The sequence below is a fragment of the Moschus berezovskii genome, chromosome 8, assembly GCF_049115385.1.
Source record: "Moschus berezovskii isolate FMDL1 chromosome 8, NW_MosBer_1.0, whole genome shotgun sequence".
Lineage (NCBI taxonomy): Eukaryota > Metazoa > Chordata > Mammalia > Artiodactyla > Moschidae > Moschus > Moschus berezovskii.
The window spans coordinates 71,007,026-71,129,075 of record NC_142467.1 but is presented as its reverse complement, the minus strand read 5'-3'; the positions used below and the strand labels follow the sequence as shown (position 1 = coordinate 71,129,075).

Sequence of the window (122,050 nt, the reverse complement as noted above, 5' to 3'; positions counted from 1 at the left end):
TATCTATATATCTGATAACTGGGAAAGATTGAAGGCAGGAGAAGAAGGGGATGACAGTAGATGAGATGGTTGTGGGCATCACCAACTCAATGGACATGAGTTTGAGCAAGCTCCGGGAGATGGTGAAGGACAGGGAAGCCTTGTGTGCTACAGTCCATGGGGTTGCAAAGAGTCAGACACAACTGAGCAGCTTAACAACAAAAAGCATACTATTTAGTCATGCTACAGCATGTCACATGACTAATCTTCTATTGTTACTATTCTCCTAGAATTAACAAAAGGAAAGAAAAACTGTTAATTTTGAAGGAATATAAGTAGAAATTTAACAATAAAATTAACTCAATGTCATCCCAAAAGAAAATACCTTTTCTTTTTCAAAATTATATAATTCTACCATTAGGCAGAAGGGAGTTGTCCACTCTCCAACAATATATACATACTTATTAGGAAACAAACGGAGAAGGAAATGGCAACCCACTCCAGTACTCTTGCCTGGAAAATCCCATGGACAGAGGAGCCTGGCAGGCTGCAGTCCATGGGGTCACAGAGTCGTACACGACTGAGTGACTTCACTTTCATTTTTTACTTTCAAGCCTTGAGGAAGGAAATGGAAACCCACTCCAGTATTCTTGCCTGGAGAATCCCAGGGAGGGGGGAACCTGATAGGCTGCTGTCTATGGGGTCACACAGAGTCAGACATGACTGAAATGACTTAGCATCAGCAGCAGCAGTAGGAAACAAATATAAAAATCATTTAGCATCTTTATAAAAATATAGTAACATTTAAATATAAGGAGAAATTTACATATATTTTTACTTATTTGATGTTTTAATTGATAAGCCATAATAACTCTTCTTGCATGCCAAATAAATATCTGAGAAACTGCCTCAAATCACAGAAATTACCTAAATGATAGAAAGTATTGTCATGTAACACTACTATTCTCTAGAAAAGTGAGAAATAGCACAGGTTATATGCACCCAGGTATACTCACAGCCTCTATTTTTTGGTTATTTTTCAGAAATTTAAGGCTATTATTTATATTTTCTTTAAATGCTCCTTTTCATGCTATTCATGAATTACATTGCACTTTATTCAATTAGTTTATGAGGGAAGTAAGCTGAGGGATCTGCTCCATGCTATGCCATTGACTTTGGCACACCATCTATGCTACAGATAAACTAAAAAATTTATGTTTTGGTTTTTTTTTTCTTTTTTCTCACTTCGTTTGTCCCTGTGGCCAGGATGTAGGTAAAGACATGGACTGAGATCCCCTTGGGAGAAATATTAGGATTTCATCAGCCTTGAGACTTGGAGAACTGACATCTACCTTGGGACATCTACCTGCAGAAATTCTCTGAGGACTTTCCTTTGGTAAAAGTCAGAGTGTTCTCCTCATGGGGCTCAAAGGAAAAGACAAAGTGTGAGAAGCATTTGAAATATCTCCACAGAAACTGAAGAAATATTCTCCTAAATGGCTTAACTGATTGCCACTGCCCATAGAATTCATCCTTCAAGCTATAATTTCAGTATTGTGTCTCAATGTGTCAGCCACCACAGAAGATAATATTCTCTAGAATACAAAATACAAGCTGCATTCACATTGAAAAATCTTTCTTTTCAATAAAACAAATGAACAAAAAACAACACCGGTTTGATATCTTTTGATAGCAAATAACTCAACTCAAAAGCATTTACCAAGTGTATGTGGAAAACAAGATTGCCCATTCTAGCCAATACCGAGACTGAATCATTTCACAAATAGTTACAGAGGAGGCATAGTACATATGTGCAGAGAGAACGAAAGCATAACAAACCTCAGTATCAGAAGAAGAAAACAGCTAAAATAGTGAATATATAATAAGATAGATGCTGTTCATATATACATGCAATGAAAAGAGAATTAGCAATGTAAGATTGAGGTTGTTTAAATTACTCACAGAAAATAACGTCTGTTCAGCATGTTGTTTTATAAACAGTTGGTTATCCCACATGTAAGTAAAACAAAAGCACAAATAAATGCCAAGTAGGTCAAACTCTTATGTATTAAAGAAATAGATTATAAACCAGTAGTCAATGAGGCAGTGGAAGTCACCAAGAGATATTTGAAGATGTGTGGAGATAGTTTTCATTTCCAGTAACATGAAATATTGGTTTCTTGTGTTAATATCGTCATGAAAGTTGCTTAGATAAGAATCCTTATACAAGTATTTCAAATCCCCTACCCAAGGTATTAATAGTGTTCCCACTGAGTATTGCTATTCTAAAGGTAAGAGATGATATCATTTTATAAATGTTTAGAGCTATAATTTACACATAATAAAATATACCCATTATAAATATAGAGCTGAATGATTTTCACAAATGTATACACACACATAATACCAACCACAGTAAAAAAAATATAGCATTCATATACTACACAAAGTTTCCTCATGCCCTTTACTATCTCATTATTTCCTCCTTAGACTCAAGCAATGAACACATTTCTTTTTGTCACTATAGCTTAGCTTTGCTTATTCTAGATTTTCAATTATACAGAATCCATGGGTCATATATTCTTTTCTGTCATCTACCATGATAGATACTTTTCCATGCAGCTGTGTGTTTTGTATGTCTGTTACTTTTTATTATATTGATTTCTATTTCTTTGAATGAATATAAACATAAAAGTTTAATTATCTATTTGCATGCTGGTAAATAATTAGATTGTTTCCAATTTGGGATAAATTAACACAAAACGATGTGAGAGTTAGACTGTGAAGAAAGCTGATCGCCGATGAATTTATGCTTTTGAACTGTGGTGCTGGAGAAGACTCTTGAGTGTCCCTTGGACTGCAAGGAGATCCAACCTGTCCATTCTAGAGGAGATCAATCCTGGGTGTTCATTGGAAGGACTGATGCTAAAGCTGAAACTGCAATACTTTGGCCACCTCATGCAACGAGTTGACTCACTGGAAAAGTCTCTGATGCTGGAAAGGATTGCGGGTGGGAGGAGAAGGGGACGACAGAGAATGAGGTGGCTGGATGGCATCACCGACTCTATGGACATGAGTTTGAGTGAACTCCGGGAGTTGGTGCTGGACAGGGAGGCCTGGCGTGCTGTGATTCATGGGGTCGCAGAGTCGGACATGACTGAGCGACTGACCTGAACTGAACACAAAACGAATATAAACATCTATTTACAAATCCTTGCTGCATATATGGTTCATTTCACTTGATTAAACAGCCAGGAAGACAATTGCTAGCTCATATGGTAATTGCTTTATTATTTAACAAGAAATTACCAAGTCATTACAGCTTTTTGCATTCCCACTTTAATACTTTGGTTTTTTTTTTTTTTTTTTTTTAGTTTTTATAGTAATTATATAGCATACTTGATGCTTCACTTTACATTTCTGTTGACTAATGATAGAATCTTTTCATGTGTTATCTGTCCATTGTTAGGAAAGATTGTGTAATACACAATAATCAGCTCAAACTAAATTAAAGGATTAAATGTAAGACCCAACTGTAAAACTGCTAGTAGAAAACATCAGGGAAAGTCTTCTTGACATTGGTCTTTGTAAATAATCTTTTACTGTGACATCAAAAACACAAGAAAATAAAACAAAAATAAATGAAAAGACTACTTTAAACTAAAAGATTCTTCTGCACAGGAAATAATCAAGATAAAATAAATCAGCATATGGAATGGAATATGTACAAACTATATACGTGATATGGAGTTAATATTCAACATATATAAGGAACTCATAACTCATTATTAAAAGTAATAGTTAAAAATGAGGAAAGGATTTACATAGAGATAAAGCTAAAGGAAATATTAAATTAACTAACAGGGAAATGTAAAGTCCAACATCACGAATCATCAGGGAAATAAAAATCAAAAACACATGTAAGAAGCTATACCTTTCCCAGCATCAGTCTTTTCCAGTGAGTCAACTCGTCTCATGAGGTGGCCAAAGTATTGGAGTTTCAGCTTTAGCATCAGTCCTTCCAATGAACACCCAGGATTGATCTCCTTTAGAATGGACTGGTTGGATCTCCTTGCAGTCTAAGGGACTCTCAAGAGTCTTCTCCAGTACGACAATTCAAAGGCATCAATTCTTCGGGGATCAGCTTTCTTCAGAGTCCAACTCTCACATCCATACATGACCACGGGAAAAATCATAGCCTTGACTAGATGGACCTTGGTTGGCAAAGTAATATCACTGCTTTTTAATATACTATCTAGGTTGGTCATAACTTTCCTTCCAAGGAGTAAGCGTCTTTTAATTTCATGGCTGCAATCAACATCCACAGTGATTTTGGAGCCTCCCCAAAAATAAAGTCTGACACTGTTTCCACTGTTTCCCCATCTATTTCCCATGGAGTGATGGGACCAGATGCCATGATCTTTGTTTTCTGAATGTTGAGCTTCAAGCCAACCTTTTCACTCTCCTCTTTCACTTTCATCAAGAGGTTTTTGAGTTCCTCTTCACTTTCTGCCATAAGGGTGGTGTCATCTGAATATCTCAGGTTATTGATATTTCTCCCAGCAATCTTGATTCCAGCTTGTGCTTCTTCCAGCCCAGCGTTCATCATGATGTACTCTGCATATAAGTTAAATAAGCAAGGTGACAACATACAGCCTTGACGTACTCCTTTTCCTATTTGGAATCAGTCTGTTGTTCCATGTCCAGTTCTAACTGTTTCTTCCTGACCTGCATACAGGTTTCTCAAGAGGCAGGTCAGGTGGTCTGGTATTCACATCTCTTTCAGAATGTTCCACTGTTTATTGTGATCCACACAGTCAAAGGCTTTGGCATAGTCAATGAAGCAGAAATAGATGTTTTTCTGGAACTCTCTTGCTTTCTCCATGATCCAGAGGATGTTGGCAATTTTATCTCTGGTGCCTCTGCCTTTTCTAAAACCTGCTTGAACATCTGGGAGTTCACCGTTCACATATTGCTAAAGCCTGGCTTGTAGAATTTTGAGCATGACTTCACTAGCGTGTGAGATGAGTGCAATTGTGTGGTAGTTTGAGCATTCTTTGGCATTGCCTTTCTTTGGGATTGGAATGAAGATTGACCTTTTCAGGTCCTGTGGCCACTGCTGAGTTTTCCAAATTTGCTGGCATATTAAGGCAGCACTTTCACAGCATCATCTTTCAGGATTTGAAGCAGCTCAACTGGAATTCCATAACCTCCACTAGCTTAGTTCGTAGTGATGCTTTCTAAGGCCCACTTGACTTCACATTCCAAGATGTCTGACTCTAGGTCAGTGATCACGTTATCGTGACTATCTTGGTTGTGAAAATCTTTTTTGTACAGTTCTTCTGTGTATTCTTGCCACCTCTTTCTAATATCTTCTGCTTCTGTTAGGTCCATACCATTTCTGTCCTTTATCGAGCCCATCTTTGCGTGAAATGTTCCCTTGGAATCTCTCATTTTCTTGAAGAGATCTCTTGTTTTTCCTATTCTGTTGTTTTCCTCTATTTCTTTGCATTGATCACTGAGGAAATCTTTCTTATCTCTCCTTGCTGTTCTTTGGAACTCTGCATTTAGATGCTTATATCTTTCCTTTTCTCCTTTGCTTTTTGCTTCTCTTCTTTTCACAGCTATTTGTAAGTCCTCCTCAGACAGCCATTTTGCTTTTCTGCATTTCTTTTCCATGGGGATGGTATTGGTCCCTGCCTCCTGTACAATGTCACGAACATCCGTCCAGAGTTCATCAGGCACTCTATCTATCAGATCTAGTCCCTTAAATCTATGTCTCACTTCCACTGTATAATCATAAGGGATTTGATTTAGGTCATATCTGAATGGTCTAGTGGTTTTCCCTACTTTCTTCAATTTCAGTCTGAATTTGGCAATAAGGAGTTCATGATCTGAGCCACAGTCAGCTCCTGGTCTTGTTTTTGCTAACTGTATACAGCTTCTCCATCTTTGGCTGCAAAGAATATAATCAATCTGATTTTGGTGTTGACCATCTGGTGTTGTCCATGTGTAGAGTCTTCTCTTGTGTTGTTGGAAGAGGGTGTTTGCTATGACCAGTGCGTTCTCTTGACAAAACTCTGTTAGCCTTTGCCCTGCTTCATTTCGTGCTCCAAGGCCAAATTTGCCTGTTATTCCAGGTGTTTCTTGACTTCCTACTTTTGCATTCCAGTCCCCTATAATTAAATGGTCATCTTTTTTGGGTGTTACTTCTAAAAGGTCTTGTAGGTCTTCATAAAGCCGTTCAACTTCGACTTCTTCAGCATTACTGGTTGGGGCATAGGCCTGGATTACAGTAATATTGAATGGTTTGCCTTGGAAACGAACAGAAATCATTCTGTCGTTTTTAAGATTGCATCCAAGTACTGCATTTCAGACTCTTTTGTTGACCATGAGGACTACTCCATTTTTTCTAAGAAGTTCCTGCCCACAGTAGTAGATATAATGGTCATCTGAGTTAAATTCACCCATTCCAGTCCATTTTAGTTCACTGGTTCCTAGAATGTTTATGTTCACTCTTGCCATCTCCTGTTTGACCACTTCCAATTTGCCTTGATCCATGGACCTAACATTCCAGGTTCCTATGCAATATTGCTCTTTACAGCATTGGACCTTGCTTCTATCACCAGTCACATCCACAACTGGGTATTGGTTTTGCTTTTGTTCCATCCCTTCACTCCTTCTAGAGTTATTTCTCCACTGACCTCCAGTAGCATACTGGGCACCTACCAACCTGGGGAATTCCTCAGACGCGAGAGAAGCCGGCCCCGGTGGCGCAGACGTGAGAGACACTGGCCCCGGCGCAACCGACCACGCAAAGAGGCACGGTCGAGAGGAGCTACCCCACGCCTGAGACCAGGGCCATAGGCCAAGAGGAGCTACCCCATGACCAATAGGCGGTGGCTGCACGGGCACAGGAGGGCTGAGAGGAGCTACTCCACGCTCAAAGTCAGGAGGGGCGGCCTTGAGGAGATACCACTCGTCCAAGGTAAGGTGCAGTGGCTGTGCTTTCTTGGAGCAGCTGTGAAGAGATATCCCACACCCAAGGTAAGAGAAACCCAAATAAGATGGTAGGTATTGCGAGGGGGCATCAGAGGGCAGACACACTGAAATCATAATCACAGGAAACTAGTTGATCTGATGACATGGACCACAGCCGAATGAGGTCCACTGTAGAAGGGAATGGCAAACCACTTCAGTATACTTGCCTTGAGAACCCCATGAACAGTATCCTATACATAGAAAACCCTAAAGACTCCACCAGAAAATTACTAGAACTAATCAATGAATACAATAAAGTTGCAGGATATAAAATCAACACACAGAAATTCCTTGCATTCCTATACACTAACAATGAGAAAACAGAAAGGGAAATTAAGGAAACAATTCCACTCACCACTGCAATGAACTGAATAAAATACTTAGGAATAAATCTACCTAAAGAAACAAACGACCTATATATACAAAACTATAAAACACTGATGAAAGTGATCAAAGATGACACAAATAGATAGAGAAATATACCATGTTCATAGATCGGAATAATCAATATAGTGAAAATGAGTATACTACCCAAAACAATCTATAGATTCAATGCAATCGCTATCAAGCTACCAACGATGTTTTTCAGAGAACTAGAACAAATAATTTCAGTTTGTATGGAAATACTAAAAACCTTGAATATTTAAAGCAATCTTGAGAAAGAATAATGGAACTGGAGGAATCAACCTGCCAGACTTCAGGCTCTACTACAAAGCTACAGTTATCAAGACAGTATGGTACTGCCACAAAGACAGAAATATAGATCTATGAGCCAAAATAGATAGCCCAGAGATAAATCTGCACACCTATGGACACCTTATCTTTGACAAAGGAGGCAGAAATATACAATGGGGAAAAGAAAATCTCTTTAACAAGTGGTTCTGGGAAAACTGGTCAACCACTTGTAAAAGAATGAAACTAGAACACTTTCTAACACCATACACAAAAATAAACTCAAAATGGATTAAAGATCTAAATGTAAGATCAGAAACTATAAAACTCCTAGAGGAAAACATAGGCAAAACACTCTCTGATGTAAATCATAGCAGGATAGTCTATGACCCACCTCCCAGAGTAATGGAAATAAAAGCAAAAAATTTTTAAGTTTAATTAGGTCTTCTAATTAGGTTTAAAAAGCTTTTAAGTTTAATTAGACCTAATTAAAGACCTAATCAAACTTGAAAATTTTTGCACAATGAAGGAAACTATAAGCAAGATGAAAAGACAGCCGTCAGAATGGGAGAAAATAATAGCAAACAAAGCAACTGACAAAGAATTAATCTCAAAAATATACAAGCAACTCCTGCAGCTCAATTTCAGAAAAATAAGTGACCCAATCAAAAAATGGGCAAAAGAACTAAACAGACATTTCTCCAAGGAAGACATACAGATGGCTAACAAGCACATGAAAAGATGCTCAACATCACTCATTATCAGAGAAATGCAAATCAAAACCACAATGAGGTACCATCTGACGCCATCAAAATGGCTGCTATCAAAAAGTCTACAAAGATTAAATGCTGGAGAGAGTGCAGAGAAAAAGGAACCCCTCTTACATGGTTGGTGGGAATGCACACTAGTACAGCCACTATGGAGAACAGTGTGGAGATTCCTTAAAAAACCGGAAATAGAACTGCCATATGATCCAACAATCCCACTGCTGGGCATACACACCGAGGAAACTAGAACTGAAAGAGACACGTGTACCACAATGTTCATCACAGCACTGTTTACAATAGCCAGGACATGGAAGCAACCTAGATGTCATTGACAGATGAATGGATAATAAAACTGTGGTACATATACACAATGGAATATTACTCAGCTATTAAAAAGAATGCATTTGAATTAGTTCTAATGAGGTGGATGAAACTGGAGCCAATTATACAGAGTGAAGTAAGTCAGGAAAAAAAACACCAATACAGTATATTGAGATATATATACATATATATGGAATTTAGAAAGATGCTAACGATGACCCTATATGTGAGATAGCAAAAGAGACACAGGTGTCAAAACAGACTTTTGGACTCTGTTGGAGAAGGCTATGATGGTATGTTTTAAGAGAATAGCATTGAAATATGTATCTTTTCATATGTGAAACAGATTGCCAGTCCAGGTTCGATGCACGAGACAGGATGCTCAGGGCTGGTGCACTGGGATGACCCTGAGGAATGGGATGGGGAGAGAAGTGGGAGGGGGGTTCAAGATGGGGAACAAATATACACTAATGGCTGATTCATGTGTCTTTATGGCAAAAACCACCATAATATTGTAAAGTAATTAGCTTCCAATTAAAAAAAAAAAACTTACATGCACCCCAATGTTCATTTCAGCACTATTTCCAATAGCTAGGACATGGAAGAAACTAAATGTCCACCAACAGAGGGATCTATAAAGAAGTTTCTGTACATACACACAATGCAATATTACTTAGTCATAAAAAGGAACAAAATCGTGCTATTTGCAGAGATGTGTGTGTATCTAGATATTGTCATACAGAATAAAATAAGTCAGAAAGAAAAAAACAAATATCATATAGTATCACTTATATGTGGAATCTAGAAAAATGGTAGAGATAAACTTTATCCCAGGGATGCAAGGATTCTTCAATATCCGCAAATCAATTAACATAATACACCACATTAACAAACTGAAAAATAAAAATCATATGATTATCTCAATAGATGCAGAGAAAGCCTTCGACAAAATTCAACATCCATTTTTGATAAAAACCCTCCAGAAAATGGGAATACAAGGGACATATCTCAACATAATAAAAGCTATATGTGGCAAACCCACAGCAAACATTATCCTCAATGGTGAAAATTTGAAAGCATAGCCCCTAAAGTCAGGAGCAAGACAAAGGTGCCCACTCTCACCACTACTATTCAAAATAGTTTTGGATGTTTTGGCCACAGCAATCAGAGCAGAAAAAGACATAAAAGGAATACAAATTGGTAAAGAAGAAGTAAAACTCACTGTTTGCATATGACATTGTCCTATACATCAGTTCAGTTTGGTTCAGTTCAGTCGCTCAGTCGTGTCCGACTCCGTGTGACCCCATGAATCACAGCACGCCAGGCCTCCCTGTCCATCACCAACTCCCGGAGTTCACTCAAACTCATGTCCATCAAGTCGGTGATGCCATCCAGCCATCTCATTCTCTGTCGTCTCCTTCTCCTCCTGCCTCCAACCTTTCCCAGCATTAGAGTCTTTTCCAGTGAGTCAACTTGTCGCATGAGGTGGCCAAAGTATTGCAGTTTCAGCTTTAGCATCAGTCCCTCCAATGAACACCCAGGATTGATCTCCTTTAAAATGGACTGTTTGGATCTCCTTTCAGTACAAGGGACTCTCCAGAGTCTTCTCCAGCACCACAGTTCAAAAGCATAAATTCTTAGGCGATCAGTTTTCTTCACAGTCCTCTTATCTTACTGCATTAAGATCAGAAAAGATGCTTGGAATGATTTCAATTTTTTTCAATTAATCAAGCTCAATTTATGGCCCAGGATGTGATCTATCCTGGACAAGGTTCCGTGTGCATTTGAGAAGAAGGTGAAATTAATTGTTTAGGGGGAAATGTCCTATAGATATCAATTAAGTCTAACTGGTCCATTGTATCATTTAGTTTGTGTTTCCTTGCTAGTTTTCTGTTTAGTTGATCTAGCCATAGGTATGAGTGGGGTATAAAAGTTTCCCACTATTATTGTGTTATTGCTAATTTCCCCTTTCATACTTGTTAGCATTTGCCTTACATATTGGGGTGTTCCTATGTTGAGTGCATATATATTTATAATTGCTATATCTTCTTCTTGGATTAATCCTTTGATCATTATGTAGTGTCCTTCTTTGTCTCTTTTCACAACCTTTATTTTAAAGTCTATTTTATCTGATATGAGTATTTCTATTCCTGCTTTCTTTTGGTCTCCATTTGCATAAAATATCTTTTTCCAGTCCTTCACTTTCAGTCTGTATGTGTCCCTTGTTTTGAGGTGGGTCTCTTGTAGACAGCCTAGATAGGGGTCTTTTTTTGGTATCCATTCAGCCAGTCTTTGTCTTTTGGTTGGGGCATTCAACCTATTTACATTTAAGGTAATTAATGATAAGTATGATCCTGTTGCCATTTACTTTGTTGTTTTGGGTTCGAACTTATAAACCTTTCTGTGTTTCCTGTCTAGAATGATCCTTTAGCCTTTGTTGAAGAGCTGGTTTGGTGGTGCTGCATTCTCTCAGCTTTTGCCTGTCTGTAAAGCTTTTGATTTCGCCTTCATATTGGAATGAGACTTTTGCTGGGTATAGTAATCTGGATTGTAGGTTTTTCTCTTTCATCACTTTAAGTATGTCTTGCCATTCCCTTCTGGCTTGAACAGTTTCTATTGAAAGATCAGCTGTTATCCTTATGGGAATCCCCTTGTGTGTTATTTGTTGTTTTTCCCTTGCTGCTTTTAATATTTGTTCTTAGTGTTTGATCTTCATTAATTTGATTAATAGTTCTGTCTTGGGGTGTTTCACCTTGGGTTTACCCTGTTTAGGACTCTCTGGGTTTCTTGGACTTGGGTGACTATTTCCTTCCCCATTTTCAGGAAGTTTTCAACTATTATCTTCTCAAGTATTTTCTCATGGCCTTTTTTTTTTGTCTTCTTCTTCTAGGACTCCTATTATTCAAATGTTGGGGTGTTTGACATTGTCCCAGAGGTCTCTGAGGTTGTCCTCATTTCTTTGAATTCTTTTTTCCTCTCTGCTTCATTTATGTCCACCTTTTTATCTTCCACCTCACTAATCTTATCTTCTGCCTCCGTTATTCTACTGTTGGTTTCCTCCAGAGTGCCTTTGATCTCATTTATTGCATTATTCTTTGTTTATTGACTCTTTTTTATTTCTTATAGGTCCTTGTTAAACTTTTCTTGCATCTTTTCAATCCTTATCTCCAGATATTTATCTGTAACTCCATTTTTTTTCAAGATTTTGGATAATTTTTACTATCATTATTCTGACTTCTTTTTCAGGTAGATTCCCTATCTCTTCCTCTTTGGTTTGGTTTGGTGGGCTTTTATCATGTTCCTTTACATGCTGAATATTTATCTGCCAATGAGTAAAGGGTCTCAATATATCTTTATAAATGTTCTAATCCATTTTTGTTAATTCAAAATGTACTTGAATTATTATTATATTTCATATTTGCATAATTATAATGTATCCTGAATTCATATTAACAAGGAAAATAATTTACAAGGAAAAAGCAATTATTTAAAAAATTACAGATTGGCAAATTAACACAGCAAAATCAAAAGATCAAGATTTTTATAATCTTTTTTAACCATTCATGAAGTGAAAGTGAAAGACTCGCAGGGTGTCCAACTCTGTGACCCCATGGACTATACAGCTAAGGAATTCTCCAGGCCAATATACAGGAATAAGTAGCTTTTCTTTACCAGCTGAGTCACAAGGGAAGTCCAAATAAATTTTTGAAAGTGAAAGTCGCTCAGTTGTGTCCTATTCTTTGTCACACACACCACACCATTCATTAGTGGCTTCAGATATACATTATGTCACACATCAAAATCAATCCTGGTCTGAGTCAAGTTCATAAATGATTATCACCATCACAGGATGAACTTTTAGAGAAGCTACTATTATCTGAAATGCAATTATTATCAATTTTTATCATAAATATTTCAACATTAAATTTGAATAGAATAAAAATCAAATGCCTCAGACAAGAAAGCATACTGCAAAGCTTTTGGAATTATTTAAGTTTGTAATACTTGTGATACAAATGTGATGCTTACCTGCATCTAATATTAGAAAGAAAGCTATACATAATGAAAGCACTTAATTTCCCCAAATTTTCATTCTTTCTTCAATATTTTTATACTTTTAAAGTTTACACTGAATGATGTTATTGTTTTTATTTTTATAAATTCAAGGTGATTTCTCCTTTTAAAATATACATATGTAAAAGTAAATATTCTATGTAAGACTTATCATGAGAAAATAAAGTATCCCACCAGGACATTTTCGTATCTTTACATGAACTTTATGTAATGAAATAGATGGAAGTAAGTGAAATGAAAGCACTCATTTGTGTCCTCCTCTTTGCAACCCCATGGACTGTACAGTCCATGGAATTCTTTAGGCCAGAATACTCGAGTGGGTTGTCATTCCCTTCTCCAGGGGATCTTTGCAACCCAGGGATAGAATCAGGTTCTCCAGCATTGCAGCCGGATTCTTTACCAGCTGAGCTACCAGGGAGTACCAATGTAAGTAAATATATTCCCAAAGTGTAGTGTAGTGCTATGACTGCTATTCAGCAAATAATTTTGGAAATATTAGAATTAGGATGTAGTTTACTATCCATTAGATAGTAGATTAGATCTGATAGACAGAATGCCTGAAGAACTATGGACAGAGGTTCATAACATTGTACATGAGGCAGTGATCAAGAACATTCCCAAGAAAAAGAAAAGCAAAAAGGCAAAATGGTTGTCTGAGGAGGCCTTACAAATAGCTGAGGAAAGACGAGAAGCTAAAGGTAAAGGAGAAAAGGAAAGATATACCCATTTGAATACAGAATTCCAAAGAATAACAAGGAAAGACAAGAAAGCCTTCCTCAATGATCAATGCAAAGAAACAGAGGAAAACAGTAGAACAGGAGAGACTAGAGATCTCTTGAAGAAAATTAGAGATACCAAGGGAACACTTCATGCAAAGATGGGCCCAATAAAGGACAGAAATGGTATGGACTTAAAAGAAGCAATTATGAAGAGGTTGTAAGAATACAAAGAAAAACTACACAAAAAAGATCTTCATGACCCAGTTAACCACGATAGTGTGATTACTCACCTAGAGCCAGACATCCCGGAATGAAAAGTTAAGTTTGCTTTACAAAGTCTCAATATGAACAAAGCTAGTGGAGGTGAGGGTATTCCAGTTGAGCTATTTCAAATATGAACAGATGATGCTGTCAAAGTACTGCACTCAATATGCCAGCAAATTTGGAAAAGTCAGCAGTGGCCACAGGACTGGAAAAGGTCAGTTTTCATTCCAATCCCAAAGAAAGGCAAGGCCAAAGAATCTTCAAACTACAATTGCACTCATCTCACTCTCTAGCAAAGTGATGCTCAAAATCCTCCAAGCCAGGCTTCAAAAGTATGTGAACCGTGAAATTCCAGATATTCAAGCTGGATTTAGAAAAGACAGAGGAACCAGAGGTCAAATTGCCAACATCCGTTGTATCATCAAAAAAAACAAGAGAGTTCCAGAAAAACATCTATTTCTGCTTTATTGACAATGCTAAAGCCTTTGAATGTGTGGATCACAATAAACTGTGGAAAATTCTGAAAGAGAGGGGAATACCAGACCACCTTACCTGCCTGACCTGTATACAGGTCAAGAAGCAACAGTTAGAACTGAACATGGAACAGACTGGTTCCAAATCAGGAAAAGAGTACATCAAAGCTGTATATTGTCACCCTGTTTAATTTATGGAGAGTACATCATGAGAAATGCTGGGCTGGATGAAGCACATGATGGAATCAAGATTGCTGGGAGAAATATCAATAACCTCAGATATTCAGATGACACTACCCTTATGGCATAAAGCAAAGAAGAACTAAAGAGCTTCTTGATGAAAGTGAAAGAAGAGAGTGAAAAAGTTGGCCTAAAACAGCATTTAGAAAACTAAGATCATGGCAACTCTTCCCATCACTTCATGGCAAATAGATGGGGAAACAATGGAAACAGTGGCTGACTTTATTTTTAGGGGCTTCAAAATCACTGCAGATGGTGACTGCAGCCATAAATTTAAAAGATACTTTCTCCTTGACCAACCTAGACAGGATATTAAAAAGCAGAGACGTTACTTTGCCAACAAAGGCCTGACTAACCAGTTTTTCCAGTAGTCAGGTATGGATGTGAGAGTTGGAATATAAAGAAAGCTGAGTGCCAAAGAATTGATGCTTTTGAACTGTGTTGTTGGAGAAGTCTCTTGAGAGTCCCTTGGACTGCAAGGAGATCTAACCGATCAATCCTAAAGCAAATCAGTTCTGAATATTCATTGGAAGGACTGATGTGAAGCTGAAGCTCCAATAATTTGGCTACCTGGTGTGAAAAACTGGCTTATTGTAAAGACATTGATTCTGGGAAAGATTGAAGGCAGAAAGAGAAGGGGAGGACAGATGAGATGGTTGGGTGGCATCACTGACACGATGGACATGAGATTGAGTAGAATCCAGAAGTTGATGATAGACAGGGAAGCCTGGCGTACTGCAGTCCATGGGGTTGCAAAGAGTCAGACACGACTGAGACATTGAACTGAACTGAACTGAGCTACTATCCTTTATTTTACTTTTACTGTCAAAGCTAATTCTTTTCTCTTATTTTTAAAACATATTACCATTCATAAAATTTTGTTAGTTTTTAGTAATTGTTGAGTTCAGTTCAGTTCAGTTCATTTCAGTCACTCAGTCGTGTCCGACTCTATGCGACCCCATGAATCACAGCATGCCAGGCCTCCCTGTCCATCACCAACTCCCAGAGTTCACTCAAACTCATGTCCATCGAGTCAGTGATGCCATCCAGCCATCTCATTCTCTGTCGTCCCCTTCTCCTCCCGCCCCCAATTCCTCCCAGCATCAGAGTCTTTTCCAGTGAGTCAACTCGTCGCATGAGGTGGCCAAAGTATTGCAGTTTCAGCTTCAGCATCAGTCCTTCCAATGAACACCCAGGATTGATCTCATTTAGAATGGACTGGTTGGATCTCCTTGCAGTCCAAGGGACTCTCCAGAGTCTTCTCCAGCACCACAGTTCAAAAGCATAAATTCATCGGCGATCAGCTTTCTTCACAGTCCAACTCTCACATCCCTATATGACCACGGGAAAAACCATAGCCTTGACTAGACGGACTGTCTAGGTTGGTCATAACTTTCCTTCCAAGGAGCAAGTGTCTTTTAATTTCATGGCTGCAATCAGCATCTGCAGTGATTTTGGAGCCCCCCAAAAATAAAGTCTGACACTGTTTCCACTGTTTCCCCATCTATTTCCCATGGAGTGATGGGACCAGATGCCATGATCTTTGTTTTCTGAATGTTGAGTTTCAAACCAACCTTTTCACTCTCCTCTTTCACTTTCATCAAGAGGCTTTTGAGTTCCTCTTCACTTTCTGTCGTAAGAGTGGTGTCATCTGCATATCTGAGGTTATTGATATTTCTCCCGGCAATTTTGATTCTAGCTTGTGCTTCTTCCAGCCCAGCGTTCCTCATGATGTACTCTGCATATAAGTTAAATAAGCAACCTAGATGTCCATCTACAGACAAATGGATAAGAAAACTTTGGTACATATACACAATGGAGTATTACTCAGCCATTAAAAAGAATGCATTTGAACCAGTTCTAATGAGGTGGATGAAACTAGAGCCTATTATACAGAGTGAAGTAAGCCAGAAAGAAAAACACCAATACAATATACTAACGCATATATATGGAATTTAGAAAGATGCAAATGATAACCCTGTATACAAGACAGCAAAAGAGACACAGATGTATAAAACAGTCTTTGGGACTCTGTGGGAGAGGGTGAAGGTGAGATGTTTTGGGCGAATGGCATTGAAACATGTATATTATCATATGTGAAACGAATCACCAGTTCAGGGTCGATGCATGTTACAGGATGCTCGGGGCTGGTATGCAGGGATGACCCAGAGGGAGGATAAGGGAGGAGGGAGATGGGAGGGGTTTCGGGAGGGGGAACTCATGTATACCCGGGTCGGATTCATGTCAATGTATGGCAAAACCAACCAATATAATATTGTAAAATAATTAGCCTCCAATAAAAATTAAAAAAAATAAAAAAATAAAGAATCTTGCTGGATTTGAAAAAAAAAAAAATGCAGGGTGACAATATTCAACCTTGACATATTCCTTTTCCTAAGGTTAAGTTAAAAATGTTTATATTCAATGACCTGTTACTGGTTTCATCACAATAAATGTATATATATTTTTAAATGAGTGATAGACTTTCCATATCATTGGTAGATTTATTTTATTAAAATACAGTCTCATTTAAATAACATCTTTAATCCTCAACTACATTAGAAAGTGATTATGTAGATTCTAGCTACAAATCATAATACATACCTTATTTATGTTACTGAGTTTCTTGTACTTATTGAATTATATGGTATTCTATACTAACCCATGGTCATTGACCAAACAAATGTTCAGAGATTTTAAACACATTTAAACAAGAAGCAAGTTTATAAACATTAGAAATCACAGAGAAACCAGATAGAGAGTATTTGCTGAACACTGAGGTTTACATCAAACTTGGCAATATGTTTTTTCACTCAACTTAAAACATAATTTCAAAGAAGATGATTAAATATATGTTCACATGTAGTTAAACAAATATAGAGAGCTATAAAGTAAAAATCACAGTAAATAATTAGTAAAGAAGTCATGAATTTATTTATCCTACTAAATTTTTGAAGTTGTAGGTATTCTATGTTAATATTTTATTTTAGTCATAAATATGTGTCAATGGCAATAGTGGTAAAAATTATAATACTCTTATTGAAAAAACTGATTTCAAAGAATATCTTGTTTGCAAAATAATGACAATATGAACAAATCAAAGACATCATCACCCATTCCTTATACACTAGTAAATACTAACTGTTAAATAAAGTAAACTGTTAACTAAAGTCAAAATGTTTATTAGCTAAATATTTGCATTTAGCTAAGATTTGAGCCAGAAAAAGATAGAATATTATAAACAAATCATATGTATCAAGTAGTGTAGTTTTCTGAGAAATCTGTCTGAGTTTGGTTTGTAGCAGCTTGTTTTTCTTCTACGTTATTTGGGCAAGAGTTTGAATGAGCAGTGCCAGAAGGAAACACTAACAGATCATACTTTAAAAGATACCACATGAATTATTTCTGAGTACTTGTCAGTTATAATAAAGAATTAAAAACTTTTCAAAATATTGGGTAAGAAAAAACAAACAGCCGAATCAAAAAGTGTGTAGATCTAAATAGACATTTCTCCAAAGTAAATCTTCCAGGAAAAAGCATCTCTCATGTTTTAGTTTTCAATGATACTTATGAAATCTTTTGAGACAGAAACAAATCTTTTATTTAGCTATGTTCCAGTCTTATAGATTTAGATTATATAAAAGACTGATAATAACCTATCAAAGCATACTCAGAAAAGGTTTGTTACTGTAAATGGTACAATGCAACAGGAGCAGGAAAGTGTAATACAATATTAAGGAGATTCAGAACACCCTGGCTCAGCTTCCAGGGGCCATTCTCAGTCACATTCTTCAGAGAGAACGTACTTTCTCTCCAGAATGCAAAGCAGGATACCTGGGAATCCAAGTTCACTCAAGGAGGAAGCTGCTCTCTAGTTAAGAATCCAAAACCAGGAAATGCGAGCTGACTCAATAAACAGAAGTTAACCATGGTAAGAAAGGAGGTAGGGAGAAGAGCAAAAAGGCCATTCTCTAAATGAATGGCAGTGTTAAAGGACATTATGGGAAACAGAGATGGGGAAACAGTGGAAACAATGTCAGACTTTATTTTTTGGGGCTCCAAACTCACTACGGATGCTGATTGCAGCCATGAAATTAAAAGACACTTACTCCTTGGAAGGAAAGTTATGACCAACCTAGATAACATATTAAAAAGCAGAGATATTACTTTGCCAAAAAAGGTCCATCTAGTCAAGGCTATGGATTTTCCACTGGTCATGTATGGATATGAGAGTTGGACTGCGAGGAAAGCTGATCGCCGAAGAATTGATGCTTTTGAACTGTGGTGTTGGAGAAGACTCTTGAGAGTCCCTTGGACTGCAAGGAGATCCAACCAGTCAATTCCAAAGGAGATCAATCCTGGGTGTTCATTGGAAGGACTGATGCTAGAGCTGAAACTCTAATACTTAGGCCACCTCATGCGAAGAGTTGACTCACTGGAAAAGACTCTGATGCTGAGAGGAATTGGGGGCAGGACGAGAAGGGGAAGACAGAGAATGAGATGGCTGGATGGCATCACCGACTCAATGGATGTGAGTTTGAGTGAAGCCTGGCATGCGGTGATTCATGGGGTGGCAAAATTCAGACACGACTGAGAGACTGAACTGAACTGAACTGAATGGTAGCTATTTATGAACTATGAATGCACATTTTCTCTAGTAATTCTCCAAAACTGGAACTGTCAGACCTGAGTGCAGCTTCACTTATACTATATTTTATGGTTTATTGCAGATTGACCAAGCATCATCACCATGGGTCCATGCAATCCTGGAGGTTAGCACAACAAGTCAGCCAGATCCATCTTGTACTTAGACAAATATTAAGAAGAAAAATGCCTCTATTCTTGGAGAAAGATAAGGATATTCTCCTTTGTCAGAGCTTTCTAGTGAGCAACTTATCTAAACCTCTCTTTTAGGCCTTGTTTCTTAGGCTGTATATGATGGGATTAAGGAAGTGGCAGTAAAATATAGAAAGAAGATAAAATGAAATCAGTGAATGATGTAGACCCTAAAATAGGTTTCAAGTATGCAATAAATGCAGAAAAAGTGCACTAACTGCCAAGTGCGGGAGGCAAGTAGAACAGGCTTTGCCCCTCTGTAGACGGAATCTTTCTGACAGTAGAGAAGATGTAGATGCATGAGATTATGATGCACATAAAGCAACAGAAATCCAGGATTGTATTAACAAGTATAAGCACAATTTCTGTAGTTATATTCTTTGAGCAAGTAATAGCTAACAACTGGGGAATATCACTGAAGAATTGTTGGATCTTGTTGAGCCCACAGTAAGATAAAGAAAATGTTTCTGCTGTGTGCATAACAGATAGCAAGCCACCACTGAACCAGGATAGAAGCACCACTTGGACACATGTGCCTCTGTTCATAATGACTTCATAATGCAGGGGATGGTAAATGGCAACATAGTAGTCAATGGACATGCCTGTGAAGAGAAATCGTTCTGCCACTGCTGAAAAAGGCACCAGAAACAACTGGGTGACACAATTAAGAAAGGTGATGAAATTCCTGTGGGTCAAAAAGTTGACAACAGTTTTGAGCACAACATCTGAAGTGAGGTAAATATCAAACAGAGACAAATTTCTTAAGAAGTACATGAATGTGTGTAGGCATGGGTCTAAGGATGTTATTGAACTATGGTGTTGGAGAATACTCTTGAGAGTCCCTTGGACTAGGATGGACTAGGATATCCAACTAGTCCATCCTAAAGGAAATCAGTTCTGAATATTCATTGAAAAGACTGATGCTGAAACTCCAATACTTTGGCCACCTGATGTGAATAACTGACTCATTTGAAAAGACCCTGATTCTAGGAAAGATTGAAGGCCAGAGGAGAAGGGGATGACAGAGGATGAGATGGTTGGATGCCATCACTGACTCAATGGACATGAGTTTGAGCAAGCTCCAGGAGTTGGTGATGGACAAGGAAGCCTGGTGTGCTGCAGTCCATGGGATCACAAAGAGCTGGACACGACCAAGCGACTGAACTGAACTGAAGGATGTTATAGTAAAAATGAAGCCATTCCCCATTAGGGCTGCCAGGTAAATTACTATGAAAAACCCAGTTTGTAAGAACTGAAAAATCCACAGGCCAGAAAAACAAAAGATAAGAAATTCGGATACCATGGAGGTATTGTTCAATCTTGATGAAATATTCTGCATTAAGAAAACAGAAAAATGTTTTGTTAAAGTGGTCATAAATCCTAAATATAGTTAATATTACCTCAGCATACCTGAAAAATAGCAACTCTAATAAGTGTTCCTATTTAATAATCTTCTTTTTAATGAACGTGTTGAATGTGTGTGTGAAAGAGACAGAAGTAAAAAATAATTTCAACGGTATATCTTCTCCATCAATATAAGCTTATATATTAATCATACACTTTATATGTACTTTATGACATTTTTTTCAGTTTTTCTTCGTCTACAAACTGTTATAATGCTATACAAGTATATAACAAATTGTTTCAGATTCTCAGCATAATAGAATTCTAATTTACATATGAATGAAAGTAAGAGAGAGATACGGAGTATACAATGATGCCATGTCACATCTTATATCTATTTTCCTTGCATTTTTTGTCTTTCAATCAATTGACTGTTTGACATAATTATTCGCTCCAATTTTTGTCTTAAATATAAACTTCATAACATGATAGAAATTCTTCTATTTTTTTAAAATTTTTGTTTATTTTATTTTTTAAAATTTATTTATTTTAATTGGAGGCTAATTACTTTACATTATTGTATTGGTTTTGCCATACATTGACATGAATCTGCCCCGGGTGTACATGTGATCCCCATCTTGAACCCCCTCCCACCTCCCTCCCCATCCCATTCTTCTGGTTCATCCCAGTACACTAGCCCCGAGCATCCTGTATCATGCATCGAACCTGGACTGGCGATTCGTTTCACATATGATAATATACATGTTTCAATGCCATTCTCCCAAATCATCCCACCCTGACTGTTCTATACATCTGTGTCTCTTTTGCTGTCTCGTATACAGGGCATCACCGACTCTGTGGACATGAGTTTGAGTGAACTCCGGGAGTTGGTGATGGACAGGGAGGCCTGGCGTGCTGTGATTCATGGGGTGGCGGAGAGTCGGACACGACTGAGCGACTGAACTGAACTGATACAGGGTTATAGATGGGGAAACAGTGTCAGACTTTATTTTTTGGGGATCCAAAATCACTGCGGATGCTGATTGCAGCCATGATATTAAAAGACGCTTACTCCTTGGCAGGAAAGTTATGACCAACCTAGATAACATATTAAAAAGCAGAGACATTACTTTGCCAACAAAGGTCTGTCTAGTCAAGGCTATGGTTTTTCCAGTGGTCATGCATGGATATGAGAGTTGGACGGTGAAGAAAGCTGAGCACCGAAGAATTGATGCTTTTGAACTGTGGTGCTGGAGAAGACTCTTGAGAGTCCCTTGGACTGCAAGGAGATCCAACCAGTCCATTCTAAAGGAGATCAGTCCTGGGTGTTCATTGGAAGGACTTGATGCTAAAACTGAAACTCCAATACTTTGGCCACCTCATGCGACGAGTTGACTCACGGGAAAAGACTCTGATGCTGGGAGGGATTGGGGGCAGGAGGAGAAGGGGACGACAGAGAGTGAGATGGCTGGATGGCATCACCGACTCGATGGACATGAGTTTGTGTGAACTCTGGGAGTTGGTGCTTGGACGGGGAGGCCTGGCGTGCTGTGATTCATGGGATCGCAAAGAGTCCGACACGACTGAGCATCTTAACTACTTATATAGGGTTATCGTTATCATCTTTCTAAATTCCATGTGTATGTGTTAATATACTGTATTGGTGTTTTTCTTTCTGGCTTACTTCACTCTGTATAATAGGCTCCAGTTTCATCCACCTCATTAGAACTGATTCAAATGTATTCTTTTTAACTGCTGAGTAATACTCCATTGTGTATGTGTACCACAGCTTTCTTATCCATTTGTCTGCAGATGGACATCTAGGTTGCTTCCATGCCCTGGCTATTATAAACATTGCTGCGATAAACATTGGAGTACATGTGTCTCTTTCAATTCTGTTTTCCTTGGTGTGTATGCCCGGGAGTGCGTCTTCTCTCTACTTTAAATTTGCTTCCTTTCTACACAATTTCGGGCTTCACAGGTGGCACTAATGGTAAAGAATCTATCTGCCTGCCAATGCAGATCATGCAGATTTGATCCCTGGTTTGGAAAGATCCCCTGGAGTAAGGAAATGGCATACCCCACTCCAGTATTCTTGCCTAGAAAATTCCATTGGCAGAGAAGCCTGGTGGACTACAGACCATGAGGCCCCAAAGAGTTGGACACAACTGAGCTCACACACAACTCTAATCTTCTCTTATATCTTCTAAGATTTTAGATTATTGAATAATGGATTAAATGTCATATCCCAATATTTCTTCTATGGGTCTTTTGGGTTTCTCTACATTCTCCCTTGACATTCTCATATTATTTTGGTTACCCGGTTTTCACCTTTTAAAAGTCAGTTCATTTATTTTTAAAATTCGTCTGCCTAGATTGATGATAGAAAGTTAGAAACAGATATAAACTCACAAATATGTTTACTTCATTGTATTACTACAAACATGGAAATATAAGAAAAGCTAAATTTCTGTCTGCAAAATTATATTTTCTTTCTCTATATTTTAACTGCCAATGTCATTCTCCTCACCCCTGATGTATATGCTTCCTAGATGTCATGAGCTCTTTCCAAATGTTTTGCCTAAGTATAACTCCATATTAAAATGTAAATTCTGCCTTCTTCTTACTTGACTTAAAATCTGCCGATCCCTTGGTAGGGAAGATACAGATAAACGAAAGTATAGCTATAGACATAGGCACAGATATAAATATACATGGCTACATATATTTAAAAGCATATATTTATAAGTTTATCTATCATCTATCTATTTATTAATAGTCTTACCTCAACATATTTCTGGTTTAATTTTTAATGCCATAATTGAGACTATTATCTCTGGCCTGTCTTTCTCACTCAGTGATCAACAATTATTTTTTACACATTTAAGAATTCAATTAATAAAACTGAGTAAAATGGATAAAGAAAATAGAGTTGTTTAAAAAAGTTGGGTGAACAAATTTAGTGTAAAATGCTGAAATTAACTGACATCTCTGATATGTGTGTATCCTTTCTTCAGTGCATGATTTTCATTAAAATACACCTTCATGTGTTTTGTGATTACGTTTATACATATATACATATTTTTTTATTTCCCAGATTGGCTAGTGTTATTTTCCCTTAATGTCATCTAATATCTCTCCTAATCTCTGTCAACCTGTCTCTATAGATAGATAGATCTCCTGTTTTTATACTTTGAATAATGTAGATAAATAAAAATTAAATGAATATAAAATATTTGTGATGTGATATTTGGAATGCAACGTATTTCCTCTTATACTTTATTAGAAAAAATTACTTAAAACTAATCATTACAAAATTGTATTCATTTAAGAGTTATCAAATTTAACAAAGTGGAGATGATATAGTTAAACTATAGTTGAGCTTACATTTTAGAGGCTCAAATGCACAGAATTCCAAAATACTTTTAAAAATCTAACTTCCATATGTGTATTGTATAATTCAAAGCAATGCTTTACATAAATCAAAACTAAACAAAGCTAACTGGTAATTACTATAGTAATTATTTGCTTCCTCCAGTAATATCCAGTACATTTTAGTGGTAATGTATTGCCAAATTATATATAACTTTTTGATCTCTCACTTCAGCATTTTACTTATTTTCTTTGCTATTTTTTTTGTGGTTAATTTACTATTTTCAACCGATTTTTCATTAATTACAGTGAATCAGCATGCTGTTGTGCATTACAAAGAAGTTATGTAAATAAAGAGTTACAAAGACTAATATGTCTTTTGCATATGAGGTCATTTTAGAATATAGAGAGATACCAAAGACTTCTCTGTAGCCTATACTTAGCAACTCATGCTTTAGAGATATTAAATTAAGTATTATTACAGAAGCTTTCTAACTACAGAATTTAAATAAGACTTTTTTGAAGGCTTCTCATATTCTGACTGAAATTATAATCAGCAGTCAGAATGAAAAAAAATAAAACTCACTAAAATATCTATTCTACAGAAGATGAAAGAATACAGCAGGTTGCATGTCATAGTCACTGTTCAAATTATTACTGACAATTTATCCAGATGGACAACACTAAGTTTGACTTTCAAATATGAAAAAGCTCTTTTCCTCTCCAAGAAACACTATACTTTCTGTGAGCAAACATATTTATTGGTAAGTACAGAGAGATTAAGAATGGTGATGATTTTATATATGCTGCCCATATCCCAGTGGCTTAAAATTGGAAATATTCCAAAGAGAGAGGCTGCCACTTTTGTTGAAATTGGCTTATCTGTCCCTTTCAATTATGAGACAAATCTTGGCACTGTCTGATATGAAGAAATTAACTTATCCTTACCAATATGTACTTTCAAGGGCTTCACTGGTGGCTCAGACGGTAGAGTCTGCCTGCAATGTAAGAGACCTGGATCCCTTCCCTGGGTCTGGAAGATCCTCTGGAGAAGAGAATGGCTACCCAGTTCAGCACTCTTGCCTGGAGAATTCCACAGACAGAAGAGCCTGGTGAGCTAAAATTCAAATACTGGCATGTAATAAAGAGTCCCCATAATTAGTAAGAAGGTATTTAAGGAACATATTTATCCTACCACCCATTGAGCTGATACAGAAAAGAATATATGTAATTAGCATGTTCCCAGGTATTGATTATGTCACTCATAGAGAGTGTATACGTGATAAGTCATTTCAGTTGTGTCCGACTCTTTGAGATCCTATGGACCTTAGCCCATCAGTCTCCTCTGTCCAAGATATTCTCCAGGCAAGAATACTGGAGTGGATAGCCATTCCCTCTTCCAGCGGAGCTTCCTGGACCAGGGAACAAACCCGTGTTTCTTACCTCTGCTGCATGGGCAGTTGAGTTCTTTACCACTAGTGCCACTTGGCAAGCCCTGCAGCACAAATATATTTTTATTAGTTTCTTGAAATAAAAAAGGCATATTTGCATTTATAATGGTGAAATGTCAGTCATATTCTCTCCTAAAGAGTTATACTAGCAAATACTTGATTCTGTTGAATGAAACCAATCAATCAATATCATAGAGTCAAAGCCTCCAATTTGTACAGGCAATGAAGCACACAGAAAGTGACTTAACCAACTAAATATTAGTTTACTTATACTTTGGTAAAAAGAGCATAATAAGTTAGCTGGAATTTAATTGCTGTTCATTTGTGATAGATTTTCACGTATACAAATTCCTTAGACAAAAGTGTAATGTAAACATTCATTATTGTGATACCTAAGTAAATTTCAATCCAAATGCTAAACAATGTGACTTTTGAAATAAAAAGTTAGCAAATAAGTTAAATATTTTTAATAATGTTATCACTAGTAGGCAGCCATACAAGAAATGCAAAACAGAGTTTTTCAAGTTGAAATAAAAGGAAACTAATTAGTAATATGAGAACATATGACTGTATAAATTTAAAGGTAAATGTAAACATATAAACACATTCTGCATAATACTGTAGTGGTTACATGAAATCATTACTAGCTGTGGTATAAATATTAAAAGACAAAAGTATTAAATAAATTTGTAGCTGTAATGATTAATAAGGGCACAATACAGAAATATGACTGGTAATATAAAAAAACAAAATATTTTAGAAGGCAGTAAATATGCTGAGCTTCAAGTTAAGTTGTTATCAATTTAGAATAGACTGTTATGACTTCTGATTCAAGATGCCAGAGTAGAAGGACATGTGCTCATCTCCTCCTGTGGGAACACCAAAATTGCAACTAGCTGTTGAACAACCATCTACAGTAGGATGCTGGAATACACCAATAAAAGATGCCCCACATCCAAAAACAAAGAAGCTGCAGCAAGATGGTAGGAGAGCCGCAATCACAGTAAAATCAAATCCGATACCAGCCAGGTGGGTAACCCACAAACTGGAGAACAATAATACCAAAGAAGTTCTCCCACTGTTGGAAAGGATCTGAATGCCATGACAGTCTTCCCAGCCTGGGGATCTGCTAAAATAGAATATAGTAAAAAGAATGAAAAAATGAAGACGGCCTAAGAGATCTATGGGACAGCAATAGGCGCACTAACATTCACATTATAGGGGTCCCAGAAGGAGAAGAGAGAGAAAGGACCTGAGAACATATTTGAAGAGATAATAACTGAAAAATTCCTTAACATGGGAAAGGAAATAATCAACCAAGTCCAAGAAGCACAGAGAGTCCAAAGCAGGATAAACCCAAGGGGGAACACACCAAGACACATAGTAATCAAACTAAAAAAATTAAAGACAAAGGTGAAATATTGAAAGTAACAGGAGAAAATGACAAATAACATACAAGGGAACTCCCATCAGACTGTAACAGGAGGGAAAGGGGCAGGGCACAACTTTTGAAAGAATGACATAGCCCAAGGACACAACAAAAATCAATTAGATTCAAATGAGACCAAGATGGCGGACAAGACTAGACCTTAGTCCTCAATCACAAATGAAATGACACACCTAGAGGTGCCATGACAGTTCCATAGCACTGTTAAAAGACCAAGTAGAGGGAGGTGGCCCAAATCCTTGAAATCTCCACCCCTTCTCAAAAATAGTTGAATTAATCCTCCCATTCATTCAGTTCAGTTCAGTTCAGTCTGTCAGTCGTGTCCAACTCTTTGCAACCCCATGGGCTGGAGCACATCAGGCTTCTTTGTCCATCACCAACTCCTGGAGCTTACTCAAACTCATGTCCATCGAGTCAGTGATGCCATCCAAATATCTCATCTTCTGTCATCCCTTTCTCCTCCTGCCTTCAATCTTTCCCAGTATCAGGATTTTTTCAAATGTTATTCCAATCAGGTGGCCAAAGTATTGGAGTATCAGCTTCAGCATTAGGCCTTCCAATGAATATTCAGGACTGATTTCCTTCAAGATGAACAGGTCGGATCTCTTTGCTATCCAAAGGACTCCCAAAATCTTCTCCAATGCCATAGTACAAAAGCATCAATTCTTTGGTGCTCAGCTTTCTTTATAGTCCAACTCTCACATCCATACATGACTGCTGGAAAAACCATAATTTTGACTAGACAGAACTTTGTTGGCAAAGTCTATTTTTTAATATGCTGTCTAGGTTGGTCATAACTTGACCATTCCAAGGAGAAAGCATCTTTTAATTTCATGGCTGCAGTCACCAACTGCAGTGATTTTGGAGTCCCCTAAAATAAAGTCAGCCACTGTTTCTATTGTTTTCTCATTTTATTTGCCATAAAGTGATGGGACCAGATGCCATCATCTTAGTTTTCTGAATGTTGAGTTTTCAGCCAACTTTTTCACTATTCTCTTTCACTTTTATCAAGAGGCTCTTTAGTTCTTTTTGCTTTCTGCCATAAGGGTGGTGTCATCTGCATATCTGAGGTTATTGATATTTCTCCTGGCAGTCTTGATTCCAGCTTGTGCTCCATCCAGCCCAGCGTTTCTCATGATGTACTCTGCATAGAAATTAAATAAGCAGGGTGACAATATACAGCCTTGACACTCCTTTCCTGATTTGGAAATGGTCTGTTGTTCCATGTTCAGTTTTAGCTGTTGCTTTTTGACCTGCATACAAATTTCTCAGGAAGCAGGTCAGGTGGTCTGGTACTCCCATCTCTTTCAAAATGTTTCACAGTTTGTTGTGATCCACACAGTCGAAGGATTTGGCATAGTCAATAAAGCAGAAATAGATGATTTTCTGGAACTCTCTTGCTTTTTCGATGATTCATCTGACTTTGGCAATTTAATCTCTGGTTCCTCTGTCTTTTCTAAATCCAGCTTGAACATCTGGAAGTTCTCAGTTCAAGTAATGTTGAAGTCTGGCTTGTAGAATTTTGAGCATTACTTTGCTAACATGTGAGATGAGTGCAACTGTGTGGTAGTGTGAACATTCTTCGGCCTTGCCCTTCTTTGGGACTGGAATGAAAATTGACCTTTTCCAGTCCTGTGGCCACTGCTGAGTTTACCAAATTTGCTGGTATACTGAGTGCAGCACTTTCACAGCATCATCTTTCAGGATTTGAAATAGCTCAACTGGGATTCCATTACCTCCACTTGCTTTGTTCATAGTGATGTTTCCTAAGGCCCACTTGACTTCACATTCAGGATGTCTGGCTCTAGGTGGGTGATCACACCATCATGGTTATCTGGTTCATGAAGATCTTTTTCATATAGTTCTTCTGTGTATTTTTGCCACCTCTTCTTAATATCTTCTGCTTCTTTCAGGTCCATACCATTTCTGTCCTTTATTGGGCCCATATTTGCATGAAATGTTCCCTTGGTATCTCTAGTTTTCTTGAAGAGATCTCTAGTCTTTTCTGTTCTATTGTTTTCCTCCATTTCTTTGCATTGATCACTAAGGAAGGCTTTCCTATCTCTCCTTGCTATTCTTTGGAACTCTGCATTCAAATGGATATATCTTTCCTTTTCTCCTTTGCTTTTAGCTTTTCTTCTTTTCATAGCTATTTGTAAGGCCTCCTCAGAAAATCATTTTGCCTTTTTGTATTTCATTTTTTGAGGATGTTCTTGATCACTGCCTCCTGTACAATGTCATGGACCTCCATCCATAGTTCTTCAGGCGTTCTCTCTATCAGATTTAATCCCTTGAATCTATTTGTCATTTCCACTGTATAATCATAAGGGATTTTATTTAGGTCATACCTGAAAGGTCTAGTGGTTTTCCCTACTTTCTTCAATTTAGCTCTGAGTTTGGCAATAAGGAGTTCATGATCTGAGCCACCATCAGCTCTCAGACTTGTTTTTACTGACTGTATATATGTTCTCCATCTTTGGCTGCAAAGAATATAATCAATTTGATTTCTTTGTTGACCATCTGGTGGTTATGTCCATGTGTAAAGTCTTCTCTTGCGTTGTTGGAAAAGGGTGTTTGATATGACCAGTGCTTCTCTTGGCAAAACTCTATTAGCTTTTGCCCTGCTTCATTCTGTACTCCAAGGCCAAATTTGCCTGTTACTCCAGGTATTTCTGACTTCCTACTTTTGCATTCCAGTCCCCTATAATGAAAATGATATCTTTTTTGGGTGTTAGTTCTAGAAGGTCTTGTAGGTCTTCATAGAACCGTTCAAGTTCAGCTTCTTCAGCATTACTGGTTGGGTCATAGACTTGGATTACTGTAATATTGAATGGTTTGCCTTTGAAATGAACAGATCATTCTGTTTTTGAGATTGCATCCACGTACTGCATTTTGGTCTCTTTTTTTGTTGACCACTTCCTATTCTTTGTTACACCATATATTACACAGTCCAAGGAATTCTTCAGGCTACAATACTGATTAGATTTCTTTGCAGTCCAAGGGACTCTCAAGAGTCTTCTCCAACACCACAGTTCAAAAGCATCAATTCTTAGGCACTCTGCTTTCTTTATAGTCCAACTCTCACATGCATACCTGACTACTAGAAAAACCAGAGTTTTGACTAGATGGACCTTTGTTGGAAAAGTAATAATGTCTCTGCTTTTTAGTATGCTGTCTAGGTTGGTCATAGCTTTTCTTCCAAGGAGCAAGCATCTTTTAATTTCATGGCTGCAGTAACCATCTGCAGTGATTTTGGAGCCCCCAAAAATAAAATCTCTCATTGTTTCCATTGTCTTCCCATCTATTTCTTATGAAGTGATGGGACCGGATGCCATGATCTGAATGCTGAGTTTTCTAAATGTTGAGTTTTAAGCCAGGTTTTTCACTCTCCTCTTTCACTTTCATCAAGAGGCTCTTTAGTTCTTCTTCGAAAGGTCCCATGCATGCACTGCTGCAGGAAGTGCCCCTGACCCATGCCTCCGCCTGAGACTCCTGGACACTCACGGGCAAGTCTGGGTCAGTCTCTTGTGGGGTCACTGCTCCTTTCCTCTGGGTCCTGGTATGCACAAGGCTTTGTCTGTGCCCTCCAAGAGTCTGTTTCCTGAGTCCTATGTAAGTTATGGTGGCTCTATGTTGGGTTTAATGGTGCCCTCTTCCAAGAGTGCTTATTCCATACCAGGTCTGGTGCACCCAGAGCTCCTGTCCCTGAGGCAGGCCACTCTTGACCTGAACCTCTTCAGGAGTCACTCAAACACAGTTCTGGCTCAGTCTCTGTGGGGTCTCTGGGTCCTGGTATGCACGAGGTTTGTTTGAGCCTTGAGCATCTCTGGAGGGTATGGGGTTTGTTTCTAAACGTGATTTCACCCCTCCTACCATCTTGCTGGGACTTCTCATTTTCCCTTGGATGTGGGGTATCTTTTTTTGGTGGGATCCAACATTCTCCTGTCAACCATTGTTCAGCAGCAAGTTTTAATTTTGGAGTTCTCACAAGAGAAGATAAACACATGTCCTTATACTCTGCCATCTTAAGGATATCTCATTAAATTCTTCTCATGTTTGAAGCTTTCTGCTTTAGTCTTCTACTACCAGCCAAAGGAAACTCTGCTCTCAAAGGGCTCCTCACCCTTTGGACAGCCAACAGGATCTCAAATAACCACAAGATCTTTTCAAGGTCAAGTTGTCCATCATTTTAAATTTTGCTGCAGGTTTCTTTTCCTTAAACTGTTCTGGAGGTCAGAAGTCCTAAACATCAAAGTGTCAGCCAGGCTGCCTTCCTTCTGCAAGCCAGAGGGAGAATTAATTTCTTTGCTTTCTCCATCTTCTAGAGTTGCTTGCACTTTGTGGCTTGTGGCCCCTCCCCCAGAGAGGTGCTTATGTGCAAATTAATTGACTACTCAATGTAGGCTTTGAGTTGGAAAACATACATGCACCCATGATCAACAAACTGAGAAATTCTTCAGAAGCTTAAAAAAACAAGAAAATGGATTATCCTTTGGAGTTTTCAGAAAATAATATATCCATGTTAACAGATTGATTTTAGTCCAGTAAAATACATGTAAGATTATTGACTACCAGAAATTTAAGTTTAAAAATGTCCTATTTTCAGTCACTTCTTTTGAAAGAAAAGCAAAAATATATATGGAAAAACAAAATGTAAACAAAATTTGTATTTTAATGTTGAAAATTAAAAAACTTTATTGAAATGTTAAAGTCAGTGAAAACACCAGGGTTTCTAAAACTAGATGCAACATCACTACAAATGCCACAAATATTGAAAAGGTAGCATGATACAGCATAAACTTTATGTCATTTTAATGATAATTTTTATGAAATTAACATGTGCCATGTGCTAAGTCAATTAGTTGTGTCTGACTCTTTGCAAGAATCCTGGAGTGGGTTGCCATGCTTTCCTCCAGGGGATCTTCCTGACCCAGACTCAAACCCATGTCTCATGTCTCCTGCATTGACAGACAGGTTCTTTACTACTAGCACCAACTGGAAAATTGACATATTTTTTTGCCAAAAAGGTCATAATAATGATACAATAGAAAACATTACTTTGAGCTGCAAAAAATATGCATAAGAATTTATAGATCCACATGGCTTCATAAGTGAAATTTTTTGAATATTATTAAGGTTTATTTCCCTTACACAAATTATTTCAGGAAATAGAGGTAAAAGAATTCTACCCACCCATTTTATGAGCTCCCAAGATCTATAATATAGTATTGCAATTATTATAAAATTATGAAGTTATATTGTAGTATTACTATAATAATAAAGTATAATTTTAACTGAGAAGGCAGGAGGAGAAGGGGACGACAAAGGATGAGATGGTTGAATGGCATCACTGACTCGATGGACATGAGTTTGAACAAGCTCCGGGAGTTGGTAATGGATAGGGAAGCCTGGCTTGCTGCAGTCCATGGGGTCTCAAAGAGCTGGACAGGACTGAGAGACTGAACTAAACTGATAACTGAGAAGAACATTATAAAATCAACAGCCAAAGAACAATATTCTTCATAAATATACATAAAAGAGTTCAAAATATAAGTAAACAAGATCATGCACTCTATTGAAAGGCTAATATGTCATAAATTATTGATAAATATTCAAGGAAAGTCTATTTAAGTCTTCAAAAAATCAATCACTTTATTATTTACATGAATAAATGAGAGAAATCATATGATCAACTAAATAAATGCATGAAAATGATAAAAGTCAAAATCTACTCACAATAAGACCATAATAGGTAAGAATAGAAACTCCATTAATGTTGCAGCTGTTAAGTGTATAGTATACCTTTTGAGGAAAAAAAACTTTGTTAGCAGGAAAGTCTTAATTTATAGAATACATTTGGCAGGATGTATCTGGCTATCTAGGATTCTTTATAGCATATAGCACTTTATGTATTTATTGACTAGGACTTCCTGGTAAATGTCACTCAAATTAAAAATGATAGGTTTATAAGGCATGTTTCTTTAACCAAACCTTTGTATTCAATACATGTGCTGTGATTACACATATTATACAGAAGTATCATATATTAAATTGAGTTGGAAGGATGCCCTGATATGTATAGTACTTCCCTGAAAAACTTCATTGAAGAGCTTAGAATTCACCAAGAGACTTAGAGGTCAAAAATACTCAGATGTTTGTGTGTTTGAAATTATACATAAACTTGGTACTAAATGAGATCTCTGGGCTTTCTAAGTGTAATTTGACAATTCAGTAATTTGTCTTATCTCAGTTGAAACTCAAAATTATACTCTGGAAGACAAGAAAGGTAAATTTATGAAATAAGAGAAGAAAGAAAAATTAAGGTTGATTTAAACTTGATATATTGAGAGATGTTAGCAAAATGGAAGGCCAAAAATATCTTTCCCCCACAAAGACAGAAAGTTAAAACCAATATAGGGTTAGAGAAACTTTGTGAACTCTAGAGACCATTTGAGAAGCTATAGCACACAGGATGATGCAAAATCATGGAAGGATTTAGGCAAAAGTGGTAGGAAAATTCAAAGCATTTGCATGCTTATTTATGATATTCCTCTACTCAAGAGAGCAGTGAAATTGAGAGGAATCATGTATATCAAGATTCCTTCTTCTGGATTGAAACAAATAGGGGACTGTATGTTCAATGTTTTCCTTGTCTAGAGGCAGCTCAAGAAACTGGTTTATGTGCAGCATCAGTGTGCTCATGGGACCTGTGGCAGAGTTTGGAAGCCATTGAAAATAGAGGCAAATACCACTGCAATTTATAGCTATCTGTAGTTCTAAATAGGAAAAGGTGTACGTCAAGGTTGTATATTGTCACCTTGGTTATTTAACTTATATGCAGAGTACATCATGAGGAACGCTGGGCTGGAAGAAGCACAAGCTGAAATCAAGATTGCTGGGAAAAATATCAATAACCTCAGATATGCAGATGACACTACCCTTATGGCAGAAAGTGAAGAGGAACTCAAAAGCCTCTTGATGAAAGTGAAAGAGGAGAGTGAAAAGGTTGGCTTGAAGCTCAACATTCAGAAAACAAAGATCATGGCATCTGGTCCCATCACTTCATGGGAAATAGATGGGGAAACAGTGGAAACAGTGTCAGACTTTATTTTTTTGGGCTCCAAAATCACTGCAGATGCTGATTGCAGCCATGAAATTAAAAGACGCTTACTCCTTGGAAGGAAAGTTATGACCAACCTTGATAGTATATTAAAAAGCAGAGACATTACTTTGCCAACCAAGGTCCGTCTAGTCAAGGCAATGGTTTTTCCCGTGGTCATGTATGGATGTGAGAGTTGGACTGTGAAGAAGGCTGATCGCCGAAGAATCGATGCTTTTGAACTGTGGTGTTGGAGAAGACTCTTGAGAGTCCCTTATACTGCAAGGAGATCTAACCAGTCCATTCTAAGGGAGATCAATCCTGGATGTTCATTGGAGGGACTGATGCTAAAGCTGAAACTGCAATACTTTGGCCACCTCATGCGACGAGTTGACTCACTGGAAAAGACTCTGATGCTGGGAAAGGTTGGGGGCGGGAGGAGAAGGGGACAACAGAGAATGAGATGGCTGGATGGCATCACTGACTCTGTGGACATGAGTTTGAGTGAACTCCGGGAGTTGGTGATGGACAGGGAGGCCTGGCGTGCTGTGATTGATGGGGTCGCGGAGAGTCGGACACGACTGAGCGACTGAACTGAACTGAACTGTAGTTCTAGAAACAAACAGTAAGTAGAATAAGAGATCAGAAAAGGTTCTGAGGTTCTAGAAACTTTAGGTGTGATGAGTGGTGAAGGTCTTCAGTTGCTTAAAGCCAGTATATAGGGACTTCATTCAACTGGTGTTCCAGGGGTAAAGAATACACCTACCAAAGCGGGGAACCTGGGGTCCATCCTGGTCCAGGAAGATTTCACATGCTGTGAGGCAACTGAGCCCACACACCACAACTACTGAAGCCCATATGCCCATTCATTTTTAATAATTTTAACATTAGACAAAATTTATATTTTGATATCATTTTTATTTATTAATTTTGTGAAATTTGACTGACTTTTGATATAATTTTCATTTATTAATTATGTGAAAGAGCATAAGTCAATGTAACAATGCAGTCTATGTCATATAGTTTTTATAAAGTTGAAAAAGATATAAGTACAATTTTTGGAAGCATTTCCAGGACATAGCATTCAATAAATGTAGTTGGTGATTATGCTGCTGTTGCTACTGATAATGATAATTATCAAGATCTTTCTAGTGACCTGATGTCTGTACATGACATTATATAGTAGTTAAAAGACTGAGCCTTGAGCAAAGCATCTCTAATGGTTTTGTTGGGTTTAATGTGTTTCTTATAGAAATTGTGTTTATAAGTTCTCACTTTTCTAATTTGGGGCATTTTTACTTTTTTTTTTTAATTGGATTTTTTAAAATAAACTATTCTCTGGAGGCTGTTGTACTACTAGAAATCTTGCCCTTAGGGAAGCAGAAATAATGAACTCAGGCTTCCCTTCCTTTTCCAAGTTATAATAATCTACAGATATACACTGGCACTTCATAGTTGTGAATTCCTCAACAAAGTCTTTAAAAATTCACATATCAATATTGTTGCAATCGCCAGACTTTGTTTCTTAACTTTCTGAGGCTGTCGGAAGAAGGAAGTAAACTATAAGTATGATTCCAATCGTAGACAAAACCCAAGTCATGAAGTTACAGAGAGGGAATACCTGGAAACCATGCACTTGAACATTCATAACAATTTTGAAGTATGCTTCAGCAGGTAAGGAGAGAATTTACAATATTCTTTTTTAATTGATACTCTTTGCTCATATTGCTTTTGGATTCTTTGTTTGTTTTCCCCAAAACTATCATTTCCTCCTGTTCTCTTCTTTTTGTTTAGACAAGCTTAAAGCAAAATTTTGGAATTGGTTGAATAAATCTTTATTGTTTCCAACTGAGTTTGAGTAAAATCCAGGAGATGGCGAAGGAGAGGAAAACCTGACATGCTACTGTCCATGGGGTTGCAAAGAGTCAATCATGACTTAGCAACTGAGCAACAACACCTGAATCTTTAGCTTCTGCCCTGCATCACCATAGCCTTTGAGATGCCCATCAAATGTTCATATTCAAACCAACCATTTATGATACCACAAGAAAGCCTCTTTCAAGTAATATACTCCACAACTACTTTTTCCTTATTCATCATATCCATCAATATTTCTTTTCCTTTTCAAGATTATAGGAAAGTAAACTGGTTGCTGTGTTTCATACCAAGCCACTGTATTGACAAATTTAGTTCATATTTATTTAAATACTGAATTTGTGTTATTGTATTAAGAGTGGTCATTGTTAAGAATCATAGTGTTTTAACTTTAATTTTGGTCCAACATATTCCTCTTACTCATAAAAAGTGTAACATGCATGAATCATATATTTATGTTTCCTCATTTTGCAGTAAATAGATAATAATACAACTGAGTAAAAGAATAAGCTAAGAAACATTTAGGATCAGAAAAAAATGGTTAAAAGACACAAGGTATTGTCTTATTTCTAATCCTCTTATGTAAATTTTAGTTCACTTCTATCATGCTCATCCATCACGTCTATTGAAAAGTAGCAACAAAAATTCCCACTTATGTAAAAATAGCCCTTTCATAACCTATCACTATAAATTTTTATGTGTTTTATGATGTGGAATTTGAAATTAACCCCAATCCACACCTTTATTTTTGCCTATCCAAAATATCAACATAGCCATCCAGCAAAATCACCTTCTCTCCAACAAGTACCCTTTTTTCCCTGTGCTTTGGGCCCTTGTTTTCTAGTGTGAAGAATACAAAATTATACTTTCACTACTTCTCTTAGGAATATTCAAAATTCAAAAGTTTCATTTTTCTACTCCCTCCTGGCTGAATATTTGTTCTATCTCTCTGAATCCTAAGAAAAATATAATCAATATTGATAAGTCATTTATTTAAACCTTTCCCTTACTCTTGAAATACCTGTGAATATCTCATTTGCTATAAGATGTGATTCTACATGGAAATTGCATAAAGTTGACTTTATAGTGGCTGATCTAACAGTACAGTGGCTGGAACTTGTAAGTAAAAAGTAATGAATGTATTATGTAATCATTTTTAGCTGTTTATTTTAGCATTTTTTCTTCTCAATGATAAGCCAGCTTTAAAAGACATTTTGTACATATATAATAATATAGAATTAGTCTTTATTGAAACTTTTCCAGCACTCTGAATTGCTTTACATCTGAGTGGATTAAGGACACTGTGAAGTGTTTATCCCAAAGGACACTCTATGCATCAGTTCACAAGACTTGTGAAGAACTAAATTCACTGTTAGGTTCTCCACACTGAGAGGAAACTCACAGGTTTTTCAATAGGGTATTTAACACAATCTTATTGTGGAATTAATTTGACTATTATGAGTGGATTTCACACTTGAACTCTTACATCTGGCACAGTTTATCTCAGGAGCTGTTTATACATTGGAAAAATAATTATTTGTTTTTACTGTTTTTCTTCCATAAAAAGAAAATATAGTTAAAATCTATATGTGGATTATTTCCAAGATTTAGATACAAAGACCAATCATAAACTTTTTTTATTATGCCAGGTGGAAGTGAGAAATTATGGATCAAAGAAACAAGACCATTGTCACTGAGTTCATTCTTCTAGGACTTCAGAACGGGAAAGAATTAGAAATTCTTCTTTTTTCTGCATTCCTGCTTATGTACATGACATCTCTGATTGGCAACACCATGATTATCCTTTTGGTGTGTGGTGACTACCGTCTGCACTCACCCATGTATTTCTTTGTAGCCAATCTTTCTTTCCTTGAGGTTGCAATTACTTCTACAGTGGTGCCTAAGATGTTAGCCAACACATTTTCCCTCACCAAAACAATATCCTTTGTGGGATGTCTTACACAGTCTTTCTTCTACTTTCTCTTGGGATCCACAGAATTCTTCATCTTGGCTGTTATGTCCTTTGATCGATATGTTGCCATCTGCCACCCACTGAGGTATGCCATCTTCATGAACAAACAAACATGCATATCATTGCTTCTGGGATCTTATGTAGGTGCATTTTTGTCAATTTTGGCCTCATCAATATTAACTGCCCCTCTGCCCTTTTGTGGGCCAAATGTAATTAATCACTTCTTCTGTGACAGTGCTCCTGTGCTAAAGTTGGTCTGTGCAGATATCTCTCTGGCTGAGCTGGCTGACTTTGTCTCTTCTGCTGTGTTGCTGTTGGGTTCCTTGCTCTTGACAGGAGTGTCTTACACATATATTATTATTACTATCTTTAGAATTCCCTCTGTCCAGGGACGGCAGAAAGCTTTCTCCACCTGTGTTTCACATATCACCATAGTAACACTTTACTATGGAAGCTCCATCTTCATCTATGTCCGCCCACAAAAGGGTAATGTGATGGACGTTAACAAATTTGCCACAGTGCTAAATACCATTGTGACACCAATGTTGAATCCTTTCATTTACAGTCTTAGAAATGAGAAAGTGAAAGTTTCCCTGAGAGATGGTGTCAATAAATATGTGATTCAACTAACAAATTTAAGATGTTTAAAATCTCAAAAATGATATCTTTACAACAAAGATACCCTCATGTCTGGCATTAAAGTTATTTTATCATGCAATTACTTCCAAATTAATATGCTCACATAAGGAAGAACTTCCTTTGTGGCTCAGCTGGTGAAGAATCTGCCTGCAATGTGGGAGACTTGGGTTCGATCCCTGGGTTGGGAAGATCCCCTGGAGAAGGGAAAGTTACCCATGCCAGTATTCTGGCCCAGAGAATTCCATGAACTATATAGTCCATGGGGTCGCAAAGAACTGAACATGATTGAGTAACTTTTTTGTGGGGGCTTCCCTTGTAGCTCACTTGGTAAAAAATCTGCCTGCAATGCAGGAGACCTTGGTTCAATTCCTCAGTTGGGAAGATCCCTTGGAGAAGGAAATGGCAACCCACTCCAGTATTCTTGCCTGGAGAATCCCACAGACAGGGGAGCCTGGTGGGATACAGCCCATGGGGTCGTAAGAATTGTACACAACTTAGTGACTAAACCTCCGATACAGAAGGAATTAGGAGAGCATATGTTACTTTCCTATCTCTCACCAGGTTCAGCTAATAGTGATTCATATAGATCTAAAAAATTATACATACATTCATAACAGACACACACATAATGAGAAAGATGAATGATAAATATGTGATTATTCTATTTTCCTGTGCCTCTAGTGTTTTAAAAATAAAATTCCTGTACAAGCAAATGATTTAAACTCAAACAATGTCAGGATTGAAAGTCTCTGGTTTAGGCAGTTCCTCAACTTTACTGCAGAACCTTAAAAAGAAAAAAAAAACATATACTTTTAAAAGCACCAATTTTTTTTTTACAATTAATGCATATGTATTGCCTTAATAAAATATTATAAACATTATTTGAATTTAATTTGAAATATTTATATAGGTTATTTGCTATTTAAATTTGTATTTAATTGTAGACTGATCTACTCATGGTTCCATATCTGTTACAGTGTATAACTATTATGCTCCTATTTCTGTGCCAGAGTGTGATGATAAATCTACCTGTGGTAAAAGAATTCACCAAAACTTAGAAGCTAATCATTCACAGAAAGAATACAGAGGGACAGAAACATATGAGATTTTTCTATCCAAAATCTTTTTTTCAGAATGGTAGGAAATTATTATAGCCACTGAACTTTCATGTAAAATCATTTATAAGAAAAGATTTTTAAAATGCTAATGCTAATAGTAATCTGCAAATATCAATATAACAGCCAGATCACATTACCTTTTCACTATTTGAAGGAACCTGTAAAAGATCTTAATTAGATGTAAGTGAGGAAGTCATTTCAAAATTGGAGAAGGCAATGGCAACCCTCTCCAGTACTCTTACCTGGAAAATTCCATGGACGGAGGAGGTTGGTAGGCTGCAGTCCGTGGGGTCGCTAAGAGTTGGACACGACTGAGCAGCTTCACTTTCACTTTTCAGCTTCATGCATTGGAGAAGGAAATGGCAACCCACTCCAGTGTTCTTGCCTGGAGAATCCCAGGGACGGGGGAGTCTGGTGGGCTGCTGTCTATGGGGTCGCATAGAGTCGCACACAACTGAAGTGACTTAGCAGCAACAGTAGCATTTCAAAATTCTTAGTTGAACATGAAATACAATCCATCATTGTCACTATAAATTATACATTTCACAGGAGCCAAATTTTCTCCTGTAAGAAACAAGTAATATTTTCCCATTTTCTTACACTATTTATTTCCTTTACTGTATAATATTGTTAGGCAAAAATGCAATAGTGAATAGTGAAGTCGCTCAGTCGTATCCGACTCTTTGCGACCTCACGAACTGTAGCCTACCAGGCTCCTCCGTCGGTGGGATTCTCCAGGCAAGAGTACTGGAGTGGGTTGCCGTTTCCTTTTCCAGGAGATCTTCCCAACCCACGGATCGAACCCGGGTCTCCCGCATTGGAGGCAGACGCTTTACCATCTGAGCCACCAGGGAAACTCAAAAATAGAGCTCATCAAATAGATTCCGTTATGCAGTTCACTCATGCTCCTTGCTAGATACTGTTTTCCCTATTTGATATGAAAAGCTCTTAAACTTCCATTCTTTTCTCTGCTAAAATGCCTAAATAATCTACATTTAGGAGAAAAAGAAACATATGTATAACATGTTTAACCATGGAGTCTCCAAGTCAGGGTCATGGAAGAAACTTCCGAAAACTATCCTTCTGTAAACCAACATGTTCACACATCACAGGTCCTTATCAAAGTTATGGGTTCAGTTTTCACATTTCCAGGTAAAAATTCTGCTCCCTGCCAGCCCTTAAACTTTACCTGACAAATATTGTCAGCCTCAGGCCAAGCTCCTAAGTCTCTCACAACTCCATTAATACCCAGCAAACAACAAAATATATCCCTTTATCACAGTCCAATCCCACTTGAGTATCTGTAGCCACTGTTTCGATATAATCCTGTTCTGAAAGCTAACTGACAGTCCAACAGCAGCAAAGGTCCTCATTAGGATAAACATGCTGGTGCCAATAATTAGTAAAGTTTGGTTTTTAATTGCATTTTTTTTGTCAGTTGGGCTGGGGAGAGCTGGAAGGCTGGAAGTGAGCTTCCCCATCATTTTCTGTTTTTTTTTTCTATCAATTTTCCACCTGTGAAGTGCAACACCCCACCAGCAAGTGCAGCTGCAATTTCTGACACTTTGAAGCATCAAGGAGGCCATTCTGACCATTCACCACTCCTCCTATGAGTGTGCCTGCCACAGGCAGGGCTACCAGCTTGTATTTTTCAGCCTTCCCCCAGGTTTTGGTTCCCTCTTCAACATTGACATCAGCACTGTTGACATGGTCTTCAGTGCTGTCAATCTTCTCTTTCTGAGAATTCACTAGGAGGGAGAAATCAGTGTGACCAGTTGGCTAAGTTCAATTAAGTCCACTTCTAAGGTCTCTCAGGATTCTGCAGCATTTTAATCTCGAGGAGTTTCAGGCAACACATACATGTGAGTCATACTCTGAGGATCAGCTTCATCTTCAGTAGTGTGAAATGTTCTGGCATGATCTAAAGAAGGCTGTAATAAAGTTTCTTCATCATTAAGTTGTTTCTTAAGTTCTTCTACAGATTCTAGATGGAGATGGAAAAATCCTGATGTTGCAGCTGACGCATCTTCAACAGAATCTATCATTCTCTTTAGAAGTCCTAGGTCATTATTTTGGACTTTCAAACAAAGCTTATCCATTCCTCCAATATTGCAGCAGAGTAGCTGAGCTGTACGTCCTGCATTGACATGCTCTTCGTGTAACTTGTCCCATGTTCAGCACCTCTGATCTTTTTCATTATATTTATCTGGCACTTTCTTAACATCTCCAGGTCTGTTGGGATTACCATTTTAGTAAGTTTCTGGATAGCTGGTTCAAGAAGGCAGAATTTCACTTTTTCTTCATCTTCAGGCATCCTTAAAATATGTTGTGCTTCTCCTACTTGGAACAACTGTCTTCTCCACTTATGCAGAAAAACCTCCCACAATGGTGCTTGAGGCTGGTAGGTAGGCATGGCACAGATGTGGGGGCCAAAAACAAGTAATTTTGAAATTATTCTGTTGGCATAGAAGGTGGCTTAAATGCACAAATCATAAAGGTACTCTTCTCATATACAGCCTCAGTTTTTGACCATTACTCTGTAAATGATCCAAACATGTCTTTAGTCTGTGATTAAAAAAAACCAGATATAAAGAGTTACAATGATTTGTATTTATTTGTCAATTAGTTTCAGTTTCTTTATAATCAATTTTTCCTAACTCCTAGATATTAATTTTCTACTCTCCATTTCTCTGACTTGAAAATCTCGACTGTCCCCTTTTTAGTAAAAATAATGATTGATAACAATATTTTCATTTATATGAAAACAATAACTCAAAATGCACTGTTTTTCCTCAGCACCTAGCATAGTACCTGGTACGTAACAGTTTTCAATAAATTTTTGAATATAAAAAATATCATTGTCTAAAATATCTCAAATGCTAAAGGAGTACTAAAAGCCTATCTCATTCTACCTCCATCCTGTACAAATTCACTGTACTGAAATTATTAGTAATGTTCACACTTCAGAATGTCAGTGGTTGCAACCATTCTACCTTGCTGGTGTCTTGTCATCTTGCTGGTAAGTAATCAAATTTCAAAATGTTATTTTGAGAAAAACGGAGCTGAATCCAAAGAGAACTCTTACAGCCACTAGATAATAGGGCTATCTCATCAGTGGGACAAGGTAATACACCAATTTCTGTCAGTCACTGATGAAGAACTGAGTACAGAATATATTAGATCTTTGGTGCCATTATTCTGCTACATAGATGGGTACAAGAGGCCGTTAACAGCTTTCAGGCAAGAAATACTGGTGTTTGAGTGAAAGTTAGCTTGTATAAGGGACTTCTCTGGTGGTTCAGTGTAAAGAATCCACCTGCAATTCAGGAGACACATGAGACATGGGTTCGATCCTTGGGTTGGGAAGATCCTCTGGAGAAGGGCATGGCAACCCATGCCAGTAGTCTTGCCTGGACAATCCCATGGACAGAGGAGCCTGGTAGGCTACAGTCCATAAGATTGCAAAGAGTCGGACATGAATGAGGAGACTTAGCACGTTTGCACACAGCTTATATAAAATGAAGTGCTGTAGTTCTTCAATGGTTTCATCTATTTCCTACAGCTATGCTGTTGCTGCTGCTGCTAAGTCGCTTCAGTCTGTCCAACTCTGTGCAACCCCATAGACAGAAGCCCACCAGGATCCTCTGTCCCTGGGATTCTCCAGGCAAGAACACTGGAGTGGGTTGTCATTTCCTTCTTCGTCTACAACTATAATATGTGTTGAGAAGATTTAGAAATTTCCAGGGAGTGAACCACCCATTTCTCATTTGTATTCTTCCAATCATCCAAATAAAAAATGATTATCATCTTAGATCTAATGTTTCAGAGAAAATCAAAGGGCAAAACGTTTTTATCTCATTATATTAAGATAGTATACACTTGTGAAAAGTGAAAGTGTTAGTCATTCTGTCATGTCCTACTCTTTGTGACCCAATGGGCAGTAGCTAAGCAGGCTCTTCTATCCACATAATTCTCCAGGCAAGATTACTGGAGTAGGTAACCATTCCCTTCTCCAGGGGATCTTCCACACCCAGGGATTGAATCCAGGTCTTCTGCATTGCACATAGATTCTTCACCATCTGAGTCACCTAGGAAGCCCAGTGTATACTTGTAATCTGAATCAAACAAGGATACTTCAAGAAGAGGATGCTAAAGGATAATGGTGCTCATTAACATGGAGGCAAGTATTATAATAAAAATTTATAAAATTAAAAATTGAAGCATGTAGAAAGGCATACAGAAAATCTAGATGGCTAAATAGAATAAATATAATTTGGTTTAATGTTTGATGTTTATTAATAAGGGATGTAATTTATCACTTTAACACAAAAGGAGAAAATAAAATGTATCATCATCTCTAAAGAGGATAAGGCAAAAGAGGATAAGGCTATATTTCAACCATCTACTACAAAGCAACTTTAAATAATGACAACAGCATTTGCTGGTTTCTTACAGTCAATGATTATGTGAGCAACTCAAATATAAGCAAACAAAATTAGTTTGTTTCATATATTTTAAAAATCTTAAAGAAAAATTCATATTCTCATGTTTTTATAAATAAATTATAGATATATAGGAAGAAATAGTGTTTCAAATGCTATTTTAATAAAATAGAAGAAGAGGAACCCCTTCCAACTGATTTTATAATCTCAAAAATCACATTAAAATAATAATAACTTATAAGAACATCACAGAAATAAAAAAAATTTTTAATGAATCCAAAGTATGTTTCTCATAATATTAGCAGTCCTTTCAAACTCAAAAGGACGACATGTCTTATTTTACTAGGTTTTTATTATAAAAATGTTTTGCTGTCTATATCTTCAAAAACGAACCAATTAATGCATCAATTACCTATTGGATGAGAAAATTATATTATTGGATGCAGAAAACAGTTAAAAACATACTATATTCTACAATGTATATGTATGTCAAATTATTAAATTGCACATGTTAAATACAATATGAATAAAACTTTTGTCAATTATACTTTAATAAAACTTAAAAGAAGCTAGTTGTCATGTGGAAGGGGATTTGGAATAAGGAATTCTGTATGATGCAAATTAAGTGTGTCCAAGCCTTTCCCAAGTCTTTTTACTAAAGTCACCATGAATGTTCATATCCAGCCATGAAATCAGTGAGAAATAAAAAATACATCCCCCCTTATTTAAGGGAAACCCCCAGTGGCTAAGTGGTAGAGAATCGTTCTGTAATGAAGGAGACTTGCAGGAGATGTGGGTTCAATTCCTGGGTTGAGAAGATCACCTGGAGGAGGAAATGGCAACCCACTCCAGTATTCTTGCCTGGAAAATCCCATGGACGGAGGAGCTTGGCAGGATACAGTCCATGGTGTTGCAAAGAGCCAGACATGATAGCAGCTGAGCACACATGCACACAAATTAATTAAGGCAGTATCAATATTACTGTGGTATTCCACAGTAATGAAATCAGCTTATAATTCACATTTCAATTTTGTTATGTCAGTTCAATTCATTCAGTCATGTCCGATTCTTTGTGACCCCATGAACGGCAGCGCGCCAGGCTTCCCTGTCCATCACCAACTCCCAGAGTCAACCCAAACCCATGTCCATTGAGTCGGTGATGCCATCCAACCATCTCATCTTCTGTCGTCCCCTTCTCCTCCTGCCCTCAATCTTTTCCAGCATCAGGGTCTTTCCAAATAAGTCAGCTGTTCGCATCAGTTGGTCAAAGTATTGGAGTTTCAGCTTCAATATCAGTCCCTCCAATGAACACCCAAGACTGATCTCCTTTAGGAGGGACTGGTTGGATCTTCTTGAAGTCCAACTTTGTTACGTTGCTTTATCCAAATCAAGTTTCCTACCTTAGTGACATACCTAGGTGTAACTCGAAGTATTGAAATCATAATGTAGTAAGAACATGTATAATCATTTTCTTATGTTACAGCTACTTTTTAAAGAATTAAAAACTTAAAGTTAGTAGCAGAAAAGAAATTACAAAGATCAGAGCAGAAAAAAAAGAAAAATAAATGAATGAAACAATAATAAAGATAGATGAAACTAAAAGCTGGTTCTTTGAGAAGAAAACAAAATTGACAAACCATTAACCAGACTCATCAAGAAAAAAAGAGAAAAGGATCAAAGTAGCAAAATTAGAAATGAAAAAGGAGAGGTTACAACAGACAAGACAGAAATACAAAGAATCATTGAGATGATTATGAGCAACTATATGGCAATAAAATGAACAACCTGGAAGAAATGAACAGATTCTTAGAAAAGTTCAACCTTCCAAGACTGAACCAGGAAGAAATAGAAATTATGAACAAGCCAATCACAAGCTCTGGAATTGAAGCTGTGAAAAAAATCTCCCAAAATAAAAAAGCCCAGGGCCAGATGGTTTCACAGGTAACTTCTATCAAACCTTTAGAGAAGAGGTAATGCCTATCCTTCTGAAATTATTCCAAAAAAATTGCAGAGGAAGAAACACTTCCAAACTTATTCTATGAGGCCAACATCACCCCTATACCTAAAAAGAAGAAGACATCACAAAAAAAGAAAAATGTAGGCCAACATCACTGATGAACTTAGAAGCAAAAACCTCAGCAAAATTTTAGCAAACAGAATTCAGCATCACATTAAAAAGGTTATACACCATGATCACTTTGGGTTTATCCCAGGGATGAAGGATTCTTCAATATGCGCAAATCAATGAATGAAATACACCATATTAACAAATTGAAAGATTAAAAACCATGTGATAATCTCAATAGATACAGAAAAACATTTTGACAAAATTCAGCAACAATTTATGAGAAGAACTCTCAAAAAATGGACATAGGAAACCCTACCTCAACATAATGAAGGCCATACCTGATAAACTCACAGCAAGCATTATTCTCAATGATAAAAAACTGAAAGCATTTCCTCTATGATCACGCCCAATCTAATATTCAGCATACGTTTGGAAGCCCTAGCTATGGTGATTAGAGAAGAAAAGAAATAAAAGGAAACCAGATTGGTTAAGAAGCAGTGAAACAAATGTCATATACTAACGTGTGGAATACTGCTAAAGCTGAAACTCCAATACTTTGGCCACCTCATGCGAAGAGTTGACTCATTGGAAAAGATTTATGCTGGGAGGGATTGGGGGCAGGAGGAGAAGGGGACGATAGAGGATGAGATGGCTGGATGGCATCACCGACTCGATGAATATGAGTTTGAGTGAACTCCGGGAGTTGGTGATGGACAGGGAGGCCTGGCATGCTGCGATTCATGGAGTAGCAGAGTTGGACATGACTGAGCGACTGAACTGAACTGAACTGAACTGAATGTGTATAATCACGATGGTATGATCATCGAACTAGAGTCAGACATCTTGGAGTGCAAAGTCAAGTGGGCCTTAGGAGGCATCATTATGAATAAAGCCAGTGGAGGTGATAGAATTCCAGTTGAGCTGTTTCAGACCCTAAAAGATGATGCTGTGAACGTGCTACACTCAATATGCCAGCAAATTTGGAAAATTCAGCAGTGGCCACAGGACTGGAAAAGTCAGTTTTCATTCCAGTCCCAAAGAAAGGCAGTGCCGAAGAAAGGTCACACTACTACACAATTGCACTCATCTCACAGGCTAGCAAAGTAATGCTCAAAATTCTCCAAGCCAGGCTTCAGCAATATGTGAACCGTGAACTTCCAGATGTTCAAGCTGGTTTTAGAAGAGGCAAAGGAACCAGAGATCAAATTGCCAACATCCGCTGGATCATCAAAAAAGCAAGAGAATTCCAGAAAACATCTATTTCTGCTTTATTGATTATGCCAAAGTCTTTGACTGTGTAGATCACAATAAACTGTGGAAAATTCTGAAAGAGATGGGAATACCAGACCACCTGACCTGCCTGTTGAGAATCCTGTATGCAGGTCAGGAAGCAACAGTTAGAACTGGACATGGACTGGTTTCAAATAGGAAAAAGAGTACGTCAAGGTTGTATATTGTCACCCTGTTTATTTAACTTAAATGCAGAGTACATCATGGGAAACGCTGGGCTGGATGAAGCTCAAGCTGGGATCAAGATTGCCGGGAGAAATATCAATAACCTCAGATATGCAGATAACACCACCCTTATGGCAGAAAGTGAACATTCAGGAAACTAAGATCATGGCATCTGGTCCCATCACTTCATGGGAAATAGATGGGGAAACAGTGGAAACAGTGACAGACTTTATTTTGGGGGGCTCCAAAATTACTGCAGATGGTGATTCAGTTCAGTTCAGTTCAGTCGCTCAGTCGTGTCCAACTCTTCGCGACCCCAAGAATCACAGCACGCCAGGCCTCCCTGTCCATCACCAACTCCCGGAGTTCACAGCCATGAAATTAAAAGACGCTTACTCCTTGGAAGGAAAGTTATGACTAACCTAGACATCATATTAAAAAGTAGAGACATTACTTTGCCAACCAAAGTCCATCTATTCAAGGCTATGATTTTTCCAATAGTCATGTATGGATATGAGAGTTGGACTATAAAGAAAGCTGAGCCCCGAAGAGTTGATGCTTTTGAACTGTGGTGTTGGAGAAGACTCTTGAGAGTCCCTTGGACTGCAAGGCGATCCATCCAGTCCATTCTAAAGGAGATCAGTCCTGGGTATTCATTGGAAGGACTGATGTTGAAGCTGAAACTCCAATACTTTGGCCACCTGATTCAAAGAGCTGACTCATTTGAAAAGACCCTGATGTTGGGAAAGATTGAAGGCAGGAGGTGAAGGGGATCACAGAGGATGAGATGGTTGGATGGCATCAATGGACCTGTGTTTGGGTAGACTCTGGCAGTTGGTGTTGCACAGGGAGTCCTGGCGTGCTGTGGTTCATGGGGTCGCAAAGAGTCGGACACGACTGAGCGACTGAACTGAACTGAACTTAAAACTGAAATAACTTTTCACTTAAGAAACTTATCTTTATATCCGGACATTCTGCTGAGCAAACAGCAAATATTCCCTCCTCTCTCTCATTTTCCTATGAATAGCACTCTTCAAGCCCTGGAGCCCCAAACCCATATCCCTTTCCTTAGCTCAGATGGTATAGAAGTCTCAATCATCTGGGCTCCTTTTGGGTCTCATAATGGGAAGCTATGACAAACCTAGACAGCATATTAAAAAGCAGAGACATCACTTTCCCAATAAAGATTTGTATAGTCAAAACTATGGTTTTTCCAGTAGTCATGTACAGATATGAGTGTTGGACCATAAAGAAGGCTGAACCTGGAAGAACTGAGGCTTTCGAATTGTGATGCTGGAGAACACTCCTGAGAGTCCCTTTGGGTAGCAAAGAGATCAAACCAGTCAGTGCTGAAGGAAATCAACCCTGAATATTCACTGGAAGTACTGATGCTGAAGCTGAAAATCCAACACTTTGGCCACCTGATGTGAAGAGCTGACTCATTTGGAAATGACCCTGATTCTGGGAAAGACTAAAGGCAGGTGGAGAAGGGAGTGATAGAGGATGAAATGGCTCAATAGACATGAGTTTGAGCAAACTCTGGGAGATAATGAAGGACAGTGAAGTCTGGCGTGCTTCAGTCCATGGGGTCACAAAGAGTCAGACACAACTGAGAGACTTAAACAGCAACAGCATGGTTTAGGCTTAGTCCAGGGAATGTAGGTATTTAAAGGTCCAGACTCAGACTTCCCTGGTGGTCTAGTGATTGAGAATATACCTGCCAACGCAGAGGACACAGGTTCATCCCTGGTCCAGGAAGATTCCTGATGCCATGAGGCAATGAAGGGCATGTGCCATAACTACTTAACCACTGCAATTGCTGAAGTCCTTGGGCTCCAGAGCCCATGCTTTGCATCAAGAGAGAGACCACCACACTGAGAAGCCCATGCACCATAGCCAGAGAGTAACTCCCCTCGCTACAACTAGAGAAAACCCACACACAGTAATGAAGACCTGGACCAGCCAAAAATGAAAACTTTTAGCCTCAAGATATTCAGAAGGCTTAGTTTTAAAGGGACAGGTTCTGACAAGATCAGAGAGAGATGGTCTGTAAATAAATTAGTATGGGGTAACTGAAGGTCTAGGAGAACTGCTGCTGCTGCTGCTGCTAAGTCACTTCAGTTGTGTCCGACTCTGTGCTACCCCATAGATGGCAGCCCACCAGGTTCCCCCATCCCTGGGATTCTCCAGGTAAGAACACTGGAGTGGGTTGCCATTTCCTTCTCCAATGCATGAAAGTGAAAAGTGAAATAGCTCAGTTGTGTCCAACTCTTAGTGACCCCACGGACTGCAACCTACCAGGCTCCTCCGCCCATGGGATTTTCCAGGCAAGAGTACTGGAGTGGTTTGCCATTGCCTTCTCAGCGAGAAGAGCTAGCAACAGTATAAGTTGGAAGGAGGAAGATGGCATCTGAGGAAAGTCTTGCACAGGAGGAGTCAAGGAGTGGACAAAATGGTGCTGGAGGTGGAGCCTGAGACAAAAAAGATAAGGAAGTGGAGCATGAAGCTTCAGAAGGCATTTGATTTTTCTTTAATTGTTTGCTTCCCTCATTTAATCTTAAAATTTAATTTTGCAGAGAGACAATTTTAAATTCTTGACAATATTTGGAACCCTCAAAATACTAACTGAAATAGGCATTTCACTCAGTTTTGAACATTTTAGAACTAAGGTAGTTCAATTCTATTTTAGAAAATTAAGTTTGCGGATTTCAAACTTTCCCTACAATTGACATTGGTATTCTAAACTGCCTTTGGTCATGTTGGTTTATTTGATTAGACATGCATAAAGGAAGGACCTGTTTTTAAAACAAACTTGGCCAGAGACCCTGAGTCAGGGAAGGGGTGGGTCATGGTGAAGGTGAAAGATTGTGTGTATGGATCAAGTTGTTACTTATCTAAGATCCCATTTCTCAGAGTTTTTTCTGTAGAGTGAAAAATCGAAGGGCTTGAAAGCTTATAGCTCAAATAGTACAAACGGCTCAGGAGGTAAATTGTAGCTTAAACTACTGCAGGCATTAAACCTGACAGTTTTAAGAAAACATTTAGGTCTCAGAGGGGTCAGACTGAGGCTTCTCAATCCAGTTCCCATAGAACAGCTCCTATTCCAAAGGAATGGGCCAAAGATTCTGAACCAGCAAAATTCCAATGAAACACCCCTTGTTTCTGAATGAATGGGCCAATGCCGTCTCAGTTTCCAGAGGATCAGACTCTGATCCTGAAGAAATGGACTGAATGCTGGTCAATTATAGTCAATACAGTCTGATTTCAAAATCAGACTGAAATGTCAAGTCAACACTCAAAAACATAATAAGGTCTTAATTCGAAATGATAAAACTTAAAATAAATACCAAATAAAGCCTGGAGAACTTAAAAATACAAAGAAGGAGGAAGATCAAAACCAGGAGAAGAAGTAACTTCATATTTCAGGGTCAATGAGAAAAACAGTTGTTACTAAACCAAACTTGGGTCAACTCATACACTAGCAGTAAAGCCAATCTACTTGACACTGTGCAACTCACATTGCAATTTGAGCCTACCATCTTTTAACTGAGATCACGCATGTGGTTTCAGGACTTAAAGAAGCTCAGATTCTTGATGTCTCATCATAGAAAGAATTCATCAAAAGACAAAATGATAGGTAAGAAGTGGATTTATTTAGAGAGAAACACACTCCACAGACAGAGTGTGGGCCACCTCAGAATGAGAGAGTGGCCTCAAAGTATGGCTTGGTTAGATGTTATGGGCTGAGTAGTCACATAGGCTAATGAGTGGGAGGATTATTCCAACTACTTGGGGGAAGGGGTGGAGATATCCAGGAATTGGGTCACCACCCAGTTTTTGGTCTTCAAGGTCAACCTTGGAACTGTCAGGGTGCCTACGGGTGTCTCATTTAGGTTGCCGGTGTGTTACAGTGAACCTATACTGAGGCTCAAGGTTAGTGGATAAACTCATTTGCCATCTTGGACCTATTTGGTTATAATCAGTTTATATCATATCCTCAGGACATATCTTTCTTTTAAAGTTTGTGCCCTGTCTTCTTACCTCCTGTTTCACATTGACACTGGGTTATGGTAAAGTTCAGCATTTATTACAGGGCATCAGCAAGGAGTCAAGGGAAGCTAGTGTTCAAAATACCTGGACTCCTTGATGGGATTCAGGAAAGCATTTTTAAAGGAAAGGTGAGGGAGGTGGAGTCCCAGGGTATGCAATCAACTCATGAACAAGTCTCTGGTTGGTTGATAGTGAGGTAACAGGGCAGTGTCACAGGGGTTAACAGTTACAATTCTTGTGTTGTTGTTCCCAGTGCATCCTGGTTAAGACAAAAATTATAGTAAGAGAACTTAGGGCCCAAGAAAGTCCTGATTGATAAGCTAAGGAATTAAGAAGCTATTTATTTGGTATTTAGTGGATATATGTGTTTACTGTGCTTGGTCATGTCTGATTCTTTATGACCCCATAGACGGTAGCCTGCCAGACTACTCTTTCCGTAGAATTTCCCAGGCAAGAATACTGGAATGGATTGCCATTTCCTCCTCCAGTGTATCTTCCTGACCTAGGGATCATGCCTGCACCTCTTGTGTCTCCTGCATTGGCAGGCAAATTCTTGACCATGGTGCCACCTTGCCAGTGTATATTCATGGTCACCAAGTATTTTATTTCCTCTGCTTGGCGATGGTTTTAACATCTGTAAAGCAATGAGATACTTCAGAGAGGAGCTAAAGCAAAGGATATAGGGGAGGGTACTGCCTCTGGAAGGCCTCATAAGATCCTGAAGGAACAGTGGGTTCAATTGTGAGGACTGCTCCTATTTACTCACCAGCCCTGTAGTCATCAGAATCTCCTTTGCTCACCATCAGTTCAGTTCACTCGCTCAATTGTGTCTGACTCTTTGCAACCCCATGAATCACAGCACGCCAGGCCTCCCTGTCCATCACTAACTCCCGGAGTTCACTCAAACTCATGTCCATCGAGTCGGTGATGCCATCCAGCCATCTCATTCTCTGTCGTCCCTGTCTCCTCCCACCCCCAATCCCTCCCAGCATCAAACTCTTTTCCAGTGAGTCAACTCGTCGCATGAGGTGGCCAAAGTATTGGAGTTTCAGCTCCCATACAGTTCACCAAAATGTTAACCTAAAGGAAATAGACATCTAGCTATTTCTCCTTTGGGATCAGCAGAGAATTGCACTTCAGGGTCTGCAACTATGGTGATGTGGGGTCCACTTGCTTGTCACTCAAAAGTCAATAAACAGGCCAGATGGGTGGAAAGGAAAATTTGCTTTGTTTTAGATCTGGCAACTGAAGGGGAGGGCAGGCATCTGTCCAAAAGTTGACTCCCCCACACAGACAATAAGTGGATAAAAGCTTTTATGGTCAGGGGAGGGGAAAAAGGGGTCGATGGGTTACTTGCAGAAAGAGCATTGTCAGCTCTGACAGTCGTCTTTAAATTGGTCATCAGTGGTCTGATCTAGTATCATCATGGTTGTTTTTAGTAAAGTTAATCTTCAGTTCCAGGGCCAGTTTCTTTCCAGTTCTTGGAATTGTGGCAGCTTATGGTATGGATATAGTCTGGTCATCATGTGGTTAACTTCTCCACCTGAGTTTTCAGTATCTATAAAACATCTCACGGGATATGGTTTAGAATATTATCTATAGCCCTTAGAAGCACTACAGCCCTAAAGGTCCTTGACTATACTTATTGATTACATTATTATAATTTGGTCCCCTTTGACTGATTTCCTTTGTTTCTGCATGCTATCATTTCTCTGATTAAACTTATTCTTTGACTAAAGTTTTCCTCAGACAAAAGGCAAGCAGAGGACATGGGGAGGTAAAGACCATAGGGTCCTGCTCCATTTTGGTGAGGCACATGCAAGTGCCCACACAGCAAGAGAAGGAGAATTCCTTTACAGAGAGAAAAAGGAATTTGTAAGGGTTATATAATAGATGAAGAGTCCATGGCTTTTCATTGACTGAGTTGTTGCCAGGAAAGAAGAGGAGGTCATTCTTATTGGTCACTGCTATTATCACACGATGTGAGAGTTCCCCTTTCTAGTCTCTTGACCGTATTTAATTGAGGCTCTGCTTATTGGTACTGGAGAAGACTCTTGAGCATACCTTAGAAAACAAGGAGATCAAACCAGTCAGTCTTAAAGGAAATCATCCCTGAATATTTATTGGAAGGACTGATGCCAAAGCTTAAACACCAATACTTTGACCACATGATGTGGAAAGACTGATGCTGGGAAAGATTGAAGGAAGAAAGAGTGTGGGTGACAGAGGATGAAATGATTGAATTGCATCACTGGCTCAATGGACATGAGTTTGAGAAAACTCCAGGAGATAGTGGAGGACAGAGGAGCCTAGCATGCTTCAGTCTATGGGGTCACAAAGAGTGGACACCACTTAGCGACTGAACAACAAAAACCATCTATTTTTACACTTACATGTTACTCTGGATTCCTTTTCTAAAACTGATTTTTTGAGGGAACATGGGGGAGCTGTAATATTTATACATTACGCTACCACTCAACCACACATTCTTCCATGACAGAACATGTGATCTATCAATCTCCTTCACAGTACATGTGTTTTCTCATTATCTGTCTGTACTATTTTTTATTGCGTAGAATTTAAATATATGAGTGTGATTGCATGCATTGTTTGTGATAGCAAAGGTATTTCCCACCTTAAGTGAGATCTTTTGTTTCATTCTCTCATTCTCTCCTCTCCAATTTTTCGCCACCTGGGATTGGTATAACTAGCACTATGTTCTGTTTAGAGGTGGTTATCTGATGGATAGATATTGGGACAGGAACTGGGGGATTGCAAGACCATTAGAATCCCTATTAAGAAAGTACTAGAGCAAGTGAGAAAGGCAGACATGGGCCAAGGATGAAGCTACCCCACAAGGCAGTTGTTTCTGAGGCTTCATGCATTTTGTGAAGAACTAGAGCCAAAGGGCGGGTCTCTCTATACAATCAGGGGTTATAGGCTGTCCTGGGGAACATCCAATAGATGGATGCAACTGTGAGTCATCAGCAGTGAATGGGTGTTTTGGCCTGAGAAGAAAACCTAAGTAGAACGTGAACATATCCACTGCAGATGAGTCCAGTAGTTATTAAGTACCTAATATACTCAGGGCTCCCTTAAGGATTTTACATAGAAACTACTATGGGGTGGATATTGTTTTCCTTCTTTCAAAATTTGAATTACTTAAGGGTGACATTAATTAATTAATGGTACATGACATGCTATGCTCCCTGTGTGTAGAAGAGCTGGAATTTGAAAGAATGACTCCCTGATTAATGTCTTTTTGACCATTTTGTTATATTATGAGTATTTAATTTTAATACCACATTGTAAATGAACTGACAATCTAGTCATCCAAACTCCAGATGTTGCAAAACAATGGGTGAAAGGAACACCATAAATTGATATGGGGCCAGTAATGTCTTGACCCTTCTGAGCACTCCATCCTGGTTCTTCATCTGTATCTATCCATTTCGTGCCTGTTGAAAGCAAAGCTACAAGTTATGTCAACTAAAAAATTAGTCACAACCTGAAAGTAGAGAGTTACTTTATTTGGTGGGAACGTTAAGGACTTTGAGCTTGGGAGGTGGCATCTCAGTGGCCCTGAGAAAACTGCTCCAAGGAGGCAGGAGAGGAAGTCAGTCTATATACAATTTTGTAATAAGGGGGCAGGTAGTCTGATCAAAGATTATGTTAAGTACTAAGGAAAACCAGATATCAATTTAAGGTATTTAGTGTTCTTCTGTTTATGGGAAGATGCAAGCCTCTGGGCTCACTGAATTCATTCCTTTTATATACACCTCAGCTATCTGGGGAGAAGGGAATGGCAACCCACTCCAGTTCTCTTGCCTGGCAAATCCCTTGGGCGGAGGAGCCTGGTAGGCTGCAGTCCATAGGGTTGCTAAGGGTCGGACACGACTGAGCGACTTCACCCCATGGATGGCAGCCCACCAGGCTCCCCCGTCCCTGGGATTCTCCAGGCAAGAACACTGGAGTGGGTTGCCATTTCCTTCTCCAATGTGTGAAAGTGAAGTCGCTCAGTCGTGTCCAACCCTTAGCGACCCCACGGACTGCAGCCTACCAGGCTCCTCCATCCATGGGATTTTCTAGGCAAGAGTACTGGAGTGGCTTGCCATTGCCTTCTCCGGCAGCAGCAGCAGCTGCTGCTACTGCTGCTAAGTCACTTCAGTCATGTCCGACTCTGTGTGACCCCATAGACGGCAGCCGACCAGGCTTCCCCGTCCCTGGGATTCTCCAGGCAAGAACACTGGAGTGGGTTGCCATTTCCTTCTCCAATGTGTGAAAGTGAAAAGTGAAAGTGAAGTCGCTCAGTCATGTCTGACTTGCAGCGACCCCATGGACTGCAGCCTACCAGGATCCTCCGTCCAAGGGATTTTTTAGGCAAGAGTACTGGAGTGGCTTGCCATTGCCTTCTCCGCAGCTATCTGGGGTCAAATCCTGTTTTCTGATTGTTTAAATCCTTAATTCTTTGTTCACCTTAAGGGATGGCAGCTGTGATAGCTGGGATGGCTGCTTCCTGCATTCCCCCAGCTCCTCAGCAATCACCGTGGGGCCGGAAGCGGGTGTGGAGCCATCTGTTGCTTCACAGGAATTGTATTCCATTTCAGGAGTCATTCACATGCGGAGGCCCAAAATCGAAGTTGCTGATGGCTGTGACATTTATTTATTGATATGGCAGGATATATTTCATTTCACCGTTAAAAACAAGGGATAAACTAATAGTCCCTACTGTCACAGGACAGATTTAGGGTAATTAATCTTTAAGAAAACCTATATATGACACAGCTTCCCTGGTGGCTCAGAGAGTAAAAAATCTGCCTGCAATGCAGGAGACCTGGGTTTGAACCCTTGGTTGGGAAGATCCCCTGAAGGGGGACATGGCAACCTACTCCAGTATTCTTGCTGGAGAATCCACATGGACAGAGGAGCCTGACAGGCTGCAGTCCATGGGGTTGCAAAGAGTCAGACACAACTGAGCGAGTAAGCGTGCGCGCGCGTGTGCGCACACACACACACACACGACACATGATCACACAAACATACGGTAAAATCTAGTTGAAGTTAATAGAAGTTAAGGCCAATTTTAATTCTGTGTATGCCAGAGACAGAAACAAACAACTTCTTTATGAAACCACACATTGCTTTCTAATAACATAAGAAAGGATCCATTTTATAATACTTTGCTTTGGGTACTTGTATGTGGTTAAGGGTTTAATGGGAGATGGTTTTCAACTATCAGAAAGTATTTTTAAGGATCCAAACTCAAGTTAAAAATTACAGAGTTGGACAGATTTCTTAAGACATAAACTGGCCTGGTGTGCTGTGATTCATGAGGTCTCAAAGAGTCGGACACGACTGAGCGACTGAACTGAACTGAATTGAAAAACAACGGCAAGAAGGGAAAAGCTTTAAATAGGACAGAAGATAGGGCTTGAATTACATTCCTTGTATCTAATTAGTTAAAACACATGGACAAACAAAGTTATAAGAGATAGAAGTCCAACAGAGAATTTAGATTCACATCCCATTCAATTTCTTTATTTTTGTAATAAGTATGTTGGTAGTTAAGAAGCGTAAATGTAAGAGGGATGTTAATAATGTTAATTATCCATCATTTTCATGAAAATAAATTGTTTCCTTTATTTGCTCCCTTTTCTTTATTATTATTAAGCTGTCAATAAGGTAGTATATTTAATAAAAAATGATGCTTATGGCATCATGAATGTATTTTTAATATTTTTTATTTTGTACACTTAATAGGTCAATCACATGATTCAGTTTCTTAAACAACAATCAGAAAAATGATGTATGTTTGATTCCATTGGTAAAACACACAATAGCAGAATTTATTTACAGTAGGACAGTTCATTTACAGATGGATTAAAGTGATGGACTAAGTTGAAACTTCCATATAATTTTCCTAGTCCATGCTATGACAAAATCATTGCACATTTATGAAATGATTCCTTAAAAATGATGCACTTAAACAACTTCTCAATTCTTAAACAACTGAGAATAAGTAATTGAAAAACATGTAATATTGGCTCCTTTATCTTTATAATACAGTGGTGTGATCCTTTTAAGGGAACTGAGATTTAAATTGTGTTTAATTTAAAACATGTTAAATCCACATTCATCAAAGTTAAGGACTCTGAGATATTCCACCTGGTATGTTCCATGAAAGGCTGGAGTAACATCTATAGAGAAGAGTGATAGCCCCACCCCAGGAGGGGCTTGAAATTTTCATATGGCTTTAGATCAATCACAGTAATTTCTCCCTTTGGAACTTATGTTCCTTGTTTAGTCATCAGTTCTTTATTAATCTTACACCACTTCCTTGCTTAAATGGAAACTGACCACTAACTCTCTTGTGTGGAATTTCTTCACATTCCCTCCCCTTGATTGAGAGTCAGCCTGTAGAATAATACACTCTTTGCTATTTCATGCTTTGCCTGGAATATTGTACTCCCGATTGTAAAACAAACAAAAAAAGAGAGAGAAGAAATCCATTGAAGCTCATGCTAGAAAAATCCACAACCCACTCACCGCATTGAGACAGCTCACCAAGCTACTAGCCACTCCCTCTTATTTACAGACAATACAAGCATCATGACTTTCCTTCCTTCCGGAATTTTTGCCCTCAGTCATGTGGCCAATTCATCCTTCTTCTCAAGACCTAATTTATCTCAGTTTTGTTTTTTGTTGTTGTTATACTTTTGATCTTTTTGTGATTCAAAACTAAACCTTGTCTTATATTGCTATTTCAAGTCAATAAATTTCTATGTATCACTTCCTATCAATCCACATAGCACACACAAATAATCCTATTACAACTGCATTTTTTAAAAACTCTGAACTTCTAGTCAATGTTTGTTTCATTTCCCTCCTATGTATTTATTTCCCTTGTTGACAACCTGAGACTCTAATGTCCATTATTTCCTTGCTTATATCTCTAGTTCTAACCATAGAGCAAAGCCTCAAATCAGGGTGAACTTTGTCTTTCACCATATGGGACTGAGCTAAAGTAGCTGAGTGGTCTTAAAGTAGAATACACAGACAAGTTGCTTAGATCACAATAAATTAGCGATAGCCTACTTTCTTAGGGGGCTTCCCAGGTGGTGCCAGTGGTAAAAACAAAAAACACCCACCTGCCAATGTAGGAGATGTAAGAGACAGGGGTTCAATCCCTGAGTCTGTAAAATCCCTTGGAGGAGGTCAATGCAACCCACTGCAGTATTCTTGACCTGAGAATCCCATGGACAGAGTAATGTGGGGGGCAAGAGTCCATGGGGTCGCAAAGAGTCAGATACTACCGAAGTAACTTACATTTACACGCTTCTACTAGGAATACATCTTTGCCTCCAAATTCACCTGTCTGCCTTCAGTCAGCTATCAATACTATTAAAAAAAAAAAAAAGTGAGTCTAGACTGCTTTACCACTTTCTTATGGTGGCTTCCCTTGTGGCTCAGCTGGTTAAAAATCCATCTGAAATGTGGAAGACCTGGATTCCATCCCTGGGTTGGGAAGATCCCCTGGAAAAGGGAAAGGCTATGTACTTCGGTATTCTGTCCTGGAGAATTCCATGGACTGTATAGTTCATGGGGTCGCAAAGAGTCGAACACGACTAAAAGACTTTTTTCTTTTCTTTCTTTTTAAACCTTAACCTACATTCTTTATGGTAAATAAGAGCTTCTGATCTTGTCTCAGAAACATAAATCATATAACTCCTTCAATGGGAATTTGTAGAAGTCCTAAATCTATTTCTTTGAATGCTCATCAAATTAAAATGATTCTCTCCCTGCTGTCTCTCACACTAAATAAAATTATTTCCCTATTGAATACTGATCTCCTCACATTTGCCCCCAGATCCCAACCTCAAGCTGTCACTAATTACTCTCTATATTCATTTCTCAAATTTTTGCTTACTAGTGGATTCTTGTTGCAAGTTTTCAAATTTAATCAGATGTTAAAATCTTGCATCTTACAAAAATACAACAACTCCTCCACTATAAGCATATTTATCTCATTTTTTCACAATTGCATTTCTCAGGGTAATTATTTGCATATACACAATTGCTTCTGTCTCCTTATATGTCAGTCCCTCCTCCACTGTAATCAGTCTGAAGTGTACTCTTTCCAGTCCAAAGAGGCTGCCATTCCCAGAAACAATGGTATCCTCTGTGTTGAGAACCTTGAAAAAAGCACCTTAATCCTCATCTTCCATGCCCAGTGCCTCTTCCTTCAACATTCTCTTCCTTTAGAAGAGTCTATATAATCACTTCACAAATGCCCGTCCATCCCTGTGCTTGTTCCCCTTTAATCTCTTTTCAGGTTCCTCTTCTCTACTTAAAAAATATGAAGTTATGTTTTGAAATTCTTCCACACTTTTTTTTTTGGTTTATGCTCTTTCCTTTGGAAATCTTATTCATTTCCATATTTTCAAAAGTGATGCATATGTAAAAATTCCCAATTTTTCTCTCAGTCAGGCTACTCCTCTGATCTCCAGATCTATACATCCAAATGTCCACTGGGTATCATTTTTTGAAGTTCTTTATATGTGGATCAGCATTGTTTTTCTCCCCATAGTGTAAGTGAAAGTGAAAATTGCTCAGTCGTGTCCAACTCTTTGTGACCCCATGGACTATACAGTCCATGGAATTCTCCAGGCCAGAATACTGGAGTGGGTAGCCTTTCCCTTCTCCAGGGGATCTTCCCAACCCAGGGATTGATCCCAGGTCTCCTGCATTTCAGGTGGATTCTTTATCAGCTGAGCCACAAGGGAAGCCCAAGAATATTGAGGTGGGTAGCCTGTTCCTTCTCCAGAGGATCTCCCCAACCCAGGAATAGAACCGGGTTCTCCTGCATTGCAGGCACATTCTTTTACCATCTGAGCCACAAAGGAAGCCCATAGGCAGAGTCAGGCACCCATCAAATTTAAAATTAGAGAGCATCTTCTGGTAAGATAATTTAAGTCTTGTTAGATACAAAGTACAGTGAACATAAGCAAAGATGAAGGTTTGCAAGACAAGATATCTGGTTGTTTTTGGATACTCTGCTCCAAGGCCCAGAAAGATGATGTTTTCCTACCTATATCATCCAGTGCATTGCTTTCCTTCTACCTAATGTTGAACCAGATGGATCTGATAAGGACTAATAACAGTTCTCACAAGTCAAGTGGAGAAAGTGTGAACTTGAGCACTGGAATGAGGGGAAGAAACACCAGGGACTTGTGTTGAGATGAAATTATATGAGCAAAAGCATCAAACAACACTTACTTCTGAAGCTCAGGGGTAGATGCAGAACATATCACAAGTATGTGAAGAGACTATAAACTGATGTCACTGCACAGGAATAAATGATTCCAGATTGTCTGTTCCCAATATCATCATTGGGAGGTATTTCTGTGATGGGTTACATCATCAAACCTAAATCAAACCAAACTTGTCTTCTGTGTGGACTAGTGCTATGGCTCCAGAAACTCTTGTTCTCTTTCAGTCTTTTCTCTAAACGGTAGTGAGATTTGCAAAGGCAAAGTATATCATGACTTTCCAAATGGATACCCTTTGATAATCAGTTACATTTCTTAGTGTAAAAACAAACAAACAAAAAACCTTACAGGGCTTTGAAAGGCCTACATGGGCAAGCTTCTGCCTTTCTCTCCAGACTTGTCTATTTCCTCCATCCTCAGATTTTCCTGGCTGCTTCACCATTCATGTTATGTTCTCTTCATGGACCACTATTTCCATTCCTATTCTCCTCATCCTTAAAGTGTAGGTTAAAGCACTATATAAACATGTCAGTAGAAAGCTTTGTTAGCCTTCTGTGATCATTTAGACCTTATTGTTCTATATTAATGCACAAGTTTACACTTTATCATTTCATAGTAATCATAATAAATATCAAGAAGTCAATTCTTTCTTTGATGACTCATTACATGTTTCTCTACCCCTCAAGACAAGAGGCTTCCTTAAGGCAAAGTAGTCACTGGCCATTTATTGAGTAACACAGACTGCAACAAGCAGACTGGCATATACCAAGTGGTTGAAAATATGTGTGGAATTTTCAGTGGAGGAATAAGCAAGATTAGTAGAGGCCTTCTTTTTTAAATTATGGTATAGTTGCTTTACAATGTTGTGTTGGTTCCTGCTGTATAACAAAGTGAATCAGCTATATGTATACATATATCTCTCTGTCTTCGACCTCCCTCCCACCCCCACTGTACCACCCATTTTGGTCATCACAGAGCACCAAACTGAGCTCCCTGTGCTACTCAGCATGTTCCCACTAGCTATCTGTTTTACACATGGTAGTATATATATGTCAATCCCAATCTCCCAATTCATTCCACACCCCCTTCCCTCCACCATGTCCACACATCCTTTCTCTGTGACTACATCTCTATTCCTCTCCTGGAAATAGGTTCAGTTGTACCATTTTTCTAGATACCACATATATGAGTTGATGTACAATATTATTGTTTTTTCTCTTTCTGACTTACTTCACTCTGTATGATAGATTCTAGGTCCATTCCTCTCTTTGCAAATAGCACAATTTCATTTCTTTATATAGTTGGGTAATTATTCCATAATATATATGTACCATATCTTCTTAATCTGTAGACATCGATTGGCTTAAATACAATATGAAAGCCTTTTGATATACAGTCTTTGACTTCTAGGGCTCACAAGAATATATATACTTTGGATTTTTCTTTCCCTTCCTTTTCTTTCTCTTTTCTTCCCTTGTTGTTCCTTTCTTTCTTTTGCCCCTTTCCCTCTCCTTTTCCTTCAAATTTTGAAAATGTAGCAGTGGCCACAGGACTGGAAAAGGTCAGTTTACATTCAATCCCAAAGAAAGGCAATGACAAAGAATACTCAAACTACCGCACAGTTACACTCATCTCACACGTTAGTAAAGTAATGCTCAAAATTCTCCAAGCCAGGTATCAACAATACATGAACCGTGAACTTCCAGATGTTCAAGCTGGTTTTAGAAAAGGCGGAGGAACCATAGATCAAATTGCCAACATCTGTTGGATCATCAAAAAAGCAAAAGAGTTCCAGAAAACACATCTATTTCTGCTTTATTGACTCTGCTAAAGACTTGACTATGTGGATCACAACAAACTGTGGAAAATTCTGAAAGACATGGGAATACCAGACTACCTGACCTGCTTCTTGAGAAATCTGTATGCAGGTCAGGAAGCAACAGTTAGAATTGGACTTGGAACAACAGACTGGTACCAAATGGGGAAAGGAGTACATCAAGACTGTATATTGTCACCCTGCTTATTTACCTTCTATGCAGAGTACGTCATGAGAAATGCTGGATGAAGCACAAGCTGGAATCAAGATTGCCGGGAGAAATATCAATAACCTCAAATATGCAGATGACACCACACTTTTGGCAGAAAGGAAGAACTAAAGAGCCTCTTAATGAAGTGAAAGAGGAGAGTGAAAAAGTTGGCTTAAAGCTCAATGCTCAGAAAACTAAGATCATCACATCTGGTCTTATCACTTCATGGCAAATAGATGGGGAAACAATGGAAACAGTGATAGATTATCTTTTTGGGCTCCAAAATCACTGCAGATGGTGACTTCAGCCGTGAAATTAAAAGATGTTTGCTTCTTGGAAGAAAATAGACAGCATATTAAAAAACACAGACATTACTTTGCCAAAAAAGGTCCATCTAGTCAAGGCTATGGTTTTTCCAGTAGTCAGGTATGGATGTGAGAGTTGGACTATAAAGAAAGTTGAGCACCAAAGAACTGATGCTTTTGAACTGTGGTGTTGGAAAAGACTATTGAGAGTCTCTTAGACTGCAAGGAGATCCAACCAGTCCATCCTAAAGGAAATCAGTCCTGAATATTCATTGAAAGGACTGATGCTGAAGCTGAAACTCCAATACTCTGGTCACCTGATGCGAAGAACTGACTCACTGGAAAAGACCCTGATGCTGGGAAAGAATAAAGGTGGGAGAAGGGGTCGACAGAGGATGAGGTGGTTGCATGGCATCACTAACTCAATGGACTTGAGTTTGAGTAGACTCCTGGAGCTGGTGATGGACAAGGAGGCCTGGTGTGCTGCAGTCCATGGGGTTGCAGAGTCGGACATGACTGAGCTACTGAACTGAACTTTCCTTCCTCCAGTTATTCCTCTTCTATCTCTTCTCCCTGTCTCTCCCTCCCTTCCTATAATTTCATTAAACAACAGAAAAATTCTAAATCACTATACTCAATCTTTGGCACTTCAAAAATCCTCCTTTGCTTTTTCCTGTCACTAGAAGATAATTCAGGCCAACACATATTTCATTTATCTTTTCTTTTTTCATTCATTCATTTCACAGATATTTAACAAGCACTGATAACATCAGGAGCTGAGTCTACAAGACCAATTTCTAATAGTATTTAAAAGATGCATAGTTTTGTGTACACAGGTTTATGAACTTAAGAGTAACCCTTTTGTAGAATCTGAAAATATTATATATGTAATCTTCATGCCTTGGAATTACACAATCAGATTCCCATCAAAAATGAAAGTGTCCAGGACAAAATTGTACCCAAAGTAGTTTGAAAGAGGCAATTTATCTTCTGAGCAGTTGTTGGCAAAGGGTTGTGCAGACACTCTTTTATTATGACTTGTGGAATTTCAGTTCAGTTCAGTCACTGAGTCTTATCTGACTCTTTGTGACCCCATGGACTGCAGCACACCAAGCTTCCCTGTCCATCACCAACTCCCAGAGCCTGCTCAAACTCATGTCCATTGAGTTGATGATGCCTTCCAATTAACTTGTGGAATTTAATGTAATGAAAATGATGGCATTCATGTTTCAAGGCTCTGAACCTGCCACTCACTTTTTCTGAACTTAATTCACTGTGTATTCTATGTTGATTTTCTTTATCTGATAAAGAGATTCTCCTTCATTCGTACCCCATAGAGCAAACAATTTCTTCTCATGACTTTTCTAAGAGCATGTTTGAAGTCTTTGTTCCTCAAGCTGTAGATGATAGGGTTCAACAGTGGGGTGACCACAGTATAGAAGACAGAAATAATCTTGTTGATATCTGGTGATGGGTGGGGACTGGGACGAACATACATGGAGATCATAGTTCCATAGTAGATAGTGACAACAGCTAAATGGGAGCCACATGTGGAAAAGGTTTTCATTCGGCCAGAGGCTGAAGGAATTCTCAATATTGATGACACAATAAAAACATAGGACACCAGTGTAAGAATAAAGCAAATGCACAGCACAGCAATTGACAGGATAAAGATGACCATCTCAGTGACATGAACACTGGAACATGAGAGCTGCATGAGGGGAGGGAGGTCACAGAAGAAATGATTGATCTGGTTGGGTCCACAAAAGTCCAACTTGGAAATCATTAGAGAGGGCAGAAATCCTGTGCCAACTCCTGTCAACCAGGAGATAGCCACCAACTTGGTGCAGATCTCAGGACTCATCAGGAAAGAGTAGTGCAGTGGACTACAGATTGCCAGATATCGGTCATAGGCCATCACAGCCAGAAGAAAGCACTCAGTAGCCCCGAAGAACACAAAGAAGTAGAGCTGTGCTATACAGGCATGGAAGGAGATGGCTTGGCCCTGGGAGACCAGAGTGGCTAGGAGAAGGGGCACAATGGTGGATGTATACCAGATCTCCAGAAAGGAGAGATGTTTGAGGAATGTGTACATAGGTGAGTGCAGCCGCTGGTCCTGGCTCACCACTACAATAATGACAATATTCCCTGTGACTGTGAGGAAGTAGATGAACAAGAAGATGATAAAAAGCAAGGTCTGCCACTCAAGAAGGTTCTGGAATCCTAGCAGCTGAAACTCAGTAACAGTGGACAAATTTTGGGACTTCATTGCCTGTAGAAGAGGAAAACATTTTGGAAAAGCATTGTTTTCAAGGCATAAAAATATTTATAAATACTGATGTATGGAAATTCAGAGAATAATTTTTAAATTAGTTCAGATCTTTAGATACTGCATTTTAGAAGAGCAAATGTATGGTTTCATCTTGCTTTTAAAGAATACATTTTGAGACCAGAAGCTGAAGTGGATATGAAGTCTTGGAAAGAACCTCAGAAAACTTCATTTGTTGGGTTCTCTGAATTCTACAAGTGGTCTCGGGTTCAAAGACATAGGCCAAAAAGGACTCTGACTGAAATCAAACTTAGAAACCAACAATAATAGAAAAGTTAAAAAAAAAAAAGTCAAGCACATAAGGAAGCAAATACCTTCCTTTTCTCATATGTGGGCTTTGTCTGAAAAAGAAGTTAGACACAGCATAACTCCTAAGATACCTTGGGAAAGTTTCTTCTTTCAAACAATATTTAAGGATAACCTGCTCTCCATGTGCATGTGTGTGTGTACACTTTTGTGAAGCCTTGTACTGAGCTAACTTGTACCTTCATTGCTGTCTTTATCTAGCTGGATGCCATGCTCAGCCACTATAATCACTCCTTTCTGTACACACTTCAGTTCAGTCACTTCGTCATGTCTGACTCTTTGCGACCCCATAGACTGCAGCATGCCAGTCTTCCCTGTCCATTACCAACTCCTGGAGCCTACTCAAACTCAAGTCCATTGCGTTGATATATATATTCAACAGTAAATTTTTTCCTTTGAAAGTGAAGTGAAATTCACTCAGTTGTGTCCAACTTTTCGTGACCCCATGGACTATACAGTCCATGGAATTCTCCAGGCCAGAATACTGGTGTGGGTAGCCTTTCCCTTCTCCAGGGGATCTTCCCAACCCAAGGATTGAACCCAGGTCTCCCACATTGTGGGCATATTCTTTACCAGCTGAGCTCAGTTCAGTTCAGTTCAGTCGCTCAGTCGTGTCCGACTCTCCACGACCCCATCAATCACAGCATGCCAGGCCTCCCTGTCCATCACCAACTCCCGGAGTACACTCAAACTCATGTCCACAGAGTCGGTGATGCCATCCAGCCATCTCATTCTCCGTCGTCCCCTTCTCCTCCCGCCCCCAACCTTTCCCAGCATCAGAGTCTTTTCCAGTGAGTCAACTCGTCGCATGAGGTGGCCAAAGTATTGGAGTTTCAGCTTTAGCATCAGTCCTTCCAATGAACACCCAGGATTGATCTCCTTAGCTCAAGGGAAGCCCAAATTTTTCCTTTGCTTTCATTAAATTCATTGTCATAACTAGTTTTTGTTAGTCAACTGTCACCTGCCATACATGAGTTTTCTTTCTGAAAAGGAGGTGAGAGACAACAATATAGCCATTTTAAAATTTACAACCAATAAATTCCAATGCTTCATTATTGCTTGGAGCATTCATTCTGTATTTCCTTTATGTATTCACTTTCCATTTTCCTTAGTGACTGTTTCACAATGTTCTTCTCTTTTCAAACTCCCAACACTTTCTCGTTGTGTATCTATACCCTCAGCAAAATATTAATACCAGAAAAACAAAACTGAAATCCTCCAATGGGAACATCCAAACTCTCAGGCCACTAAATTCCCCAACTACCTACCCTGAGTTCCTGTGCATCTGCTCCCTATTTCTTCCTCTGAATAAACAGTGTAAGCCCAGGTTAAGGCAAATCCCTCGACAGGTGCTGCAGGTGTTGCATCCTCCAGCGTATTGAAGGTATTGCTGGTATTACTCCCCCTTACTCCCCTGAATAAACAGTGGCCCCCTCTCAGCTGGATCATTTCCTCAGCTTGTCAGCATGCTGGTTTTCTCTGTCTTTTATAAAGGCAACCAGAGCAATAAAACGTCTTGATGTTATTCTTTTCTCCAAACACTACCTGCATTTATCTGTTCATTTTAATCCCCTCCCTTCTGGAAGGTATAGTCTCTCTTCACTGCCTGTATTCCCTCTTGAATCCACTGAATTTTGCTTTGCCCTCTTCAGGACACCAAAGTCATTCTGCTGCACTATTGCCCTTCAGTCTTTCATCGTCATTCCTAATCGATCTGATGTGTTGATAGTATGGCACATTTGATTTTTCCCTCTTTCTGGGGCTACTATGCATGACCATGTGCTCTCTGAGTTCAGCTGTAGACTTTTCTTTCCACATTTTATCCGTTTCCTTTTTCTAGCATCTCCATATCCTCTAGCCTGTAAAATATATGACTTTGAGGCTGAACACCTCTCAATCTACCTCATTTCCCTCATGATTTCAAGCAGTCTCTTGATATTAAATGCCATCACTTGGCCTTTAACCCCCTAAAGTGTGAATCAAGCCTGAATATAAGGCTCGTATAAACAACTGACCTGTTTGAAGTGCATACTGACACATTCAATCAGCATCTGAAACAAAACAAACTATCCTGCTTTCCTACCTCACCCCCCAGTTTCCTCTAAGCAAGTCTCTCTCGTCTCACTAGGTCCCTCCATCCTCCTACTTGCTCAAGCCAGAATTAAATTTGATTCTTGTTTGTCACAGGCCCAGTATGGGATTTCTCACCAAAATTGCCTGGCTCCACCTGAAAATATATCCAGAAATTGCTCACCATTTGGCAACTACATTGCATCCTCCCTGGTGGGGGCGGGGCGGGGGGAGTCCCACTTACTCCTACCTGGATTGTTCAATAGACTCCTTGCAGTCCCTCCACAGCTACCTGCCCTTCCTTCTTCAGTAAATCCTCAGTAAAGCAGCCAGAGTGGAACTTTTAGAACAGAGTATGCTATTCCTCTGCTTAAAGCCCATAGCAACACCCAGATTCTACAGGAAACAGAAATATTGCTAAACTGTTCCTGATAAGTAAATGAAACAACGTGGCCAATCAGCTTATTCATATGCTTTGAATTCTATAGGAAACATAAATATCTCTGAACTGTTCCTGATAAGTAAAGAAAACAATGTGGCCAATCAGCTTATTCATATGTTTCATAGTTCTCGATTTTTGCTATGTTTGGCTTTCACCTCTTATATTTGTTTAAAGTTAGTAGGAATATTATCTTCATTTGACAATGAAAAATTCATATAGAGTAAAAATGGTATTTTAGCAAAATCCATGTTGGGCTTTCCTGGTGTCTCAGACATTAAAGAATCTGCCTATAATGCAGGAGATTTGGATTCAGTCCCTGGGTTGAAAAGACCCCTGGAGAAGGGAGATCAGTTGGAAAAGAAAAAGGTTTTAATCCATCCATAATATAGCAGGATTAAAAAATCAAGTGTATTAAAGTCTATTTAATTTAGATCTAATTTATTACAATCCCCTGGAAGAGAGCATGGCAACCCACTCCAGTATTCTTGCCTGGGGAATCCCATGGATAGAGGAGCCTGGCAGGCTATAGTGCATAGCATCACAAAGAGTGGGACATGGTTGAAGCAATTTATTAACATTTATTAATATACCTTCATGTATGGGCAGGGGGTGGGGGCCCCTTCCCTGGCGGCTCAGATGGTAAAGCATCTGCCTGCAGTGCAAAAGACCCAGGTTCAATCCCTGGGTCGGGAAGATGCCCTGGAGAGTGGCATGGCAACCCACTCCAGTATTCTTGCTTGGAGAATTCCATGGACAGAGGAGCCTGGTGGGCTACAGTCCACGGGACTGCAAAGAGTTGAATGTGACTGAGGAACTAACATTTTCACTTTCATGCATTTGTTACCAGGGACACACTAATGGATTTCTCTTTTTTTAATCTTTTCATTTTTTGTAAGTATATTACCATGGGACTCAATTAAATATAAACAATTAAAAAAATAAACATGGAGAACAATAAGGGCCCACAGGGAGGCCACAGGGAAAGCAAAAGAGCATTGTATTATGATTGACTAAGTTTATAAAGCATTTGGCCAAATTTCCTAGTCATATAAAATTTCTACCATAATGTGTATCCAAGGGAACAAGGAAGCTGAACTTTACTAATCACCATTCTTTGCTTAAATATTTTCAGAAATGAGGAACTCAACCCCTAATGAAATAATGATCATTTACTGATTATTTCCAAGAATTAGAGTCATCTTAACTGCATTGAGCTAAAAAAAAATCTGTTTTCTAAAATGCTGTGCTGAGTTTACTTAGCACTAGAATAAACAGTGTAACCTCAGATCTAATGCTGTAGCTTTATTATGCAAATTATATGTGTGAAATTATACAAAATAAATATAATCAAGAATGATATTGTTTTTATATGACATGTTGCACAGAGTCATCTAAATGGCCTTTGTCATCTCAAGACATTTTTGATTACTTTACAGCTATTACAATTTCATATGCTAAACAATTTAGGCAAGATAATTTGTCTCAAAGTAGATAGAGTATCAGCAAAGGCTAAAATTGCCTTGGTAATGAGGAATAGTTTTTAGAATTCAATATATTCACCCACAACAACCAAAATAAAATGTGTGTCATCAATACTAAACATACCATTTAGATTTCTTTAGGAAAAACTTAGAGCCTGTCCACAAGAACCTCCCCTACCTGTCAATAACCACAGCATGAAGAGCCCTAAAAAATGTATACTGCATCTGCCTTGCCCTCCTGGAAACCAAATGTGGGCTGTGGTTTTTTCTTGAGTGGAAATTTGCCATCTTCTGTTGGAGTTTGATGCTGCGGAAAGCAGACTTTTTTCAATAACCCTGTGTTTCCTGGGGACCTGGCTCTTCCGAGTACTCTGTTCCCCAGATATTTTTATTTCTTTCTGTAATTTACCAATCAAGTTAGTGGAACCAACCATCTGAGATTCAACTCTGTCCACTGAGGTTTATATGTCAGTAACACTCAGGATAGATGCAATTCTTAAATTCTTTTGAAAGCATATTTTATTTATTTATTTATTTTTAAAAAATTTTTATTTTTATTGGAGGCTAATTATTTTACAATATTATATTGGTTGGTTTTGCCATACATTGACATGAATCCGCCCCGGGTGTACATGAGTTCCCCCTCCCGAATCCCCCTCCCACCTCCCTCCGCTCCTTATCCTCCCTCTGGGTCATCCCCGCATGCCAGCCCCAAGCATCCTGTAACCTGCATTGACCCTGAACTGGCGATTCATTTCACATATGATAATATACATGTTTCAATGCCATTCTCCCCAACCATCCCACCCTCACCCTCTCCCACAGAGTCCCAGAGACTGTTTTATACATTTGTGTCTCTTTTGCTGTCTCGTATACAGGGTTATCATTTGCATCTTTCTAAATTCCATATATATGCATTAGTATATTGTATTGGTGTTTTTCTTTCTGGCTTACTTCACTCTGTATAATAGGCTCTAGTTTCATCCACCTCATTAGAACTGGTTCAAATGCGTTCTTTTTAATGGCTGAGTAATACTCCATTTTGTATATGTACCAAAGCTTTCTTATCCATTAGTCTGTAGATGGACATCTAGGTTGCTTCCATGTCCTGGCTATTATAAACAGTGCTGCAATGAACATTGGAGTACATGTGTCTCTTTCAATTCTGGTTTCCTTGGTGTGTATGCCCAGGAGTGCGATTGCTGGATCATATGGCAGTTCTACTTCCAGTTTTTTGAGGAATGTCCACACTGTTCTCCATAGTGGCTGTACTAGTTTGCTTTCCCACCAACAGTGTAAGAGGGTTTTAAAAATTTAACTTAATATCAATCCTAATGATGTTTGACTAGAAGTTAAATCAAATTAAAAAGTGTGTTTTTTTAAATCTAGCAAGCAGGCAATTAGTGAGAGGACTGATGTATGACAGCTGGGTTTTGTTGCATGGTATTTCTTCATCAAACTTTAATTACAGGTGTGGCTAAATTAAAAAAAAAAGTCATGACTGAAATAATTGATTTCATTCATTCAATTAATCTATATACAAGTTCATTTTGAGTGTTACTCTGTCAATCTAACAAAAAAAAATACAACATGTGAATCTGAGAATTAGGAGATGAGTTGGAAAAGAAAAAGGTTTTAATCCATCCATAATATAGCAGGATTAAAAAATCAAGTGTATTAAAGTCTATTTAATTAAGATCTAATTTATTATGATCCCCTGGAAGAGAGCATGACAACCCACTCCAGCATTCTTGCCTGGGGAATCCCATGGATAGAGGAGCCTGGCAGGCTATAGTATATAGCATCACAAAGAGTGGGGCACTGCTGAAGCAATTTATTAACATTTATTAATATCACATGCAATTTATTAATATTTTTATTTGTTTATATCTTTTAATTTAAAATAAAATATTAAAAGATTGAGCAAATGAAAAAAGAAAAACAAATTACAATTGATTTATTTTGGATGGGTTTGTCATTAATTTATTCAGCAAATATGCATTTGGCACCTACTATGTGCTTGGAGCTCATTTAGGCATTGGAATTCACCAGTGAATCACACAAACACTATAGTCTGATGAGGTAGGCTGACATAATTATTTATTGGCGTTTGACTTACTTAATATAATTAAAAAATGTTTAAACTAATGATTTCAAAATAATGTGATTCATGTATATATATTTTAGAAGACTTTGAGAAGGAAAGAATATGCAGATTAAAAATGTTTCCTTTTAAATATCTATAGTACTGTCTCCCAGAATTAGCCACCTCACACTTCACCTTCCATATTTTTTTGTGTCCCACAAGTGGAGTAGTATAATTGAGTTACTACTGTATAGCGGGGGCTTCCCTCCCGCTCAGTTGGTAAAGAACCTGCCTTCGATGCAGGAGACCCAGGTTCGATTCCTGGGTCAGGAAGATCCCCTAGAGAAGGAAATGGCAACCTACTGCAGTATTCTTACCTAGAGAATCCCATGGACTGTAGCCTGGGGTCGCAAGAGTCGGACACGACTTAGCAACTGAACCACCACCACCACCACCGTATAGTCTATATCTTGGCATGCACGCATGCGTGTTAAGTCGCTTCAGTTGTGTCCGACTCCAGAGCCCGCCAGGCTCCTCTGTCTGTTGGATTCTCTGGGCAGGAACACTGGAGTGGGTTGCCATGCCCTCCTCCAGGGTATCTTCCTGACTCAAGGATCTAACCTGCGTCTCTTCTGTCTCCTGAATTGGAAGGTGGGTCCTTTACTTGTAGTACCATCTAGGAAGCCCCAATATCTTGGTATATTGGCAGATAAATTTTTAAGCCTGAATCTTGTCCCTTTTTTGCAGAAAATTTTACAGATAGTTTACATCATAGGTCTATTCACATGCAAATGGCAACCCACTCTAGTGTTCTTGCCTGGAGAATCCCAGGGATGGGGGAGCCTAGTGGGCTTCCGTCTATGGGGTCGCACAGAGTCGGACACGACTGAAGTGACTTAGCAGCATGGACTGCATAATAGTTCACTCTTTGGGGCATGGTTTTCATATCTGATCCCAAATCCAGATCTTGTAATTTCTGCATGTTTATGGAAAGAAAATGTGAGACCTGATAGGGTCTGTAGAGCATACCAGAAGCATCATCAAACACTACACCTAGAATTAGAGCTAAGACAGGGTAAATTTGTATACCTTGCATTTGCTCACATTTCAAGTTTCTCATATTTGATATACAAATATGGTTTACAACACCTTCTTTAGAGAGTGATTGCAAATCTCACACAGGACATTGCATATATTATTTAATTTATTCCAGAAGCTATAGGGGGCCCTTACTCTATGAAGCCCAGAGTAAAAGACTCTGGAATAAAAATATGAATGAGATAATATTCTTTACCTTGAATCTATCAAATGACCTTAAAAATTCTTAATGTAAATCCATTTTAAAGTATAACATTAGGGAGTAAATCCACTTTTGTTAACATGTACATGTGATGATTGGAGCTCATGTGCACAGAAAACAGGCCAAGGGCCAGCATTTCTTCCACTGTACAGATCAGCATCTTAGAAACCCTAGGTTCTCACTCACAGTCATGAGGAAACTTCTCTGCTTCACATTTTCTCTCTGAATTCCCTCCAAAGAAACAAAGAAGTACTCTGGATGTCAGCACCCCTTACAAAGCCAATGAATGCTGAAGTTGTGTCTACAGAGGATATTAGACAACCATAGCTCAGTGATTGATCAATATAGACTCTGGGGAAAAGAAACAATAAAAATGCAGGATACAACTGCTGAAATGAAAATCAACAATGGGATACTGCTTAGCCATATAAATGAATGAAATAATGCCATTTGCCACATCATGGATGGACCTAGAGATTATCACTAAGTGAAATAAGTCAAACAGAGAAACACACAGATTATATGACATCACTTATATGTGGAATCTAAAATAAGATACAAATGAACTTATTTATAAGATGGAAACAGATTCACAAACATAGAATACAAAATTTATGGTTACCAAAGGGGAAAGAGGGGGATAAATTAGGAGTCTGGAGTTAGCAGACACAAACAATGTCCTACTGTATAGCAGAGGGAACTATATTCAATTTATCCAAAATAAATCATCATGGAAAAGAATATAAAAAATAATAGTTATGTATATGTATTTATCTATATCTATACCCTGGAGAAGGCGATGGCACCCCACTCCAGTACTCTTGCCTGAAAAATCCCACGGATGGAAGAGCCTGGTAGGCTTCAGTCCATGGGTTCGCTAAGAGTCGGACACGACTGAGCGACTTCACTTTCACTTTTCACTTTCATGCATTGGAGAAGGAAATGGCAACCCACTCCAGTGTTCTTGCCTGGAGAATCCCAGGGACAGGGGGCGCCTAGTGGGCTGCCGTCTATGGAGTCGCACAGAATAGGACACGACTGAAGCGACTTAGCAACTGCAGCAGCAGCAGCAGCAGCAGTGTATCTATACCCATATCCGTATCTAGCTATCTAGCTGAATCACTTTGCTGTACAGCAGAGACTAGCACAACATTATAAATCAACTATACTTAAATAAAAGACAATTTTTTTTTTTAATGGATGGAAAAACTGAAAAAAAAAGCAAAAACAAAAAGCAGAGATCCTTTTTAAAACCACAAGCAGGAAGGAAAGTGCTGGCTCAGTTGCTTTTGGGGTTTGTGCTGGCTTTTTTATTTTTTTTCAGTACTGAGTGGGCTGAATTTGGGACTAGGAGATTATAAATTCTCAAAGCTGAGGCAAGGGTATGGTCAGAAACAGCTGGGAGCCTTGTTGAAAAGGACTCAGGCTAGGAAATAAAACATGGATGCCCTGGAGAGATGGTTTCAGGAGCCCAAAGTCACTATGTCAGGAAGTCAGGAAAGAAGCAGGGAGAAATGGTCAGAGGAGGAGGATCCTGTATCCTTAGAGAAGGCAGAATACATGTGAGGTGTAGTTTTAGAGAAGGATGATGGCAGGAAGTGAGGATGTTAGCTAAAAGATTTAGAACTATGCAACCTGAGACTGAGTCAGAGAATGGAGTTAGGGTAAAGATCCTGGAGTAGGTGCACCAAAATGTGATTGTATCAGCACAGAGGCATGTTTTATTCACCCAGGAAGAATGATTGTGAGAAAATACAAATTTAATTTGCTTCTCTGGTGGCTCAGATGGCAAAGAATCTGTCTGCAGTTCAGGAGACACCTGGGTTCGACCCCTGGATCGGGAAGGTCCCCTGGAGGAGGACATGGCAACCCACTCCAGTATTCTAAAGTAGGTGCATCAAAATGCGATTGAGTCAGCACAAAGACATGTTTTATTTACTCCAGAAGAATGACTGAAAGAAAATACAAATTTAATTTAGACCAACTCTATTAAGAAAGTATTCACAGAGGCATTTCACAAAGCATTTGTAAATACAATGACATCTGAGTATAATGCAGCTTACTACTTATCTGCACAAATGGGCTATAAGGAAATTTTGCTTGTTTTAAGGACAATGGTAGAGAGGTCATTCTTATCCTCCCAAAGTTAGAGACGAACTAGAGTTTAGATTCAACCGAAGAACAAGTCAGGGAAGAAGTACCATCTGATATTAGCTCACTCACTCTCCTGAAAATCACTTTGACCTCCACATACAAGGCTAGTGACCTTCCCTTAGCTTTTTGCATGTGTTCGGTTACCCTATTAGTGTCCCACTCTTGCAATCCTATGGACTGTAACCCTCCAGGCTCCTCTTTCTGTCCATGAAGGTCTTCAGGCAAGAATACCTGAGTGGGTTGCCATACTCTCCTCCAAGGGATTATGTTGCATTATCATGTTTCCAAATAAAAGAGAAATGTGCTTCAGCAACTTTGCGAGTCACAGTAATAGAAATCAAAGTCAAAATCATATATGTTAATTGTAGAAAAACATGGATCTCACATTGAACATATAATGGTTATTGAAAATTTTCCTTCATTAGCTTCTAGGATGAACTGTACTGATTCTATTCATTCATTCATTCACTTATTTATTCAGCCGGTATTTATTGGGTCTCTTATGTGCCAGTCATTCTTCAAGTTACTGGGGATACATTTAGTTCAGTTCAGTTCAGTCGCTCAGCCATGTCCGACTCTCCGCGACCCCATGAATCACAGCACGCCAGGCCTCCCTGTCCATCACCAACTCCCGGAGTTCACTCAAACTCATGTCCATCGAGTCGGTGATGCCATCCAGCCATCTCATTCTCTGTCATCCCCTTCTCCTCCCGCCCCCAACCTTTCCCAGCATCAGAGTCTTTTCCAGTGAGTCAACTCGTCGCATGAGGTGACCAAAGTATTGGAGTTTCAGCTTTAGCATCAGTCCTTCCAATGAACACCCAGGATTGATCTCATTTAGAATGGACTGGTTGGATCTCCTTGCAATCCAAGGGACTCTCAAGAGTCTTCTCCACACCACAGTTCGAAAGCATCAATACTTTGGCGATCAGCTTTTTTCACAGTCCAACTCTCACATCCATACATGACCACGGGAAAAACCATAGCTTTACTGAGCAAAATAGGGGGAAAAAAAAAAAACCCGACTCCTGCTTCAGTTCAGTTCAGTTGAGTTCAGTCGCTCAGTCGTGTCCGACTCTCCGCGACCCCATGAATCACAGCACGCCAGGCCTCCCTGTCCATCACCAACTCCCGGAGTTCACTCAAACTCATGTCCACAGAGTCGGTGATGCCATCCAGCCATCTCATTCTCGGTCGTCCCCTTCTCCTCCCGCCCCCAACTTTTCCCAGCATCAGAGTCTTTTCCAGTGATCCCTTTTGCTATTTCTTTCCTTTTTCTTTAATTAGATATATTTGCTACATGCCAGGACTTGTATCAAATGTGTGACATTATTTAGCTCATTTAATCCTTTGAACAGCCCTGTATGAGAGGCATTAACAAAGTCAGTCCTCATATTTTAGAGGAAATTTGGTATAGAAACTTATTTCAAGCCTCTTATCTAGCAAATAGCACAGTCTTCAGCATGGAGCCAGGGTCTGCTTTTCTACTAAGGAGCCCTCTGCCCTTTTCTTTTCTTTTCTAAATTAACATCTTTGATGTTCTACTAATAGCTGTTTCTCTTTGTTCTTAAATAGTCTATTTTATTTATTTTTGATTTTTTTTAAATTTTTATTTTTATTTTTTCAAAAACAATTTTAGGAATCTTTACTTAAAAACAACCATATCTTAAAATGGAGTAACTTTGGTTTTACGAGCAGCATGCAAAGTAAAGAAGCAAAAATGCATTACAGGAGCATTAAGTTCTACATTAGGTCACAGCATCTAATCTGAAATCACACCCATAATATCATTTTTCAGGATATCTGGGAAATAGTTATTTCCCAGGATGTCTGAACAATAGCTATTCTATTTTGACTTTTAATTGTAAAAACAAAATTTTTTAATAGCCAAAGCAGATTTCACCATTAATGATGTCAGTGTTTTTCTAGGTATGAGAAGATGCAAGAATTGGAACTCATAAAACCTTTTTCTGAAAAGATCTAACTATCTGAAGTACTGTTCTGCCAGTTTTTTTTTTTTTTTCCAGAGCACAGAGTGCCTCATTCCTGATTTTCACCCTGAACTTATTTCAGGGGGTGTTGAAGGTCAGCAGGTTGCAATGGTCATGATGTAATCTTTGTAGAGGCAGCTGACAATTACCAACTTCTAGTCAGCAGGGTCCCTTCATAGCCACATATCTGACCATGTGAATCTATTTTAATTATCCACCTGAACTTTCAGCAGACAGCCTCAAACTGTTTAAACCTTACAATTCGCCAGTTCCAGGCGAAGCCCTAGTCCTTAGAATAAGGACCTGCAAACCTCTCAGGCCTCTTCATTGATACTACCTTGTCATGGTGAAGGGGCTTGAGTAACTCAATGAAGCTAGGAGCCATGGTGTGCAGGTCCACCCAAGATGGACAGGTCATAGTGAAGAGTTCTGAAAAAAATGTGGTCTGCTGGAGGAGGGAATGTCAAATAGAGGGGGGAAAAGTGGAAGCAGTGACAGACTTTTACTTTGTTGGGCTCCAAAATCACTAAGGACGGTGATTGCAGCCATGAAATTAAGACACTTGCTCCTTTGAAGGAAAACTATCACAAACCTAGAGACTGTTTTAAAAAACAGAGACATCACTTTGCTGACAAAAGTCCATAAAGTCAAAGCTGTGATTTTTCTAGTTCAGTTCAGTTCAGTCGCTCAGTCGTGTCCGACTCTCCGCGACCCCATGAATCACAGCACGCCAAGCCTCCCTGTCCATCACCAACTCCCGGAGTTCACTCAAACTCATGTCCACAGAGTCAGTGATGCCATCCAGCCATCTCATTCTCGGTCGTCCCCTTCTCCTCCCGCCCCCAACCTTTCCCAGCATCAGAGTCTTTTCCAGTGTGTCAACTCGTTGCATGAGGTGGTCAAAGTATTGCAGTTTCAGCTTTAGCATCAGTTCTTCCAATGAACACCCATGATGGATCTCCTTTAGAATGGACTGGTTGGATCTCCTTGCAGTCCAAGGGACTCTCAAGAGTCTTCTCCAACACCACAGTTCAAAAGCATCCATTCTTCGGCGATCAGATTTCTTCATAGTCCAACCCTCACATCCATACATGACCACGGGAAAAACCATAGCCTTGACTAGACGGACCTTTGTTGGCAAAGTAATGTCTCTGCTTTTTAATATATTATCAAGGTTGGTCATAACTTTCCTTCCAAGGAGTAAGCGTCTTTTAATTTCATGGCTGCAATCAGCATCTGCAGTGATCTTGGAGCCCCCAAAAATTAAGTCTGACACTGTTTCCACTGTTTCCCCATCTATTTCCCATGAAGTGATGGGACCAGATGCCATGATCTTTGTTTTCTGAATGTTGAGCTTCAAGCCAACCTTTTCACTCTCCTCTTTCACTTTCATCAAGAGGCTTTTGAGTTCCTCTTCACTTTCTGCCATAAGGGTAATGTCATCCACATATCTGAGGTTATTGATATTTCTCTGAACAATCTTGATTCCAGCTTGTGCTTCTTCCAGCCCAGCGTTCCCCGGATGTACTCTGCATATAAGTTTAATAAGCAAGGTGACAATATACAGCCTTGACGTACTCCTTTTCCTATTTGGAACCAGTCTGTTGTTCCATGTACGGTTCTGACTGTTGCTTCCTGACCTGCATACAGGTTTCTCAAGAGGCAGGTCAGGTGGTCTGGGATTCCCATCTCTTTCAGAATGTTCCACAGTTTATTGTGATCCACACAGTCAACGGCTTTGGCATAGTCAATGAAGCAGAAATAGATATTTTTCTGGAACTCTTTTGCTTTCTCCATGATCCATCGGATGTTGGCAATTTGATCTCTGGTATGTCTGCCTTTTCTAAAACCTGCTTGAACATCTGGGAGTTCACGGTTCACATATTGCTGAAGCCTGGCTTGGAGAATTTTGAGCATGACTTTACTATCGTGTGAGATGCGTGCAATTGTGCGGTAGTTTGAGCATTCTTTGGCATTGCCTTTCTTTGGGATTGGAATTAAAACTCATCTTTTCCAGTCCTGTAGCCACTGCTGAGTTTTCCAAATTTGCTGGCATATTGAGTGCAGCACTTTCACAGCATCATCTTTCAAGATTTGAAATAGCTCAACTGGAATTCCATCACCTCCACGAGCTTTGTTTGTAGTGATGCTTTCTAAGGCCCACTTGACTTCACATTAGAAGATGTCTGGCTCTACATCAATGATCACATTATCATGACTATCTTGGTCTTGAAGATCTTTTTTGTGTAGCTCCTCTGTGTATTCTTGCCACCTCTTCTTAATACCTTCTGCTTCTGTTAGACTCTACACATGGACATCACCAGATGGTCAACACTGAAATCAGATTGATTATATTCTTTGCAGCCAAAGATGGAGAAGCTGTATATAGTTAGCAAAAACAAGACCAGGAGCTGACTGTGGCTCAAATCATGAACTTCTTATTGCCAAATTCAGACTGAAATTGAAGAAAGTAGGGAAAACCACTAGACCATTCAGATATGACCTAAATCAAATCCCTTATGATTATACAGTGGAAGTGAGAAATAGATTTAAGGGACTAGATCTGATAGAGTGCCTGATGAACTCTGGACGGAGGTTCGTGACATTGTACAGGAGACAGGGACCAAGACCATCCCCATGGAAAAAAAATGCAAAAAAGCAAAATAGCTGTCTGAGGAGGCCTTACAAATAGCTGTGAAAAGAAAAGAAGCGAAAAGCAAAGGAGAAAAGGAAAGATATAAGCATTAGAATGCAGAGTTCCAAAGAATAGCAAGGAGAGATAAGAAAGCCTTCCTCAGTGATCAATGCAAAGAAATAGAGGAAAACAACAGAATAGGAAAAACAAGAGATCTCTTCAAGAAAATTAGAGATACCAAGGGAACACTTCATGCAAAGATGGGCTCGATAAAGGACAGAAATGGTATGGACCTAACAGAAGCAGAAGATTTTTCTAGTGGTTATATACGAATGTGAGAACTGGACCTTAAAGAAGGCTGAGCTTCAAAGAACTAATGCTTTTGAATTGTGGCACTGGAGAAGACTCTTGAGAGTCCCTTGGAACAGCAAGGAGAGCAAACCAGTCAGTCCTAAAGGAAATCAAGACTAAATACTCTTTGGAAGGACTGATGCTAAAACTCCAGTTCTTTGGCCACCTGATGTGAAGAGCCAACTCATTGGAAAAAACCCTGATGCTGGGAAAGACTGAAAGCCAAAGGAGAAGAAGGTGGCAGAGGATTAGCTGGTTAGATAAGATCACTGACTCAATGGACATGAATCTGAACAAACTCTGCGAGACAGTGGACAGGGAAGCCAGGCGTGCTGCAGTCCATGGGGTAATAAAGAGCTGAACACTTAGAGACTGAACAACAACAAAACCTCTCAGGAGCTGCAAGGACCTGAGTCATCTGCCCCTGCCTCTCACTGGGAACTTATCTATTGGCACTCACCCTCATCTTACACATACATCAGCCTGCCTGGCTGCCTCATGTCATGGGGTACATCCTGCTCCCTCCAGCAGTAGTTCAGCTTATATACTCTGTGCCCTCTGACTGTTCTTGCCAGAGCTCCCTGCCTTTCAATTTCTGCTCACCCTTCAGTTATTAACTCAGAAACTCACAAGGGCCCAATCTGACCCCCCTTATCCCCAGCTTGTTCAGAGCCCTGTTATATTCTTGCAGCACTGGTGAGTGTGTTTTCTCCCAGTTTTTAGTTTATAACTGTATGAGTTCTATTGACAGATCTTTAGACTCCCTTGAGAGATGGGTCGTTTGTTTTTTGCTTACTCTTATGTCTGAAATTCTGGCAGCTTGTGCTGAGGAACAAATTGAATGATTTGCTATAGGCATGTCCATCATCCTTTCAAACTCAACAAAATAAAAATTATATTTTGCGTAGATGACAGATGTTTCCCACATTTGCCTACTTTCTTGATGACCTAATGACCTCACCATATTCATCCCAAGTAGGGATCACACCCTTTCTGTCAAATCATCTTTCTTCTATGTCTTTCTCAGCCTCTCCCACCTCACAAGTGCTGCAGCACTGATAGGCTGTAGTTAGATTATTCTTCCTAACCAATGCCTTAGCCTACAGCTTTGCATTTCTAAGATGTGCTTTACAACAATCATAACACATGTGCAGTCATTATGGGACTCACTGAAGTTGACCAGATTTTACATAAATGTTTTGAATTGTTGTTGGGCTATAGACCTATCATTATTATACACACATTTTTTTGGGGACATCTCCTTATTAACTTATCAAGAGCTAATTAACAGGGAGTAGAAAAAATAAATTTTGGCAAAAAAAAACTTTAACAAATCAATATGTCATAAAAAGATAATAAGGTCATGGGGCAATTTAGAAAATAATTGAAGGAAGGAGCTTAGCGATTCTTGAAATTTACTGACAGTGAAAACATGGGAGTACAGGCTTCCATAAGCTACATTACGAGGGATTCCGATAGAAATGATCAGTTTCCTAGGAGGCTAGGATTGCTAGAATGTTAATTTTATCCTTGTGGTTGACTGTGTCTGAGTTGCAAGTTTTCACTGGGCGTGGCTCATTTGGACGCTAGCCAGTGGATAAAGCCCATCTCGTGTCTGCTTCTCATGAGGCTGTGGGGTTCCTCCCTTCTGTGTCAGAACACCAGGAGAGATAGTGCAGGCAGCTGGGGAAGACAGCTCTACTATCGGCAGAGTCAGGCAAGGCCCAGCAGGCCATGGCCTCGGGGTCCCCTGGGGAGCGGCTCTGCGAGGAGGCCCGCTGCCCAGTGTGCCTGGATTTCCTGCAGAATCCCGTCAGTGTGGACTGCGGCCACAGTTTCTGCCTCAGATGCATCTCCGAGTTCTGCGAGAAGTCCGAGAGCGCACAGGGCGACCTCTATGCCTGTCCGCAGTGTCGGGGTCCCTTCAGGCTGGAAAGCTTCCGGCCCAACAGGCAGCTGGCCAGCCTGGTGGACAGCGTGCGGCAGCTGGGGCTGGGCGCGGAGCCTTCGGGGGCACGCTTGTGTGTGAGGCATGGTGAGGAGCTGACCCGTTTCTGCGAGGAGGACCAGGAAGTGCTGTGCTGGGTCTGTGACACCACTCCAGAGCACAGGAGCCACCACACAACATCGCTGCAGGAGGCCGCCAGATGCTACCAGGTGAGAGGTGTTACCATGTAACGTGGAGGGCCATGACTCCTGATCTGGAAATGCGGGTCTGTAATGGAAGACAGTGACTGAGTTAGAAGTGTTAAAAATCCCTTGCCAGAGACAGAGCCAAAAGACACCGCCTGATCTGAATGAACAGTGCCCTCCACGCCAATCACCTTCCTGGCTCACATTCACCTTGGGATCTGTATGCCTTTGCTCCTTGGAAACCCCATCGTTTGGGACTCCTATTCAGCAGCTAAACATACTGTTATTTTAGACTGCTCTTCTCTGCCATGAAGCTTTCGCTGGTCATTTCATTTCTTGCTGGTCTTAATTTTCCTGATATAGGCGATCTGAGTTCCACAACTAGAGCTCCCTGGTGTAGGAGGCTATGTTGTCCAACTGTCTCTTAGTTACAAGTGCACGATTGATATTGGAAACACTTCCGAATAACTGTCATTTGTATAACATTTTGCTTTTGGATAGTGTTTATATTAATTAATGCTACTGTTGTTTAGTTACTAGATTGTGTCCAGCTCTTTGTAACCCCATGGACTGTAGCTTGCCAGGCTTCTCTGTCCATGGGACTTCCCAGGCAAGAATATTGGAGTAGGTTGCTGTTTCCTTCTCCAGGGGATCTTCTCAAACCAGGGATCAAACCCAAGTCTTGTGCTTAGCAGGCGGATTCTGTACCACTGAGTCACTTAGGAAGCCCATGTTAATTAATATTGTCATCAAAACAATCTTAATTTTTTTCATTTTTATTTTATATTGGAATATAGTTGATTTACAGTGTTGTATTCATTTCAGGTATACAGTAAAGTGATTCAGTTATACATATACATGTATCCATTCTTTTTTAAAATCTTTTCCCATATAGATTATTTCAAAATATTGAGTAGAGTTTTCAGTGCTATACAGTAGGTCCTTGTTGATAATTTATTTTTTATATAGTTGATTCTTTTATATGTATATATATATAGTAGTGTATATATATATATATATATATATATATATATACTAAACTCCTAATTTATTCCTCCCCCTCACCTTTGCCTTTTGATAATCTTAAATTTGTGTTTGAAGTCTGTGAGCCTATTTCTGTTTTGTAAATACTTTCATTTGTATAAATTTTTTTTAGATTACACATGAAAGCAATGTGTGTGTGTGTGTGTGTGTGTGTGTGTGTGTGCGCTAAGTCGCTTCAGTCATGTCTTACTCTTTGTGACCCTATGGATGTAGAGGCCAGGTTCCTCTGTCCGTTGGATTCTCTAGGCATGAATACTGGAGTGGGTTGCCATGCCCTCCTCCAGGGGATCTTCCCAACCCAGGGATTAAACTTGTGTCTCTTATATCTCCTGCATGGCAGGCAAATTCTTTACTGCCAACCACCAGGGAAGCCCACATAAGTGATATTATATGACATTTATTTTTCTCAGTATGACATACTTTACTTAGTATGATAAACTCCAGGTCCATCCATGTTGCTATAAATGACTTTGCTTCATTCTTTTTAAGCCAGAGTAATTTTCTATAGTGGACTCCCCTGGTGGCTCAGTGGTAAAGAACCCACCTGCCAATGTACGAGAAGCAGGCTTCATCCTTGTGTTGGAAAGATACCCTGGAGAAGGAAATGGCAACCCACTCCAGTATTCTTGCCTGGGAAATTTCCCAGACAGAGGAGCCTGGTAGTCTACACTCCATTGGGTCACAAAAGAGTCAGACACAACTTAGTGACTAAACAACATCAGGAACAAAAATATTCATATATATATATATATTTGCCACATCTTCTTTATCCATTCATCTGTCAATGGATATTTAGGCTGTGTCCATGTCTTGAAAGAAAGTGAAAGTGAAGTCACTCAGTCATGTCCGACTCTTTGTGATCCTATGGATTATAGCTTACCAGGCTTCTCCATCCATGGGGTTTTCCAGGCAAGAATACTGGAGTGGGTTTCCATTTCCTTTTCCAAGAGATCTTCCCGACCCAGGGATTGAACCCAGGTCTCCCGCATTGTAGGCAGAGGCTTTACTGTCTGAGCCACCAGGGAAGTCCATGTCTTGGCCACTGTAAACACTGCTGCAATGAATCTAAGGGTGCATAAGACCGCCTTCATGTTTGAATGTTTGCTATCAATGGTGTCTGGATGGACACAAGGCTCTGATCCCCTTTAAAGTTGCCAATACATGTTACTCTGAAGTAGGAATCCAGTGGTTAAGCAGACAGATTCCTCTCTATTCAACACATATTTCTGGACTTATGATGTGAGGATCCTCAGTGAAGAGGTGACTAATATTGGGGTTTCTGGCTCACAAAAGTGGCATCCATGAAACTCTGTGAATAAGATTCTTCCTGCTGGTGCTCATCAAAAGTTTTTGGCCATATTCAGAACATTTAAATTCCCAATATCTGGAACAGCTGCTCTCACAAAGAGAGTTAAGATCATCTTTAATCTACTGACCTTACCTGAAGTATTATCACAATGAAAATACAGCGAAGATATTAACTTTATAAAATAATAATAGCCTATCAATCACTTTTAGGACCCAAAGTGCTCTTACTGTAACTCTTGTCTTAAATATTAATCTTTAGATTCAGCAAAACTAGCCTAATCACTGTTGTCCGAAAACGTGACACAACTTTCTACCTCTTTGCTTTTGCTTACATTTTCTTTTTTTGTCTGTTAAGTGTCGAGTGTTCTAGTCCTTCCAGATTCTAAAAACAATTGCCATTTTCTTCATCTTATTAAATGCCTCATTGATTTCTACTGCTAAGGAAATGGCAACCCACTCCAGTACTCTCGCCTAGAAAATTTCATGGATGGAGGAGCCTGGTGGGCTACAGTCCATGGGGTCGCAAAGAGTCGGACATGACTGAGCGACTTCACTCACTCACTCTTAGAATGTTATCATTAAAAAAAGAAAAAAAGAAAAGACTGGTGTGTGGGACTCGTTGAATGACTGTGGGAAGAATTTAATTTTTTGTTTGTTTTTATTTTTTCCTGAAACTTATTGAATGACTTTGAGAAGACTTTTAAAATGTGTATGTTTGGCTATCTTTGTGTGTGTTCTCTGTAAATAAAATGTATGTGCTTACCTCTAGCAGGATTCCTAGGGTTGAAAAGAGATTTAGTTTTCCTTAAATTATTTTTCTATCCCTTGTAAGATTTATGACTTTCTGTATTTCTTTTTCATATAATAAATAATAACTTACAAGATTTCTTCTGTAAAATAATAAGAAATACACTTCTGGTTATGAAGTAATGAATAACTTTAGGAAATTGAAATATATAGATAAAAAGATTAGCATCACCTTTTCAGCCAAGCATAGGAGATGAGATTTTGTTTACTGAATATATTTTCACTGGTCTCTGCCTAATTTTTATTTATTTATTGTAAGAACTTTTATTTTTAAAAATTGGTGTCAGGTTACATAAAATATGCTTATTTTAGTTTTCTTTATAATTGTATTTCTTGCCATTAAAAATTCTGCAGCACCTTGTTTTAATTCTATCCATTGAATAAAATAATTTTTTCCTCACTGCCCTACTTCTAATTGCCCAATTTTGATTACTTACTGTTTTACTATTTATAATACAACGAACACACTTTTTAGATATATCTTTTATTATATCTGACATTAACACTTAAAACATATCTATGTTTAACAGTCATTAATATTAATGAGGTCAAACATTTTTGTATGCTTTCTACTGCCTGTTATAGCTGATCTTTGTTATTTCTTCCTATGCTTGGTCAATTTAAGTACTGAATTAGAGTATCCTTAATGGCTGCAGCATATCTTCCCAAACAGATAAAGCTCCAGGTGGCACAGGAGCTTCTGAGGAAAGAGCTGGAGGAAGCCTCAACTCAGGAGGCCAATGTGGGGAAGAAAACTGTTATTTGGAAGGTAAGAGAATATTGGGGCTTCAGGTGGCTAACCTATCTGAAGGATCCTTATTTGGATCATTAATTCATTCTTCCACCATCTTCCCTACTCTGGCACTTTTGTTCCATTTACCTGGGTATGCAAGAAAAACTGATCTCAGCATCATCCTGGACCATCTCATCCCCTCAGATTATATTTGTACAATTGTGTTCTTTCTAATCTCTGTAATACTATCCCCAATCCAAATTATAAAAAAAGACTTTACTCATCTTGATCTTACTAAGTCACTTGATCTTACTCACTGATCTTCACTCACTGCATCACTTAGAACAGAGCTGTACTGTCACTACTAGTTTAAAAAATATATATTTGTTGGATGAATGAAAGTTTTACTATTTCACAGCATATATATATATGAAATACAGGCACATAGTCATCATCTTACATATAAAAATAATCCGTTTTCTTTTTTCAGTCTATATATATATATATCTTTTGTCAGTCAATATGTTGATATAGTTCTGCCATCATCAGGTCTTTTTTCCTTTACCTATTTATACACACACACACACACACACACACACACACACATACAAACATACACAAATTGATTCTGAACCTGGACCAATGTTGCCTTCCAAGAGATATTTTGCAATATCAGTCGATATTTTTGGTTGTCACAATGGGGATGCTTTACTAGCATCTCAAATGTAAAGTCAAGAAATGCTGCTAAATACCCTATAATACAAAGGACAGTTCCCACCCCTCAAAAAAAAAAAATCACAACAAAAAAATCACTTGGTCAAATATCAATAGGATCGTTACTGAGAAACTGTATATAGAAATGACATAGATGTTTATATTTTTATATTATGTTTTACAATATATATAGACTCTATTTCTGAACACTTCTCTTTCTCCAAGGAACCCTTTTTCTCTGATTATTCTCTATAATTTTGTAATTCTTTCTTTCTTTTCTTGAAAATCTTGACTTGTATTCTATCCTCTGGCAGATATGTTCATAAGGGTTTTTGCTATATTTTTCTCCTGTGATGTCTTATTTTTTTCCCGTAGTTATATATATCATATGTAAAGTTAATTAATAGTGACATTTATTCATAACTTTTTTAAAGTTAGTAATCCAAGTCAGTTGTTTTTAATCCTGACCTGACCACAAATTTATGAAATCAGGAACTCTACATCTGAGATCTGGTTTCATGCATGTTTTGAACACTTCACTGATTATTTTTAAAGTAGAGATGTTTCCAAGATACTTGTTCTAAGTCAAGTCAACTTGGATGATTTTTACCTTTAAAAATGTATCCATGTGAGCCAAAATGCAACAAGCATGGATTTAATAAAATAAATTCTAAATTCTGTGGAAACCCTTAGCCCTTCTATATCTATAGCGGTAATTATGAGGAACGCTGGGCTGGAAGAAGCACAAGCTGCAATCAAGATTGCTGGGAGAAATATCAATAATCTCAGATATGCAGATGACACCACCCTTATGGCAGAAAGTGAAGAGGAACTCAAAAGCCTCTTGATGAATGTGAAAGAGGAGAGTGAAAAGGTTGGCTTGAAGCTCAACATTCAGAAAGCAAAGATCATGGCATCTGGTCCCATCACTTCACGGGAAATAGATGGAAAAACAGTGGAAACAGTGTCAGACTTTATTTTTTTGGGCTCCAAAATCACTGCAGATGCTGATTGCAGCCATGAAATTAAAAGACGCTTACTCCTTGGAAGGAAAGTTATGACCAACCTTGATAATATATTAAAAAGCAGAGACATTACTTTGCCAACAAAGGTCCATCTAGTCAAGGCTATGGTTTTTCCCGTGGTCATGTATGGATGTGAGAGTTGGACTGTGAAGAAAGCTGATCGCTGAAGAATTGATGCTTTTGAACTGTGGTGTTGGAGAAGACTCTTGAGAGTCCCTTGTACTGCAAGGACATCCAACCAGTCCATTCTAAGGGAGATCGATCCTGGGTGTTCATTGGAAGGACTGATGCTAAAGCTCAAACTGCAATACTTTGGCCACCTCATGCGGCGAGTTGACTCACTGGAAAAGACTCTGATGCTGGGAAAGGTTGGGGGCGGGAGGAGAAGGGGACGACCGAGAATGAGATGGCTGGATGGCATCGCCGACTCTGTGGACATGAGTTTGAGTGAACTCCGGGAGTTGGTGATGGACAGGGAGGCCTGGCGTGCTGTGATTCATGGGGTCGCTGAGAGTCGGACACGACTGAGCAACTGAAATGAACTGAACTGAACTGAATTATAGTATTTAAAAGGGTGACGTGAGAGAACAGTGAATTGCAACTAAACCCCTTTTCACTGTCATTCCCCATGTGTGTGTGTGTTAAATCGCTTCAGTCCTATCTGACCCTTTGCAGCCCAATGGACTGTAACCCACCAGGCTTCTCTGTCCAAGGAATTCTCCAGGCAAGAATACTGGAGTGGGTTGCCATGCCACTCGCCAAGGCATCTTCCCGACCCAGGGATTGAACCTGGGTCTCTTGTACTGCAGGCAGATGATTTACCATCTGAGCCGCAAGGGAAGGGGCCCCCGCCCCCCGCCCATACATAAAGGCAGAGGCCAAATACTCTGCCCCAGCTGCTGCTGATTTGTTGTACTATCACTCTAGGAAAAAGTGGAAATGCAGAGGCAACGCTTCAGGTCCGAGTTTGAAAAGTATCGTGGCTTCCTGGCCCTGGAGGAGCAACTGCAGCTTAGAAGACTGGAGGAGGAGGAGCGAGCCACGCTGCAGAAGCTGCGGGAAAGCAAGAACCGGCTGGTTCAGCAGAGCAGGGCCCTGAAGGAGCTGGCAGAGGAGTTGGAGGAGAGGTGCCAGCGACCAGCCCTGGGTCTGTTGGAGGTGAGGCTGGGTGCCTGGGAGAAGAAGGACAGGCACACCTGAGACCAAAGGGACAGATGGCAGCTTTCAGAGATAACTCCTTAAGAAGTTTTTCTCTTTAGGACAGGATCACCCTAGAATTTCCTTGGAAAGCATGTTATTAAAAATCCTCAATCCCTAACATCAGACTTTGAAGGGACCCTAGAGAATCATACATAATAGTTCATACTAAAGACAAAACCTTAAATAGTTTCAAAACTAAAGTTAATTTAATAATTTACATAAACAGAAAACAGACTATACTATGTTGCCTGGAAAACATTTTATAAAACCTCATAATGGGTCAACGATGATATTGCTGTATTTCAGTCATGGCCAATCCAAAAAATCTTGTTAACCCATTTTAATGTCAATAGTCAACATATGAGTAATATCTAAAATTTTCCACTTTGAAATTGGCATGTTAATTTTCAACGCAAATGCTAATGTTCTAGCCCATAATGCATGCCCATTCCAGGCATGGTGGGGAGGGATTAATTTGGCTCCATACAGCTTGCCCAAAATATACTTGAGATTATAGAGCAGACAGACAAATAAATAATAATCCTTCTTAAAGGCATTAGATCTCAAGTGAATTGAGAAAGTCATCATTGTTGGTGGATGCTTGCTGTCATGCTAGAACTTACTGCAATAGAAATTTTCTGGGCATGCTTCATTGTGTTTCAATCCCAATGACTCATTTAGGAATGTCTGAAATAAGTAATTTCTATCTTCATACAAGTTCTGTGATTAAATAGCACTGGTCACAGACGAGGGGAATCATTAAATAAAAGCATTTGCAAAGCTTTTATATTAAATTTGTCCCATCTTCTTCAATATATTTATGCATCAGTAAAACTTGTTGTTGTTATTATTGTTTTTATTATTATTGCTATGCCTACTTCCTACTAAGCAAACTGTCCCAAAGGAATAAATTTTCAAAATTTAAAACAATAAATAAACACAAGAACTTTGGCATTTTCAATAATATTCGTTGTCACAACTTACTGTATCTCAAAATACTGCATATTTGAAATTATTATTTATTAGCACTGAATAAATGTTAAAATGTCTTATAACATAAATCTTAAGGAGACTATATCCTCAAAGAATTTGCTTTCATTTTTATACTCATTTCTCCCTTTTTTCCTCAGTACTTGTAAACAACATTTCACCCTTAATGGACCAAAATAAGACCTGTACCTGTCATTCTGATGAAATATAAAGCTATCATTTCCCTGTTTTTATGCCCTGTTAAAATTAATCTGACTGGTGTTCATTTTTTAGATGGATAGGGGAAATGCAGTGTAAGTGATTTGTTTAATAATCTACTTTGACATAGACTGTTGCTGAATTTTAATGACTTCTGTGTTTTTCTACTTAGATAACTTAGACAAAGTATGTTGGTTCAGAGAATAAGGAAGTTAGGGTTTTCTTACAAGGACACTGAGATTATCATTTTATGTCTATACCTTTCACTATTTCTCCAATAAATTCTGCAGATATTTAGAATCTATTTTTGCCTTAATTCTGTTCACAGAATATAACTCTTCATGAAAACATCCAATTATCAGAATTATCATTTCAGAAAATAGTTAAATCAATAGATATTATAGGAATTAACCTAAAGTTCCTGTGGTCTGATTTTGTTTTAATAGAGGCAAACTGGTTATATTATTTTAAATTCATGAGAAAACTCAATAGCAGTTTGTTTTAGATTCTTTTAAGAGGGAGTCATCGGAGAAGGCAATGGCAAGCCACTCCAGTACTATTGCCTAGAAAATCCCATGGATGGAGGAGCCTGGTAGGCTGCAGTCCGTGGGGTCGCTAAGGGTCGGACACGACTGAGCGACTTCACTTTCACTTTTCACTTTCCACTTTCACACATTGGAGAAGGAAATGGCAACCCACTCCAGTGTTCTTGCCTGGAGAATCCCAGGGACAGGGGATCCTGGTGGGCTTCCGTCTATGGGGTCACACAGAGTCGGACACGACTGAAGTGACTTAGCAGCAGCAAGAGGGAGTCATATCTCTTACAGTTTTACATCAATAGTTAAAAATCTTCAATAATTCCTAAAGAGATATTCCTGGTGTGTCCCCAGTCTGTTAAAAGCAGTTCGAAGGTCTAACTCACACCTGCTTGTGTTTCTCTTTCATTTTCAGGGTGTGGGAGGAGCCTTGAGCCGGTATGTTTACTTTCCGAATCAGAGAATGGTTTGGGAGAGGCTGGGGAGGTTGGTATAGCCCTAATGAAAACTGCAGGTTTTGTGCTCTTCTCAGAAGTAAAAATGTCACATGTCTGGAACCCGAGTCCATCGCTATGGAGCTGAAGACAATGTGTCGCATCCCTGGCATGAGGGAAATGTTGAGAAAGTTCCAAGGTAGGCTGCATTTTAGACCTTGAGGAACTATGACTCCTGGAATTTGGCTGTTATTGCAATTTGTTACTGTACCAGTCAGGCTACAGTAACAAATAGAACCCAAAGTTTAGTGGCTAAAATCAGCAAAGTTTTATTTTGAGATCATGTTATTGGTTGATTACTGGATTGTGGAGGCTTTAATTTCACATAATCTCACTCCATGCAGACAGAGCCCCACCTCCTTCCTGTTGCCGATAGGCACAGAACTGAGCAAAGTCATGGTGAATCATGCACCACCCTAAGGGGCACACATAGCTTTCCTGAAGATATTATTGATGAAAGTGAGTCACATGGTCGTGTCAAACTACATGGAGGGAAGGGAGAGAGCACTAGGCTCAGATTTTTCTTTTTTTTTTTAAAGAGTATTGGGATATTTGTGAATAGTCCTGAAGAATATCAGAGTAACTGACACCCATAAAAACTGCATTTGTTTAGAATAGTAGGTTTGAAAGTGATATTATCTGTGACATAAGCAATATTAGTTCCAATCTATGTCTATTTCCTTTTTTATAAAATGCTAAAAAATTGTATTGTTTGGAGGACAAAATGAAACATATTTGAAACAGAGAAAAAATCTTCAATATATGAAAGCATTGCAGTGTATCAGATAATATAAAGTTTGAATTATTTTGTTATCTGGCATTTTGTTGAATTTCTTAGATAGTCAATAAAACCAAAAACATTCAGTTAATTATATATAAGAGGGAATAACTGTAGTGTTATAATTAGTTTGTTGAGTCTTAGTATGTTGTTTTTTAAAACAATATAGAATTAATGTTTTTAATTTTTTTATATTAAATTTATGCCAAATAATGAAAATAGACTATGACTTAATAGTGGGTTTATTACTTAGAAGGAAACTGCTTTGTCCCATGATAAGAAAACCCATCTTATCAATCCTGTTCAGTGATTAATCCATGATCTTACAGGCAGATTGATATTCCTTGATAGCTCAGTTGGTAAAGAATCCGCCTGCCATGCAGGAGACCCTGGTTCAATCTCTGGGTCAGAAAGATCTGTTGGAGAAGGGATAGGCTACCCTTTCTAGTATTCTTGGGCTTCCCTTGTGGTTCAGTTGGTAAAGAATCTGCCTGCAATGCAGGAGACCTGGGTTCAATCCCTGGGTTGGGAAGATCCCCTAGAGGAGGGAAAGGTTACCCACTCCAGTATTCTGGCCTAGAGAATCCCAAAGAGTTAGACACGATTGATCAACTTTCACTCAACTGTATGAAATGTTGCAAGTTATTACACCCTCATAATCAGTGTCTTTATATTCCCATTTACTTTCACTTAATTAACTGGTCAATTCCACAAATATTGTGTATTTTATGCCAGTCACTCTTCTAAGCATTAGAATATAAAACTGAACAATAACATCAAATATGTTATAGATCTGGAGCTTCATGTTGTAAATTTTTGCTTAAATCATGGAAAATACACAAAATGTTAGAAGATGAAACAGAATATTGAAAAAATAAATAAGTGTGGCCAGAAGTTCTTGAGTTAGCACATCTAATCTGGAATTTTTGATGATCAAGGAAGACTTCATTGATCATCAGCAAATATCTGATCTGGAAGAAAGCATTTCAGGCAACAGAAATGAGTTCTAAGACCTGAGATTAAAATATGGAAGATGTATTCCAGGAGCTTTGAGGAAGTCTGTGTGGCTCTTGTGGAGTGAGTGACAGAACTGTAGAGGTCAAGCAAAGTCCAGGTAGCATAAGACCCAACAAGAAGGCCACTATGAGCAGAAGTGAAATAGGGCATCAGTTATAAATGGAGGAATAGCATGATTGGACTAATGTTTCATGAAGATCACTCTGCATGGTTTACTGAGAATAAATTACAGAAGGGCAAGGCTTGATGTGGAAAAGTCAGTCAGGAATCTTTGTAATAACTCAATTAGAGACTACTTCCTATTGGACTAGGGAAGTCGTACTGGAGGCACAGAGAAATAGACAAGATTTTGCTATATTAATATTTTGAAAGCAGAACTGGCAAGATCTGATGTTGGATTAGACACGAGGTGTCAGAAAGGGAGAAGAGTTGTGAATAATTCCAAAGTTAAAATCTCTTGAATTGGCATAATGAAATTATTGTTTACGTTGACAGGTAAAGCTGCAGGCAAGGTAGAAAAAAGGACTTGAGTTTTAGACACATCAATGTTGTGATGGATATTAAATATCCAAATGCTGATATTGGGTAGGCAGATGAATTTACAAATACGGAGTTCCAGGAGAAAAGTCTAGGCTAAAAGTATTTGGAATTAGTAAAACAAATGAATGGAATTTAATAAAAGCAATATACCTGCCAGCCCAAGAACACATCAAAAGTGATCTGAGAGAGAGGCAAGAGGTCCCAATCATGAGACCATTGGTTTCTCCAATAGCAGTGATGGAGGAGGAGAAGAGAAAACAGCAGAGGAGACCAAGAAGGGGTGATCAGCAGAAAGGGAGTAAAAGAGTGATGACTGGTGTCTTTGGGAGAGAGAAATGTTTTCTAGGACAAAAGGATTCTCAACAGTGTTAAGTGCTATAGAAAAGTCATTTAAGGTGAACTTTAAGGACTGATCATGCATGGGGCACTGGGAAGAAGGTGCAGTTTGGTTAGGGTATTATTCTATCTTGGTGATAGTTTACGAAATTTTAAGGGTTTAAGAAGAGGTAGGGAGAAGAATTAGAAATAGATGTATTCACAACCTTTTCACAGATTTATTTTCTTGAAGTTGGCATGATGTTTGAAGACATGACATCTGTTAAATAGGTCTACCACAGCATCATGGAGACCCGCTTTTCAGTTCCTGTTATTTATGACCTCTAGAGTTTGGGAAAATCATATAATCCTTTGGGCTCATCCTGCTTATCTGTAATGTGAGAAAGATAATATCAATAAGAGGCTGGTTCCATGCGATAGCATAGATGATGTACCCACTTAGGTTTGAGTAGAAATAAAAGATAACTAGAAGTGGTTTGAGACAATTAATAATGAGAGTAATCATATTAATATTTGTTATTATTATATTAAAAATTAAAAAATGATTAACTATGAAATGTGTTTTTATTTTTAAATTAATGAAGTCAAAGTTACTAGTTTTGAGAGTTGACCAAAAAAAAAGAGACATGAATATTTTACATCCTCCTTGCTTCACTGAGGTCATTTCATTAGTAGATGTGTTTTTAAATTATATGTACAAATAAAATGTCATATCAATATACTGAGACTTCACAGTAAGGTATTAATAGTAGTTTTCAGTAATTTTCTTTGCTGCAAAGCAAATTACCACACACTTAGCTACTTAAAATCACATCCATTTACTTCCATTCTTTAGATCTGATTATCATGTGGGATCAGCTGGTTTCTCTGCTTAAGGTTTTATAAGATTAAAATCAAGGTGTTGACCAGACTGGACATCTCTAAGGGGTCTAGGGAAAGGTGCACTTGCAAGCTTATTCAGTCTGTTGATATAAAGCATTTCCTTGCAGTTGGAGGACTGACATCCCCATCTCCTTGTTGATTATCAGTTGGAGGTTCTTCATCTTTCTCTTCCACTGTGGCAGCAATGACATATCAAATGCAAATCTCCTTGATTTTCCCTTCTGTCACCAGACCAATAACCAAAGAACTCTCTCTGATTTTAAAGGGTGATTAGGTTAGAACCCACTCATATAATCTCCCACTTGTCACGAAATATAACAAAATCATGAGATAACCACCTGGGTCTGAAGGTCATGAAGTTCCTCTTAGAATTCTTCCTACCATAGCAACATAGCTTTGAAAGTGGTGTGTTTAAGACCAATGAAATTTTTCTATAGGCTTTGAAAAGAAAAAAAAAAATCCCAAGGGAGTTATAAATTTTATTTTAAATGCAGATCTTCCAAAGAGTACCCAAGTGCTCTGGATAGAGATAAAAGGAATCTAAATGGTTATGAACTTGGTTTGTCTTATCATCAATGGTTATGGTTTAATTGGGATAGTAATTAGTCCTAGATATGCAGACATAACAGAGGAATATACTCAAACTCAATAAAGCATCTGCAAGATGAAATACTTATTTTTTATCTTCGTGAGTTATTAGAGGGAGAGTAAAGAATGATGTGACAGTCAACAATATTATGGGTTCTTAAGTTTTCACCAGTCTTTTCTGTTCTTTTACATGTTCCACAAAATTATTTCTACAGTTGACATAAAATTGGATCCTGCCACCGCACATCCTAGCCTCCTCTTGACTGCTGACCTGCGCAGTGTGCAGGATGGAGAACTGTGGAGGGATGTCCCCAACAACCCTGAGCGATTTGACACATGGCCCTGTATCCTGGGTTTGCAGAACTTCTCATCAGGGAGGCATTACTGGGAAGTTGTGGTAGGAGAAAGAGCAGAATGGGGCTTAGGTGTCTGTCAAGACACAGTGTCAAGAAAGGGGGAAATCACACCATCCCCTGAGAATGGAGTCTGGGCCTTGTGGCTGCTGAAGGGAAGTGAGTACATGGTCCTTGCCTCCCCATCAGTTCCTCTCCTCCACCTGGAACGGCCTCGCTGCATTGGGATTTTCTTGGACTATGAAGCAGGAGAAATCTCCTTTTACAACATCACAAGTGGGTCTTTTATCTACACGTTCAACCACCTGTTCTCTGGTTTTCTTCGACCTTATTTTTTCATCTGTGACACAACGCCTCTTATCTTACCACCTATGACAGAAGTGGAGTTAGAAAATTGGGCATCCAGGGGTCGTTTTGACTCTGCCTCTAATATCAGAGATGATTCTTCCTAAGATTCTGTTACTGAGGTACACCCCAAGCCTAGCAAAGTCTTCTGGAATAGAATGGAGCATATAGTATATACATATGTGAATGCTCAACAGATGTCCCCATTTAGGTCAGCTGTTTACTCCTTGTCACTATGGAAATTTTCCCATAGGAACAAAAGGGAAAGTATACATTATATGTGCTTGGATAAAGATTGTATAATAATTTTAGAAATGGAGCAGTCTTATCACTGCTTTCCCAAATGGCTCCACATACATTTTGATGGGGTTTTCTTCAAATAATTGGACTTTATATTAAGCAAAGATATCTATACATTTATTTTAATGTCTTATTCCTTTTAATGTCTCTTCATCTCTTCATTCATAGTCTTCCACATATTAAGAATTAGAAATAGCAATTCTTAAATTGGTTCAAAACAGTCCAATATTGTTCTAACGTCAGATCCATAATTGTTTCATCTCTTCTCACTCTCTCCTCTTTTTCTTACTCTGGGCTCTGCCTCTTTCTGTCTCTGTCTCCCTCTCTTTTCTCTTTATTGCTGTGTTTTTTTGCTTTATATCTCATCATTTAATCTCCATTTCCTTCTAGATCAATATATTCAGAACCATCCCTTTATATATTTGTGATTCCTGTGACTATTCAATTATTCTTTAAATTCTCTTTTTTCAGGGGTCAGTTTTTGAGAGTGATGCAATTCATTCCTCTGATTCTATCACTGAGTCCAATGCCATGCCTCTCACAAGAACATTTTCCTTTTTCTTTGGATATATTTTTGATTGAAATATAATTGGTTTATAATACTGTGTTAGTTTCAGGTATTCAGCATGGATACTTTTTAATTTTTGAGTAGAAATGTCTCAGAATTATGATTCAACTAGTTCTTTGACCTAGTCATTTTCTGGTTGTAAAAATTCAGGCAATTATTTCTTTTTTAGACTCATTTACTTAGTATGATTTGTATAATGTGGGGCAATGATATTGACCTTACAATATTTTGGGAAATAATTGAGGTTATGATTTATAGGATTGCTTTAAATTCAACTTTGCCTCTTAAATATGAAATGAAAATGACCACAATGATAAACTGATAATAATATTTGACTTATTTTTAGTGTATATTCTGTACATTCCAAACAAAATTCTTAAAAATTATTGAAAGTTAACTATGCTTCCATCTTCTATATATGTTTGATAAATACTTGCTAACTAAATGCTTAAATGCTAAATGTTGAAATGTTAAATAATTATTAATTAATAGAAACTTTAGATGACATTACCTGACAAGACTTTTTGATTTTTAAGGAGCTTTTCTCTTCCAGAGAAGTTTCTTTGACTAAAATCTTTCACATACTTTACAATAACATTAATGATATAGCTTTCTTTCTATATTTTAAACATATTTCTTTTCAGACATTTTTACATTTGGAGGAGCATTTATGGATTATAATAATTTTAGCAATGGGGAAATTTCATCAAATTGTATTTCCAGATGGCTTTACATATTCTAATGATGGGGTCTTGTATTAAACAAAGATTTCATATTTGATACATTTATGTTTGATCACGAGCAAACTATTCCTCTCTTTTAAAAACAGAGATAATAATAATGTACTTTACATCCCTCTTGTTGATATTTTACATACCATGCACGCCCTAGGCCTTTTCCATTCATAATTTAAATAGAAAGCTGGGTCTCTGTTCATGCTTTCCCATCACCAGGGCTTAAATAGGGCCTGGAAACTTACCGTAACTCCTGAGCGTTCATGTCACTATAGGGTCAGCATCTATGATGGGAGTTTGTGACAGAGAACAAACACTCAGGACAGTAGAGACCCTTTCCCATAGGAATCAAGAGGAATAGGGTCACTGGTCTAAGATCATGTTACCCCTGGGGGCTCCACCCATTCACCCGGACAAGGAAGCCTCATAACCTCAGGCCTGCTACCCTCTTCAAGAATGCCTCCTCCCCAGGAAGCTAAGATCATAGTGTCCACTGACTCCTTTTAACCCTATTATCTCATTGAGCATCCTCTTATGATTTATGTCAGTTACTAAGCCAACTTAAATCTTTCTTCATCCCTTGCATTCCACGTTTCACAAAGCTTTGTGCATCTCCTTTTATAACCCCTTTTTTTGCCTTCCTAATTTCATACACACGCACACACTCAAGCGCAATACACAGAAGCTTTTCCAGTGGATGACAACTCCATTTTTTCAGTTACTCAGGCCAACATTCTGGTTTACTCCTTTCTTGATTTTACTTTCCCATACTAGTCTATCAGTAAACCCTGTTGGCTCTACCTTCAGAATGTATCTAGAGTTCAGCCAGCTCTAACCACACTGCTATTGTAACCATGGTCTGAACATCCACTCTCTCCTTCTGAGTTATTAGTTTCCTGATAGCAATCCTGGCTGTACTTTGGCCCCTTCCATGTCCCTTTTCAATGCAGCAGCCAGGCTGATCCTTTTAGCACCAAGATTGTAGTACCATTGGAATTAACTTAGAGTTAAAGCCAAAATCTTTACAACAAACACTCAGACCCTAGAAGACCTGAGCACAAGTTTCTCTTCTGATTCTGACTTCCTCCCCTTACTTCCCTTTTTATTCTTCTCCATCTAGCCTGGCATCCTGGATGGGTTTACACCAGACCAGGCACTTGCTACCACTGGACCTTTCTCCCAACTGTGCCTTCCACCTGCAGTTTCCTTTTCCCCAATGTTTAATTCATGTGCTTTCTTTCCTTAGTTCGTGTTAGTGTTAGTTGCTCAGTCATGTCCAACTCTTTGACTGAAACCTGCCAGACTCCTCTGACCATGGAATTCTCTAGGCAAGAATATTGAAGTGGGTGGCCATTCTGTTCTCCAGGAAAGAGTAGGGATAGAACCCGACCCAGGGATAGAATCCATGTCTTCTGCATTGCAGGCATATTCTTTACTGCCTGAACTGCAAGGCCATGCTCAAATCCTGCTTTTTAGTGAGAACCATACAAGCTGACCTATCCCAGAGCTCACCCAGAGTTCACCCTCCAACTTCCATTTGTTGGGTGCAATGGAGGCACTTTTCTTCAGTATACTACTTATTGGCTTCTAATATATTATATTGTCCTATTTATTAAATTTTTATTTATTTATTTGCTTTTGCCTTTTCTAGATAGAATGTAAGCATCCTGAGGAGAGGGATCACTGTCTATTGATAATGATATGTTTGACATATCTCAACAACTAACTTGTTTGTATGTGGTTACAACTCAATGCACATTTGTTGAATAAATAAATGATTAACTCTTGTTAGGCAGAGTTAAGTGATGGATCTGAAAATATTTTGTGAAATATAATGGTATTATTATTATTACTAATTTATAACTAGAGAAGCACCAATCAATAAAGTTTAATGTCAAGTGTTAAAAGAGTAAACCAATTTTTAAGTGTAGAAGAAATTTGAATAAATTTGTAGAGATACTGGTTCCAGTGACATGATGAATTGCTATGCCTAGGTTCCACTGAGCTACCTGTAGCTTTGATTCCTTATGACAATACAGTGACAACTTTAACTCATTCATTGCCTTGTATGCATCCCATATGCAAATTATCATACTCACTAAGAATGTGGGGAGGATTATATAAGTTATATGGAATAAAAATTTTGTAGAAACCAACTTTCCATGCTTTGTGAACTCCTTTTTGTTTTAACTGCACTATAGAGCCACTTCCTGTCCCTCCAGTGCTCTCCCCACTGTCACTTCCCTTCAACCACCTATCTCTCAGTTATCTGCTAGACTTTTTAAGCCCAAATCATTATGAAAAATGACTAAAATCATAAAGAATGATTACAAGGTCAATCTCAAACATTAGGTTCTTGGTTTTCCGAAGCTATAACACTCCAGAGCTATGTTTATAGTTTATCAAAAGACTAGATGATTCATTCAAATAACTAATTTGATCATTTTCCCCATGTCCCAATCCTGTGATTGACTTATCTTGTGAATTAACTAGTTAAGCTAATTATTCTAGCATATTGAGAAGGTGCTGAATGAAGGAAACTAGGAGGACGATGATGTGTGGGGCTGATTGGGAACAGGAAGTGGAAAAGTTTCATCCTCAGGCAGAAGAAACTGACCTAATTTACAGTGGTGATATTGAGGCTTATTGTCCCAAAGGGCAGATAAATTGGGAACACTGGGATTTATTAAATCTGTCTGCTCTCCAAGAACTGACTCATCAAATGTATATTTTGTGTGTGCTTCTGGGGTCTTCTGCAATTTTACCTTTTTTATTATAAGAGGGAAGGATGGAAGTGATTTGTATCTATATAAAATACATATTCTACAGACCTATAAGTTCCACACATTTTCCTATATTGAATATTTTACTCTTTACTCTGTGGCTCTGTAGCTGTCTTCTCAAAAGATCTCAGATCTTTTATTGTTTTGCTAAATCCCCTAACCTATTGATTCAAACTAGCCTGGTTTTCTCTGATATTGTCTGACTGTTTGCAGGGACTCAATTGCTTTTCATTTATTGACTTTTTATTATTTATATTTTGAAAAAGATTTAGCCATGGGGTGTCACATCACTTAATAAGAGCATTAAAAGCACAGTCATATGTACACAGTCTAATAAATCAAGAGTTCCTGATACTTGCTCAATTTTACCCTACTTTTTGAAATTAAAGTATAAATCCACTATGCTGACATCTTCCTTTCAAATCTTAACTAAATAAACAAAATTAGTTGCCCTACTGGTTCCTTAAATTAATAATAAAGTTCTAAATTAACCATTGCACATATCCAATTTTTCAGCTGACTAGGTCAATGAATCCTTTCTTTTTCATGAAAAAAACTCTTAGTAAAAAAAAAAAAAATGCCAAAATACTTTTGCCCTATTATCAGCAGACCTAAGGGAAAAAAATTATTCTTTCCAAGTAGGATGGGACTGATTATACCTTCGCTAATTTTTAGATACATAATAATTCTCAGGAACAGAGAAAGGAAGCAAATATTCCATTAATATTTATATTTATGGAACAAAAATTGAGTCTTCAATTTTACTTACGTGAAGTAAAAAATCCTTTTCATATCAAGGAACAAATTTTCACAGTCCTCATTTTCTGTCTGGACCCTAAGGGAGATTATACACTTTGCTGTGATGTATACCTACATCACACCTCAGTGTATTTACTAATGACCCCTATGGGTTCAGAAATTTCCCTAGAGGTTGGGGCTGTTGAGAAATCCAGACCACTGGTCCCTCTCCAGTCTTTCTCAGGAGAACTGCATCTTACTGTCATTGCCATAAACTCCTCTGCACAAATATCATGGCCCACTTCACTTACAGAGGAATGGGCCAACCCAAGAGAAGTGCCTTTATTTCCTCCCACATCTGGAACTGCACTTGGCTGGAGCACCTGTGTGCACACAGAAGGGAATAAGACAACTCACAATCCTCCTATAATAAGATCGACACATTTTGACTTCTGACTTTTAATGATACCTGGTAGCCTATGGGTAAAAATGGTGAGTAGATTTCTTGATTTAGGAGCTGTGATATTACAATTTGTAAGTTTTATATGTTTGGTCATTCAGATGACCAAACATGCATTCCTGACTTACAGCTCCCTAAACCTTGAAATGGACTGGTTGGATCTCCTTGCAGTCCAAGGGACTCTCAAGAGTCTTCTCCAGCACCACTGAAACCTTGGAATTTCCTAAGTGTTGAGAATGATAAATTTGTCTTTTGTTATGTTAGTGAGGTGACTTTGGAAAGCACTTTAAGGATGGGGACAGTTAGGTTGGAATTTTCAGCCCCACCTCTTGACCTCTGGGGAGAGGGAAAGGGCTAGAAGTTGAATCAATATCCAGTGGCCAATGTTGTAATCAATCAGTGATATTTTATGAAGCCTCCATGAAAGCCCAAAAGGACAGGGTTGGGAGAACTTCCTAGTCAGTGAACATGTGGAGACGCAAGGAGAGTGCCCTTCCAACATGCCTTGCTCTCTACATCTCTTTCACCTGGCTGTTTCTGAGTTATATCCTTTTCAAAATATACTAATGATCTAGTTAGTAAAATGTTTTTCTGTGTTCTATGAATCATTCTAACAAATTCATCTAACCTGAGGAGGGTGTCACAGGAATCTCTGATCTAGAGCCATTTGCTCAGAAGCACAGGTAACAACCTGGACTTGTGGCTGGTACCTGAAGTCCAAGGAAGGGATTGATGGAACTTTCAACTGTAGCCAGTTGGTCAGAAGCACAGGTAATAGTTTGGACTTGCAACTGGCTTCTGAAATGGTTAGGCAGTGAGAGAAGTCTTGAAAGACTGAACATTTAACCTGTGAAATCTGATATTTTCTCTGGGTAGTATCAGAATTGAGTTGAATTCTCAGACACTCTGCTGGTGTCCAAGGTTTGTTGGTGTGGGGATCCCCCTATCTACCACGTTGGAAACTAGGTCTCAGAACATCCAAAAAAGGAGTTCTGCTCATCAGTCTGCACCCCTTTGCTGGTTTGTTAAATACATTTTTTTTTTAATGAAATGTATCAAAGAAATAAAAAAATAGAAAATGAGAAACATCCTCCTTGCTCTTGGAAATTATATGGATTATGACTGACATTTGTTGTTCAGTCTCTCAGTCATGTCCAACTCCTTGCGAGCCCGTGTCAAGACACAAATCTACAGACAAATAAATATATAAAGCTCTTATTTTTTAGTCATAAGAAAGCAATAGATTTACCAATGCAAAGTAATTTTTAAAGTATAATATATAAAAGTACTGAGGGACAAAATATGAATAAATGCAGCATTAAAGTTCATTTTTTGTATTAGGGCTGGAGTTTGTTATCAGTCAGGCAAACATTAGAAAGTAAAATCTAAGATTTGTGTTTCATTAAAAAAGAATTGCATCGAAAAAGATATTATAGCCTCATGGGAGGAGATGGAGAAATGCCAGCTCTTGACTGGGAAGATCTAGGCCTGCTGTCTACTCTGAAATTATCAATCCCATTTTCTTTCATATGCCAGTATAGCTACCCTTTGTGTGAGTTTGAGATTATTGAATCTGCAAGGTTAGACATGCTTTGGAAATAAACTAAAATTTGTAATTGTATGACTTCCTGCTCTCCAGGAGCTGAAGAAGTTTTGTTTTGTTTTTTGCTTTGTTGTTTATGTCTGTGTGTTTCTGAGGTAGAACTTTGCATTTGGGGACCACAGTGTTCACATGCTGACCAGCACCTACAAGGAAAATAGATTTTACCTCTAGGTACAGTGTTAGCACACACTCTCCTAAATGCTCAATTTAAAACCTGTTTTAAAAATCAGTGGTCTTCAAGTGAGTGATCTTTTCTGCTATCTCCAACTTCATGCAAAATTATATCTGAAAAACTGTGAGTTGTCAATAATCGGATTTATTTCCTGACCTTTCTATGAGTCATCACCCATGTAGGTAGGGAGAGCTTTGATCTCTCCAGTTTAGTACTTGTTACTGCCTTTTTCTTTTTTTTTTTTTTTTTACCATTGAGCAATGACGAGGAAATATTTCTCCAAGATACGGAAGACTTGAACTACCACATTAAGCAATGAATTATTTATTCTTTGATCTCCCAAGATGTGCCCATGTATATAAAATGAAAGATAACTGGGTTATTGCCCAGTCTCTCCCCTCACCAAGACAGTGGTGACAAATCCACATGACATACAGTAAAATTCATTGTGTGCAAAACACAACTGCACAATTGCATTAGCTATAAAGATATTCATAGTGGCTGTAAAAGATACTTATTAAGAATAAACCACCGGTGGAGAGGTGAGAGGGTAGGGGAGGCTGTTAATACTGACCCAGTATACTAAGGACCTCAAACAGAGAAAGGAAAACTTATTATATTCCTTCCAAAGTTTGAATATAAGGGAAGAAAATATTAGTTCCTTCCCAGAGCTGCTTAGAAAGTGAAGGTACTCTGGATCCCATCTGAGAGGTGGGTTTCTTCCATGTAGAAAGGTGTGTGATAGCAACAAGGCTTGTGGACACTCTGTCTCAGGTCCCTAGTGTTTAAGACAAGTGTTCCACTTGAACAGAAGAGGGGAAGCTTCTTGATTGAAAACCAGCAAGAACATTCTCTTTCAGTTGTCTCTAATCTTCCTGTGAAGAAGCCATTCTTACTTCTACATCACAGTTGTAAAACTAATTCAAGAGATTGGATCTCCAGTTCTCTTGAAAATCAAACTCTTGCTTTGTCACTGCATTTGGCTCATCTTCAGCTCCTCATGCTCAATTTTCTCTTATATCCCAGGATTTACAATTTTAAGAGTATGCAATTGTGCATCAGTTTGTTTTAAAACACTGGTGTTATTATGTAGACTGAAAATTTATTTCAGTCTTTTTTCCTTCCTAACTTCCTTTCTTCCTACTTTTCTTCCTTTTTCAGTTTGATAGTTATATATACATATACATATATATACATGTATATCTATATTAAGGGGGATGAGGCAATGATTTCTGTAAAGAAGGAATAACAAAGTTATAAAGATACATTAACTGATTTTAAAAAAGACAGAATCATTTCTAGGGAAATTTCCTAGGTATACAATCTTATATGCATACATGTATAAATATTCCTTTTTAATTTTATAACAACTCATGATTACTATTTCCTATTTTATAAACAAAGGATGTGTAAACATTAAAGTCTCCCTTAAACTCCATCTCATGTTCTAGAAGTGAGTCTTTTTGATAATTCAGTGTACATATTTCTAGATATTGGTTCTATTTTGATATGAATATTTAAATATAGATTTAGTGACCAAAAACATGGGACCAGACCACATATAAACTCACTATACATTACATTTTGCCTTTTCCTTGTTTAAAACTAGTAAGATTTTTGGAAAAAATGCCAAGTGAAGCCACATACATATATTATTTTTATTTAGTAGTTATTTGTTTCAAGTTCACAAGGTTGTTGTTTATTAAATCACTTCAGTAACTGAACATATACATTATTTCTGAGTATTATCTATCTCATCAATACTATAATGAAGACTTTGGAGGAATTATATGTTGTGTGTTAATAAATGCAGGATAGATTCCAATATGCAGAATTAATGAGTAAAAAAAACACATGTGATTTAAAATTTTATAAGGTATAATTGTTTTTATTAAAATAACATGAAGAATGTCAGCATATATGTTATTTATAATTAATGATCTCTTCTAAGATTCTGCCAAAGATACTATTCTAATTTAAATTCCTCCTATTATACCGAGTGAAGTAAGCCAGAAAGAAAATCATCAATACAGTATACTAATGCATATATCTGGAATTTAGAAAGATGGTAACCTTAACCCTGCATAGGAGACTGCAAAAGAGACATAGGTATATAGAACAGTCTTTGGGACTCTGTGGGAGAGGGTGAAGGTGGGATGATTTGGGAGAATGGCATTGTAGCACGTATATTATCATATGTGAAATGAATCACCAGTCCAGGTTCGACGCATGATACAGGATGCTTGGGGCTGGTGCACGGGGATGACCTGGAGGGAGGGTATGGGGAAGAGAGAGGTGGGAGGGGGGTTCAAGAAAGGGAACACATGTACACCTGGGGCGGATTTGTGTCAATGTACGGCAAAACCAACCAATATATTAATGTAAGGTAATTTGCCTCCAATAAAATAAAAAAAAAATTCCTATCAGGAGTTAATGGGCTCATTTCCCCACACTTTCCCCAACTCTGTATATACCACACCTGTAAATACTTACATATCTAAGAAGCAAATACATTTATATTTATACTTTATAAACTCAATCATCAGTGAGAACAATTCTGATGTTTTGTCACATTATTATAACTAATTGTTTTTCTGTAAAATGCTCAAATTATTATCTACATTTACTTTGTTACATATTTTCTTATAAAGGCAGCTTTCAGTTTTCATGTTGAAATTCTATAGTACTGACATTATTCTTTAGACTTTGTTAGTTGTCTTTTTGTAGTATAGTTTTTTTAAAAATATGGAATCAAATATATATTTTGCTTCATACTTTCAAAAATTTCAACTTATCTAGTGAGGTCTACCTAAATCCAAGATAATCAGGAAAAAGAAAAAAGAGAAAGAGAGAGAGAGAGATGTATTGAGGAATGGTTGACTTTCTTACAGTGGCTGTATTTTTAACATTTTAAATATTTGATTTGTAATTAATTTTGGTGAAAGGAGTAATTTAAGGATCCACACTCTCCAACCCCAAATGCCTTTTCAGTGATCATGTTTTTTATGTTGTTGTTATTTTACTTTTCTTTTTTTGTTGTTTTTATTAAATATTTATTTGGCTGCATCAGGTTTTAGTTGCAGCTTGTGGGATCTTTCTCAGCAGTCCAATGGCTTCTCTCTAGTTGTGGTATATGGGCTTAGTTGCCCACAGCATGTGAGATCTTAGCTCCCCAACCAGGGATGGAACCCACGTCCTCTGCATTGCAAAGTGGACTCTTAACCACTGGACCACCAAGGAAATTCCAATCATGTTTAATTATTATATTTTCAGTGTATGTTTGGATATATATAAAGGATAGTTTCTCCTCATTAGACTTTTTTTTTCTTCAGAATTTTCCTGCCTAGTCTCATTTTTTTGTATGTCATATGAGTTTTATATAGCATACATATAAACTTTCATATTTACCAACTTTTTCATATTAATAAAATAACAACATATGTGTAAGTAGTTTGAATATTACCATATTAGATGGGAAAACTATGTAGAGGTAAGTGATCTTTCAAATAGCTTGTAATGGTATCTTGTTGGTTAAGAGATTGTAACAGAAGAGATTGGAATTGTAACTCAAATTGCTTGCAATCTACTTCTCTGTATTTGTCTGTAAGACTTGTGTTTGTGTCCTCAAACATTCTTTACTTTGAATGTGATGGGTTCTTGGAATTGCAATTTGATAGAAGTTCTGAACATATAAGTGAATAATTGCATTAAAGTTGCATTATCCATTACAAATGTTATTTTTTCCTCAAGCAATATAGTATTTTGGAAGAAAAAAGTTATTCCTTCTATGCAAGACCGATCTGAGAGAGAGAGAAAGATGCACACATACAGTGACAGAAAAATAGAGACAAAGACAGAGATGGCAGGAAAGAGACACAGAAAGGTTAATTTTATGTGCATATTATTTAGTAATATTTTATTGCCATACATTATCTATATCTATAAGTATTATACAGATACTTTAAAATTACCTCAAGAATAATAATCAAATGAGTGAAGTGTGTCTTTGGGATAAAGAATAGATAAATATTCTGTATAAATGAATATGTCTTTGGGCCTTTGAGTTTACAGCAGGAGCCTAAGAACTTGTGTCTCAAGAAGAATCAATAGTTGGGCCACGGCAGGATTTATCTTTCCTGACTTTGGGATTAGAGGCACTACCATCAATGAAAGATAAAGACTCTAAGCCTCATTTTCTGTGTTCAAAATTCATTCTGCCCCTTCTAGACTATGATAATTTACTCAACACACATCTGTCTCAGTTTCCTTTTCTGGAGGTCAAGGATAGTAAGAGTGCCAACTTTGTACCATTCTAGTTGGAGTTAGATGAGTAAAAAAGTGTAAAAAACATAGAAGAATGCCTGGCTTATAGTAAACACTCCATTTTATTGGCTGTTTGCATTATTAGTATCAATATTCCTCTTCAGGTGCAGTAGAGATGGATGGAACCAATGAGAGCACTCAGGGAAATTTCATCCTTTTGGGGTTTTCTGATCGGCCCCATCTGGAGAGAATCCTCTTTGTGGTTATCTTGATCGCATATCTCCTGACCCTTGTGGGCAACACCACCATCATCCTGGTGTCTCGGCTGGACCCTCACCTCCACACTCCCATGTACTTCTTCCTCACCCATCTCTCCTTCCTGGACCTTAGTTTTACCACCAGCTCCATCCCTCAGCTTCTGTATAACCTGAGTGGATGTGACAAGACCATCAGCTACACAGGCTGTGCTATCCAGCTCTTCCTGTTCCTGGGTCTGGGTGGTGTGGAATGTCTACTCCTGGCAGTCATGGCATATGACCGGTTTGTTGCAGTCTGCAAGCCCCTGCATTACATGGTCATCATGAATCCCCGGCTTTGCCTAGGCTTGGTGTTGATAGCCTGGGGCTGTGGGGTGGCCAACTCCTTGGCCATGTCCCCAGTTACCCTACGCTTACCCCGCTGTGGGCGTCACAGTGTGGACCACTTCCTGTGTGAGATGCCTGCCCTGATACGAATGGCCTGTGTGAATACAGCTGCCATTGAGGGCACTGTCTTTGTACTGGCAGTGGGCATTGTACTCTCACCCCTTGTGTTTATCCTGGTCTCCTATGGTTACATCGTGAGGGCTGTGTTACAAATTCAGTCAGCGTCAGGCAGGCAAAAGGCCTTCAACACCTGTGGCTCCCATCTCACAGTGGTCTCACTTTTCTATGGAAACATCATTTACATGTACATGCAACCTGGAAACAGCTCCTCCAAGGATCAAGGCAAGTTCCTCACCCTCTTCTACAACATTGTCACCCCACTCCTGAATCCCCTGATCTACACCCTCAGAAACAAAGAGGTGAAGGGGGCATTGAGGAGGTTGCTGCTTCATGACAGAGATAAGAAAGGAGTTTAAGAGTGAAAGGGCCAGACAGTCATCTCTAGCCTGGTTCTGAACTCCATCGGGCACCACTGATGGAATCTGGAATTGATTTATCAGATCTGGGTCTTACTTTTGTTTCCCAATTTATATATCTTTCCCTGAACTTCTTTACAACTGGTTTAGTTCCATCAAAACAGTATATGTTTTGATGAGTGAACTGGAAAACACATGTTGTTGTTTATTTTTAATGCACTAATGCAATGATGGGTGTTTTAGTGAGAATGATCACAGATTGATCGCCTCTCTTAGTCAACAGCCATCAACATGGGAATTCAGCATACGGATGCTTGCATTTTTCAAATTCCTATCCAAAGCCTTTCATTGAGCCATACGAGTTGTCTACACTTTGTCCCCAAACTTTGACATTTTCCCCAAAGTTTGTTGTAAGAACTCTGGATAAACCAAGAGGTTAACCTATAACAATAATATGTGTGTCATTTAAATCTTAAAGCATCACTATTTCTCAGGTATGTTTTTATTTTGTTAGTGAGAAGGACCTGATGTTTATTAAGTTCCTGTTATGAGTCAGGTGCTCTTAAGTCATCTAAACTTCTCTGCATCTGTGGAGATCATATGACTTGTATTACCCTTATTTTGCCCATATGGTACTTGAGGTTTTGAGGTTAAATCATTTACTCAAATAGAACTGAAGCAAAACATTTCTCCATGTTCTGTGTGACTTTCAATCCCTGATGATTCTAAAAAGAGATTCAGAACAGTCTAGCTATATTGACTGTCAGCCTCCACTCTTTTCCTTTGCCTGGATAAAAAGTACAAGCCCCCGACAAAAGTCTCAAAGCACACAAAGTATCATCAGCTGTTTTTGTGGACAGAATGAATTGTCTGGTCATATTCCCACCTGAGGTCTCAAACATTAGCTAACCCTTGTAGAAAACAAAAACAACCATATAAAAACATAAACAAGCTGCTCTACTTCATTTCTTTAGCTGATGGTGAGGCCAAAGTTACAACTTAGGCTTTTATCTCCTAACTCCCTTTCATGGTCCCTTTAGGCTCAACCAGCAATGGCAAGCCACTCCAGTATTCTTGCCTAGAAAATCCCATGGATGGAGGAGCCTGGTGGGCTGCAGTCCGTGGGGTCGCTAAGGGTCAGACACGACTGAGCGACTTCACTTTCACTTTTCACTTTCACACATTGGAGAAGGAAATGGCAACCCACTCCAGTGTTCTTGCCTGGAGAATCCCAGGGACGGGGGAGGCTGGTGGGCTTCCGTCTATGGGGTCACACAGAGTCGGACCCGACTGAAGTGACTTAGCAGCAGCAGCACCTCAGTGGTAATATGACTTTATGCCTTCATTAATGTAGGATCTGTATTTTTGTGGCCTTGTCCTTGTTTTATTGCTGATGTTTGTCACTGCCCAGAGTCAATGAACAGGGGGTTTTTAGAGATGCTCCAGCTGCCTTATGCTCCTTTTAATTGAGTCTAATTATTCCATCCAGTTCAGTGATCTGCTTTCTTGCTTTTGGGGCAATGGTATGAAAAGCTGAATAACCAGGATAAACTCTCAACTTTCAATTGAACAGAAACTTGGGTGTTTTCCTGAATGAAATCGTTCCTCTGAGGACACCAGGTCCTCCATACCCTCTAAGTCCAATAATATGGTTCCAAGCCCCAAAATGCTTCCAAGAAATAATTAAGAATGAGTACAGGCGATGAGTTGACTCACTGAAAAAGACTCTGATGCTGGGAAGGATTGGGGGCGGGAGGAGAAGGGGATGACAGAGAATGAGATGGCTGGATGGCATCACCGACTTGACGGACATGAGTTTGAGTGAACTCCGGGAGTTGGTGATGGACAGGGAGGCCTGGAGTGCTGTGATTCATGGGGTTGCAAAGAGTCGGACACGACTGAGCGACTGAACTGAGAGTCACCTATAATTCCTCCTTGTACCTGTACAGTCTAGCTAAAGGTAGGTCAACACCATGCATTGACTATTGTTTTAAAGTGTGTTGCACATTAGGCAGATGGGACCCAAAATTTACAGTGTGCTTTCTCAAAGCTGGTGCCATAATTAACCTTCAGGAGAACATTGCATTGCTCTATCAAGCCAACCCCTTCTAGGTATGACTGGTGTAATCCAAGAATTTGAGCCTGTTGCTACATTTTCTTGACAATAAAATGTATCCATTGATGGGAGGCAATGTTAAAAATGCAATTGTTTTTGGGTGGAACACCATGTGCGTTCCCCCAAGTTCTGTATCTCAGTCGTATCTGACTCTTCATTGTCCCATGGGCAGTAGCCCGCCAGGCTCCTCTGTTCACGGAATTCTCCAAGCAAGAATACTGGAGTAGGTAGGTATTCCCTTCTCCAGAGGCTCTTCCTGACCCAGGGATCAAACCTCTGTCTCCTGCACTGTAGGCCGATTCTTTACCATCTGACCTACCAGGGAAGCCCAGATCACCATGGAGGGCTACAGAAAATCAAGCAGGCAGAAAATCACCCTAGCAAGTGATGACAAATATGCATGTGGATTTTGCAGCTATACTTGAAAAGATAAATCACTACACTATTAGATGGAGTCTAGAGCAGTCTACTCTTCATAGACTGTTCATTGGGGAATGTTGCTATTCAGCAGCTCTGTAATGACTTCCAGTGTTACCAGATGGGACATGAGGCAGTTGTAGCATAAAAGGTAAAGATGAAACTGTAGACCAAGGGTAGGTGGTGGATCATATAATTAAGCACATGACTGTCCCCTTCACTGACACCTTGGCTACTTTGTACCTGAGCCCATGGAGCAAACAATGTGTTGGCTGTGTGTCAAACAGACTGTATGACATCCACAACAATTATATAGATTTGTCACTATTATAATTCCCCATATCCGTAAAACAAAATAGAAGAATGTGTTTGTTAAGTAACTTCCAATGTCTGGAAAGGAGCAGAACTTGATGTTTAAACCCAAAACCTTTAAAAGATACTTTATCAATTTCCTTTTTATTCTGGAAATGTATATGAGAAGTTATTAACTGAGGGAAATTCTCATATTCCCTAGGAATGGAAGAATAGACAGATTCAAGGCCAGGAAGATTATCATGGAGACAGGTTTATATATTTATTAGACATTGAAGAATGTGCATCCAAAGACTTCTGACTATAGTTAGCTAATCTTGACATGGTGGAAATTAAATCTTTTGACCACCTTAGGAGTCCTTATATGATCTTTCAAACTAGCAATAATCTGGATAAACAAAGGCCTGACTTGAGCCAGCTAAAGGAAAAACACAATCTTCCACTTATTTTTGGATTGTCATCAGTTTCTAGATAAAAAGAATTAGACTAGCAGTGAAACAAGGTGCACTTGATAAAATCTTATTCCTTAGTCCCCCAATGTTTTACTGAAATTTTTGCTCCTGAATATATCCAAGGAGACTTCTATTACACCTATAAATAATGCCCAGGGGAAAGTACATACTTTGGAAGGGTAATAAATGTTACCGGATAAAACACAAGCAATAAGCTGTTTATGAGCATTAGGTAACAAACAACTTGAATCTGGCATACAAAAGACAATGTGTTATGGGCCACTTGTTATTTTCCCAGCTCAGAGGAAATAACTGAAACACACAGACTTAGAAACTAGTGAGCATTTCAAACACATGTGAAAACATGTGTTCCTGGACCATGCCGTGCCATGCTAAGTCACTTCAGTCATGTCTGACTCTGTGTGACCCTATGGACTGCAGGCCACCAGGCTCCTCTGTCCTTGGGATTCTCTCAGGCAAAACGACTGGAGTGGCTTGCCATGCCCTTCTCCAGGGGATCTTCCTCACCCAGGGATCGAATCTGTGTCTCTTAAGTCTCCCCCATTAGCAGGCAGTTTCTTTACCACTAGCAGTCCTGGCCCATAGAGAAGCCTCTTACGGTCACAAAGCTAAGCCATACTGCCATCCAGAGGAAGCAGAAAAGATTAGAGCTTTAGCCCATAGTTCAAAATGTGTGTGTTTTGAGGTAAGGGAGAAGGAATGGGAAGATACATGTAATATCATTCTTTCTTTCTTTATTTTTTTTTCTTTCTTTTATCTCCAACACAGATTAGTTTTTAGAAGTTACAGTGTACTATCAAGAATATAAGTAAATTGTTATCCCTGTTACAGAACCAGTCTCATATTTAGGAGCCTACTGGAATAAATAAATAAATATTGAAACACTGACTTCATCAAGGAAATCGTGCATCTCTCAGGAAGAAGGAGTGTAAACTCTTAGACATATATGCAGTACACGGAAAAACCAAGAAAATCTTCAGGCAAGAAAAGAGACTTACAACTTGCATGTGAGAAACTCACCCGAGACAGAATTTACTCAGTTGTCTGATTGCTTCTCTTCAAGGAACTAGAATGTGCAGTAAGTTCAAACATCTTTAGATTTCCAAGAGGCATCTTTTCTAAAACTTCTGAATTGGCTTAAGCTCTATTCTCCCATATACTATCTTTATTTGATGACTCTTCTCACATAGTATGTGTTTTTCCAGAGATCTTTATACCAATATCTAGGTTTATTGTAGTCAAAGTACTGTAAACCTAATGTCCTAAGACCAAAAGGAGTTTTACAAAATGACTCAATACATGTCAGATTCTAGTGAGATGAAGCAATTTTTTGGAAAGATAATAATTACAACAAAAGTTATGCTATTTGAATAATTAATTACATTTATATGTTCATAAATAAACTCCTTAAAGGTAACTCAGTATTTTAACTTTGCAAGAATTTTTATTTTTTTATGGAAGCATGATTTCTTTACAATGTTGTGTAACTTTCTGCTGTACTACAAAATGAGCCAGCCACGTTGTTTAATTGCTAAGTCGTGTCTGACTCTTTGTAACCCCGTGGACTGTAGCCTGCCATGTTCCTCTGTCCATGGGATTTCCCAGGCAAGAATGTTGAAGTGGGTTGCCTGTTCCTTCTCCAGAACCAGCTATATGTATACATATATCCTCTCCCTCTTGAACCTCCCTCCCACCTGCCCATCCCACTCCTCTAGGTCATCACAGAGCACCAAGCTGAGCTCCCTGCGCTAAAGAGCAGGTTCCCCTAGCTATACATTTAACATATGGCAATGTATATACGTCAGTAGTACTCTCCCAATTCATCCCATCCTCCCCTTTCTCCACTGTGTCTACAAGTTTTCTGTGTCTGCATCTCTATTCTTGCCCTGGAAATAGGTTCATCTGTACCATTTTTTCTAAATTATATATATATATATATATATATATATGCATTAATATATGATATTTGCTTTTTCTGACTTACTTCACTCTGTATGTCAGACTCTAGGGCTTGAATGGTATAACTGGGATGAAAAAAGAGATTTTTTTTCTTCAGTTGCTAAGTCACGTCCGACTCTTTTGCGACCCCAGGGACTATAGCCCTCTAGCCTCATCTGTTCATGGAATTTTCCGGGCAAAAATACTGGAATAGTTTGCCATTCCCTTCTCCAGGGGATCTTCCTTGATCCAGGGATCAAATCCACATCTCTTGCATTGACAGTTGGGTTCTTTACCTCTGAGCCACCATGGAAGGAAGAGAAGCTAGAGATAAAATAAGTAAAATATCAACTTTCTTTATGCTAAGGTAAGAGTTTAACCAATAAATTGTTTATTTGACCAATTTTAACTTTACTGGTGAAAGATATTTGGTTGCACTGACAAAGTTCTAAAATAGTTCAAAAAGTAAAAGACTAGAATTAGGTAACCTTGGAAGAGGTGATATATATTGTTTATACCTTTTCTTTAAAGTATATTTTTTCCTACCAAAGATTGTATTTCATTTTAAAATACTCTTAGAAAATTCAGTATCTTAGTAGATAGTTCAAAAATAAAACAAATATCTTGAAAGATAAATGCATATCTGAGTCTATTAACTTAAAAGGAAAAAGAAGACACCAATGAATAAATTCACTTACCTTTTTACAAAGGAGATAAAAGTCAGGTATTTTAAAATGTTATGACAAGGGAATTCTGTGATTATGCAAAACTTAGGAAAATAGTATTCTGGATTAGTTGAAATGTGTGATGAGGTGTATACATATATTGTGAAATCAAGTCTTATTGATTTGACTGGTCAATAGTGTTATGTTTAGTGGGGAATGCCCAATCAGATTAAAGGCAGTCTATAGCCTTTTACCTGTTTGATATTGTTATAATCAGTTAGATAAAACACAGTATTCAGGTTTTGTATGTCCTAGTCAACTAGCATTTAAATTTTAAAAAATGTTTTATTTATGACTGATCTTATAAATTTATATATACATATATAAATTTGTAGTTATACATATATAATGCAAATTCAACTTAATAGGAGAACTAAGGTTGAATTAAATCAATCTTAATTACATTGGCAAAAATCTCTTTTGCATAACTTAAGTGGAGCTAGTGATAAAGAACCTGCCTGCTAATGAAGGAGATGTTACAGACTTGTGTTTGATCCCTGGGTCAGGAAGACCCCCTGGGAGAGGAAATGGAAATCCACTCCAGTATTCTTGCCTGGAGAATCCCATGGACAGAGAAGCCCGGGAGGCTACAGTCCAAAGGGTCTCACAGATTCAGACACCACTGAAGCGACTTAGCACACATGCAATCATGAGGAAGGTAAAAGTCATCATCACATTAAATAAAGAAAACGAATATACTAAGACAGAGGTTTCCAACCCCCAGGCTGTGGACCAGTATTGTCTAGCATAGCAGGAGGTGAGCAGTGGGTCAGTGAAGGATACTTCATCTGCAGCTCTCCATCACTCCCCATGGCTCACATTACCGCCTGAACCATCCCCTTCACTACCTCCTCGCTCCACCCATGGAAAAATTGTCTTCACAAAACCAGTTCTTGGTTCCAAAAATGTTGGAGGACCACTGCACTGGGACACTGGTTTTTAAGGGCTATCTTAGAATTTGGAGTACTGAACTCAATCAAAAACTCTGTAGCCCATAACATGCTTCTGTTTTCTGTTTTTTTATTACTGACCTTCAGTCCCAATGTGGTCCCCAAAGTTAACCTTGTTACATTAAGATGTTTATTTATGTGATGACATAAAATTTGGTTAACTTTAACTGATTTCATTTTCATTATTTTGCTACTGCTAAGTCACTTCAGTCGTGTCCGACTGTGCGACCCTATGGACGGCAGCCCACTAGGCTCCGCCATCCCTGGGATTCTCCAGGCAAGAACACTGGAGTGGGTTGCCATTTCCTTCTCCAACGTGTGAAAGTGAAAAGTGAAAGTGAAGTTGCTCAGTCTTGTCCGACTAGTAGCGACCCCATGGACTGTAGCCCACCAGGCTCCTCTGTCCATGGGATTTTCTAGGCAAGAGTACTGGAGTGGCTTGCCATTTGGAGAATGCATATAAAGATTCGGATTTAGATGATTGACAGTATTTTGTGGGAATTCAAAGCTTCTTTTTAGAAGCTTTGAACCAGAGGTTATGTCAATTGCATCCACAGACAGATGACAAAACTGACAACAGAAGTGTATGTAATCATTCTTATACTGAATTGTAAAGCAATTTAGTCCCATTTGTTTCATAATTCTGACAGTCATTCTAATACTCCTTGGAGAAGTGGTTGGAATTTCCTCTACATAGAAGCTGACCAGTTCAAAAGAAGAGAGCCAAAGACCATCAGATCAGATCAGATCAGATCAGTCGCTCAGTCGTGTCCGACTCTCCGCAACCCCATGAATCAGCACGCCAGGCCTCCCTGTCCATCACCAACTCCCAGAGTTCACTCAAACTCATGTCCACAGAGTCGGTGATGCCATCCAGCCATCTCATTCTCCGTCGTCCCCTTCTCCTCCCACCCCCAACCTTTCCCAGCATCAGAGTCTTTTCCAGTGAGTCAACTCGTCGCATGAGGTGGCCAAAGTATTGCAGTTTCAGCTTTAGCATCAGTCCCTCCAGTGAACACCCAGGATTGATCTCCTTTAGAATGGACTGGTTGGATCTCCTTGCAGTATAAGGGACTCTCAAGAGTCTTCTCCAACACCACAGTTCAAAAGCATCGATTCTTCGGCGATCAGCCTTCTTCACAGTCCAACTCTCACATCCATACATGACCACGGGAAAGACCATAGCCTTGACTAGACGGACCTTGGTTGGCAAAGTAATGTCTCTGCTTTTTAATATACTATCAAGGTTGGTCATAACTTTCCTTCCAAGGAGCAAACGTCTTTTAATTTCATGGCTGCAATCAGCATCTGCAGTGATTTTGGAGCCCAAAAAAACAAAGTCTGACACTGTTTCCACTGTTTTTCCATCTATTTCCCATGAAGTGATGGGACCAGATGCCATGATCTTTATCTTCTGAATGTTGAGCTTCAAGCCAACCTTTTCACTCTCCTCTTTCACTTTCATCAAGAGGCTTTTGAGTTCCTCTTCACTTTCTGCCATAAGGGTAGTGTCATCTGCATATCTGAGTTTATTGATATTTCTCCCAGCAATCTTGATTCCAGCTTGTGCTTCTTCCAGCCCAGCGTTCCTCATGATGTACTCTGCATAGAAGTTAAATAAGCAGGGTGACAATATACAAGCTTGATGTACACCTTTTCCTATTTGGAACCAGTCTGTTGTTCCATGTCCAGTTCTAACTGTTGCTTCCTGACCTGCATACAGGTTTCTCAAGAGGCAGGTCAGGTGGTCTGGGATTCCCATCTCTTTCAGAATGTTCCACAGTTTATTGTGATCCACACAGTCAAAGGCTTTGGCATAGTCAATGAAGCAGAAATAGATGTTTTTCTGGAACTCTCTTGCTTTCTCCATGATCCAGCGGATGTTGGCAATTTGATCTCTGGTGCCTCTGCCTTTTCTAAAACCTGCTTGAACATCTGGGAGTTCACGGTTTACATACTGCTGAAGCCTGGCTTGGAGAATTTTGAGCATGACTTTACTAGCATGTGAGATGAGTGCAATTGTGCGGTAGTTTGAGGAGGCCTTACAAATAGCTGTGAAAAGAAGAGAGGCGAAAAGCAAAGGAGAAAAGGAAAGATATAAGCATCTGAATGCAGAGTTCCAAAGAATAGCAAGGAGAGATAAGAAAGCCTTCCTCAGTGATCAATGCAAAGAAATAGAGAAAAACAACAGAATAGGAAAAACAAGAGACCTCTTCAAGAAAATTAGAGATTCCAAGGGAACATTTCATGCAAAGATGGGCTCAATAAAGGACAGAAATGGTATGGACCTAACAGAAGCAGAAGATATTAAGAAGAGGTGGCAAGAATACACAGAAGAACTGTACAAAAAAGATGTTCACAACCAAGATAGTCACGATAACGTGATCACTGACCTAGAGCCAGACATCTTGGAATTTGAAGTCAAGTGGGCCTTAGAAAGCATCACTACTAACAAAGCTAGTGGAGGTGATGGAATTCCAGTTGAGCTATTTCAAGTCTTGAAAGATGATGCTGTGAAAGTGCTGCACTCAATATGCCAGCAGATTTGCAAAACTCAGCAGTGGCCACAGGACTGGAAGAGGTCAGTCTTCATTCCAATCCCAAAGAAAGGCAATGCCAAAGAATGCCAAAGCCCATACTAGTTTATATTTCTCACAGAAAAGCATTATCTTCATTTGATACATATATTCACAGATTTTTAAAAATACTTTGCCTCTTCTTAGAAATTCCATTTAGTGACTCACTCATTTGTATGAACAAAGAAGGATCATGAGGTATATGAGGAGATTCCTTTTCATGAAAAATATAAACAGAACAAACAAAATGATGAAACATGGAAGAAATATAAACAGATCAGGAAGAAGAATTAACATTAGAGAAATTACTTTCAAGAAATATAGAAGAAGATTTCAGTTCAGTCTCTCAGACTCTTTGTGACCCCATGAATGAGAGCACGCCAGGCCTCCCTGTCCATCACCAATTCTTGGAGTTCACTCAAACTCATGTCCATCGAGTCGGTGATGCCATCGAGCCATCTCATTCTCTGTCGTCCCCTTCTCCTCCTGCCCCCAATCCCTCCCAAACTGCAACAAATAAAAGATCTACAGAAATATTCCTTGACAAAGCCAAAATATATTCTTTCTACTTAAAAATGTGATAAAAAGTTTTATAAAATCAATAGAAATGTTAGATGACAATGGTAAAATAAAAACACAAAAGAATAAAAACAAGATATAAAAGAGGAAAAACAGAAAATTAGTGTAGCAGATCCAACACTGAGTAATAGCACTTCTGCAGCTAGAGAACAGAGGAAATGGAAGAAAGACTATCAATGGACTAAATCAAGAACATTTCCTAAGTTGTGATTTCTGAAAGTCATGTAAGTTCACATTAAAGTGCTTCCTGAGACTTCTTAGGTCAGTGGATGACAATATTGTGCTATTTGGTATGTTCAAGATAAATAATAGAGTCACAAGCTTTTCCAGAGGTAAAAAAGTAGAATAGTTTTCAACTTTTTGATAATGAATTGAAGTATAATTGAGAATTTCCTGAATGTAATATTATAGCTAACTAAAATATTCTTCATGTAGAAAGCTAAAACAAAGATATTTAGCTTCTCAAAAATTTGAATGCTCCATAAAACTGTTTAAAGGACAATGATTCTCTAAAAACAAAGAGCAAACAATGAAGGAAGACGCAGATTCATTATAACATGTAAAGATGGGCATTTGAGGTGACAGTTGTCAGTCTTGTACCAGAAGGAAAAGATGATCAGTTCAGAATCTCCAACCAGACACAGATGTCTTGAGGTTGCTATGCAAGATGCCTGGGAAATCATGAACTCTGATTGAGACTTGAACCCATGAGGCCAAACCCAAAGCCCATGGTCTTCCAACTGAGATCACACATCTGGTTTCAGGACTTAAGGTTTCTGGTGTCTCATCATGGAAAGAATTCAGTGAGAGACAAAAGTGACAGGTAGGAAGTGGATTTGTTTAGAGATAAACACTCCACAGATAGACTTGAGCCATCTCAGAAGGTGAGAGCAGCCTCAAAATATGGCTTTGTTTGTTTTTATGAGCTGGGTAATTTTACAGGCTAATGAATAGGACTCCAACTATTTTAGGGAAGGGCCAGAAGTCTACAGGAATTGGGCAATTAACCATTTTTGATCTTTGATGATCGGCCTCAGAATTGTCATGATGTGTATGGATGAGTCATTTAGCTTGCTGATGTGTTACAATGAGTGTAAACTGAGACTCAAGGTCTAGTGGAAGTCATCTCTTCTACAATCTTGAACCTATTAGTTTCTAATCAGTTTATGTTGTGTCAGTGTAGGAAGTTCATCCTACAGCTAAAGAGACAGATAGTGCTACACGTGAACCTGTATGGGGAGAGTGAATTAAGATCATGCCTTCTGAGACAAAGAGTGCAGAGCAAGTTTAGAATTAAATGTGCAGAGTCTCTTGGGCAGAGAGTCTCCTGGGCAGAAGAATTTTCAGCACTGGGACTCATTAAATCCGTTAAGTTGCTTCTGTATCTATCAGGCAACTACTATATTTCTTGTATGCTTCACAGCTCCTAATAAACCTTATGTTCTGTACCAAGAGAAGAAATGAAGCAAATATATCTTTCATTTTCTTGAAAGCAAAAGACTAACAAATGGAAGATTTTAAGTGATTTGGTTAATGTTGCTCAAGAAACTCTTTGTATGATTATTTCATTTTCATGAAATTGTTTGGACGATTGATGCACTGTTACCAAACTGATATCATGTTAACAAATTACTTTAATCTCCTATTTTCACAAACTCTATAAGAGAACCAAGAATATATTTGCACAAAAAAGTTACTGCGTAACAGGATAGATCATTAGTTCAAATTTACCCAATGAACTTATGAAGCTAAAGTATTAAAGCATATGTGCTGACACACCCTTTTCAAATACAGAAAAGATTAAAATCAACAAGTCACATTCTTTACCACAATATATGAACACAGACTGCTATGTCATTCCCCATAAATTGCTCTATGGAAGAGTTTCAGGTTCCATTTGAACCCTAATCCTACTGTGGTAATAAAGTGGAGATACTGTGCTGTATCTTCTTATAGGCAGATGCTTATGTTTTGCTTGACTAGGATAGCAAAACATTTCTTGGAAAAAAATAGGAAAATGAAATGATTCATTATCTTTTATAAAATTATGGGTTAATTTTATATTTTTATCTAAAAGTATGCTATAAGGACATTTCCTATAAAGAAAAGAAGGGAAAAAACAAACAAAAAAATCTTCAGTTTTGCTCATTTTCTGTTACAGAGAAAAAAAAATGTAGTTATACCAAAGCACAACAGACTTCTGCTGTGACTTCTGCCTCTGAACCTTCCAATTTACACACTAATGATTCATGGGGCTTTGAAATGCCCCAGAGCATAAAGATCACTATTGTTCTAGATCTTCTCTGCACTGTCATCTAGGCTTCTCTCCAGAGAGACTACCCTTGCCTTGTCATCTCCATAAAAACCCCCTCTTCAGGACAGTTGAGGTCCTTTGATATTAACTAGGAAAGGACCAAGTTTAGGAGAGATTCCCCACTTTCCCCTCTCACATGGATTACTTCCTTTGTTTATGACATTGGAGGGAGTCACCTACAGCCCACCAGCTTCAGGTTGGACCTTCTCTGGACACAAGAGGAAGAGGACAAAGGACAGACAGAAATTACAGAGCAGAGTATTTTGCTGGAATTAGACTATCTATCTCTTTTTCTTTTGTACTCAGACAACATTAGTTTCTTTGACTCTGCACTTGGCAATATGCCACTAAAATAATTAGTAAGAGTTTTCATGTCTTATTTCCTTTGACCTTTTTCCATTTCTTAGTTTGTTCATTAAATTGC

General features: G+C 38.6%; 4 protein-coding genes and 2 pseudogenes across 4 annotated transcripts; 3 read left to right on the top strand and 3 right to left on the bottom strand.

The window, feature by feature from the left end:
• Positions 1 to 19,460: 19,460 nt before the first annotated feature.
• On the bottom strand, positions 19,461 to 34,889 carry LOC129558899 (olfactory receptor 14A16-like; annotated as a pseudogene).
• Positions 34,890 to 37,639: 2,750 nt separating this feature from the next.
• Positions 37,640 to 38,608, top strand: LOC129558900 (olfactory receptor 6E1-like). Its single transcript, XM_055430320.2, has one exon. The coding sequence runs from the start codon at positions 37,640 to 37,642 to the stop codon at positions 38,606 to 38,608; it is 969 nt and encodes a 322-aa protein (XP_055286295.2).
• Positions 38,609 to 39,308: 700 nt separating this feature from the next.
• Positions 39,309 to 42,017, bottom strand: LOC129558901 (syntaxin-17 pseudogene; annotated as a pseudogene).
• A 22,599-nt stretch (positions 42,018 to 64,616) lies between these two features.
• LOC129557997 (olfactory receptor 11L1-like) lies at positions 64,617 to 65,588 on the bottom strand. Its single transcript, XM_055428718.2, has one exon. It carries the CDS (start codon positions 65,586 to 65,588, stop codon positions 64,617 to 64,619), a length of 972 nt encoding a protein of 323 aa, XP_055284693.1.
• A 16,557-nt stretch (positions 65,589 to 82,145) lies between these two features.
• On the top strand, positions 82,146 to 96,928 carry TRIM58 (tripartite motif containing 58). The gene is made up of 6 exons (XM_088838375.1): positions 82,146 to 82,621; positions 86,430 to 86,525; positions 89,156 to 89,386; positions 91,568 to 91,590; positions 91,685 to 91,785; positions 96,003 to 96,928. The coding sequence occupies exons 1-6, from the start codon at positions 82,199 to 82,201 to the stop codon at positions 96,590 to 96,592; spliced, it is 1,464 nt and encodes a 487-aa protein (XP_088694501.1). The 5' UTR covers positions 82,146 to 82,198; the 3' UTR covers positions 96,593 to 96,928.
• Positions 96,929 to 108,281: 11,353 nt separating this feature from the next.
• On the top strand, positions 108,282 to 109,226 carry LOC129558902 (olfactory receptor 2W3). The gene has a single exon (XM_055430321.2). It carries the CDS (start codon positions 108,282 to 108,284, stop codon positions 109,224 to 109,226), a length of 945 nt encoding a protein of 314 aa, XP_055286296.2.
• The last annotated feature ends 12,824 nt before the right edge of the window (positions 109,227 to 122,050 follow it).

Bases quoted from the DNA above. Each gene is read 5' to 3' on its own strand.
- LOC129558900 (XM_055430320.2), top strand. From the start codon at position 37,640: ATGGATCAAAGAAACAAGACCATTGTCACTGAGTTCATTCTTCTAGGA.
- LOC129557997 (XM_055428718.2), bottom strand. From the start codon at position 65,588: ATGAAGTCCCAAAATTTGTCCACTGTTACTGAGTTTCAGCTGCTAGGA.
- TRIM58 (XM_088838375.1), top strand. From the start codon at position 82,199: ATGGCCTCGGGGTCCCCTGGGGAGCGGCTCTGCGAGGAGGCCCGCTGC. The intron at 86,526-89,155 runs GTAAGAGAATAT...CTATCACTCTAG, and splicing joins AGAAAACTGTTATTTGGAAG to GAAAAAGTGGAAATGCAGAG. The intron at 91,786-96,002 runs GTAGGCTGCATT...TTATTTCTACAG, and splicing joins AATGTTGAGAAAGTTCCAAG to TTGACATAAAATTGGATCCT.
- LOC129558902 (XM_055430321.2), top strand. From the start codon at position 108,282: ATGGATGGAACCAATGAGAGCACTCAGGGAAATTTCATCCTTTTGGGG.